This window comes from Mercurialis annua, linkage group LG1-X (genome assembly GCF_937616625.2).
Source record: "Mercurialis annua linkage group LG1-X, ddMerAnnu1.2, whole genome shotgun sequence".
Taxonomy (NCBI): Eukaryota; Viridiplantae; Streptophyta; class Magnoliopsida; order Malpighiales; family Euphorbiaceae; genus Mercurialis; species Mercurialis annua.
This window is the reverse complement of record NC_065570.1, coordinates 2,601,834-2,743,776: the sequence shown is the minus strand read 5'-3', so window position 1 is coordinate 2,743,776 and position 141,943 is coordinate 2,601,834. Positions and strand designations below refer to the sequence as shown.

Genomic DNA, 141,943 nt, shown 5'->3' with positions numbered 1-141,943 from the left:
TATAATTCGGTTCGATTTTGATTTTGAATTTTTTTAACATTTCGGCTTTGATTAATTCGGTTTCAGTTCGGTTACCGAACCGACCGATGCACAGCCCTAATTAGGCAAAAGCATAAAGGATAGATTCGGCAAGTGATGGTAGGCCATTTCATGCATACATGTAGCATGCGCCAATCCACGTGGCTAATGCACTCCACCACTTAATTATTCCATTCTTTAATTGTAATGCCACATCCTTAGCTTTCTCTTCTCATAACCCTAACCTTGAAAATGAACTTCTCCCAATACACTATTTTGTTTTCGAAAATTTGTACTACATGTATCTAAACTTTTTCAAATCTACAAATTTAGTAGTTGAAATGTTTTTTTTATTTAAATAAGATTTTTTTTTCATTTTAAAGATAAATCAAACAAGTAGTTTGAGCCATTTTTGGATCATTAATTTACTAAAAAGATAACATCAATATTAACAAAAATAATAATGTGGAATTAAAATGATGGACTATTTCAGCAAATTTAAAATTTATTTTTAACATAGTTAATTAGTAGACCAGTGATTAAAAAGTAATTAAAAATCGTATTCGATATATTTAAAGGATAAAGGCCTAATTACTTAAAAAAACTCCACCTTGAACTTTTTTTTCGTTTATACCCTGACCTTGTATAAAAGTCATTTGTACCCAATTTTGTGTTTTTAGGTTTCATTTCTACCCAATACAAAAATATAATTGACAATTTAATGAATTAAAGAATGAAAAAATTAAAAACAATTAAATAAAAGGTTATATCATACGTCTAGTTAGTATATAAACATAAATTAAAGGATTATTTTAATTTTTTTTAAGTGAAAAGAGGCAATTTTTAATACTTTTGGATAGAGATAAAAATTTAAAAATCTAAAATTGGGTACAAATGACTTTTTTACAAGGTTAGGGTATAAACGAAAAAAAGTTCAAGGTGAGAGTTTTTTAAGTTATTAAACTAAGGATAAAATTAGAAGTTTAGACGCTAAAATCAAAAATTAGTAAAAATTTAAACAATACTAGTTATTACTCCGCTAATATAATTTTACTAATTTTTTGAAAAATTATATTAGCGGTGTATGATTTTTTTTAAATATTTCGATGTTTTACTTCTTTTATATTTATATTATTTTTAATATATCAAACAAGCGCATTCAACAGTTTTTCAATCAGTGATGTGCTATAAGACAAAAATAAGCATTATTTTACTTATTTTTTTTATCTCATATTAATTAAGAAACAATATTGGTATATACTAATGATAATCTTTTATATATGATATAAAATGACAAATCATATCATCGTATTTTACAATCATTTTTAGCTTTTTTAGTAGTTCAACAATCAAAATTTATTAAAAATACCAATTTAATATATTTTTAAAAACTTAAAATACCAATTTAAAAAGAAATAAAAATTTGTAATAGAAAGCATATCACAAAAAGATCAGACATCGTTTTTTTCTTTTGAAAATGTTCATATACAAGTCAAAAAGGATTAAATTTCCTGTAACATTCCTATTCGTGGTAAACACTTTATGAAAATTTCCAAGAAAGCATTCTCTCATCTAAATCAATGTTCCATTAAATTTCTATAGGTTTAATTAATTATAAATTTCATTTTATTTGTGTAATTTTCATAAATTGTATTTTTTATTTTACTTTTAATAATTAAGAGGAGAAGCGTTTGTGAAAAAATTTGAATTCACGACCTAATATTTTACTGTTAATATTATACTTAATTGATTAAATTCGCCATCTTTATAAATTAATTTTCAGATATTTTGTCGTATGGCAAAATTTCAATGTGAGATGACAAAATTTTCACTTATGGTGAGAAATAAACTGAGACAAACAAGATGAAATGTGCCACTTTGTAGATTTAAAACAATGGTGACCTGACGTTACCTCGTAAGAGCATCAAAATCATAAAATTATCGAAACCAATGACTACATGCAAATAATAATAATAATAATAATAATTTCTTTTTAATTTAGAATATTCTTTTATAACCTTGACATGTTATTACTTCTATTAAATTTAATACATCTGAAAATTTATTGATGGAGACCGAATTTTTGTAATGTTAGAATTCAGATAGTTTAAATTAAATAACGGTATAGCAACACATAATAATTACAAATTCACATTAATTTATTAAATCCAATTGATTTTGAATATCTTAAATTATAATATTTTTTAGTATATAATATTTATTGCGTTTTAAAAAAATTATTTCTCCATAAAATTTATTAGTACTTTAAAACATCAAAAAAGCCTTTACTATTTTTTTTTCAAATTTATTCCCATCAATAAATTACTTAATGAGACTAAAAGGATTAGTTAAGGAGATTATCCTCAAACTATCTCAGAAAATAATTATAAATTTTTTAATCATGTACAGTTAATTATATTTGGCGCTCAGTTTTATAAAATATTTATGACAATACTTTTTTTAACCAGCGTTTATTCACCATAAATAGAATACAAATACATCATAAAATATAACATAAATATACTATAAATAAATCATAAAAACATCAACAACAAAATAAAAAAAATACCAAAAAGATATTTTTGAAATTAAAAAGACAATTTGAAAAATAAAAAAATATGAGATGTAAGTATTATAAAAAGTGTATAACGCTATAATTATTTTCTAAAAATGGGATATTTTGAGAATTATTCCTTAATTTTTTTATAATCGGGAAGGGGGAGCGTTTGTGGGAAATTTGAATCCACGATGTTGCTTGTTGCCCAACGCTTAATTTATGTGAAATAGTTAAATGCAATAAATATTATAAACCGAAAAAAATATTAATGTAAATATTATTGAAGTGCTTATCAAACCACCATAGTTCGTAAAAATAATCATAAATTAGATTCGCGAGCAAACTGATCGTAAATTGATATAGTTATATTTTTGTAAGTACACTTTGAGACGTGATTTCCATCATTTATAGTTGTGAGAAATTGTTTTAGTCTTAATTTATTGTTCATAAATTCTTACATATTATTTATCCGATCGAATGATGTAGTACATTTAATATAAATAACAACATTTTATTATATTATATTTAAAAGGTATTTTTATAGTTATATTCAAAATACGTAGTATTATTTTACTTATTTATCATTATTTAATAAATTATTATCTTCATTAATGGTGAATAACAAAGTAGAAAAAAAAACTCAATAATCACACAAAAATTATGCAAAGAGTGCCCTGTTATTTATATAACAGATCAATGAATTGTTTGTGTCGTGATATTCTGAATTGAGGGATTTAAAATTTATAAATTCTACTATTTAGGCTGAATATAAAATTCACGAAGTTATAAATAATTTTTTGTAATACTTTAAACTTTTTAAAAAAAATGATGAATTTTAACTTTTCATCAAAAAGTGAAAATTTGAATGAGGAGTTTTAAGGAGGGACTATTCTAAAGAATTTATTACAGCTATTTATCCTACAAGATGATATAATGTGTTTAAATCTACAAATTTGTGTAAAATTCGTGAAATTCGATGACTCAAATCCCCACAATCTAAGCGGCAATTAAAATATTTAATAATAAAAATTAAACAAATTTTTGGCACTGTCAATATTTCATTGATCATGATACTTCTTATCAACGTAATTTGTTGGTAGTAATAGGTTGGAGAATACATATGCGTAATCACGGACCATAATAATTTCATTCCCATTTGGGTGTTTCTTTTCGTTTAGTGAGTGACTATATCACATAGTTGATTTATTATTTTGTAGAGTTTTTAATTTTTTTATAAGAGGGGCCTCTCAATCGGCCCTTCTAACTCCTATTTTCGGTAGATAATCCGAGCAGCATCAGGTATTATTACACTAAACTATTATTTTATTTTATAAATAAATAAACAGGTATGCTATGGTGGAAAACCTTTTCTGGATAGTTTTTCAATCTACGCTACTACATGATGCAATAAACTCACAAGGTACTACCATAATATCATATTATTTCTACCAACGGTATGTGTCTTGGTCATCTTTAATATTGTCATTTTATTTTATCGTTCTACCATTTGTTTAACAAATTATTTAAACTTTGGTTTATCTATATTTGTTAAATGGATGTGTATTTGGATGGCTCGTATAGTAGCTACAAAGTCCACATATTATTATTTATTTAAGAAATGGCTCATTTCCTTCATGGGATGGTCATTCTTCCATATTTTTATATATTGTTATCTCTGGGAAAAAAAATATATTTCATTGATCTTTTTTACGAGTAATATGACACAAGCGTTAGTATTGTATCCCTTAAAAAAACTTAAAAACAATGTTTTATATGAATTAGAGGTGAGCAAAAAAAAACCAGCCAACCAAACCGATGAATTTTGGTCGTTTCGATTTTGCTAAAACAGTTAATTCGGTTAATTTGTTTCTTTTTTTTTAAATAAAAAATCAATTATTCGGTTATCGATTCGGTTTGAATTAAATTATTTAAATTAAACGCACCGACCGAATTAACTAAAAATTTGATTTTTTTTATTCTTCCTCATAATTTGTCGATTTTAACTGAACCGAAATTAACCAATCTATTTGGTCGGTTCTGTTTTAAAGTCTTTTTTAATCTTCTTCGGTTTTTACTATTCGGTCGAACAACTAACTCGTTAGAAGGATGTCGGTTTGGAGACGACCGAACCGACCGAATGCTTACCCCAATGAATATTGGTCTTAATGTTTCTTTTTCCTAAAAACCACAAATAGAATTTGTCACAAACTAAAAAAGGGTACAAAAGTCATTTAATAAATTGCTAGAGAACCCCATATTTTTCTCCCAAAACTAACATTCCTTGCCAATCTTTACCTTTCAACAATTCTTTCAACAATACAGCTCTCTCATATAAATAATTATCCATCTCTTCATTATAATATTCTTATTTTTTTTTCTCTTTTTCCTCTCAATAAGAATCTGTCAACCCCGTTTCTCACGCTATTTCTTATTATTTTTACTATTTCTTTGAATTTTCTTAAACCATCAAATAAATAAACTCAAAAACCCAGAAAAAAATTAAAACCATCTTCTTGTTTCCTAAAACCGCCTTAATTTTGTTTTTTTAATGACCCAAAACCAAGAAAATATTTCGTTTTCGCCCCTTTACTCTCTTAGAATTTCTTGAGAAGTTTCGGGATTTTTTTGACCGGGCGTTTGCTAAAGTGCGCCAGGAGTGCGCAGGATAAAGAGAATTGTAAATTTGGTAGACGGCGATAAAGATGAGTAGCGGTACGGATGTGGTGGCAATGAGATGGGGCACATGGGAAGAATTGTTGTTGGGTGGGGCCGTGCTCCGGCACGGTACCCGAGATTGGGATTTGGTTTCCGCAGAGCTCCGTGCCCGAACCGTTTGCCCGTTTACTCCTCAGGTTTTTATATCATTTTATTTAGATTTTATTATCTTTTTTAATGTTTAATTTAATGTTAATATTATTGTATGATAATGTGGCACGTTTATTTATTCGTTATTTTGAAATGTCCAAATTACCCTTCATTATTGGAGGGTATCTTTGTAAAGAAAGATTCATACCTGAGGCATAATTTGCAATTATGTAAAGCATTATCTTTTTAAGGAATAAATTAACGTTAATTTTAGGCAACAGTTAGCAATTTTTTTTAAATACATATATTTTAAAAAAGTATATGTGTTAAGTGTCTAAAAAATTGAAAGGGTTTCAATGTTCTTTTAAAAAAATAAAGGGTTTTTTTGGCAATGTTAAAAAATATGAGGGTTTAATTGACTATGAAAAAACTAAAAAGTCTTATGCACCCTTTTTAAATATTTTGAATGTTATTTTTTTTACCTTTGACCTTATTTTTATCGGTAGCTTATTAGTTATGGATTAAGAGAAAGAGAAAAACATAAGTTATTTAAATCTTTGTTTGGAAACAAACATGATAATGACATGAATATGTTGGATTTAGGCTATAATATGTTCTTGTCGTTGACTCTGACTTGCCTTGTCTGCATGACTTGCAGGTTAAGTTATAGATATTGCTAACTGCAGGGTTTAATAATGTATTAACAGATAAATTCTTAAGTAGACTCTGTCCAACTGTGAACGGACCCAATCACATTAAAACACATCTAATACTAAATGGCCAAGGGTCTCATTGAACAAAATTACATTATTGCCATCATTTTAATGATGCGTTTCTGTCCGCGGATAACGTGGTGGATATAGTCGATCTGGAAATTTCTCAGATTAATATTTTAATTGTGCGAGCGTATTGCTGAACCCTATGTAATGAGTGAAGACATCAGACAAATATATTAATGGAGATTTAAATTAATGTGTAGAATTGACCCATTAAGCTTTTGTTTTTTTATCCTCATTCTACATGTGCATAAGCCTGAATATTCATTCCAAAAATGGTTATTTATTATACTTATTAAGGCCTAATGACTAAAAAACAAATTCAAACATTTGCCGCTTCTATCGTTTCTAACTAAACCTTTTGATTTTGTAAATATAGCTTGATTGAATGGATTTTGTTATAGTTGTAGCAAAGATTGGTCATTTGAATCAAATGAATTTGATTTTTCTCACGCGACGGCTATTTGAATGATTGCATTTTCTTTTGTTTACTTTTTCTATTCAACTGTGTAGATTTGCCTTAAATAGGCATCGCTCAGTTGCTTTCACATGAGCAAAATCATACTCAATTTATTCAAGACTTGTCTATAATTGAAATTAAAAAATCTCAAATCAGGCTATAATTGACAAAATTATAAGTTTTAATTAGAATTGATAAAAGCGGCAGACATATTGGAATTTTTCGAGTCATTATGCCTAATCATATCGTCAAGGAAGAGACTTTTCCTTTACGAGCGATTGAGCATCCAAAAAAGTAACTGATGGATTCGTATGCTATGTGATTCTATATGTATAGATGTTTGTATTGTCAAGCTTAATATAATGGAACAGTATCTCATGCGTAGGTATGTAAAGTCAAGTACGAGGATTTGAAACAGCGCTTTTCTGGATCTACGTAAGTAGAGATTTTTTGTATAGTGAAACATGGCATTGATCTCATTTCAACATTTTTTTTAAGTGAGGAACTCGTTTTATTGCTAGCTCATTATGTATTTTATGCTATACGTGCTCAGAGCTTTATTTGAAGAGCTACGAAAGCAGCGAATGGCAGAGCTGAAGCAAGCTTTAGAAAAATCTGAAGACTCAATTGGGTCAGCCCTTACCCAATCTAAACTTCTTTTTGAACTCGCATTCCAATGTTGAGATCAAAATAATTCAATATTTGTTCTCCCGGTATAAATTTGGTCCTTTGAAAGCTTTTTTCAGAAGCGAATGGCACGGGAAACAAATTTAATGGTAGTTTTCAGCATTGCGAGAAGAACATTTTTGTGTTCCTATGGTTGACAGATTTATTTATTTTTCAGGTCCCTGGAATCAAAGCTTGAAACTCTTAAGGCTGAGAGAATAAACGATAGCAACGTTGGTTGTGAATCTAGTCAGACTGAATCAGTCATACCATTTCAGAAATCTGATGGTCTCGAATCTTCTAGTAAAGAGACGTCGAAAGATGGACTTTCAGCTGGGAGTTTTACTCAGGAAACCAGAACAAATTGGTCACCACGATGCGAGGTTCCTGCTTCTCCATTATTAGAAGAAATTGAGACTAAGAAAGAAGTCTTGATATCTCCTAAACGCGAGAACGTTTTAGGCATAGGGAATCTGGCGGGGCCCTTTGGTATTGGACATGGAGGGAGTATAAGGAGGAGGAGAGGAAAGAGAAAGAGGAAAGATTGTATCAAGGATATGAAAGAAGGGAGCGTCGGAGACAGTGACTTTTGGGGGTCAACCGATGTTTTATCAGCTACAAGATGCAAAGATAATTCAACAAGCACTTCTTGTCAAACTGGTAGAGTTTTGGTTGTTGATGATAAAAGCAGAGTCTTTAAGAAGGATGAACACGCTGATCTTGTTGCAATTTTTGATTCGATTGCGGAGAATAAATGTGCCAGCGTCTTTCGTCGGAGGCTAGATAGCCAGGTATAAATACTGCTCTATCTTGTGAAATTACAGATTCTATGTTATTTTCTTGCAAAAATGGTGGGAATACGAATCTTTATTAACATGCTGAATATGAGATTACTATCAGTTGATTTTGTTTTTTTTTTTTTAGTTTTTCACCTTTTATTATGCATTCGCATGGAAAGTTAATTGTTACAAATGACAGGGTAATTAAATCTCTGTGTATCCAAATTATCCTCTCTTTTTTTTATTTTGGTGACTAAACTTTGCTTCGTTTCGTTTTGGTTGTTAAACTTTAGTTTCATTTTGGTTATTAAACTTTAGTTTCATTTCAATGAGAGGTTTTTTTGGCCAAAAATGCATATGTGGCAACCGGTTTTTGCTCAAAAGCTTGCAACATCTGTATAATTTGACCTCATAACTTTCAGCTGAAACTAAATTATGCATACATTTTAAAATAAGTATACATCAAATTTGGCAGGAAAACTTCTTGTTGGAAAAAAATTAAAGTTTAGTAACCGAACCGAATCAAAGGTTGATCATCAAATTGAAATAAAATGATAGTTCGGTACCTTGAGAATTAGTTACCCATGAAAGACGCCTTTGCAAACATAGTAATTTCAGGCATCAGCTAAACTATAACTGTTTTCTTATTTTATGTAAACAGAAGAGAGGAAGGTACAAGAAAATGATATTGCAGCATGTGGATTTTGATACTTTAAGGTCTAGAATTTCGAGTCATACAATCACTTCACTTAAAGAAGTCTTCAGAGACATGCTTCTACTTGCTAACAATGCCCTAGTCTTTTACTCGAAGACCACGCGCGAATACAAGTCTGCGTTACTCCTCCGAGAAATAGTCACAAAAAGCTTACGGCAGCACTTGAAGAACTATATCAGCAAGACTACTATAACCCTCCTCTCGAGCACACCACAAATACTAGATCCTCCTGTAAAACCTTGCAGCGTCCGCCCTGCTAATCGAAAATCGTTGGAAAAGGCGCCAAAAGTTGGGAACTCTGTTGCGAAAGGTTTAAAACCGGGTAAAGAGATGAACAATGGTCGTTCTCTTGCTCCAGCAGAATCCTTAACTATGCCGAAGAAAGGATCTGGCAGACCAAGAAAAGCCGGGCGCGGAACTGTTGCTAAGCAACCTGAAAAACCGACGAAAGGAAGAAAGAGAACCCGAGCCAGGTGATTGTGTTGTACAAATTGTTGTTCTTCGTTCTAATGTTAAAATGTTGAGAATTAGATGTAGTTTAGGCTGTTAAGGATCATGTGTATTTTTAGGATAACTCAACGTACAAAAACTGGTTATTTTCAGATTAAACTAACTGTTATAGAAAACTATCATTGTAACACTTCTGACCATTCAAGGAACAAAAGATTGATTGCTTGAATCCACTATTGCTTTAATTTTAGCTTTATTTTTAAATTTTATAGAAAATTATAAGGCTAAATGATCCAAAATAAAATTTAATGTTTGTCACTTTTATAATACTAATTAAAACCTTTGATTTATCAATCATAATCTGATTTGAAGGATTTAATTTTAATTGTTGTAAAGTTGTATCAAGAGAATGTTTTAGATGGAGTAAGATTAATCGTTTTAGCATGTTAAGTATTTTTTTGTAGCCATTTTTTGAATCGGTTTGCTTCAAACCAATGATTACAAAAGAATGGCTAATATGCTAAATTGGCCCAATCTTGTTGATTTTTAAAGATTTACTATAAATGATTTGACCCGTAAAGATTTGGTATTTTATAAATATTAAACTAATGTTGTAAGCATCATTTTGTCCGTGTGAAAGTCAGTGAATGAAGGTCGATTGAAGTTAAATTTATTTGAATGAATTAAAAACTGAATCTTTCAATAGTTATCAGGTGAGCAGAATCAAATTTAGTTGATTTCATTAAGGTGATTTTTATTATAATTGAAATAAAATTGTTTAAATTGAAATTGAAAAATTTGATTAGAATCAATGAAGGTGGCAAAAGATTGGGTTTTCTGGGGGGCATTATGCCAAATTACAAATATTTCGTCATATGACCTCACAGTGTTTGATACATAAATTTAATCAAAACTTAGGGAAGGTTTAGTTTGGTGGTTTTAAATTAAACCAATTTGATAAATGTCTATGCATAATTAAATATCTTACAATAATAATTGGGTATATTTTCTTATCACAATTCATATCCTTATCAAAGAAATTGCCAGTTTGAGTTTCTAAATCAGTGGTCTTATTTTGCTTATAATCTATTTATTTAGCCTTCGCTGGCCAGAACCGTATCGAAAAATAAAATTCTCATACCATCTATATCGAAAAATAAAATTCTCAAATAGAATCGTATTAATCTATACCATGATTTTAAAGATTTTATTTTAAAAATTTCCGACTTTTAATACGATTCCGGATATTTATCAATTTCGGAATTCTCTCCAAAGCTAGTGATGTTATCTTAATTTTTTTTTTTTTTGACCTTAGTGATATTATCTTTTATTACTACCGACAGCTTCTTCTTCTCCTTCAACGCCATATTCCATTCTTCTTCTTCCTCATCAAATCAAATCTAACCAAATCCGACATCAAATTCTTGATTCTCATTTCTGTCAGTTAATTACCTTTACAACCTCTACAGCTCACCGGCGTCGCAGCTCCGGCGACAACACACTCGTCACAATAATATAATTATTTATTATATTAAAGGTTTGTTCTCACCTTACTCATTTTGTTAATTTGTTGTATAAATACAACGTGATTTTGCTTTTGTTAGCTGTTATACTGTTCTTTTTAGCTTAGAGATCGTCCGATTTGCTACTGTTCTTGTGTTCTTCATATTAAAAAAAAAAAATCGTGTAAGTTAGCTAATCGGTTGACTTTATTTAATTTGCTTGTAGTAATTTTGTTTTATAGATTTTTATTTTAAGTTATTGAAGTTCTGCTTCAGCTTATTATTATGAATTGATTTTGAGTTGTTTGTTTTAAATTTTTATTTGAAGCTTCATGATCGGATTAATTATATGTATTAGATTCTGCTCAGCACTGATGAATGACTATAAGCCTAGCTTTTTTGTTTTTATTTTTCATTTTTGATTCTTAGGTAACTATATTTCAGCTGATTCTCGTCAATTTAAATAAATTTTTTGTGATATTTTATTGTCTTGATTGAACATTTTTTTGTTGTTTAAAATTCGGTTACTGATAATTTGGTTTGTTATTATCTGCAGAGTTTGTAATGAGCAGATTATTGTTGTTATTGTTATTATAGTACTTTCCTGAGTGTCTATAGACATTTGGAATTTTCGAGCCATTAGGCCTAATTGTAATCGTCAAGGATGAGATTTTTCCTTTATGAGCAACTGATCATTCAAAATATTAACTGGTGGACTGGTATGCCATGTGATTCTATATGTATAGATGTTTATATTGTCACGCTTAATATAACGGAACAGTATCTCATGCGTAGGTATGTAAAGTCAAGTACGAGGATTTGAAACAGCGTTTTTCTGGATCAATGCAAGTAGAGATTTTTTGTATAGTGAAACATGGCATTGATTTCATTTCAACTTTTTCTAGTGTGGAACTCGTTTTATTGCTAGCTCATTATGTATTTTATGCTATACGTGCTCAGAGCTTTATTTGAAGAGCTACGAAAGCAGCGAATGGCAGAGCTGAAGCAAGCTTTAGAAAAATCTGAAGACTCAATTGGGTCAGCCCTTACCCAATCTAAACTTCTTTTTGAACTCGCATTCCAATGTTGAGATCAAAATAATTCAATATTTGTTCTCCCGGTATAAATTTGGTCCTTTGAAAGCTTTTTTCAGAAGCGAATGGCACGGGAAACAAATTTAATGGTAGTTTTCAGCATTGCGAGAAGAACATTTTTGTGTTCCTATGGTTGACAGATTTATTTATTTTTCAGGTCCCTGGAATCAAATCTGAAGACTCAATTTGGTCAGTCGTTGCCCAATATGAACTTCTTTTGAAGTCACATTCCATCGATGAGATCAAAATAATTCAATTTTTGTTCTCCTGGTATAAATTTGGTCCTTTGAAAGCTTTTTTCAGAGCCAATTACAGGGGAAACAAATTTAATGGTAGTTTTCAGCATTTTAAGAAGAATATTTTTGTGTTCTCATGGTTGACAAATTTGGTGTATTTCAGGTCCCTGGAAACAAAGCTTGAAACTGTTAAGGCTGTGAGAATAAACGATAGCAACGTTGGTTGTGAATCTAGTCAGACTGAATCAGTCATACCATTTCAGAAATCTGATGGAGTCGAATCTTCCAGTAAAGAGATGTTGAAAGATCGACTTTCAGTTGGGAGTTTTACTCAGGAAACCAGAACAAATTGGTCACCAAGATGCGAGGTTCCTGCTTCTCCGATATTAGAAGAAACTGAGATTAAGAAAGAAGTCCCGATATCTCCTAAACACGGGAACTTTTTAGGCATAGGGAATCTGGCCGGGAGTTTTACTCAAGAAACGAGAACAGATTGGTCACCAACATGCGAGGTTCTTGCTTTTCCATTATTAGAAGAAATTGAGATTAAGAGAGAAGTCCCGATATCTCCTAAACACGAGAACGTTTTAAGCATAGGGAATCTGACCGGGAGTTTTACTCAAGAAACCAGAACAAATTGGTCACCAAGATGCAAGGTTCCGGCTTCTCGATTATTAGAAGAAACTGAGATTAAGAAAGAAGTCTCAATAGCTCCTCAACACGGGAACGTTTTAGGCATGGGGAATCTGGCCCGGAGTTTTACTCAAGAAACCAGAACAAATTGGTCACCAAGATGCGAGGTTCCTGCTTCTCCGTTATTAGAAGAAACTGAGATAAAGACAGAAGTCTTGATAACTCCTAAACACGAGAACGTTTTAGACATAGGGAATCTGGCTGGGAGTTTTACTCAAGAAACCAGAACAGATTGGTCACCAACATGCGAGGTTCTTGCTTTTCCATTATTAGAAGAAATTGAGATTAACAGAGAAGTCCCAATATCTCCTAAACACGAGAACGTTTTAAGCATAGGGAATCTGGCCGGGGGTTTTACTCAAGAATCCAGAACAAATTGGTCACCAAGATACAAGGTTCGTGCTTCTCCATTATTAGAAAAAACTGAGATTAAGAAAGAAGTCCTGATAGCTCCTAAACACGAGAAAATTTTAGGCATAGGGAATCTGGCCGGGGCCTTTTGTATTGGACATGGAGGGAGTATAATAAGGAGGAGGAGAGGAAAGAGAAAGAGGAAAGATTGTATCAAGGATATGAAGGAAGGGAGTGTCGGAGATAGTGACTTTTGGGGGTCAACCGACGTTTTATCAGCTACAAGATGCAAAGATAATTCAACAAGCACCTCTTGTCGAACTGGTAGATTTTTGGTTGTTGATGATAAAAGCAGAGTCTTAAAGAAGGATGAACACGCTGATCTTGTCGCAATCTTTGATTCGATTGCGGAGAATAAATGTGCCAGCGTCTTTCGTCGGAGGCTAGATAGCCAGGTATAACTACTGCTCTATCTTGTGAAATTACAGATTCTATGTTATTTTCTTGCAAAAATGGTGAGAGTATGAATCTTATTAACATGCTGAATATGAGATTACTATCAGTTGATTTTGTTGCTTTTTTTAGTTTTTCACCTTTTATTATGCATTCGCATCGCATGTAATGTTAATTGCTAGAAATGACAGGGTAATTAAATCTTAGGTGTATCCAAATATCGTCTTATTTTATTTTGGAGACTAAACTTTGATTCGTTTCATTTTGGTTATTGAACTTTAGTTTCATTTCAATGAGAGGTTTCTGATGACTTGCAATTAGGTATAATTTTACCTAAAAACTTTCAGATAAAATGAAATTATGCATAATGATATTAAAATAAGCAATAATCGATTTTGGCCGGAAAACCTCGTGTTGAAATAAAATTAAAGTTTACTAACTGAAACGAATCAAAGTATGATCATCAAATTGAAATAGAGTAAATGTTCCGTACCTTGAGAATCAATTACCCACAAAAGACACCTTTTTTGTAATCAGGGATCAGCTATAACTGTTTTCTGATTTTATGTAACAGAGGAGAGGAAGGTACAAGAAAATGATATTGCAGCATGTGGATTTTGACACTTTAAGGTCTAAAATTTCCAGTCATACAATCACATCACTTGAAGAAGTTTTCAGAGACATGCTTCTACTTGCTAACAATGTCCTAGTCTTTTACTCGAAGACTACTCGCGAGTACAAGTCTGCGTTACTCCTCCGAGAAATTGTCACCAAAAGCTTACGGCAGCATTTGAAGAACTTCAGAAAGACTCCTATAACCCTTCTCTTGAGCAAACCACAAGACTCGATCCTCCTGTAAAACCTTGCCGCACTCGCCCTGCTTATCGAACTCTTTGGAGGTGTCGAAAGTTGGGAACTCTGTTGCGAAAGGTTCAAAATCGAGAAAGGTTTAAAATCGGGTAAAAAGATGAACAATGGTCGTTTTCCTGCTTCAGCGGAATCCTTAACTATGCCAAAGAAAGGATCTGGCGACCGAGAAAAGCGGGGCGCGGAAGTGTTGCTAAGAAACCTGAAAAACCGACGAAAGGAAGAAAGAGAACTCGAGCCAGGTGATTCTGTTGTACAAATTGTTGTTCTTTGTTCTAATGTTAAAATGTTGAGAATTAGATGTAGTTTAGGCTGTTAAGGATCATGTGTATTATTAGGATAACTCAACGTACAAAAACTGGTTATTTTCAGATTAAACTAACTGTTATAGAAAACTATCATTGTAACACTTCCTACCATTAAATGAACAAAAAATTGATTGCTTAGATCCTTATTGCTTTAACGTTTCCTTTATTTTTAAATTTTATAGAAAATTATAAGGCTAAATGATCCAAAATAAAAATTTGTTACTTTTATATTACTAACTAAAACCTTTAATTCATCGATTATAGTATGATTTGAAGGATTTAATTTTAATTGTTGTCAAGTTGTTTCAACAGAATGTTTTAAGTATAATTTTGTTCACGTGGAGGTCATTGAATGAAGGTCGATGGAAATTAAATTTATTTGAAGTAAAATCGAATTTAGTTGATTCAATTGAGGTGATTTATGATCGAATTGAATTATTTAAATTCAAATTAATTTTTATTTTATTAGAATCAATCAAGGTGGCAAAAAATTGGGTTTTTTTTTGGGTCATTATGCCAAATTACAAACCCTTACTTTGAGAAAATGTCTTTCACAAATTCATGGGGGAAATGAGAACTAGTAGGTTTATTGACTTTTAGAATGAATTAAGAAAATAAAAGTCAAAAAAAAGTATTTCGTCACGACCCCACAATGTTTGATACATAAATTATAATTCAAACTTAGGGAAGGTTTACTTTGGTGGTTTTAAATTAAACCAATTTGTCCAATGTCTATGCTTAATTAAATATCTTACAATAATAATTGGGTATATTTTTCTTGTCACAATTCATATACTTATCAAAGAAATGGTCAGCTTGAGCTTCTGAACCAATGGGTTTATTTTGCTTATAATTTATTTATTTATCTTCTAAAACCGACGGTTTACGGTTTCTACCGATCAATCTGGTTTTAACTTAGTTCCAATTTTAATCGATTTTTGGCCGGTTCTAAACAGGTCGGTTCTAATGCAGTTTGGAACCGTCCCGTGGATATAGCTATATTTAATTATTGTATTTTGTGACTATATTGCCTATGAAATTGAATTGAATAAAGTCACAAAACATCGTTTTCACGTACGATTAATAAATTCATGTGATGTGAACATATTTTTGGCTCCATTGATATTAGCCAAATAAAACTAACTTTGATGGTTGGGGATTTTGAAATTCAGACTTGAATTTGAATTTCAATTACAATTTTCAGCTAATTTAAAATAAAAAATACAACGATGTATTCTGATGCCTATTTTTTTTTTCAAAATTCTTAGTGCTATTTTTGCCTATCATTTTTTGTGTTATGTCATTTGGGATCATGCCGTGCAACCATAATTAGGTTTCTAAAAGAATGCAATTACATTTATTAATTTAATAATTCATGCCCTTTTGACTATCTCATAACGGCTTAATGGGTTAATTACAAAGTTAAATCCAATGGAAACTAAATATTGTTGTTTGAGTATATAAAAGTAATTTTTAAACAATGTAGAGATTAATATATATATAGGTTGAGTTTATATTTTTTATGGATCCGATTTAGATAAAAAAATTCCTTAATACAAGTAAAATTTTGGTGGTTTCGGTCCTTATCATAAAATTTATCAAGTAATTTATAGAAATTCCAAATAAACACATTCTATATTAAATAATTTTCTTTTTATATTTATCTATTAAAAATTATGTTTTTTTTAATCAACTATTGAAATACTTTAAGTTCTTTTCCTGATATGTTTAGAGCATTTTACAGCATAGATAAATTTACATTCAAACTGAAATTGAAATGTAATTGCAACTAACCTTAAAGATTAAGATATATTTATGAAAGATTAAAATGTTTGATTATATTTATCCCCAACTACAAATAATATAAACTCATATATATATATATATATATATATATATATATATATATATATTAAAACATTCAGTTTATTTAGTTAAAATTATACTAACTATCTGTGATAACCTTATTAAATAACTAACGCATTCATTTTATCAATTATACTATCTATGTTTCAATCCAAATGAGAATATTTTATCTGCACAATGTTTAAACAACCTCATTAAATAATACTTCATTTTTATATTCTGATTTCTGAAATTATATTAAACACATCATATAAGTTATAAAAAATATCTAATAAAAAAGTCTAATTAAAGAGGGTAGAAACGAAAAAATAAAACAAAAATGATAAATAAAAATTAACAATCAAAATAGCACACCTAACAAAAATTATTTTTAATTAGATCGGGACAAAGAGAGTAAATTATAATAACTCATAAAATACATATAAAATTACTTTTAATATATAAATAATTAAATAATTAAAATTATTTTTTTAATAGAGGGAAGAAATAATTAATAAGGAATTAAACAATTTGATTTTAAATTTTAAGCCATATCAAGAAGAACAATGTTGCAGTTTGCAACCAACATCTGCTACCTTAAAAATTAATAAATCAAAGCAGAGGCTACGCAAATTCCGAACAACATTGCATGCAAGGCACGTTTTGGGACACAAACCCTAGTCTTTTGCTGCCATATTCCTTTTAATAAACTAATGAAATTTAAAATTGGTAACGCATAACATTTAAACTTTAGACTATTGGATGATTTCTTTTGGATCACTGGCTACTCTTCTGGATTGTTAAAGCGGTTGTTTTTGTAATCTTGCTTGATCCTGCTTCTCTATTAAGCCCGCATATTAAAATGGATAACCGTCTCTGCAAATCTATCATGTTTCTCCACTTTTCAGGTTTGATTTCTAACACTGATCATATCTTTAATTAAATTTGTTAATTTGATTATTAATTTTATGTACAATTACAATCATTAAAAATAACAGAAGTTAAAAACTTTTTTTCTTTCGGTCGCAATTTTAGGCAAACAAAATCTTTCCCTGAGTCTTAATTTCAAACCCTCTTTTTTGATGTTCTTTAACAAAGATTTTTAAAAAGAAAATACAAATGATCTTTACATTATAATCATTTTCAATTAACCTTATTTATAAATCACCTAATTTCGGTTGCCAAAAACACTATGAATGTTCTTGTGAGTTTACCAGAATTTACAGTATGTGTAATCTCCTGTTTTTCATTTGTGTTTAATTTCTCTTCTTAATAATGCAAGAATTTGATCTGATTATTATTTCTATTTTTGAAACCTTTTTTCATTGATTTTCTGGTTATGCTTATATCTGATAATCTGAACTACTCATCATTTTAATTTATCTTTGTTAAAAATTAACTTTATTTTACGATTGTTTGTGTCTTTTTTGGCGTGATTTGCTGATACCCATAAAAAAGCGAAAACTAATGTTAAAGAAATTTTTGTTTGGTGGTTCTTAATTACTGTCAATATGGCCGAAAAAGAAACCTCTGTTTGAACTTTGAATTGAAGTGTCTAAATTTGAATAGTAAGAAGAAAACTTTTATTGTACCGCAATGATTTCTATACGAAAACAAAAACTTATTCTCATTTTTTGTTTTTTACAACTTAATTAGTAAATTTTGCAATTAAATAGTAAAATTTATTTTTCGTGTTTATTATTATTTTGGCGTGATTTTATATCATTATTTTGGCCTAGGAAACACGGATACTAGAAAATACAAATACTTCAATTTTTTGTGGCGTTTTCCGTTTCAATAAACTGAAACTATTGAAAATTCAAAAATCTAACCCACTATTATAAAATTTATTATTTAAATTACCTGTTATATATTTCATCTTTAAATATTTATAGAATTACATTTTTTTTAACTTATTCAAGATCTTATCTATTACTCGTAAAGTGTATCGTTCAAATTACAAGATATTCCATTTTTAAATAGTTGTAGAATTACATAATATTTTCGTAATATTTATAAAATATTAACTTCAATTTTTTAAAATTTGAAGATTTTTATTTGATAAAATTGAATATATTTAAATGATCTATTTCAGTAATTTTTGTAAATATAAAAATTAAATTTAGTAAATATAAAATTTGTAACTTTTTATATTTATAAATATCTCTTATTGTTCTATTATTAACTTTTTTCATATTTTTTATCTTTTGTTTTTGTTTATTTTAAATCTCATTTGACCATACCCGTTTTATGTCTTTTCTGTATCCGTGCTACCTAGTTTTTGGCGTGATTTTATATCACTATTTTGGCGTGATTTCATATCACTTTTTTGGCGTGAGTTTTCATTATTATTTTGGCGTAATATTATATCATAATTTTGACACTATTCTTTTACGTAATGAAATTATCATTTTTAGGAATTATATTCAATATTTTTTCTTTTGAAACATTAACCGCAACGATAATTTTTTCCTACAATCATATGGAATGCATTGGTTTAAAATTGAACAAAGGATCATTTTACCCTCCGAACTTGGCGCAAAGTATCAAAAACGTCCAAATTAGCAAAACGAGATCACTTTTATCCTGAACTTGTCAAATTTGGTACAAAATTCCCCTCCCCACTCTCACTTAAGAGAGTGAGATACACTCTCCGGGTTTAATAGTGGTTTTGATTTTTAAGGTGGTTTTTAATAAAAAAAAAGGTTTAAAATGATTCTAATATTTTTAAAACATTTTAAATTAATACCTAATAATTAAAAAAAACAAATTTAATCCCTTTAATTAAAAACTTTATATAGTAAAATTTAACCCCTAAATTTTATATATATGACAAATAACTCCCCAAACTCAATTTTTAACAAAAAGATTATAGTTATTTCATGGAAAAACACATATTACTTATATTTAATTACTTGATAATTTATTAAAGTAGTCATCAATAAGTAGTAAAATAATATAAGACTTTATGGCAACAGTTTATTTGTATATATTTAATGGCTTTTCAATAGTTATTTTATTTTTGTTTATTTTATCTATTTTACTGTTAGATGAAAATGATTTCATCTAACGGTAAAAAATAGATAAAATAACCTTTAATTTGTTAACAGTAATAAAGTAGCTATAGAAGATGCATTGGCAAGTTGGCAGAATAACTTGATTTTGGCAGGAGTTTGGCTTTTTTAATTATGGCCGAAGTATTCAGATTTCAAACGTTGATAAAGGAGCTGTTATTCACAGACTATCATCATTACATGACATCAGGAGTTCTTCTTTTAATGATGATAGATATATTTGGGTGATAGCTTTTTTTGATACGTTGTTACTATAATTGGGTGACCCATTGGTGGTTAAATAAGCCCTTGTGGATGACTGTTTTTGCAGTATCATCATTTTTTTTAGACTGGCTCACTCAGCCTGTTGAGGAGTCACATATTTTTGTAATTCTGATAATTCTATCAATGAAGATTAGCCTTTGGTAAAAAAAAAAAAAAAAAAAAAACTTTAGACTAAAAAATTCAAATATTTATATCAGCAATATTAATTTGTCGGACACCTAAGCCTAACAACTTTGGAATCACCGTCCCCTCTATTTAACTACCACAGGAAAAACAAAGAATGTTGAAAATTATTTGTATAATTTGTATTTGAAGGTCAAACACATGCTCTCAATCATTAAACACGAGCTTAATTTAAATATACAAGGCTTCATTTAAAAAAATATCATAAATCTTATCATATTTTATAATTTTATTACAAATTTTTAATTTTAAAAATACAGACATTGAATTTTTTACAATATCAAATACTAAATAATTTTCCGTTAATATAATATTGATGTAGAAACTAAAACAATCGAGAAATTATTTGATATTTGAATTATAAAAAAATGATAAATCTTATATAAATTGTCAAAATTGAAAATTTGTTTATAACTACAGAATATGCTAAATTTTATAACTTTTAAAGCAATCAAATCTTAATACAATTCATATAGTACAAAATAATCGGCTGACTTTTTATTTTTTTGAAATTAGTCATGTTAATATTAGTGGTAGTGGATGAACTTATTCTAAAACTAAATTGAATTTAAAATAAAAATTGAACCAAATAATTTTTTTTTTTTATCAAAAAGGCTAATATATTAAGGCAATAAACAAGATTACAATCTAAATCGCCAAATCGTAGATCAAGATTACAACAAAATAAGAAAACAATCTGAAACCCTATAATCGATCCACGATAAGAAACGAAACAATAATATATAGAAATTAAAAGACACAAATTTTTCAGGTGTGAAATAACCAGAAAGAATTTCCTGACACCAATTGTATTTTCGGAATTTCTATTTATCTCTTGTTTCATTGCTCGTATACTTCAAATGATAGAAAATCTTGAATCTGAGGCTTGAACAAATGCTAAAAAGGCTTGAATGATCTAAGGATCTATACAAAACAAACTGTATAGCGAAATCAAACACACAAAGAACACATCAAACTCCAAAAAATGGAGTAATTTATTGAAAAAACATCACAAACAGTGAAAGAAACAAGTTAAGAGACGATGATATCAGGCTAAAAGCCAAATATTACCGCCTCCTGCGCTCGAAACTGAAGAATAACCAACTTTCTCTCTCTAAAAATATTTTTCTCTCCCTAGGGACAAAGATAAGGTTGAGTTTGATCAATTACCAAATAAAGGTTCACTTAATGCTTTATTTTACTGTATTTTATCATTAAATAATGTTGGTGACCCCAACACTTACTAGTTGTGCTGTTGGCGTTGCTATTATTTTGTTTTATGTAATCCATGATCAAGCACTAAACCTTAATTAATTATTTATTGTTGGTGCCAAGTGTGTTTGTATTACCCTGAGTGGTTATTATGGGAGCATTACTAATAAATTAATCCAATAATATTATACTACTAGTATAAAATTTTACTGAAAACACACACTACCATCTAACACATTCATCAACCAATAAACTATACCTTAAAAGATATGAACGTTCAGTAACTATATATTAAGTCGTGGTTGCATTAGCCCATAGTAGATAGATAATACTATTATTTATTTAGTATATTATGATTAATTATTATTATTGACGTATTAAATAATTTTCATTTTCATTTTAAAAAAATTATATCAAATTTATTAAATATAATTATAATTATTTATTATAAAAACAAACTATTTAATCTTAGAACTGGTTAACTATATAGTAATTTTATACATTATAAAAACAATATATTTCAATAGGAGTAGTTTTATTTAAATAATTAACATAATTAAAATATAAATTAAGTTGTTGAAAACAATTATAAAATGGAACTTTTCTATCAACAATTATTATAATTTCTTTACTAAATATCTATTATTATTATTTCAAAAAAATGATATAAAAAATTGAATCAAACTTGATGCTTTTGTCCGATTTGGTTGTGAAATGTGAATCGATGTTATTGCACAATTTGAAATTAATATCATTTGTATGGTTAAGAAACGACACACTTTATCAAAAATTAAATTATTTTATCTCTTAAACTGTTTTAATCATATTAATAATCTTAACTGAAATTTTTTTGATTAAATTAACTAAATTTAATTTATCGCCTACTTTCTGACTAAACCAAAAGGTATATAGTAATAATTTTTTTTGATTAATTTGGTTTAGTATTGCACTAATTCTTATTATGGTCATCATTACAAGTTACTATATAGAGAAAATTATAGAAATTAACTTATACACCGAAAAGGCACTTTTTTTGAATAAAGACAATTATAATTGTTGAATAAATGAAAAGGATACTTTGCCATTTTATTCAAGGAAACACTATCCAATTAATAATTTTGACTAATAAACATCTTAACATTTACTATTTCACTTACCAATTAACACTCTTTTAGTGTAATTTTTTCTTAATATAAATTTTAATTTTGACAATTCAATATGTAAATTATTATTACTATTTGCAAATCAATATATCGGTGCGGAAATAAAATAAACGTTGTTCTAGCATCTGCATTATTATTCTTTTAGCGAAAAATTGATCAGTGTTTGAATTGTAAAAATTCGAAAGTTGAGCTACAACATAACCGCAACTAAAAATTCCGCAACTAAAAATTCGTATTAAAATTATAAAACACACCAAAAATTGCAAATTTTAAAGCGGTGAAGGCTTGTTTTAGTAATAGAATAAGTAGAATTAATACAAAGTGAGAAATGAGACTTGTGTTTGTATAATTTTCCTTAAAATAATTAAGACAGCCACTAATGATTTCATAATTACAATTAACACTACTAAGCAAGCATAATACATAGTCTCCTAAAAACGTGGCGTCTCCTAAACTTTCGTCCTTCGTCTCTCTCATCTTTTCTTACAAAATCCCACCATTTTTTTCTCTCTCTGTATTAGATTCTGCCATTTTTTCAATTTTTTTTTTTGATTTTTTCTCTCTTTTTTCACATCCAAATCTAATCAAATCTAACCAAATCCGACATCAAATTCTTTATTCTCATCTCTGTCTATTAATCACCTCTCTACAACCTCTACAGCTCACCGGCGTCGCAGCTCCGGCGACGATAACACGCTCGTGATTATACCTATAAGTACGCATTTCTCTGCACGTCCTCATAATATACTGATTTTATAATAGGTTTGTTAATTTGTTGTATAAATATAACGTGATTTTGCGTTTGTTAGCTGTTATACTGTTTTTTTAGCTTAGAGATCGTCTGGTTTGCACTGTTTGCTACTGTGTTCTTCATATTTTTCAACAAAACGAAAAAAAACTCGCGTGAGTTAGCTATTCGATTGTTTTTTAGTTTTAATATTTGCATGTGGTAATTCTGATTACTAGATTGTTTTTTTTAGCTATTGATGTTCTGTTCAGCTTATTATTATGAAATTTGATTTTATGTTGTTTGTTTGTTTTAAATTTTTAATTGAAGATTCATGATCGGATTTATATATATTAGATTCTGTTCAACACTGATGAATGACTATAAGCATATTTTTTTTTTTTGATTCCTAAGTAAATTACATTTCAGCTGATTCACGTTGATTTAAATTAAGTTTTTCTGACGGTTAATAGTCTCGATTGAACATTTTTTATTATTGAAATTAAAAATTTCAGCTCGTCCTGGTGTTTTGTTACTGATAATTTGATTTGTTATTGTGTGCAGAGTTTGTTATGAGCAGATTATTGCTATTATTACTGTTATAGTAATTTCTGAGTGTCTATAATGTCACTCAGATCATCTATGAAAAGGAATGCTGCCTTTTTTGATTCGGTACGTAAAAATGAAAATATCTATTAGTAATACTACCACAAGACTGGATGATGTATCTGCTGTTTTTGTTCGGTGATTATTTAATCCTGTTGCTGTTATTTTAGGTGAAATGCGGATTCAAAATGAAGCAGCTTCCGTTTATGGGAATTTTGTGTACAGTTATGTTGTTTGTTGTCTATAGAACCACATTGTATCAATATCAACATACACAGGTATACTTGTCAATTTTTTTCGCTTTTTGCTACATTTTGTGACCTCAAAAGGCTAGTGAAGCACTGAAGAGTATTGCTGATACGTTTATTTTCCTATCATCATCAGATGGAAACAAAAATGCATCCTTTCGACTCATTGAAGGTACCATTGAAACTGCCAAATTTGAATTATTGCAACTTACAATTTGCTTTCAATTCTATGGCTGCGGCATGTGTTTCTTTAATTTAATTTGTTGATGTTGAGACTTAAATATACTAGATGTTCCCTTCTTGTGTTTGCTGCTATATTAAGTCTTTTTGATGCATATGTTAGGAATCAGCTTTGGCTTCTGGATTATTGGGCGGTTTACCTGTTGGTATAGTACGAGCTAGTTCGAATTTGGAAATGACGCCCTTGTGGTCATCAAGTAGTTCAAGGTCACAGGTTAGTTTTAAATCCTGGCGTGATTAGCGTTTTGCGATTTTACTTTTGGTCATGCTGATAGGTTCAATCATATATGTAATGGTGGTAGAGTTTAACAGGCTCGTGTTTGTTTTAAAGTCGACCTTTTTCCTTATTCATGATTTCTGCCCATTCCAGGTTGATAGTTCTAGCCACCATAACTTACTGGCTATTCCAGTTGGTATCAAGCAGAAGCTTAATGTTGATGCTATTGTCCAAAAGGTACCCTCCTTTGTTGTGTGTAAGGCTTGTTGTTTTATGATCCCAATATTTTTCATCTAATTTTATTGCATTCAGTTTCTTCCAGAGAATTTCACGGTTATTCTATTTCATTATGATGGCCATGTGGATGGGTGGTGGGATCTTGAATGGAGCAACGAGGCGATACACATAGTTGCTCAAAACCAAACGAAGTGGTAAGATTGACCTTGACATTTTTCCTGCTCTTTTTTTGCTCGAGTGCGTGGACTGTTAAATGGTTGATGGCACAATTTTTAGAGTTCATTTAATAGAAATTATGGATCTATAGAGAGAGGTGGCGTTTTAAGGTTTGAACTCATAACCTTATGGCTGAAAGAGTAACTTGTTAAGCCATCTGGCATAAAGGATGTTTTGCAAAGGTTTTTCATGTAAGCTTATAATTTCCATATGCTTCAGACTAGTTCTGAATTTTATAGCTTTCCGAATCAAAGCTTATAGCAATGGATTTTGATTTTACTAACAGATTTTTGAGAACTTATTTTTCTAGTGGTGATTTTTTTTATTACCCTTAAAATGTAGGGATTTGTTTGTTTACTATACTTGGTTTGTTATGCTCTTTTTATTGAATCCATATTCAACATATGTCAAGTCGTCAGGTGGCTTGATGAAGGGTGAATTCAACTTTAGCTAGTTGCCTATACTTAATGTTATTTTTGGACCTTGTCTTTTATTTTTTAAATTTTATGATAACTCCAGCAGTAACACGTTATCAGCCTTTTGTATGTCTTTGCATTTTTTATTTTTTTATTTATCCTTTCAGGTGGTTTGCAAAACGCTTTCTGCATCCAGCTGTTGTATCTACCTATGATTACATATTTCTGTGGGATGAAGATTTAGGGGTTAGGCATTTCCATCCAGGAAGGTAAACCATTATGCTTTTAACTATTCTCTTCAGTGTATACACGTTAATGGTCTTTGAAAAAGATATCTATGTATCTTTTACTGCTCTATATGATTGATTTGATATCTGTGGTTGGGCCTTGTCTTTTAGAAATTTGATGTTTTGCACCTTCTCATTCCTTCCAACAAAATTTTATCTTATATTTCTACTGCTTTGAGGACCATGGTGCAAATGTCATTTAGTTAAATGCCTGAAATCAGCTACATGTTTCTCACACATCTTCTAATCTGTGGTTTTTCTTGTTTGGTCTTGTTGTTAATTGCAATTTCTTCTGCTCTCTATATAACAATCCAATATAATGTTTTCTTGTATTGTAATCAGCAAAAGTATTTCTGTTGGCCCTATCTTGTAATTATATTTAGTAACACCTTTTATAGAGGCCCACTTACTTGATCTCTGATGTATGATGGTCATATACTTTTAATCAATCTACTATTTGATTAATAGATTAATAGTTTTCTTTTCTAGATACTTGCGTATTGTAAGATCGGAAGGATTGGAGATATCTCAGCCAGCGTTAGATCCAAATTCAACCGACATACATCATAGAATTACTATACGATCCAGAACGAAAAAGTTTCATAGGTAAGCGAGGTGGGTTGAAGGAACTGTTCATAAAGCTACACTTCATTAAAACTAATGCACATATAAAATTTCTGTTTGCAGAAGAGTGTATGACAGTAGAGGCAGTACCAAGTGTTATGATGATAGTGAGGGACCACCATGCTCCGGGTAAGCTAATGCACTAGCATTGTCTTGACTTCTTTGCTTATTGATGGCCTTAGTTTTGTGTCTTTGCCGCTTTGTCATCTGCTGTTAATCTGTGAACCAACATGCAAAGGAGAAGTTGAGTGCTGAATAGATTATTTTCATGTTCGTAATCAATTTTTAAGAGTTAATTGTTTAATCTCTTGTGGTGAACTTCGGAAAATCTTTTCACCATTTGGCAACTTAAGGAGAAGTCAAGTGCTGAATAGATACGTCAGTTTCATTTTTGGAAACAATTTATAGGAGTTTATAGTTTAATGTCTAATGTAAACTTTGATTTTTTTTTTTCACCATTGGACAAGCTTCATTTCAAGCTCAACTATATCAATGATACTGTCTATGGTACTTGTTGAATGATGTCCTTTACTACCCTTGACCTTTGCATAGTGCGAGAAAATGCTAATTTTTGTTTTATTTTATTTTATTGATCTATAGATTTGTGGAAGGTATGGCTCCAGTATTTTCAAGAGCTGCTTGGTATTGTGCTTGGCATCTTATACAGGTACTTCCTTAAGGAAAATAAAGATTTTAGACATAGCATTATCATGTTAAGGTCATATTTGAATATTCTTTTAATTTTCAAAGATTAATTTGCATTATTTTTATAGATACGGTCTTAGCTGTAACTTTGAGTATACAATAATTTAGATGAGTGTGATTAGCTTTTATTATAGTTCTGTTTTGAGTGTAAACTGTAATGTTCCTCTTTGTGAAATCATGAAAATATATTAGAATATAACAATTATATCAGGTGCAACCTTTTTATTTTCAATAGCTTGTTTTAAAAACGTTGAAAGCTCATGTCTGAATGATATTTCTTTTCATTTCAGAATGATCTGGTCCATGGATGGGGAATGGATATGAAACTTGGATATTGTGCACAAGTAAGATATGCTTGATATGTTCTCCGTAGAATTTGTTTGATAAAGAAATGTTTGATATGTTGAATACAAGGTTCATTCTTTCTATACTGCTCAGGTTTTCTCCAGTGCATGAAATTGCATATGAAACTGTCCCACGAGATACTCATAATCGGAGTGAAACTATAACAAAATTGATTGAACCCATTTATGCTTCATGACCTTTTTTTCTTGTACTTTATATTTTTTTTTTTTTTTGATATATGCATGCAAAAAGTTTGTTTATTAACATGGGTGTGTTGAATAGGGTGATCGCTCAAAGAGGGTGGGAATTGTCGACAGTGAGTACATTGTTCACCAGGGCATACAAACATTGGGTGGGGGAGGACCTCCTGGGAAAAAGGTCTGCTAGTTTGCATTTCTATTTGAAAAGAAATTTTATACATATATATTTGCGTTTATTACTGAGTTTTTCTTCTCAATCTCTGTAGGCTTCAAACAGTGAAGATACAACTAAGGTAGATTTTGTGGTGGCTGTTATTTCCATTCATACCATTAATTCAATTGCCATAGTTATTCAATTCCCCTGTTAACCAACTTCCTTTGCGTACAGAGAAATGGTGCTATAATCATGGATTCTAGAATGGAGGTGAGACTGATGATTTTTATGCTTTACTACCATTTTTACCCGTGTCTGATTGTCTGGAGTCTAAAACGATTGCATAATAAAGTTAATTTCATTGTCATCACCGTATATTTGACATCTTTTATTTGATTTTGCAAAGTTATTAGGAACTAAGATCTACATTTTGTTAAATAAGTATCATTGATTATGGACTGCGCTCAATTTTGGGTTTGATTTAGAGCATGCATTCAAGAATTTCTTACATAGACTCTATCCACAACGTCATTCGCAAAGGAGCCAATAACATTTTAGCACATCATTAAATGCATGAAAATTTTAATTAACTTAACATCATTTTATACTGTGGTGAAATATCATTGGCTCTATCTACGAATGACATGGTGGAAAAAGAGCATCTCTCCATGCCCTCAAGTATTTGACATGAGGTGACATTATGACTTATTTAGTGTGAAAGACTTCTGGACATAGTTTCCCTTAATTTAATTATCCTGGCTAGTTTTTCATAATTTAGTTATCCGGGCTGGTTTTTAAATGATTTCAACAGATTAGAAGACAATCGACATTGGAGCTTCAAATCTTTAAGGACAGGTGGAATGAAGCAGTAAAAGAGGACAAGGACTGGGTTGATCCCTTCAAAGGGAATCCAAAACACAGGAGAAGAAGACGACGACACACACACTAAGTTCTCAACTCTTTTAACTTTTCAGCTTCAGCGCGCACACAGAGTCATATTCATACATGTAATCTAGTTTGTGCATCCTTCACTATTATTTCATTATTTGGACATGAATAGTTTTCTCTGACAATTCAGGACTTGTTTAGTGTATCTAGTTCTAGCTAATTTTTTCTCCTTCGATTTTTACTCGGTCGGAAATTTGCAGTGTAATTAAAGGTGTTTAAAGTTGAACCACAGTTTTTAAAGGCAATAGATACCCAATTCTCTTATCCAGCTTATGCTAGTCCTCTTCAAAGTCTGGTTGAAATCTCTATTCTGAATGTAGAAAATTATTTCTTCCCTATCATGTCTGTGGCTAGAATATTTTAAGGACTACAAATAGGTTTAGCAGGCCAGGCCCACCACCACCATGGATTGAAGTGAAGATAAGTTGGAGAGTGAAAATTCGGAGTATTCTCATACCAAAGCTTCATACTTCAATTCGGATTGAAGTGAAGATGAATTGTAAGTAGACCTTTTCATGGGTTGGGCTTAGGCCATGCCCGACAGGCTTTTTAATTTTTTACAAGCCCAAGCCCGGCCCGATTCCGGATCGGGCTTTACAATTTCCTACCCAAAATCCGGCCCTAATATTATATTTTTGCGGGCTCGGGCAGGCTTATATGTAATTTTTACAAAAATGAAAGCCCGAGCCCACCCATAAAATAACAGGATTTTTGCGGGCATCGGGCCGGCTTAGTAGGAAAAATCATTGTCCAAGTCCGGTCCTAAACACCGGATTTGGATGGACCTCGGCGGATACCCAAGCCTATTAGGTCTAGTTGTAAGCCAATTTGTTTTGTTTTTATTAACGAAAAAGGAGAGGATTCTTTTTCATTTATAAAGCAAAAGTAAAAAGCCAAACTTCTATTTTTTAGCAAAATCCTTACCCGCCCCATAAGCTCAAGTTTTCACATCTTTTTTGATTTTTATACTGTTGTAAATCTACAAAAAGGTACATACACTTTTACTTGTTGATTTTATGCGTGCTTTAATTGTTAAATTTGAAAAATCAAATGCATATGTGGGTGATTTTTAAAGTGCAAAAGCTTTTAAATTTTTTATTATCAAATTATTAAGTGGGTTATAAAATATTTTCCAAAAGAGAATGCCCATTTATAAGATATAAACAATAAATTTTTATTTACGAGGTGACCATTCCTTGTCTAGTAGTGGCCTCAATCCGGTTTCCGTTTTAGAACCAGTCTGAAAAATGGCCTGCTTAAAACTCTTGCTATATCAAAACTCTTTCTGAATCTGATAAATAAAAAGTTGAGCTAAAATCGAAACTGAATAACTGCTGGTTTAGGTTTCGAACCAACGGTTTCCATCTTTTATCATTTTTTTTAAAAAGTTATCGATCTAGCGTGTGTGTGTATATATGATTTCTTATGTAATTTAAGGATTAGTTTTGGACAGATTTTCATCAATGGTGAAATTAAATACCGATAAAATTTTACATTAAAATCGTCGATTCACGAACCGTGTTTAGGACTCGATGTAACTTGAGATGGTTAAATCGTCAATTACTCAATGACTTGAAGTTTACTGAATTCGTCATCTTCAGTTGACCATGACTTTGCTATGGTTATTAGTTGAAGTATGAAGCTTTGGTATGAGAAATTATTAAGCATTTAACTTACATTAAAGAAACTAGCTGCATGTATATAAAACCAATCTAACAACACCAGGTGTCGGCAAATGGCTGGAAGGTGGAAGAACAAACTTGTTGAAGTACTGCAGAGTGCACTGTCCCTTGCCGAAGAAGTACACTGTGATGTAATATTTGACCAAGCAGTCCTTTGCCGAATAACAATTACATGGGTTAATGACCATAAAATTTGGTTTTTGTTAATTATTTCTAAAATTATCACCCAAAAACTCGTAATTCCCATTTTATGTCTTCCAGATCGCGGAACTGTTCCGCGGTTTGTGTAAACCGCGGAACAGTTCCGCGGTCTGTCCTACGTGGCTCCTCGCTGGAGGAGCCACATAGGAAAAGTAAACCGCGTAACAGTTACGCGGTTTGCTTTTCCAACGTGGCAAACCGCGTAACTGTTACGCGGTTTACTTTGTGCAGTCAGGGAATTTAATTCCCTGACTGCACTGATTGGGAGAAAAATTCTCCCAATCATTTTAATGTAATCATTTAAAAAAAAATTAAATAAATAAAATATTTATCTAAAAATGAAAAAAAAAAATATTAAAAAAAATTACGTTTTAATTGTTGAATTTTTTTAAATTTAAAAAGTTTGAATTAGTTAGTTTTTATAACATTCTACAAAAATAAATTTATAAAATACTAAAAAATAATTATATTAACAAATATTCAAATATAATTTATACTTCATAACAATAACATATTTAATAAACTAAAAATTACAAATTAAAAAAGATTACTACATCATATAATAATGTACAAAGTACAAAAAAGAAATCACCTAGGAGTCCTATCGTCATATCTACTAGTGACCGGGAGGTTCGAGCGCAAGTTGTTTCTGTTACGGTTTGCCCGACGGCCTGTACTGATGGTGAGGTAACGTCGACCTGGGCGACCATCACCATCACCCTCTCCTGCATCGGCGTCCTCGTCGTCGGCTCCGTCGTCACCCTGCTGGTCCTAGGGAATGGCCGTACTCGTCGTTGCTGGTGGCGGGGTAACAAATTCTTCTTGTTGGCGGAACATCATCGCCTCCATGCTGTCTAGACCTAACCAACTGCTACCATATGACAGAAAGTCTGTAGTCCCAGGTGTCTGTGGAAGTCCCTGTGAAGCTGGAAAGTCATGTGTACCCTGTGTAGGCTGATCCCACTGCACCTGAAAAGGAGGCACCGTAGGTGGTACATAAGCAGGCGGCGGAGGAACAAAAGGCGAAGAAGGTCCTGGTGGCACTGGATATGAACACGACCCCTGAAAATAGTGATGTGCCGAATCCCCGTAAAACTGGCCAGAAGAAGAAGGAGGACCCGATGAAAAGGGTGGCGGTGCAGAGCTGGACCCCGCGTAATAGTAATGCCCTCTGAAAGGATGAAAAACCACTGGGGGAGGCATAGGATCAGTCGGACGCTGAGGTGGTGCAGGGGGGTGACGCCGCTGTCGCCGTCGATGTCGCAGTGTAGTCGGATCTATCGGCGCGTCAGGTATGACTGGTAGTCGATGCGGCGGTATAGAAGGCTCGATAGGGGGCGATGTAACATCACGGCGGTTCTCTCTAGTGCCTCTCTGTGTGCTGGCTGCGAACCGCCGAAGCTCAGTGTCAACAGGAGCATCCCTACGTACACGCTCCACAAAATCGGCCTGCAAATAAAGATATAATACGTTAAAAAAAATAGAAAATTAACCCACAATTTATTGATTAATTAATTGAAAAACATATAATTTAAAAAAATACCTGTGCTCCGAGCTCAGCGCCCTGTCGTGTGATCCAGCGACGCGTGACATACCGAAACCAATCCATATACTCGGAATGATAATGAGGTGGGTCCTGGAGGGGCTGTCCTGAAATTACAAACCGGAGCCGGTCGTCCCACACACGAATGTAGTGAGAGTGTGTCTGGATCCAAGATGAGCTGCTCTTCAGGGTAAGGGAGTGTAGTGAGTGGTCCTGAAGTGGGGCGTCTGGAATACCCTGCTGCAATCCGAACTGCTGCAGAACTCTGTCTGCCTGGTGCCACTCCACAATATGAAAATAAATAAGTGGAACCGTGGCCCGCCAAAAAGCGCGCCCATCTAAACAATACGCTGGGATAGTGTCCAGCATATCATCAGTGTACGGCTGCCAGATAAACTGCATGTATAAAATACAAGACATTTAGTATTAAAACATTCCCACAATGAGCTATTTAACATACGAGATAATAAAACCGAAACATAATTTCTTACATCTTCGTAGCGAGATGTGTCAAGCCGAACACGGATGTCAGGCAGCGAGTGTCGATTTTCTAATTTTAATTTACTCATATATTCGATTTTCTAATTTTAATTTACTCTATTTTACATTTATATAAATTTTATACACATTATTCTAATTTTATTTACACATTAATCTAATTTATTTTATAATATATATTTTTATAAAAATTAACTAAATCTAACTATATTTATTTAACTAACTACATTTCAAACACTATTTTAATCTAATTACATTTCAAACATCATTTAAATCTAACTACATTCAATAATTAAAAATAACATAAATTTAAAAAACTCACCCGATAATTCCGCCAAAAATTAATATTCTACGCCAAAAAATAATATTCCGTGCCAAAAAATAATATCCGCCACGAAAAATAATATCCCTTTCCGAAAATAGACTCTGTAAAATTTTCTTCACAATAAATTAATATCCCGAAAAGGCTTCAAAATTTATCTCTCTAACTCCCTCTAACCTCTCTCTAACCTCTCTCTAAACTTTTTTTTTGTGTGAGTGTGAATAAGGGGGAATGATTTCCCCCTTATATAGTGGTGTAGACCGCGGAAATTTTCCGCGGTCTACAACCACTCGGTCAGGGAATAAATTCCCTGACTGCCAACTACTCAGCCAGGGAATTAATTCCCTCTGTAAACCGCGGAAGTGTTCCGCGGTTTACACTGACGTGGCTCCATCTGCGTCCAGATGGAGCCACGTCTGCAGACCGCGGAACACTTCCGCGGTTTACTCCAAACCGCTTAAGTGTTCCGCGGTCTAGAAAGCACAATTTGAGAAAAAAAATTAAACACGGGCTAATATGAGAAATTTTATTAATTTTTGAGATAAACATGTCATTAACCCCAATTACATGCCCATTAAATTAGGGTTTTTAGTCTGTAGAAGACGAACACGGAAAATTAGTGTACAATTTATAAAGGGTATAAGCGTTATAAAATATTAAACTTCCGTTGTAGGTAGGGCTGTGCAAAAACCGAACCAATTATTTGGTGACTATGGTTCGGTTCAGTTTGTAATTAGGTAAAAGTTTGGTGTTCGTTTTTCGGTTCGGTTTGAGCATTTTAAAAACCGAAAAAACCGAAAAACCGAACAATTAATAAAAAAATAAAAATATATATATTAATATATATAAATTTATATTTTTTTGGTTTAATATTTTAATTATAGTTGATATATAAGTTAATAAACTTCGTATAACATATAATTATGCTAATAACTATATAAAAATATTTATTAGACACTTATTATTTAATATTAGAATTTATTTTATGATAAAAAAATTAAAAAATAAAGAAAGTAAAAAACTTCGGTTTTTCACTGAACCGAACCGAACCAAACCGAACTTTTCGGTTCGGTTTGGTGTAAACCAAAATTAGAATTCGGTCCGGTTCGGTTTGTAATTTTTAACAAATTTCGGTGTTCGGTTTGTTCGGTTTGGTGACCGAACCGACCGAACTAACCGAACGCACAGCCCTAGTTGTAGGCGCCACTCTCACGTTTTTCCATACATAAAATAGAACCCAGTGAAAAAATTAAAGCAGAGCAAATTGAAAATAGTCATCTCATTATATTTATCACAAATAATTTAAAAATGGTTTTGTTTGATTTTCAATTTTATAAAATTGATATATATATATATATATATATAATCTTTTTATGAAGTAAATATGAAATATTTATGTTAATATTAGTTTAGTTAATTTAAAATAAATATATTCTGTCAAAAATTTAAAATAAATATAAAATATTTGATCAACTTTGTTAATCTAAAACGCTAACCAACCATAATGGAATTGAATATTAACAGAATCAAATTGACTAAACTAATTAAAAAAATCAAATTAAAGCACAATAAATCAGTTAATTGGAATTAGCGAATGGTTTGCTTAATTAAGTGAAAATGAGCCAGTGCCCTTGCAGTAATAATAGCTACAGACATTTTGATAAGAAGTTCCGTGTTCGAGTCTCACACCTCCCTCCCTAATTATCGAAAAAAAAAATAGTGAAAATGAAAATAGGGAAATGGGTGAAAAAGAAGGCATTAAATTAAAGAGAGATGAGGAGTTAGGTGGGCGATGACGAAAGAAAATAAAGTGTGAATAAGTAAAAGGGCTTAATACATAGTTTGACCCCTGAACTTGTACACTTTTACCCATCTAACCTCTAAACTTAACGTCTCACCTATCGAACCTCTGAACTTGTTAAATAATCCGATTTAATCCCTAAACTTGATAAATACGTAAATATTGAACCCCTCTGTGCCACCTGTCACTTGAAACATTCTAGAAGAAATTGTGTACGGAGGGGTTCAATGTTTACGTTTTTATCAAGTTCAGGGGTCAAATCGGATTATTTAACAAGTTCAGAGGTTCGATAGGAGAGACGTTAAGTTTAGAGGTTAGATGGGTAAAAGGGTACAAGTTCAGGGGTCAAACTATGTATTCAGCCTAAGTAAAAGTTAGGTAATATTAATGAGTTGGAGTAGTAAATGGTAATTATACTATACATGATTTTCAAATCAAAACTACGCAAATGGTAAACGACAATAACTATATTATTCCACTTGGTGCCGTTTTTATTTGGATGTCGTGGCTTGGATAAAAAAGTCAACAAAACACAACAAACAATAATTATTGTCCCATTAAGCAAAACACGTGTCTTATTCCATAAGATTCTCTGGTTTGAAGTAAGGCTAGCTTAATATGTCAAGATAAGATAGCGATATAATTTTTTTGGTCCTTATATTTATCATGAGTTACATTTCAATCCTTACCTTTTTTTTCATGATTTAGTTATTTTAGGAAAATCAATTTGTTTAATAATAACATCTTATAATTTACTATTAAAATAAATATATTTCATTGCTATAATATAATTAAATAGTATTTAAAACAAGTTCTATTATTATCACTTTTATTTTATTTTATTTTATTTTATTCATTATCTATAAAAAAATACAATATGATGACTTTAAAAAATTAAAAAATTAAAAAATTCTAGAAATTTTAATTTTGAATTTCTTGAAATTTTCTCCTATAAGTATACATTTTTTAAACTGTATATGTGCACTTTATTATGTATAGAAAATAATAAGAGAAAGGGAGCAAATATGCCCTAACGTTTGAGGGTAGAGCCAAATATGTCCTTATTTTCTGAAAAGAAATAAATAAATTCCTAATGTCTTTAAAAAATTACAAATAAGCTTTTGGTGTCTTTAAAAAGGTACAAAAATGCATTTTCTCCTAAACGGTATATTAGCAGTGTGCGCACGGTGTGTAAATTTTGCTAATATGGCAAATGTGAATCTTATTAAATTTAACTCAATCAAAAACCCTAATTTATAACGTGAAAATAAAATTGAAATCGTTTAAATTGGGGTTGTTGATTGATTTAGATTTGAGATTTTGGAGTTTTTAATTTTAAATATGTACGTCTTTTTCATTATAAAAAGAGATAAAACAAATGCAATTCGTGAATATAGGAATGTCATGTAAGATTCAAATTTGTCATGTCACAAATTTTACACATCATGCATACGCTGTTAGGAGAACTTATATCCTCTTTTTAAAGACGTTAGAGGTTTATTTATCTTTTATTAGACTTTAGAGGCATATTTGCCTCTTTTCCAAAAAAATAATTTTATCTAAATTTTTCATTTTAAAATACATATTCTATAAAGTAAAAATAAAAAATCCATATATGTAATTTTTTAAGACAACAATGATAAAACAAGCTTTTGATTTTAAACTTTTATCTTTATCCATAAATATTAAATATTATAAGATATGATAAAGTGGTGTTAATATAAACAATAAAAAAATAAAAGAAATATAAAAATATTTTGCAAATGATGATCTTTGGCTATTTTTACACCTGTTTATATTTTAAAAATAATAGCCAAATAATCAAAAAATGCCAACCTTTTATAAAATTTCACAAAAATACAAACCTTGCAATTTTATCAAATTTGTCTTGAAACGCTTGATTTCGTTTCAATTATGTCCAACTACACAATTTTACTTATGTGGCGCTGACGTGTGCCATGCTACATCAGCGCCACGTAGATTCCACATAAGTAAAATTACATAGTTAGACATTATTAAAACAAAATCATGCATTTTATGATAAATTGGATAAAATTGAAAGGTTTGGACTTTTGTTAAACTTTCGTGAAATATTTGGCTTTTATTTTTGATATTTTGGCCTAAAAAAATTACAAATATTCATATTACGATTATACTATTAGTTAAAATCAAACAACTATTATATATAACAGCATATTATTTATGGCTAAAGTGACATTGATATACTTATATTGAGAGTAAAACAACATTGATATATTTTTTAACATGAATGGCATCATATTGAATTAGAGACTGAAAAAAATGCATATATTTTCAACGATGAATAGGAACGATCACATTAAGTAAAAGTTTGTATTAATTAAGCTAATTCAATATATTATACTCTTTTTAATATAAATCGACCTCCTTATTGTTTAATTTTATACTTTTTTTTAAATGTAATTTAATTTTATACTAAACAATAAAATTCAATCCTCTTAAAAATAATTAACAACTTCGCCCCGCAGTATATATGTTGCATTATAATAGATTAATGACAAACAAAAATAATATATTTTATAATTAAAACCATTTAAATTATTTTTTCCCTATAATAAGTTAACAAGCGCAGCTATAAAAAAAGAATAAATTTAAATTTTAAAATTATTGCAATATTATTTACATAATTAAAAAAAATATCTTCATTAGTAACAAATTTATATGAAGTGCAAATAAAGAAGGACCCCCCCCCCCCCTCCGTAACTAAGGTAAACAATGTTAAAGAGCACCAATTTGTATGTCGGTTCCGCACGGGGGTCAAAATTTCCGATACTTGAAGGCGAGTGCAGCTTAAATATTGTTACATATGTTTATTCTAACATAAAAATTAATTGGATTCATATATATTACAATTATAGTATACTTTACATTAAACTCAAAACAAAAAACAATAGACATATTGTTTGTAACTAAAACATTGCTTTATTTGTATTAAAATTAAAACGGATTGATACGTTCTCGAACTTGAATGACTTCGCATTGGATTAGGATATATATATATATATATATATTGTTAGCGCAGCAGAAAATAAATAAGAGAAGAGAAAAGAATCACACAAGATTTTTACGTGGTTCGATCAATGCGATCTACTCCACGGGCAGAGAGAGAATTTATTCTATATGTTTGTTGTGAGTTTACAATAGGGTCATCACCTCTATTTATAGTGAACCCTTAAGACACAATTTAAGTCCTAATCCAATAAGGAACTAGACTATAAATCCTAAAAGGAAAACAATGCTAAACAAAGGATTAAGTATCCTAATCTAAATAGGAACAATATATCCTAATCCAAATAGGAACAATATGAGCCATAACTCAACAATCTCCACCTTGGCGAATACATCCAACAAGATTAATCTTGAAACCTTCTTCAGCAAATCAAAAAGGCCACCAAATTGCATCACAGAATAAACTCTCCACCTTGACTTAAAATTACTCCAAAGTCAAAGTTAACCAAGACCAACTCTCTCTCTGCCATACATGCCCCTTAAGGGCCTCATGCACTGCGTACATTGACCAAGTCAGATGCTTCTCTACTCTGCACTGCCTCTTTATACGACCGCGGCTCATCAGAATCAATGATCTCACTTATTGCCAAAGCATAAGCCATAGGATTAGTATCAACCGTATCAACACAATCCACATATCTCATTGGTGTTCTGATTTGCCTTCTTCCTCTCCTTGTTACTATACTCTCTTCTACCACTTCTTCATTAGGCTCGCTTATAGGATCAGTAGTAATCCTATTTGGAGCTACAAACTCCACCTTCTGGCTAGCACCCAGATCAGTTTTTCCTGCAAGATCACCAAGTTCCTCTTTCTGGCCAAACATAGTAGATTCATCAAAGGTTACGTCTCTACTAATAATCAGTTTTGGAGTTCTATCCATCTCTGTGCACCACAGTCTGTACCCTTTAACTCCAGTCGCATATCCTAGAAATATGCATTTCATTGCCCTCGCCTCAAGTTTACCATCATTAACATGAGCATAGGCAACACAACCGAAAACACGCAAGCCAGAATAATCAGAGGGTTTACCATACCATACCTCTTGAGGTGTCTTCAAATCAATTGCAGTAGATGGCGATCTATTCACCAGATAACAAGCAGTGTTAACTGCTTCAGCCCAGAAACGCTTTGGAAGACCCGCGTTTAATCGCATGCACCGAGCACGCTGTAGTAGTGTTTGGTTCATCCGTTCTGCAACCCCATTCTGCTGTGGTGTGTACCGTACAGTGTGATGCCTCACTATACCTTCCTTTCTACAGAAGTCATCGAATGGTGCATTGCAAAACTCTAACCCGTTGTCCGTCCTGAGTGTCTTAACCTGTCTATCAGTATGTTTTTCAACCATGGTCTTCCACTCCTTGAACCGCCCAAACACTTCATCCTTCGATTTCAGAAAATACAACCACACCTTTCTCGAGTAGTCATCAATAAAGGTCACAAAATATTTGAGTCCCCTGTGGGATTCAACCCGAGCAGGACCCCATAAATCCGAGTGAATATAATCCAGGATGCCTTTCGAAGTGTGCCTTCCAGAAGTGAATTTCACCCTGCGTTGCTTGCCAAGAATACAAGTTTCACAAAACTTCAGCTTCCCCGTTTCCGCTCCTTCTAACAACCCTTGTTTACTCAATATGGATAGCCCCCTCTCACTCATATGACCTAACCTCTGATGCCACAACTCGGTTTTACCATCATGTACCTCCAAGGACCGAGCAACCGCCACAGTTCCCACTACTGCACTCCCTGTGAGAATATAAATGCCGTGTTGTAGCACACCCTTCATCACAGTCAATGCACCTTTAGAAATTCTGATCTGTCCATCTCCACCTGAGTGGTTGTACCCTTGCTTGTCAAGTGTACCCACAGAAATCAAGTTCTTCCGCAATTCAGGAATATACCAAGCATCAAATGTTCTAACCATACCATCATACATCTTGATCTGAACAGAACCACTACCCTTGACAGCAAGCTCCTTATCATTCGCCACCTTTACAGTGCCATTCCACTCCTTGAAAGAATTAAACAATTCCTTTCTAGAAGACATATGATAAGATGCACCAGTATCTAGGACCCAGGTACTATCAGAACTTGATGTACTCACAGTCAAAACATCACCGCTTTCTTCCTCATCAGAACTCTCCTGTACCACAGCTGCATTAGCATTACCGCTTGATTCCTTGTTTTCACCACCCTTTTTCAGCTTCGGACAATCTCTTCTAAAGTGCCCCTTCTCCTTGCAGTGATAGCATCGTCGTCCATTAGACTTCGATTTGGAACGCGACCTGTTTCCTTTCCCACCATCTCTCTCATGACTCCTGCCCCGACTCACCACAAGACCAGAAACCGATTCCTCCTCATTAGAGTTAGAGACCTTTTTCTTTAGTTCTTTGGATTGCAAAGCATCCTTTACATCACTAACAGAAATCGAATCTCTACCATATAACATTGTATCAACAAAGTTTTCATATGAATTGGGCAAAGAACATAAAAGAATGAGAGCTTGATCCTCTTCTTCAATCGAAACACCAACACCTTGTAAATCTATAACAATTCGATTGAAGTTATTAACATGATCTCTTACCTGAGTATTTTCCGTCATCCTCAATGTATACAAACGTTGTTTCTGATACAACCGGTTTGTAAGAGATTTCTTCTGAAACTTGCTCTCCAACGCTCCCCATAAAGCATCAGCAGTTCCTTCACCGATAACCTCTCTCAACACCTCATCAGAAAGACTCAATAGAATCGTACTATGTGCCTTTGACATAATATCTGCCTTCTCTCCCACAGACAAACCTTCCGGTAAATTGCTGTCTCCTCCTAACGCCGCTACGCATCCTTGTTGAACCAAAACAGCCTTCATCTTGACTTTCCACAAAGTAAAGTCATTCGAACCATTGAATTTCTCAATATCGAATTTATGAAGCGACATCTTCAATCAACAAAATACCTAGAATCTCAGATTTGAAATCTAGGCTCCGATACCACTTGTTAGCGCAGCAGAAAATAAATAAGAGAAGAGAAAAGAATCACACAAGATTTTTACGTGGTTCGATCAATGCGATCTACTCCACGGGCAGAGAGAGAATTTATTCTATATGTTTGTTGTGAGTTTACAATAGGGTCATCACCTCTATTTATAGTGAACCCTTAAGACACAATTTAAGTCCTAATCCAATAAGGAACTAGACTATAAATCCTAAAAGGAAAACAATGCTAAACAAAGGATTAAGTATCCTAATCTAAATAGGAACAATATATCCTAATCCAAATAGGAACAATATGAGCCATAACTCAACATATATATATATATATATATATATATATATATATATATATATATATATATATATCACGGTTTATATGTCACATAATAAGATTCTAATCAGCAAATTATTGGAAATAATAATAAAATGCAATCAAATATGTTTGCTGGAAATGTTATGGACGAAATAAAAAATGTCTTGCTTTGGATAATATTTTATTAAAATTTGATCAATTTTTTTTTTAATTTTGTACCAAAAATACAAAAATACTCTAACAAATTATGACACAGATATTTATAAATTAATAAGACATCGTAAAAACTCAATATAGTAGTAAAAATATTGGAATAATCATATGATGTGTTTGTCGTATATTTTAAAAATTTCGGATCCTATAGTATAAATAAATTTTACTATAAAAATTATTGATGTAGTAATATTTGATAAAAAAATACATTTATATATTATATAATGAAAAATCCGCAGCGTAGCGCGGGTATTGTGCTAGTTAAATCATAATTAAGGTTCATCATTTGACGAAGGGTAGTGAAAGTACATTTATTTGAGAAATAAATAATTTATTAAGGGTATAAGCGTCATAAAATATTAAACTTGTTTGTCACTGTCTTTCTCTATACATACTTGCTCAGTCTCTCTCCGTTTTGCTCTTTATTTGTCTCACTTGAGCAGAGTTTTTTTTCATGGCTAATTTTATTTCTCCTTTTTTTTCCCTAATTGTCACGAGTATTTTCTTGAACAATATTAAATTTACTTGGCGATGGAGGTTTTCTTTTAACTTCACTATTAATTTTGGTAGATCATCAGGAAACGATCCGTGATCTATATAAATCAAATGTGGATCCGCAGAAGGGAATAACTCATTATGTTAATTTAGTTGGGCTTGATTAAAAATATTCAACTTGATTTGGTTCATTTTGAATCAAATATACATCATTCATTTATAAAATACTAAAACAATGCTAAAATAAGGCTATGTTCTTGTGCAGTGTGTTACATTAAATTGCTCATTTAGGTTGTATGTGCTAAATTGTTCATCTCCCACGGATTGACACTGGGTTGGGGTAACTTGCAAGCGCATTCATCGCCTATCTACGAATGACGTGGTAAAAAAAGTTTATGTAAGCATTTCTCCGAGCCCTCAAGTATTTGACATGAGGTGACGTTATGACTTATTTAGTGTGTGAAAGACTTCTGGACTTAGTTTCCCTTCATTTTAATTATCCGGGCTGGTTTTTAAATGAATTCAACAGATTAGAAGACAATCGACATGGGAGCTTCAAATCTAATGGCTGAAGTGTCTATACTGAAAGTAGAAAATCATTTCATCCCTGTCGTGTCTTACGTAGTTATAAATTTTAAATATGTATTGGTTGAAGTTATTAATTAGCAAATATCATACTCTTTTGGTACGATATTTAAAAAATTATTAAGCAAAATGTTCGTCTCTTTGTTGCTGTTGATTTTTTTTATCCTATTATAATTTGTACATGTTTAGTAAATATAGAATTACCATTTCTTTATCCTTCTTTACCACCTTTATAAGGAATGCTCGCGGTACTTGCTTCGTATTCACGAACCTTTCATGTCCAAGGTTGAATCTTTAAGCCCTCGCGAACTAGTTGTAGCAGTCCGATTTTTCATAGTTCGCCGACGTATGAGTGCTTCACGGTAGTCTTATACATTCATAAAAAAGGATTAGTGTATTTTTAATTAATTGTTAAAGCCAAAATTAGATGAAAAATCAAAATAATTAAAGTCTAACACCCAGAAATCTCTTCTTGGTCTTTTCCTTTTTAAAACTTATACTTTTCTAATACGCTCATAGAATAACAAGCATAGTCAAAACACGCCTATCTTCTTGTTGCATTACTTGTTTTATCTTCTTGTTGCATTACATGTTCCGACTTCGAATACTATAATCAAATACTTGTTGAGCGATGAGCATGTGAAGCAGCTTCAGAATGTCGCATATGCAACATTTATAGGACTCATTCTCTATCTTTCAATGAACTTAATAGGCATAGCAACGCTATGGTTTACAGGCCACGAAACAACAAAAGCCTTGGTGCTCGCTGTTGCTTATTTGGTACTAGGTGTTCCGACAGCATATGTATCATGGCATCGGACCCTTATACTTGCTTTCCAAGAAAAGAGACGTTCGTTGTTTAAGTGGTTCTTCGTGTTTTATTCGTTCCATTTAGCTTTCTGGTCATTTATTATGATATCTGATCTTCTAGTTATTGGATTATCTTTAACCGGTGGGATCGTGGAAGCGTTTAGTAATTATTCCGATGAGAGTTGTGTTTGGATATTTTACTTGATTGGTTTTTTGTTGTTCGGTATCGAAAATTGTCTCAGTAGCTGGGTCATGATGGATGTTTATATGTATCACCATTATAGTGAGATTTGCTCTGTTAATGATGATTTAGGTTTTGCAGAGCCATGATCTCATTCAATCTTCATTTCCTGTACTACTTGCAAGTTATGTGTGCAATTCATGTTTGATGAAATGTACTACACCGTTTTGTTTAGTTATTTGTAGGGGTGTGAACTGAATTATCCTTACCAAATTAACCAAATTAAAACTTAATTACCTAAAATTTAAAAATTCAAAACCAAAACCACCAAATAAGTGGTTATTTTAGTTAAATCATTAAAAATATATAGATTAATTATAATTATATAAATGTTGAACCGGTCCAAATCCGGCCTCCCTCCGATTCCAAGCCGGTTTAGACACAGTTCAGAATTTGACGGATTCCGGAATGGTTCACAGTTCAACCCGGCCAATGGCCACCTCTAACTATTTTCACATTAAACTCTACAGCATAAAGATATTAATATTTTGTGTATGAGACCAATTTACAATGAAACCAGTATAAATAAGTTTTTTTTTTAATGTATAGGACTCGACCCGATTATTAATGAAGATGAGAAGGGTATCTAGAAGAAGAGGCAAAGGTGATAAAATTGACAAAATGTTCGAATGGCTGCTAGTCAAAAGTATTATTGGCAGGCTACAATTATGAATACTAATTGAAAAATTAGTCCACGAGCTATTCATTGGAAATATCATCGCTAAGTTCACTATATAATATTCTTTGGTACAATTCTTTTAATTTTTTTTTAAAAAATAAAAATTAATATGAAGTAAGAACATTTGTCTTTTAATTTATTATTATAAAAGATTTGAACCTCAGTTGTGTTGGGTTATGATCCAATTATAACAAGATTATAATTTTGCATTCCTGCCTAATGAATAACGTCATTTCATATAATGTGGTATTAAAAATGAAATGGGTTCTGTTGACTTGTTTCACATTCTAATTGAAAAGCTAGTATACTAATTCACGGTCATTATATAAATTGTAAAATTATCTTCTAAATTTAGAATCCTAATCAAAAGAAAAATTCATTAAAACCAATAAATTAGGGGTAGCTCACTGACAATCCCTCACCGTTATTTCGGCTTTATTTTTATTAAAATATAATAATGTAGCTTGAACCGACAAATCACGTGAAAAATTTGGTGAATGGCCATATAAAAATTGAAGTATATCATAAATCAATTGATATAAAAATTTATAATAAAATGCAAGTTAAACCGTAAAGCTGACCAATTGAAAAAAACAAAACTACAAATAGAATATTGAAAATAAAATTTTAACGTCAACAATAAACATAAATAATTCAACTGTTGAGAATTTGTAACACTATTTACATTTTTAGAATTTTGATTTTTTTTGTGCTTGTTTCAATTACATTTCGATGAGCTGACTAGAATCTCAAAATAATTTTATTCTAATCAAAAAGTGTAAGTATAAACCATAATTCATCATGAAAACACATCAAAACTATACATAGATCTACATAAATCTTTTTGGTTAGAAAGTAAAATCATAACATTTCAAATCCAAGAAAAGGAATACAATAAAAACCTAAATACAAATAATTAAGTCTAAACATTAACTTAAATAGTTGCTCTAATTCAAAATTAAAATCAAAATTAAATCCATAATCATAGTCATATGTTTAAAAAAGAAAGCACCAAATTCACATGTAAACATCAAAAAGTATTTTACATATTTCCTTCAAAATATAAGATTTAATATTAATATAAAAACTAGGAAAGGTCCAAGAAAATTTCATAATTGTCACATTAGTTTCACCGTTTCGTCCAAACAATCTGAAGAATTTTTCAATAAAAAAATTTAAATCAACATTTTGAATAAGCAGACAAATAAAATTCATTCTATTTTCTCTCTCTGTAGACTTGTATTCCAATTTTTTTGTTTCCTTAAAACTTCTTTACTATCCTAAACTTTATTTTCAGAAATTATTTCTTCTCTACTAAGCTTTTGTATTTCTTGTTCTTTAATTTCTGTTTATAGTTTTTAATTAGTTTTTTTAATCATTTAAACACTTGTTGCTAATCATGGCTCGTCGTTATAATGATCCTAATCCCTTTGAGGAGGAAGAAGTTAATCCCTTTTCTGTGAGTTTCTCTGAATTTTAATTCTTTTTGGTGTTATTTTTTCTGGGTTTTGTTTAGTTTAATGAACTGTTTGAAGTTAAGTTGACTTGTGAGAATTTTGAGAATTATAGGGTTTTGGGTTTAATGGTTTGATTTAGATGGTTTGGTTTACTTATTTTGCTAAATTTAATATTTTCTTGTATATTAGTTCAGTTTGTAGGAGTTATTTGATTTTGTTGATTAATTTAGATGTAGAAGTTGATTGAACTAGAACTAGGTAGCACTGATATTTCATTCAATCAACGTGTCCCATTTCAGACATGAAACTTCAGTTTTTACATAGAAAACCTTAAAATAACATCATTCCGCAGTCCACATCCAAGTGTTCCGTTTTTCCGTGTTGAACTTTTGTAATTTCCATATTCGAATTAATTAACTCGAAAACCGATTTTTTGGAAAAAGTCGAAACTATACGGCTTATGATACCGAATCCAGCTACGATGGCTGAACCTAATAAAATAGAGTGTCCGTGCTACCTATAACTAGAAAGATACAAATGGTTTTTGATTTACTGATATAATTGTGAACAAAGCTAGAAGTGAATGTTTTATGTGAATTTGTTATGGCGATAACTAGATATCCTTATCTTATATGCAATCTTCATTCATTTTTAGATAATTTGTGGAATTTTTCGGTGATCGATGAATTGACAGTTGCCCGTTTATTTTCTGCTTGATATGGTTATGGTCATGTCCTTTTAGTGCATTCATTTTGGAGAATTTGCGAGTTATGTTTAATGACATAACCTGATTTTTTGTAACTAGGATCCTGCTGTGAGGGGGAAACCATCGGGTCAGCAGAAATTCGGTGGAGGTGCATTTTATACAGCAGTAAGCCTAATTTTAAGGGGAATGTTTTGTTAGATTTGGAACTTTTTGTAACTTTGTGTACTAATACATGTATCCGATCAGTGTTTCTGGTTTTATTGTCAATGACGTGAATCCGCTAGTTAATATACTGTAGTTTGAACTCATGCATAATATTGTATATTTCAGAGTGTTCCTCCTGCTACGAACTCAAGACTTTCACCACTTCCTCCTGAACCTGCTGATTTTGGTTATGATCATGGTGCAACAGTTGACATTCCTATTGATTCAGCTACGGTAAATTAAAATTTTCTAGCTGGTGAAAGCTTTTATATATTTTTGTTATACGCATTATCTTGTGTTTTTCCTCACATTTCAATTTGTATGCAACTTTAGGATTTGAAGAAGAAAGAAAGGGAGCTTCAATCTAAGGAAACTGAACTGAGAAGGCGAGAGCAGGTATATCACTAATGCTATTGACAAAATTATGTCCTCTGTGGTTCATCTGCCTCTCATATCATTTCCCTCTCATTTCTCATTGCTTATTTTGAGGTCTATTCAGTAATATGACTCCTGCTGGTTTTGTTATTGGGAGTCTGATACTAAGACTTAGTTGAGTCTTATAATTAAGTTTCTTGTCAATATCAGCAAATTGTATCATTTAACTTTTACCATTATTGGCAGCTTTGCACACAGTATGTTTTCAAATCTGAGTGCTCCTCTAGAATCTGTGTGCATATGGAATATTTGCTCAGTTCTCCATGGACCCTTTCCATATTAGTAAATTTCACAATTTATGGACAGTGCAGTTTTCGTGAGAGGGTCTATAGACACCCAGCCTGTGCAAGAATTTCCCTTGGCCGAGTGAAAAGCTTTTGATGGTTCTTTGTGATTTTCAGATCTGGCTAATTAAGTTTAACCATTGTCAGTTGTGGCTTTTGAAAAGTAACATTGTTCTAATACATTATGTTTAAACTGTGTTAATATGCCTTTTCTGGCGCTACGCAGGACGTAAAACGCCGTGAAGATGCAGCTGCACGAGGTGAGATTTTCTTATTATTGTGACAAATCATCCATGTTAATTTCATGCTTTATAATTCTTTTACCAAAGAGACTAAAAATCACAAAATGAGAAAGGTATTTCATGTTTTGTGATTGTTTATTACTCTATCTTTTTTGTTCCAAGTCTATCTGCTCTGTCCCCTGTTATTGCATTCTGCAATTATTTTATCCCACGCCAGCTCTTTTTAAGGAATGTTAGAATGCAAAATTGCATTTGACCATATGATTCAGTAGATTGTGGATGGTTTGTTTCCTTCAAAATTAAGGATTGCCATTTTATTCTGCCATGGAGCTTACTCTTGCAGTTTTCTCTTCTCTTCTGCAGCTGGAATCGTTCTAGAGGATAAGAATTGGCCACCATTTTTCCCTATTATCCATCACGATATTGCAAATGAAATACCTATTCATCTTCAAAGAATTCAATATGTTGCCTTCACAACTTTTTTGGGTAAGTTACTAAATGCAAGAAGTCTTTTTCTATGAAAAAGTTTTTTGGACTTATTTAACAAAGTAGAGAAACTGCAATGATAAAGGGGATCTTCTATATTAAAGGCTGATCTTTGTTTACGAGTTGATTTTTTACCTTGTTAATGTTATCGAAGAAGAACATATTTTGGCTTTGGGTTTGAGTTGCATACTTGGCCTTTCAACAGTCCTAGTTAATGTGGTTATTTAAGTAGATTTTTTCATGTGGCTGTTGAAATATGCATCTTCTTGCCTACAATTGCTACAGTTTTCTTTAACTCATTGTGGAAATATTTCATTGAATGAAAAATCTGCAAGATATTTTGATCATTTTCAAATGAGATGAGATATCAATGATCTATCTAGAAACTGGAAAATATTGTCATGTCTGCCACAGCAGCGAATGGGATGATAAGTGATTAAAATGTGTTTTTACTTTGTGCAGGATTGGTTTTTTGCCTCTTATGGAACTTTATAGCTGTTACAACCGCATGGATTAAAGGCGAAGGTTATTTTTGTTGCATCTTTTTTTCCTGCGAAAGGCTTTACACTATTTACTTGATATTCTGAAAGTGCTGTGTGATCTGATCTTCTTGTGTTTGTGTTAAAGGGGTGAAAATCTGGTTTCTTGCTGTTATTTACTTCATAGCTGGAGTTCCTGGATCCTATGTTTTGTGGTATCGTCCACTTTATCGTGCATTTAGGTACTAAAATTGCTTTGCTGCAAATGATTTTCCTCCATTTTTCTCTACTTAAATTAGTCGACGATGTTCTAAAGCATCTGGCATCTATTTATTTCAGCCAAGCGTATGATTGTGTAAGTGCTCTCTGTTATTAATTAATTATACATGTTATTTCTCTTTGTGCAGGAACGAAAGTGCTTTGAAGTTCGGATGGTTTTTCCTGTTTTATATGGTAAGTTCATCTTTAATTCAACAGATATCCTTTAAAGAATTTGCCTGATTTTTTTTAAAAAATTTGCTGTCCGCAGGTTCACATTGGTTTTTGCATCCTGGCGGCAGTTGCTCCTCCTATCGTTTTCAAAGGAAAATCTTTCACGTATGTTTTTGAATTGAAGTAGTACTTTTTTTGAAATACGGATCAATATTACCAGATTAATTTTTTACGACCAGATTGATTCTACTTTTCCCATACATTGATGGTTTCCTGCTTTGATTTTTTTGGAACAGTGGCATTCTTTCCGCAATAGACGTTGTAGGCGACCATGTTATAGCTGGGGTAATTTTTTTCTCGGCTCAGTTTTATACCTTTCGATTAAATGATGACTACTGTTTTTTGTTTTTGAATTACCGTAACATTTTAGATATTGTTGCTTGGGTTGGCATAACAGATCTTCTACTTCATCGGATTTGGATTGTTCTGTCTTGAGTTGATACTCAGCATCTGGGTTCTTCAGGTCCGATTTCACCTTCATTTTCCTAGTGAAATGTGCACTACCTATAAGGCATTTACTTATAGGGGTGGGCAAAATTCTAACCAAACCAAATAATCAAATGGAACTGATAAATTTAGTTTAGTTGGATTGATAACATAAAAAAATGATTTTTCGGTATGGTTTTCGACATAAAATAAGTTCAGTTCGGTTATAGCAAAAACCGATATGAAAATCAAACTGACTGGTTTGGTTTGAAAGATTTACATTTTTATAAATTTGGTTCGATTCAGAACTGAATCCACATCCCTATTTACTTTATTAACTTCCTTACTCTGATATGGTGCAGCAAGTATTCATGTATTTCCGTGGCAGCGGTAAAGCTGCTCAGATGAAGCGCGAAGCTGCAAGAGGAGCGGTGAGGGCCGCGATATGATGATGATGATTGTGTAAGCTTGACTAGTGTGCTGAAACCTTTGTAGATGCGCCTTGTTGGTCATAATGAAATCTCTGATTGTAAATTGCTGCTTTAGTTGAGCATGGCCTTTGTTGGACCAACCGCATTTGCTTGTTTGTATTATTTTTTTGTTCTCTATTTTATAGATGCACAGTAATTTGTTTACTCAGAATTTGTATGTTTAATTACAGTTTTTTGTTTGTTTTTTCTCTTTTATTTTCAACCATCAATAGTGTTGTATCGTCGAGGCTGAACCCCTGGTAGTGCTCATTTCACTTCATTGAAATATTTCTTGAATTTGGTTAACAATTAATGTAACTTGTACACTTTTTGCTACCATTATTAACTTATTAGATAATTTCAAACAGATTGATAGTTTTGATCGATATAATATTGTAGTTTTTGCATCTCCTTTTTATTTTTAATATATTTAAATATATGTAAATTTGTTATTATAATTTAAATAGTTATATTTAAATATATTTAACTATTATGGTTATTATATTTTTTAATTATCATTTCTAACCACTTTATCTAAGGGGTCTATTGGAAGCATTTGAACGAGGTGTTAAGGACCTGGGAGGTCCGTCGAGGCTATTTTTTTTTGAAGGTTTACTCAGGTGGTTGAGCTCCCCCCTAAAAGAGTGGTTGGGCTCCGGCACAGTTCCCTCGTCATAAAATAGAAAAGAAAATTCATGTTTTTTTTTGGTACAGGGTCCATGAGGTTTTCTAAACGGGTCTCAACTATAAAACGGCACCTTTAAACCTTCCACATTCAGACTAATCTCCACTCGAACCGTGTAAGTCCCTTGCGGGAGGCAAACTCTGGCCCCAAGTTTTAAACGGTTGCATACATGAGTATGGTTCGAACCCGCGACCTCACTTAAGTTAGAAGAGTGCCTTACCAACTTATCTACGCCTTGGGGTTAAAAATACTCCTTTCGTTCCTCTTTATTTGAGGTATAAGGATATAAATTAAGAAATATAATCAATACGCAAGTAAAATACTCTACCATTCTTATAATATTCCCTTAATAAAGCTTTAACATCTTATATTTCCAATAATATGATATGATGTATAATAAATAAAGGTATGATAAACAAATAAAACAATATAATTAAAAAAGTCGAATAAACTGAAATGAAAATTCAACCAAAAACGTCAAATAAAGATGAAAGGAGTATTCATTTTTTAATAACAAATATTTATTTAGTGACAGTGCAAATTAAATATGTACATAATAAACAAATAAATTGTAATTTTAAAAAAAATTGATATTTAAAAAAAAATTGATATTTAAAATAAAAAATTTAACTTATTATTATGCTACAATCAAACACTAGAACAGAAGAACTGTGATGATATCACTACTGTACTATACTTGATGAGCAGTGTCTTGGTCCTTAAATGGTTTAAATGTTTTTTAGTTTTATTAATAAATAAACCTCCGAACATTATTAAGAGAGTTGGTGACTGCAATCAATTCTAGAAACAGTCCTATCAAGAAATTTATGAGTTGCTTTCCTAAATTAAAAAAAATGTAATAAAAATATTTTATATATTTTTTATATGATTTATTACATATAACTGGTATTGGCAAAACAAATACTCCCTCCGTCCCGTTTAAGAAGGGACAAATAAAATTTTCCACAAATATTAATAAAATAAGACAATATTTTATTTTATCATGTCTACCCCTATTAATTAGTATGGTTTCTTCTAATAATAGAATATACGTATTGTAAATTGAGTTGCATTTAATGCATATTGAAATAATTAAAGGGATAAAAGTGGAAATTCAATATAAATTGGCACAGAAAACAAGACATGACCTTCTTAGATGGGACAAATAAAAATGAGATATGTTAAAATGCACCTCCACCACTTTTTTTATAATTGGAAGAGGGAGAACGCTTGTGGAAGAATTTGAACTCACGACCTTGACAGTTTGCTTTCCAGCACTTATATCATTTGAGGCTACAGCTCGTTGGTGCAAAAAACAAATACTCCCTCCGTCCCACTTTAGAAGTCCCATTTGACTTTACACACAGATTAAGAAAACATTAATTATTCTTGTCTTTTCATGTTTTTTCATGTTTTGCCCCTATTAATGATAGTGGAATTTTCCATAGAACTCTTTTAAGATGACTAAAATAAGGGTAAAATAGGGTATTCAATGGAAAAATACTCTAAAAATAGTAATGGGACTTTTTAAATGGGACATCCCAAAATAGAATATGGGACTTCTTAAACGGGACGGAGGGAGTACTAATTTTTCAACTTTATGCGATTTAATTTCACTGTTCAAAATGTTTCAAAACAAACCCTAATTTTTTCCGTTTTAGCACTTTGCAGCGTAAATTCATTTTCCGGCAATTTATCTTCTTTTCTAGGCTATATAGTGTAAAAGCACGAAAAATTAAGATTTTATTTATAACGTTTTTAAAATATTATAATTAATATGTCAATGCATGTATATAATATGGCTACCACATATGCACAAATTTATTGGAAAACGGTTTGAACTATAAAATGCGAAAAATGAGAAAGTTGAAATTTATTTTGTAACATTTTGAATAATAAAATTAAATTGCAATAAAAAAGGAATGATAAAAATTTGTTTTGCCAATATTTCTTAAAAGAAACAATATAAAAATATTTTATTTTCATTTCTATTTCAATTTCACATTTCGTGCTAAATAACTGGTAACCTCAATAAAAAAAAAGGCTTAATACTTTAAAAAAAAATCCCGACCTTTTAGCCCCTTCTCAATTCTACCCTGACGTTGAAAACTGGTCAATTTTACCCTATTTCGCATTTTCTCGTTTCAATTGTACCCTGCAATTTTAATTTTTCATAATTTTTTTATTTAAATGATGAACTCATTTATTTAATTAAGTTTAAAGATAAAATTAAATTTATTTCCATTCAAAAAAGTATTAATAAGTCTTTTATTTTTAAAAACTAACTAAAAAATGTAATCAAATAAAAACTAATTTAAAGTTTTAATTAATTAAATTAAATCTAAATAAATATTCAACATATACAATTAATATATGGTAGACATGGACAACATTTTTTAATTTTTTTCCAAACGAAAAAAACGTCAATTTAATATTTCAGTGTACAATTAAAACAAAAAAAATTACAAAATATGGTAAAATTGACCAGTTTTCAACGTTAGAGTAGAACTGAAAAGAGGCTAAAAGATCGGGAATTTTTAAGGTATTAGGCCTAAAAAAATGGTCAATCCAGTCTCTGAATTCATAATTCAAAGTCAAATAAATGGATTCAGTTCTTTGATCAATTAAGAGAAATACTCCTATCTTTAGATTAATAAAACAAATTAAAACAATAAACACGTTTAGAGATCGAAATGAACCAATTTTATTTTTCATTGATATAAAACTGAGAGTATTATGCTTATTTTACTTAAAAACTGTGAGTATTATACTTAGTTGATGAACATAGTTTAAATCGCAAGTTTAAAATCCGAATTAATCCTTTACACTAAACTCAATCTATAACCATGTTAACTAGAATTAAAAAAAATGTGTTAACTATGTTATGATCAATCATCAAACTTGAAAGATCAGTTTAATAGAAACACACACCATTTTATTTATTATGTTTATTTTAAGAAAGCACACTTAAATAATTATTCTAAAACCCATAATTAACTCAAATGAGTTAATATCAGATATATTTAGTACTCAAATTTAAAACATACTTTGAGCTACTACTAATACTACTTATAATAGTAAAATATTTATAAATAAGTATTTTTGCTCTAACAATAAGCAATACACTTCTTCTTGCAGTCCATGGTGCACCCACCGCCGCCTCCCCCGCCGCCGTAGCCCTTCCCTGACCGGCTGTAAGAAGTGAAACACTTAGCCGGACACGTCAGCTTCTTCTTGTAGCAAGGACCCTTGTCTTTACACACTAAACTCGGCCTGATCACACCACCTTTAGAGTACCCTCCGTTCGGACCTCCATATCCAGCTCCATACCCGCCCGGAATCCCGTTTCCAAACCCGGGTATTCCAAACCCGGATCCAGGTCCAAAATACCCACCTCCGATTCCACCACCAGCATCATTTCCGTTCCCGCCTTTGTTTTTCGGGTTGTTGGTGGATTTGGATAACGAAGATTCGGGTTCGGGTCGGGTTGAGTATGCAAATTCTGAGAAAAACAAGATGGTTAAGATCATGAAACAAGATAAAGTTTTCATCTTTGTGATATATGGAGAATTGGGTATTTGAAAAATGGGGATAAGGAGTTGATATTTAAAGGTGGGAAAATGGAGGGGACAGTTGGGCATGAATGAATGGGGATTAGGTTGGGTGCATTTATGAGCTTTTTTGAAGAAGAAAATCTGAATTTAAGAAGGAAAAAACACAAACGTTCTGTTATGTTATTCGGATAAAAACCCAATAATGCATTAGTTATACGGAAAATTGAATGTTAATTTTTTTAAAAAAATTCGAATACTCATTAGCTAATTGTAAAAATGACGTGCGCAACGGTTCTATGAGATAGACACTCTTAGACCTCACTTGGTTAGGGGTAAGTTCATTATGGAAGTTTAACTTCCCTAAAAAATAACATTTTTCTCTCACTTGATTCACTTTTGCCAATCTACTTCCCGGAAAGTTAAAGGGTTGACTTCACTTTAATTAGGAAAATAATTTTCCTAGTAAAATCTAGGTAAGTTCATCTTCCTAGTTAAATTAATTAAAATACTATTATATCTTTTCATTTAATTAGCCAATTTAGTTATTAAGAGTAATATTATCTTTAAATTTTATTAATGAAAAATAAAATGTAATTTTCCGGAAGTTATTAAGTGAACCAAGCAATGCAAATATTAACTTCCTCCATATTAATTTTCTCAGTAATTAATTTCTTAAAAAGTATATTTTTTGAGAATTGTATATTTTTAAATGAAGTGAGGCCTTAAAAAATAGTCTAAATGAGTAATAATTTGGTTTTGGTCAAAAACAATGATGAGGTTAGGATTTGGAAGGTTTGATTATGGAGATGGATGAGACATGTGATATGTGAAAATGGCATTGCCTTTGGAAAGGTAACATAAAATTTGAAGCCTATTTGCAGTATTTGATGTTTATCTTTTGAAAAATAGAAACTGATAAAAAGTGGATGAGTGATCATAATTGGCAAGTGGGCACAGTCATATTAATTTAATCTAGTGCTCCACTATTAACTTCATTTTCTTTACTTAATTAAATTGCATATCTATAAGTTGAATGGTTAGACTTAAGCTTAATTTTAGTAATTTCTCTTGGCTAATCTAACCAACAGTACAATTTTTTTTATATTGTTTGAAATTATTTTATGAATAGAACAGTATACTTTTGTTTTCACACTCTTCTATTTTTCTTTTAAAATCAATGTATATTAACTTAAAGCTATAGCGGTTATGAATGCAAGTTCTGGGATAGAACTCGATAACTTGATATAGAATAAGACGTATATGTTACAAGCACAGACACTTCGATCATAAATTGCGTGATAAACTTTAAGAATTTAAAATTACAAAACTCTGATGGAGCTAAATAAATCATTTAATACACCATGATTCCGCAACATATAAGGTTAAATCATCACACAAATTATTGAACTAATAAAAATCTACAAGAAAGAAATTTGAATCGTGATTTTTTAAAATAAAATCAGCTATGTCTACTTATGGTTTTATTAGTATGTTTTTTTTAGAATGGAAAATTTAAAAGGGAATAAAAAGTCTATATGATAAATATAATTTGTGATTTTTTAAAATAAGATCAACCATATCTATTCATGTATTTTTTACAACAACTTGAAAAGCAACAACGAATCTTTTTTTTTTGTATCATATGCCAAAATTTTTATTTGTACTCCTTCCGTTTTAAAATAGTTGTCGCTTAAAAGAAATTTTCTTTTATTTCATAATACTTGCCACTTTAAAAATATCAAAAAAATCATTTTTTTCATATATATCCCTTATAAATCATTGGAAGAACACGAAATTATACTCCCTCCATTTTTATTTATTTGTCCATTTAGCCAAAATTACACATATTAAAATAGTGGGTGTTTTGTCTTAAAATATAAGAGTAAATACTAATATAACTCTATTAATTAATAAATACATTGTAAATTGACTGATAAAGTAATTTATTAAGAAGGTTTAAATTTGGAAGATAATAACAAAACTTACATTTGAAATTCTAAATGGACAAGTAAATAAAGACATATATTTTGTTAAATGTACAAAAAAAAGGGTGTTGCTATTAGGGGTGGGCAAAAAAACCGGTCAAACCGCAAAACCGAACCGAAACCGTAAAACCGAATCGGAAAATATGGTTAACCGGTTCAAGAGTTTAGGTTTAGGTTTTAATTTTTGATTTTTATGGTTAATGGTTTAGGTTTAGGTTTTGAAATTTTAAAAATCGCGGTTAATCGGTTAACCGGTTTATAAATAATATATATTTTTATAGATTATATATATATATACATACATATGTTTTTAATTATTCAAATAAAATATATTTTATATCTACGCATATAAAAATTCTAAACAAAAAAAATATTTAAAAAATATTTTATTTATCAATATATTTTTATTTTAGGAGTATATATATATATATATATATATATATATATATATATATATATATATATATATATATATATATATATATAAAGAACTTTATTTTTCTTAATAAAATATTTATATACCTAATTGAAATAGGAATAAAAAAATTTATATTTTAATAATTAAATAGAATGAAATTAAAGTTTAATTATTAGACTATATTTAAAATTTTATCTATAAATTTTATCTTTTTTATATCTAATTTTTTTAATGGTTACATGGTTAAAACCGCTAAACCGAAAAATTGAACCGTTTTAAATGGTTAACCGATTTAATGGTTAACCGTTTAAAATTTTAGGTTTAGGTTTTTAATTTTAAAAACCGATCTACTATGGACCGGTTTACATATTACCCTCGTGGACCGGTTAACCGGTCCATGCCCACCCCTAGTTGCTATTCGCCGTCCGCTTTTACTTAACACCGCACAGGCGAAAGACATTTCTGCCCCTCTAGCAAAATTTCAAAAAAAAAGGTTCTCTCAACTCATTCGAACACACTCGAACAACTACGTAAAAAGTCGAGTAAAATGACGGATAACGAGTATAATTCGTCGGGAAACGAATATCGACGTTCGGAAACAAGTTTTCCGGCTTTTCCGAGGTAAAAAATAGTTTTTTTTTAAATTTTTATTTAAAATTTTTGAAGGGGGACGATTGCGTTTCACGTCCTCTCCAGAGGAGGGGACGCCGGAGGAGAGGACGTGAAAACCAACGTCCCCTCCTCTAGAGGGGACGCCAATTTTCAGCGTCCCCTCTTCCTCTCTAGAAGAGAGGACGCCGAAAACCAAGGTCCCCTCCTCTAGAGGGGACGCCGAAAGGAGGGGACGCCGAACGCCAGCGTCCACTCTTCTGGAGAGGACGCCGGCGTCCCCCTTTTCCGGCCGCGACCGAAACGTTGCGGCCGGAAATTAATTTTTTTTTTTAAAAAAAAACGTTAAAATGATTTTTTTGTAATAATTACAGTGATTTTTTATTGCATATTATTACGACTTTGTATTACATATTATTACGATTTGTTAAACGTAAATATTTATGTTTTGCAGGTTCATTTAGAAGATTATGGCGATTTTCATCTCGTTCGGAATCCGACATTTTCGTAAAATATGAATTTGAATAAAGTTGAATGAGTTGAGAGGATTTGTGTTTTTTGTTTATGAGTTGGTTTTCTATACAAAAAGTGAAAAGGGCAAAAATGTAATGTGGTTGTGCGGTGCTAAGTAAAAAGGGGCGGTGTTTAGCAATTCAGAAAAAAAACGGAGGGAGTAACAAAGAGTCATAGCTATAAATGTCAACAAGTTTTAAGAAGGGGTTAATTTTATAAAATTTATTTATAAATTTAAACATATTTTTGCTTTCTTAATCTGTGTGAAAATGGATAAAACGACAACTATTTTAAAACGAAAGGAGTATTATTTATTTTATATCTCATTATAAATTTGATTTGTTTGTATTTAGTATTTAATATATACACGAACATTTTTTCAAGCGATTTAAAATATATGAATAGAAGTAATCAGTCTAATTTTAAAGAATTATAGATTAAATGTGAAATGTGTTAATTTTAACTTATAAGAAAGTGTCCTATAGACTAACAAATCGGAATGACTCTTTGCTTAAATACATACATATAAAGATAAATTATCTAATGCGATAATATCACATCATTTTACAACGCATCTCTCATGTTTATAAGTTTGTGAATTCTATTTTAAATATATATTTAATTATTTAAATAAAAATATATCTTTTAATTAAAATATAAAAAATATAAAATAAAATAACATGGCACATCCGTTGAATGAAATATCCGCGTAAAAAACTTAAGGTCCCATACATTGGGCATCCAGAAGGGTGAGTACCTGGACTGCACAATCAACGACAAGCAAGTAGCATGGAGCTATGAACATTTATGAGGGAAGGCCAACCACTCATTTTTTGACATTATAACAAAATCTTCAATTTTAATTAATCACCTCTTTAAGTCACTGTGTGATGCACTTCAATTTTTCATCTGCATCTCATATTTGATTGGGACCTTACAATTTTGTACCAAGCATTGCACTGTCTCAAGTCAAAAGTTGCCATGCCTCTTAATTTTCATGCCAATTGAAGAGTTGTTTTTTGACTTGTGGGTACATTACTGAAAAAATGGTGCCTATTTTCATAAATATCTTGGCTGTATCAGTAGGTCCCTGTGCTTTAAAGATCGAACCGGTGATCGAACAAATGTAGCAACCGATTCAAACACATATAAAATTCTAACTAGAAAATGAACTAAATAGATCACACTCTAACTAATAAATAGAGAATTTAACATTTTTAGCCGGTTCAATAATTTTTGTTTGTGGCTTTTTTTCCAAAGCAAAAAGGTTAACCACATTTCCAATTTTTAGATGAAATTTTAAAAATGCTTGCTGATAATTTTTAATCGAACCAATTGAACCGGCCATATAGTTAGAAAAATATCAATGGCACTAGGCATCAGCCTTGTCTTCTAAAAGACTGCCCCAAAATGACTGTAAGATGGGAAACAACTTTAATGATATTCCGTATGGACATAAGATAGATGAGAAACCAACAATGTTTCATTTCACCCCTTCAACTTATCACGAAAGATCAAAAATATCTAAATTAGTAATTTTGAATATAAAAGAAACTCACAGCTTGATAAAGTTCAATCATTTTACCCCTGTAGCCAAATAACAGCAGGCGTGAGATTACAAATGAAGGGGTAAAATGACTCAATTTTTATTTTACCAACTTGTGAGTTCATTTGTCCAAAACCACCAACTTGGCAACCTGTTTACTTTTGATCTTTTATACCAAGTTTATGGGGTGATATGAACTATTTGGATGACAAACTCTGGTAATAGCACATAAGTTTGGCTTCTGAAACATGCCAGCCAGCATTAAAATCTTTGCAAGAGTCCTGCCCCACCAATGGTGTATAAAAATCAACTCAAACAATCTTATTCAAGAAAAACTTGATCCAAAAATTAATTGAACTCCTTACCTTAATCAATATTGCATTGACCAATTTATTGGCTGTGGTTTCTTTATTGCACAGACAAAAATACAGATGCAACTACTATCTCCTCCGAATTCCTTCTTATTTAGGGATGTGCCTTCATCGTCTGCACATGCTCGCCGTCTGTAATGAAACTACAGCATTGTACATAACGGGCTGTTCAGCACCAAACACGTGTCTTGGTCGTAAAGTATTGTGTAAGATTAACACCACACAAAAATTACGCGCATTAGAGATTTCTGCAGTATGAACAATAACTTGCTTTTCTGCAGCATTGATTTGCAGAAGAAATTATGCTTTACAACAAAGTTTTTATTTAGCTATACATAAACTGAAACCCCACAAGCCAGTAACAAGATTGGCTAATATAGTTCTTGTTATTCTTATGCCTTGTGTTTTAAGTAACTTGTTGCTCTTATTGATGTTAGACAAGAACATTATAGACTAGAGGAGTTCCAGCTAGCATCGACAGCCTCAATGATTTTGTCGTGTAATTTGGCTCCAGAACAAGCAATTATGCCTCTATCAAGACCTTCTAAATAGATGCCCTTCGAGAAATCCAGGGGACGTCCTCCCGCATCAGTAACCACACCGCCCGCCTCTTGTATGATAATAACACCGGCTGCGTGATCCCAAATCTTCTCCTTGTACCCAGATGCTGCAAATTTCATAAATATCTCAGCATCTCCTCGAGCTATGGCCGCATATTTCACCATGCTGTATATGCGCAATGGTTGCGTTCTGCAAAAGAAGAACAAGATACGTGAGCTTCAGTTTGCAGCTGATTAGCAATCCATTGCCATACAAAGCATCTAAGCTTTCAGCGGATATCGCAAATATGGATAAGATGAGCTTTTGACTTTAGTTACAGCGTAAGCGCATGGACGCTTCATAACATTAACATTTTCCGTTTCAAAAATGTGTCGAAAATTTGGCGTTTCTGACACGAAACTTCATTTCTAACATAGGAAATATTAAAATATCACCGTTTCGCCGTAATCGTGTCCGTGCTACATAGGCTACTGCTAACAAAGAGCATAGAATATGTTTCGTTACCTAAGCCCAACACTGTGAGCTAGCCCCGCCGTGAAGGAGTGGCTTGAATTTGCCTTCTCAACCGGTTCACAAAACGTAGCTAATGCCGGATTGTCAATGGATGATACCTGAACTGGCCTTGCAGAATTTGGCCACACTAGCTTCTTATGTGTTTGGAGTACCGGTTGCATCCAAGCCTTTCCACTGCCTTTCCTTGCATAAATCACACAGCCTTTGTCCCAAGATTCAGATGTCGATGGGGTTAACTTAGATATAATTCGGTGATAGCGATGATGATAATTTAACCATTCTTTTCTCATCGGATAATTTGGGCAACCAAGAACTCCAAGAACAACCTCCCCATCGTCTATCAATGCTAAAGCAACAGCATATTGATCTCCACGTACAAAACCCAGTGTTCCATCAACAGGGTCAAGAGCCCAAAATGGTCCAGTAGGACCGCCGGTTGAGTTGCATCGACTAACAGCTTCAAGAACCTCTGAATTGCTGAGGTTCCTATCTGGAGCTTTAATGCCAAAGCGCGGTGCGTCAGCCAAGCATTCATTTACAGTTTGAACTACAGCTTCTAGTAGGCCAGCTGAAGAAATCTCGGAGAGAGTATGAGTATCTTCCTCAGCAATGATTGAGACATCCTTACTACCCAAGTTCTGAGATAGTATCCAGCTGACAGTGGCTTGGACGCTCCAATCTGTTTGCATAACATTAATTGAAAGAATTAGCTAATTAAGACGCATTAATAGCCTTGAGAACCAACTATGTAGTCTGTATAACTTGAATTTATTTCATATCTAACCAGTAAAAACCACCAAACTAAACTCATATACTTTTGCAAAAAGAGAATCTATCTTGATTATTTGCAATGCTCTACTTTAAGCTGGTTCTTTGTAACAAATTTCTATACCGAGTTTTAAGCACTGAGTGTAAAAGTTGCTTAAAATTTCATTCAGAACCGTAATTGGGGTCTATACTCTATAGTATACAGTAATTGACCATGATATTGATGACAATGATCAATAAAACCAGTTATCAGTTCAAGTAAATGAAATCCACTTATCAATTAGTACATAAATTCATAATTTTGCTACACTAATAGAGTTTCAAAAGAATAAAGTACCGAAACTAAATTACTTTCAATAAATTGAAAGTTTTCTGACATGTCCCAGAAGAAAATCTCAAACAAAATGACCTTAAAACAGAAACCAGAAAAAGAACCATAACATGACCAAGAAAATTGAAATTGCAAACTAGTAAAGGTATCTCCCAATGTCTTCAAATAACAAAACCATACAAAATAGCACACAGTATTTTAAAAGAGAGCCCTTTCTAACCATAATTTTCTCTGCAAATAAGGTGGCGACAAGTTTCAAGTATAGTGCAGACATGAGAGTGATAATCTCACACCAATTTGATTGGCTTACGGGCATATCATATCTTCCATCCTTTTTTTCACTTGCAGAACACTGCATTTTCTGCAGGCAGTAAACAAACATCTACCGGTTGACACTTGCTCTTAAATATTTTGATTTTGGAATTACTTGCTGAATATAACCAATTGGAATTTGGTGCAATCCCATCACCAAAAAAAGAAAACAAATGTTCTACATCTATCATACTATCAATTGATATACAGACGATGCTGCTCATCAGCAGAACATATGAGAGAAAAACAGACATTGGCATGGCAACAGGAACACTAACCCGATAAATTTCTGCAACTTCTTCCTAAATTATTAATTGAAACAGACGCTTCTCTCTGTTGAGTGTTGACAATTCTAGGCTGTTCTAGTTAATTGTATACTTGCAGAGGTTATAAACAGATACTTTAATCGCCCACTTATCTCCTTTTTCCATGAATCAATTCTAAAATCCATGCTTATTTCCATCAATAAGGGGATGAAGTTACATGGGGGTCTCTAATCTCTAATGCATTATGCCTATCCCACCATAACTATGGCAGGCAGCTGTAAGCCTGTAATTCTCCCTGTAATGAACAGCATTTCAGCATATATGCTCCGTTCGGATTCCTATCGACCATAAATATCCATTCAAGCTCAATTTCGACAATTTGAAGTTTAAACTAACTATATCAAACTAAACAAAACCAATAGCTAACAAAAAAAAGCATTACAAACACTCAATTAAACAACATCAACACACAATCTCCACAAATTAACAAAACAACCCACTAACACAAAATCCATAACCACCAAAAACAAACCAAACCACAATCAAAAACACCGAACCCCCATTACACAACAACCAACAAAAACACCAAAAGACAGTTCCTTTACCTGCAATAGTAACAGGAGACTTATCATCCTTAGCAAGAACATGACCATTACTTTCAGACACAATCCTGTCCTGAACTTTCTGACAAAGATCACAAGCCATCTGAACTGCTCTGACAGCAATATCCAATTCTTTACCATACTTCTCAAATTCTTGACAAGAAACTCCCAAATTTTGTGGGCCCTCCATAATGGAAGATGAAGAACAAGAAAGACTCTGGCTTTTACTAAAATTAGCAAGAGAAATTAAAGAGTTATTTTGGTAACTTGTGCAATTAGGTTTGTGAATTGCACATGTTCTTGCTGTTTGTAAGATGAATGGGAATTTGGTAGCAAAAAATGAGCAACTTAAAAGCATCAGAATTTGTGGGTAATTTGAAAAACTATTTAATGGGTTTTGTTTGATTGTGTGAATTGGAATTTAGAACGACGCAATTAAAATGGGGACTAAATTGAAACAAAAGGAAGAAGAAGAAGAGACAAGTTACCATTAATTAAGAAGCTATGAACACTGTATCCATGGCTAGAGGACAGTGGAGTCGGAAATGATAATGATTGGTAAGACCTTGTTGTTTACTATACTGCAAATGAGATTCGGTAGCAACCATTTTTGAATGTTCTTTCTTGGATATATTATTTTTAATCAATTAAATTACTTTGTTTAATGATAAAATTGCTTAGTTTTTTTATTAAAACTAAAATTTATGTATTTGAATAATTATAAGATATAAGTAGGGGTGAGCATACACTTTTTTTTGGTTGGCTTTTTATTTTAATTATTGATTTTGGCAGCCCATTTATTTTTATACAGTACAAGTTAAATCTCTACTTTACCTACCTCATTTTCTTACTTTGATAACTTGTACTTCAAATTTTTTTTTTTATAGGATTTTTTTTATTTCTCTCAATCATTCTTCTTCTGCATGATTTCTTTTGGAGATGTGAAAGAAAATTTCTACGATTTCTGCTCTTTCGCTTTCGCCGTTCCGCCTCCGCCGTTCCGCCTCCGCCGTTCTGCCTCCGCCGTTCCATTTCCGTCATTTCGCATTTGTCTCGCCGCGCCATTTTTCTATTATCTTTTTGATTTTAGATCTGAAATTTGTTTTTTTTTCATTTTCAGATCTGTAATTTGTTTATCTTTTACTGTGTATCTACCATTAAACATGTATAAAGAGCATCTTTAAAGAATCTAATACTTATTTCATGTTATGTAGAATAATTTTGTGATTTTATATAATAAAATTATGTTGTTTCTGCATTTTTTTGTGTTTTGTTGTATTTCTGCTTTTTTTTATTCTGCATAACGATTTGTTGATGATGATTGATTGCTGAATCATTGTAAAGTTACAGTGTTGTTGATTTTATGTTGATATATCAACTGATTTTTTTTTATTTTAACATTGACAAATAAGATAATATTGTCTGTGAAATAAACTTGTTGGATGAAATGAAATTGTATCATAACCAGCTTTGTCGAAATTTAGTTAGGTATGAGAGGTGGAAAACGGAAAACAATTATACAAGTGATATTGAAGGAACTGTGCGGCTGCGAAGAGAATTGAGGAAGAAAAATATTTTAAAATAGATTTCTTTAATTTGTGAACTATTGTGTTGGTGTATATTTAATATATATTTTATTTTTATATGTAATAATAATTTTATTTTTTTATTTAAATTATTGTTGTTTTTTCATATTGTTTTCATTACATACTCTGATAATTTCTTTATCTGATTCATTTATTTTAAATATTTTGTACCTTTGTTGTTCTTTAGTAGAATTACTACTATCATATTAACAAGTTATCAACATAATGTCAACATAATATCAACAATTAATGCTAATTTAGTCAGGATGTTTGTAAAATGAGAACATTGATTGATTTAAGTAAAAAACAATCAACATATTATCAAAAACATGTCAATAGCTCATCAATACAATAATTTAAGACTAATTTTATTTTTATTTCAATGATTGAAAAATCAACATGTTATCAACAGTATATCAACAACATGTCAACATAAAATTGAAAATCAAAAAATTTGAAATACTTATCAACATTAATGTCAACAATAAATCAACAACGAATCAACATAAGGAATAAAATAAAACATAATCTTTTGAAAAACTGTGACAATTAACAAGATATCAACAAGAAATCAACAACATGTCAACATGATAATGCTAACATATAATTATCTAGTCTCGGTTAAATTTTATTTTATTTAATTTATTTCGCTGACAAAGTTATCTAATTTGCCAATTAAAAAAAAACAAAATTTTCCAATGTTAAAATCAAGGAAATACCAACTGATTATCAACATAAAATCAACAACAAATCAACAACACTGTAACATTATAATAATTCAACAATCAATCATCATCAAAAAATCGAGCTGCAGAATAAATAAACAAAGAAATACAACCAAACACAAAAACAAAATGCAGAAATAACAAAAAAATATTTCATATAACCATAATTTTATATTACATAACATGAAATTAACATTATATTCTTGAAATATAATCCATATACATGTTTAATGGTGAAAAAACAGTAAAACAATTGTAGATCTGAAAATAAAAAAGAAGAAAAAGAATGAATAAATTGTAGATCTGAAATCAAATAGATGACACGACGAGCAGAGGAGATGATGGCGTTGGCGAAGATGACAACGGAGACGATGATGAGAACGATGACGGCGAAGCGGAAGACAGCGGAACAGAAAATTAAAAAAATGGTAAAGAAGAGAGAGGAAGATGAGCTGAAAGGAAAAGAGAGAAATATGAGAGGAAGAGAGAATTAAATGACGAGAAGAGAGAAAATAAATAAAATTATGATGATTGTGCTATTAGGGTTGAATATATAAGATCCGTATAAAAGTTATAATCAGCTCCGTGTATGGTAGTTTAGTAAGTGAAAAATATGACATGTATAAAAGTAAACAATCAGCCAATGTAGGTTGTTTGTGTAAAAAGCTCTTTAAAATATTAATTTTTATTTCCTTTTTCGTTAACATATTTTAAAGATTAATAAAAATATTTTAAATTTTATATTACTAAATAAATACATTAGTGTACTATTGAAATTTGAATAAAGAGTCAACGCGCTCTCTGAATTTGTGACACTGGATCATTAAACTCAATTTATATTTTTTTTGAATAATTAACCTCAAAACTCTTTATTTTTGAGTCAGATTATCCGATAATTTATATTTTTATTGCAAAAAATAGATTTAGGATAATTTTATCGCAGCGATTAAGAAATTCTCTAATTTCTTTTTTGAATCCTTCACCTCTGATTTGTATTTTAGGCGTTTTAAAAATATATTTATAGGGTAATTTGACCCAAAAATGAAGAGTTTTGGTTGCTTGAAAAAATATAAATTAGATTTAATGATCCCGTGTTATAAATTCAGAAGACGCTTTGACCCTTTGTTCATTGTAATTTTTCATGAAAGTTTAAAGGAGGTATAATTATATGACTACTTATTATATAATTATGGGACAATTTACTGATCAATTTTTCATTGTATTCTATTTAATAGCAAAATTGCCCTCAACATAAAGGAAAAATTTTTAGATAGACTCGGTCCACCGTGTCATTTGTGGACTAAATTTATCACACAATGACATATCGTAATAGTCATGTCATATCGGTTGGAATTTTTTCAATTTTCGGCTTAGAAAATTTTCAAACCGAACCGAATTTTTAATTTGACGGTGAAAAAACCGAACCGTACCGAACACATGAAATGTGGCCCAAATTAATTCAAATATTCAATAATTAGCGCCTAATAAATTTCCATATATGTTTAAATAACAATTATTAACTCATATATCAACAATAATTAAGATACAAACACAAAACACATATAAATATAAATATATATGCATATTATTTTTTTAAATATATGTATATATTTTATATTAAAGTTCGGTTAATTCGGTTTTTCGGTCGGTTTGATTTTCAAAACACCCAAACCAAACCGAACACCAAACACCGAACGTCTAACTTTACTTAAAGTAGAAACCGAACCAAACCGTTTTCACTGAAAAACCGAACCAAACAACAAAATTCAATTTAATTTGGTCGGTTTTTCAGTTTGGTTCGGTTTTTGCTCACCGCTAGTCGTAGTAGAACTCGGGGGTTGAGGGTGGACGGTCGCTCGTCAAAAGCACTGTTTTTGGTTTAATCCTTTTAGGCCCACGTTTTGATCCATTCTTTTTCAAAATATTTGGGCCACATTTCATGTGTTTGGTAATAGAGTAATATTTGGGCCACTTTTTATATCCATGTTATCAATTCATGGACTGTTTGAGAATTCAACCCAATCTTTACCATTTTACAATATTAATTTTAAATTCCTTTTTGATTAAAGTATTTAAAAGATTAGTAGAAAAATGTCAATTTTCATATCACTAAAAAAATACATTACTATACTATTTAAATTTTTCATGAAAGTATAATGGAGGTATAATTATATGCCTACTTTTTTTGAGAAGAAATTAGATGCCTACTTATTATATAAATATGGGATAATTTAGAGATCAATTTTTTTTGTTTTTTATTCGTTATTAATGGCAAAATTACCCTCAACATCAAGACCTCCTGGAATAATAATTCCATTCATTTTCTATGCACAAGATAATCATGAAAATATAAAGAAGATAGTATTACATGACTACTTATTATATAAATATGGGATAGTGACTGATTCGTTCAATTAAAAAATAAATAAGGAATTGGAGTAAATTAAATTTATTTGATATAATTTTGTCAATCTTATGTTTATATAATTAAAAGAAATACATAATTATGAAGTTTTTATTATAAAATTTAAATTATACAAAAAATCTTTAATATGTATATATATGAATTATGCTTTATTTTTTCTATAATTCTTATGTATTATCTGGATAACTTAGTCTTAAATCCAATATCACAGGTTTCCACTTAAGTTTTATACTTTTTATTGTAATCGTATGTTCTTAACTCTTTTTGTAGTTCTAAGTTACGTGAGATAATCAACATTCTGTTTTTCAATAGTATTCTTCTTTAATGGATTCAATTCTTAGCAAAAAAAAAGAGATATCCTTAATGAGTGAATATAACTAGGGGTGGCAAAAAAACTGGTCAGATCGATTAATCGAACCGAAACCGCAAAATCAACCGAAAAATATGGTTAACCGGTTCAAGAGTTTAGGTTTATGTTTTGAGTTTTAATTTTTATGGTTAATGGTTTAGATTTAGGTTTTGTAAAATTTAAAAACTGCGGTTAACCGATTTATAAATAATATATACACACACACACACACACACACACACACACACACACACACACACACACACACACACACACATACACATACATGCGTTTTTAACTATTCAAATAAAATATATTTTATATTTAAAAAATATTTTATTTTAAGAATACATTTTTATTTTAGGAGAATATATATATATATATATATATTGAAAGAACTTTATTTTTTTAAATAAAATATTTACCCAATTAAAATAGAAATATATAAAATTTATATTTTATTAATTAAATAGAATGAAAATTAAAATCTAATTATTAGACTATATTTAAATTTTTATCCATAAATGTTATCATTTTTATATTTAATTTTTTTAATGGTTAAAAACCGCAAAACCAAAAAACTAAACCGTTTTAAATGGTTAACCGTTTAAAATTTTAAGTTTAGGTTTTTAATTTTAAAAACCGTACTATCAGGGACCGGTTTATAAATTACCCTCATGGACCGGTTAACCGGTTCATGCCCACCCCTAAATATAATAACTGCATCCTAATTATTAAATACTTCTAAGATTGTGTAATGTTGTGCTGAAAGCCAATTTTATATTTGTTACTGTATGGATCTGGTAAACTACGGATTACTTCATCTGAAAATTTTCACTTTATTATGAAATGTCACAGTAAATGAACTTTAATAGAATCAATACACTATCCATTATCTGGACTTACATACAAATATGAAAAAATATATGACATTATAAGATACTAAAATTATAATTGATGCAAAAGAAAATAATAAAGAATCTTTTACTTAGGTATTACCAGAAACAGAGAAGATGCCAACAACACATTCTTGTTAATTAGATTACGTTTACAAGTATCATTCTAAGTTCTGGTGTGCATTTTTAATATTCGTTCTGTCAGCATAACATTCTCAAAATGGATTTTTTTATACAATTTAACAGCTTCATCTTAACTTTTGTGTAGATATTTGATGGACTGAATATGTTATCTCAGATGAATGATATAAGAAATGCTCCCACGCCGTGGAACCGTCCTCTAGCCTTTTTGATAATAATACAAATTATGGTATTATTTTTATTATAACATTATATTTCTTATTGTTGTTGAAATGTTATATATCTCACATAGTGGACACTCAAATGCAGGGGTTTCTTTTTGATTAAAATATAAAGTTTTTTAAAATTTTGTTTATAGAATTTTTTTTGCCAATATCACTAATTTGACAGCTTATTTTTAAAATTTGGACCGCAAATATTGGCGATACTTGGCATTCTCGAGAGAGGGTAAATTTTAGGGTTTTTGATTCATCTAATTTTGAAAAGTAAACAATGAGTGGAAAGCAGTGAATTTATTAATACAACAATTTATTTATTATTTAATTTTTTAATGAAATCTATTTTATAAAGGCCTATCTTAAAAAATCTCAATTTTTTAACTCTTTTTCGATCCTACCCTGACGTTGAAAATTTATCAATTTTATCCTATTTTACATTTTATCGCTTTAATTATACTCCAATTTTTTAGTTTTTGTCAATTTTTTACTTAAATGATAAATCATTAAAGTAACCATCTTTAAAGATAAAATTAAATTTATTTTCATTCAAAAAAATTCAAATAAGTCTTTTATTTTTTACAACTAACTAAATACCATAATCAAATTAAAACTAATTTAAATATTTAATTAATTTAATTAAATCTAAATAAATTTTAATCATGTACAACTAATCTATACTATACATGGAGAACGTTTTTGAATTTTTTTCAAATAAAAAAACGTCAATTTAATATTTCAGGATATAATTGAAACGATAAAATGCAAAATAGGATAAAATTGACAAGTTTTCAACGTCAAGTTAGGATCGAAAATAAGTTATAAGGTCGGATTTTTTTTTAAGGTATTAGGCCTTTTATAAAAGAGGAGTCTCTCTAATTCCTATCCTCGGTAGATAATTTGGGAAGACTTCTCAAGAATCAGGTACGACTACGTTAAGCTATTATTTTTATGTTCTAATATAAATGAACATGTTTGCTATGTTGAGGGAATATTAGACGGGATGAAACTCTTTCTATGTTAATACATGCTGCAATAAACTCATAAGATACTACATTTTTTATGCTATTTGTTTTTAATGGTAAGTGTTTTGATTATTTTAAATTTTTGTCATTTATTATTTATGCTACTGTTTCGTTTAATAGATTTTGCAAGTGTTGGCTATCTTGAGTTACTAAACGAACAAGTAATTGGATGGTTCATATAGTAGCTACAAAGTCTATATGTTTTTTTAAGTTGTTTAAGAATGACTTGTTTGCTTCATAAGATGGTTATTTTTTATTTATTTATTTATATATTGTTATTTTTCGTAAAAAAACATAATTTTTGATTTCGTCACCATTGTTATACATACTATTACTATGCTCACCAATAGTTATGGTTATCACTTATCAGACAATGGGCATAACTACAATAAAAAGTTACCAGTACACCACTGGAAATCAGCCTTTTCCCGACGGATTTTAAAATCCGTCGCTAAAATCTAAATTGGCGACGGATTTTTGCGAGGGACGCTAAATCCGTCGCCAATACTTGGCGGGAAGATTCCCGCCAAGTAAACGACCAATTTTACCGACGGATTAGTAAATCCGTCGGTAAAGTTACCGATTTTTGATATCCGTCGGTAAATGCATTACCAGGTGAAATGCAGCGTTTAATCCGTTGGTAAATTTACCGATGGATTATTAAATCCGTCGGTAAAGCAGACCAAGTGAAACGCACCATTTCACTTGGTCTGTTAGCAGTGACGAAGCCAGACCCTAATTTGAGGCTGGGCACAATATAACTAAATAAAATAAAATTTTATACTATAAATAACAGACTTAATCAACAAAAAATATCAAGTTTTTACGAGTTTTGTCTGTTATATCCGAACTTTTAAAATCGGCACATTTAACCCGTTCTAGCATATTTGGTATCTTTCATAACCATTTTTTGAATCAAACCAATTTTTTCCCAAAATATTTAATTTTTATGTGATTTAGTTGGATGAGTAATGTTACCATGTCACCATTCGTTGAATTGGCAGTGACGTGGCCGACATATCGTCTAAAAAATCGGTTCGATTTAAAAAAAAAATAACTATAAAAAGTATCAAATATGCTAAAACAGGCTAATGGACCAATTTTTAAATATTTGAATATAACTAACAAAACTCGCACACAATTGGTATTTTTTGTGATTAAGCCTAAATAATATACAAAGAAATTTAAGTTTTAAATTATAAAATAGGACATTTATATAAAGAACAAATGTTTTAATTTTTTTTCAAAAGATAAGTATATTGATAGAAGAAAATATTATATGCATGGTTGTAGGACAACTAAAAAATCTGTACAAATATAACCTACAAATAATGCCTAAGGTAATATTATTGAAAAAGGATTTGAGGTAGGGCCCAAGCACTGCCTGGCCCTACCCTAGATCCGTCTCTGTCTGTTAGCGACGGGATTAATTTTAGCGACAGATTCTAAATTAAAACCCTTTTAATACTCAGCGCGATCTCTTCTATTCTCTAAAATCAAAAAAAAAAACGTTGCGTTTCTTCTTCCGCCGATCACCAATTTCTTCCGCCGATCACCAGTTTCTTGCTGCCACCTTCGTTCCTTCTTCCGCCGGCCTCCGTTTCCTACTGCCACCTTCTTCTGCCGGCCATCCACGCCATCTCCTTCCTCCGGCCACCACGCCATCTCATCCTTCAAAAAAAAATCAGGAAAAAATTGCCCGTCGGATAGCGACGGCGGGTATCTCGAAAAAGGAGAAACATGCTCTTCCTCCAGAAAATATTTTTTGAAAAAACAAATTCGGAATAATATTGGCCGGATAAATTTTTTAATTTTTTCTCTGTTCGAATCGGGTTATAGTCGATTGTCAACTGAATTAATTCAATGAGTTAATTTTTAATATAATAAAAATAATGAGATTATTTGAAATCCATGGATTATAGGAGTTATTTCAAATTCTCAATTTTATATGTGTTAAAATTAATTTGGATTTGACTCAAATTCAAATCCGATAAATTTTACAATTCAAACAGAGGATTTGTTTCAAATCCAAATGCAAATCCATCCTTATCCAAACGAACCATAACCAAATTATGTACTCTTGGAATATATTTCCAACTCCTTAATATCAAATCTCTACGCTTGGAACACACTTCTCATAATTGGTGAATTCTCATTTTTTGGAGTGATGATCTATTTGTGGAGTGATGATCTATTTGTTAATCACAGCAAAAATATAAAAATCCAATAAAAGACCATAATTTTTATATAATTGAATGTGAAGGTCATTTCATTTGCAAATAAAAAAATGAAATGACATTCACATTTTTCATCTTTCTCGAGATTTTAAATGCGTTATTCAAAATATTATAAAAAAGTTTAACCTTTTAATCTTTTAAATTTTAACATTTTTGCTCTAAAAACTATTCTAAAAACATTTGATAATATCATTGAATTCATTAAAAAAACACAAAGCCGCGTCGTTTGGTGAAAAAATGATATTGAACTATCAAATATTTATAATGTTATATATGTATATATAGTTCTTTTATAACGACAATAAAAAATAAATATTACATATAATTTTAATTTTTTAAAGCAAATAAGTTATAACAAAATCTATATAAATGGAAACTAGCCTATTTTCTAAAACAACTAGTTCAAACAAATTTTTAGTTCAATCCGGTTAAATCACTTTCTTAGTTTCTAAGAAGAATCAAAATAAATTATAATATGAGTGCCACATTTTAAAATGCTGTGTTGAATTCTTGTAAATTTAAAAAGTAAAAGAATCAAATGCAAAAGATTGTATATTTTTTATTTTCTACACGATCGATGCATCCCACGTCACCATATATTAACAATATTATCGCTAATTGGACGGAATACTTTTTGTGTTATTGTAAAATTTACAAATCAAAACAAAGAACTATGATAGGAAGGGAAAAAACCATAAGTTGTGGGTGAAAATTGCTATCTTAAGAATTGGATTAGACCGACGGATTTAACCGGTTTATTGTGAATCAATGTACAACTTATTTTGATTCTTCTTAAAAACTAATAAAGTGATTTAACCAGATTGAACTAAAAATCTGTTTCAACTAGTTGCTAAAAAAAATCGACTAGTTTTGATTTAGATAAATTTTATTATAATTTGTTTGCTTTAAAAAATTAAAAATATATTAAAATCTCAGCAATCGAAGCAATATCATCGGTGATACAATGTCGGACGCGATTAGAAACATCCTCCATAATCACAACATCCTCAGTAATAGATAGAGCCCATTTTGCTAACAAATGACCCGCCATGTTATTAATTCGGGAGTATAAACAAAACCAATACTATTAAAGCTTGGGATCAAACTAAGAATGTCATCAATAACGAGACCTTGATGAGTTGGATCAGTCCTTCTTTGCTGGATCATCTGGATAACAGACAAAGAGTCACTCTCAACAATAACATGCTGAAATGAACAATCTACTGCAACATGCAGCCCATGCAAAATAGCCAAGCCTTCTCCTATAGAAACAGATTGAACTGCGTCCACCTTTTTGCCCACAGAAGCTAGGACAACACCACCATCGTCCCTAAAAATAACTCCCAGCCCCGCTGACCCATCCCTCATAGAAATCGCAAGGTCTGAGTTCATCTTCACACATTCAGACGCTGATGATAAAAAAAAATCGCAAGGTCTGAGTTTAATTTCACCCATTTCTTTGATGATAAAAAAAATATTAAAAATATATGTAAGATCTGTTTTTTATTGTCGTTATAAAGGAGATATATATATATATATAAATATGTTTGTCTTTATTTAAATGGTTCAACCGGATGAATTTTAAGCCGGGTTGATTTTATCAAAGGTCCGAATTTAAAACACTAATATAAATTCAATATCAAGATATTGTGAAATAACAATTCCATTCATTTTATATGCATAAAATTATCATGAAAATATAAAGGAGATTGTCCGCATGACTACTTATTATATAAATGAGACAATTTATAATTTATAAATATGAGACAATTTAGTGATTAATTCTCTCAATCTAGTGTGTGTATGTGTAAGTTATTGGAGTAAATTAAATATATTTGGTAAAATTGTATTTCATAAATTGAAATAAAATACATAATCAAGAAGCTTTTATTATAAAATTTAAATTATACCAAAAAACTTTGACATATGTAAATTGAAGAGAAACTTTTATTATAAATTCTCTCGCGGGTTATTAAGAAAAAATATGAGCCTTTTATGTTGCTCAACTTTTATATTCAAGCGTTTTTGGCAGTAACTTTTTTTTTAAATTAAAGATATAGAACGCAATCAAATTTACTATGAAATTAAATATTTTTCGATACTAGAAAATTTACTATTAAACACCACTAAAAGCAAATATTAGGAATTTTGTTTTTCACAGTACATCTCTTTTGTTAGGTCGTTGAAATTGGTTTTCATACTATTTTAAATATTTTATTAATAGAATCACTCTTAACAACAACGGTATGATTTTTTCATAAACAAATTATGACATGTGTATTCTTTTTTGTTGTCATCTACTGAACATTAAATAACACCCATCAAGTACTAAGTTTTTAAAATTTGGATTGTTTAAAATTTTATGCTTAACAATGATTATATTATCTGATAGACTGATAGTGGATATAAATTATCTTTAAAATTAAAATAATTGGCGGTAGAGGCTGGTAAATTATTAGATGCAGTAAGTTGTAACTTGTAGTGGAATCTTATCCTATCAAATATTGTTTTATTGAAGGGTCAGAGTAGAAAAGTACAATAAATATTATTAGATTATAATATCTCCATCATTTAAGTTATAAACTATAAGTTATTTAAATGTTTGATAGAAACTTTTAAAATTATCTTTACTTTTCAAATTATTTATAATGAAATGAGTTAACATATTAATTGTAATTTGTCTTAAATTAGCAAAACAAATTTATCTATTGACAATTTTAGTATTTTATCATATATATACGATCTTTAAATCTTTATAATTTGGTTTATTAATTTTTAGATTTTTATGAGATATATCTATAATTTCATTTTGAGCTGATGTGGCGCAATATTATTTATTTATATGTACAAAATTTATTCTACACGACGTATACAATTTTGCGTTATGTTAGGTTTTAATGAACTGTGAATATATTTGGTTAAATCTTTTAAAATAATGGATCAAATATAAAAATTGTATTGTATTTAATAAAAACGTTAAAATTATGAATAGATAAATTTACGTTGTCTTTTAAATTCTATCACTGAACATGAAACATATGACTATAGTCCCGATTCATTGTAGGCAGAAGCACATATAATATTATTAACTAAATCAAAAAATGTTTGGCTAAATTTGACATAACTTAAGTTAAGGGCTAAATTAATTGATGGCATTGAACAAAATGAATTAGATAGGGGGGGCCATAGGGTTGAGCAGCCATGCCTAATTAGCTATGGATACATGGGCTTGACTGCTCGAGCCATGAACCTTTCAGGTTAAAGCTGGTGGACCACTTCTAGTGCTGCTGGGTCAGGATAAGGAAACCACCAGACAGTGACACTCTGACCCATGCCAATTACCCACGTGAACCATATGCTAGCTATATAATTTTAATTTTAAATATAATTATTTAGTATAGTGTAGTATTATTATTAATATTATTCTGATCCATTTGGATTTTTTTTATACTATAAGGTAGTATTATTGATATCTATATGCAGCTAACAGCTGTACATACATATATCATACATGTACTTAAATTATATACCATAGTTGGATGATAAATCTATGCCTAAATCAGTGTTATTTAATGTGATCTATGATATAAAATTAGCTGTACATACTATATTTGGACAATAGATTCATGTATTAATTTATGCAAAGTACATGTTTGAGTGACTCCGTATAACTATAATTAACATGGAGATTTTATATTTTTATTTATTAACATCAAAATTTTTATATTTTTAATTATGTAAATATTTGGTCTAGCTACTCACCGCAGAAATAAATTAAATAAACTTCATACGCTGATAACACGATTGAAATAATTTTTTTATTCATTCATGTACTTCAACTTTATCAAAATTTAATTTTTATATTTTTATATTTGGTGCATCTAGTCCATAAATTGACACTTTCATTTTTTTTATATTTTTGCGACTAAGGGACTCAATTTTTGCAAAATTAAAACGTAACGAGTCAATTTTGATAAATAGAAATACACAGATTCAACGTTAATAAAAAAATAAATACAAGGACCTAAATACCATGATTTTCACAAAAGTATATAATACTACATTGTGTTATCCAATTAATAAAGGCCAAACACATATTTGGGTCCCTGCACTATCACTTTTTTCCAACTTAAGTCCCTGTACTATAAAACGTTTAAAATAAGTCCCTTCACTATCAAAAGTCTCCGATTTAAGTCCCTCCGTGCCATTCCGTTAGAGAGTGAGATACAAACGCTTGACTCTGAGATTGGTTGTAGTTAAAATTTATGAAATTAAAATTTTGAGTCCTTACACTATAATTTTTTTACCATTTGAGTCCTTGGACTATAAATCTAACTTAAACTTTTAATTACTCAAAATTAATTAATTCAAAATAAATAAATTTAGTTAAATAAAAATAAATATTTTTAAAAATATGATATTTTAAAGATTGCGAGGTAGACGAACAATTTTTTAATATATTTAATTTTTTCTTAAAAATAAAAAATTAATTGTATAAAATAAAAAATTAATTGTATAAATAAAAAATTATTTTTATTTAATTAAATTAATAAATTTTAAATTAAATTGCAAATTTTTTATTAATAGTCGAAGATGATTCTAGTTTTGGAAATGCTAAAAAAATTTAATAACATTAAAAAAGAAAAGAAAATAAAAATATTATTAATATTTTTTAAATTATGTGATAAAAAGACTTAAAATTGATGTTTCTAATAGTGTAAGGACTCAATTTGGAAAAAAATGATAGTGCGGTGACCAAAATAGCATTTTTGATATGTAATTGTTAACGTCATCCACATTCCGTTAACTTGCGCAACGATAGGGACTTAAAATAGATGTTTTTGATAATGTAGGGACTTATTTTAAACGTTTTATAGTTCAGGGACTTAAGTTGAAAAAGAGTGATAGTGTAGGGACTTAAATATGTGTTTGGCCATTAATAAATAGAAGTGACTCCATATGGTAATATAATAATAATTCCAAAAATAAAGTAACACATCAATTTAAAAGAGCATTTAATGGGAATTGCCCAATAAGTATTTTTCTTTCTTTATCAATAATCAAAATAATAAAGCAAGATCTAGGATCCTCCCTTTGGCAACTTTAACTTTTGTGACCAAATTCCTACACTACCCCCACTAAACTTCCATAACTCTATAAATAAAACAAGGTCAATATGGACAACAAAATTAAAAAGATTAGCCATCACTCGCTCTATATAAAGCCACCTTGTAATTCCTCAATTAAATCATCAACTTCATCTTCATAATTCCATAAAAAAATTCACAGCTAAAAAAATACATAAATTAAAATGGCAGCCGGCGGAGCTAGAAGAAGAAATATGTTCATCAACGGCGGAGCTCAGTCGCAGCATGGGCGGTTGATTCCGAGAAGAGGCCGAGTTAAGGTGGCGATTGTGCTGGGTTTGGCTCACTCGTTTGCTTCTATTTTCTCTTTTAGAGCTAAACGTGGTGGTGTGGCTTCTTAAAGAAGTTAGGGTTTCAGAGTAATTAATGGTAGCTAGGGCTGGGGATTAATTAAGATTATAAATTAATTACAAATGAGCAATTTGGTTTTTGTTTTGTGCTCATGAAGTAATATAGTTTAGTGATTTCTAATTAACCGTTTGTTAATTACTTTTGGTTTTGTACAGGGAGAAGTTTGGTTAAATATTCAATAATGAGATTTTTCTAGTTTTCTTTTGATGCTCATATCACTATTTAATTTTGTTTATTCATTTAAGTAAATGTGTTAATAGAAATCAAGAAATAATATACAAGTCTCTTATAAATATTAGTGATATGTTCTTCAATTTTTTTTATCATAGTGAGAAAGAGGAATTGATTCTAATTTTTTTAATCAAATTATAGTATTTTACCATTGAATCATACCCTTGGTACATAAATCTTTAAATACTTACATTTCTTAAGCATTGGCAATTTTTAGTGTAAAGGATGGATTAAAATTTTCAGCTTGGCAATAATTAATAACAAATTTTTAATTTTTAATTCATTTACATAAATTTTTTAGCAAAATCTATCCTAAAGTATCTGTATCTTTTATTTTTTATTTACTTTGTCCTTAGACGTTTTTATTTCTTTACTAGATCTATGTACTTTTGAAAACAATTTTATAAAGTCGTTTTAATAATAAAAGTGAAAAAGTGTGAGTGAACAAGTAAAACTGTAGACTAAGTAAAGAAATATTTATAAAATTATTTTCGAAAGTACAGAGACTAAGTAAATAAACAAAAACCTAGGAACGAAGTAAAGAAAATGAAAAGTACAAGAATTTTAAGATAGGTTAAGCCTAGTTTTTTTTAACAAAGGTGAATTGTATTAAGAAAAACTGAATCAAATCGATTACCAAAATAATAAAAACAACACATTAATTCTAACAAGTAATCTATAGAATTTAGAATAAAATAAATAATTTTAAAATTACTGGAGGAAATTTAACAGCACAAAATAAATAAAAAACATAGCTCGAGTACCATTTATACATGTAGAGAAAGTCAGCTTGTTTCTTTCTAATTATACTTCAAACAAACCTCGAGAAACCTCAGATTTTCAAGGACCTTAAATCTCAAGTTTAAACAATTGCTCAAGTGTTTTAAATATAATTAAAGATCGACATAAATACATTTAAAATAACGGTATAAAAAAACACACCTAATACTCACAAAACTTTCAAAATTGGATCAATAATCATAGTTTTTTTTAACTGAAGAAAATTAAAAATTTGATTAGATTTTTACAGGATAATTTTAGAGAGAGAAACACCAAGCAATTGATTTTTCTTATTCATTTACATAGATCACAATATGAAACATTCATAAGTTTTATCTTTTTTCTACTTTTTGAAGTTCATCATTAAATTCTGCTAAGATGTTTGATCAAAGTATCCAGCAAAGCCATTTCAATTGGATGCTTATTCTCCAACAAAGACTTGCTCATCAATTCTACTTAAAATTACTTATTTTATATGCTTAATTACATATTTGGATGTCAAAATATTTCATTAAACAACAGATTATCTTACCTTTGAATTTAAGGCAAATATATTAAATAAAACAAAACTCGTGATTTTAAACAAAAATACTCTTAAAATAAATTTTTAAAAGAACTACGCTTAAATTTTGGCTCGTTTTACACTTCAACTCCAAATGATCTATAATTTGTTGGCACCTCGGATTCAATTACTCCGGTTATTATGTGCCACTTCAAATAAGAAGGTAAAATAAATCAAATTAATTAAACTATAATTTTTTTTTATCGTAAATTATAAATTTATATTAATGATATTTTTTATGCCCAGTTGAGGGGAGAAAGTAACCTTTATTGTTTGTTCTATTAATTATATACTACTCCCTCCGTCCCGTTTAAGAAGTCCCATATTCTATTTTGGGATGTCCCATTTAAAAAGTCTCATTACTATTTTTAGAATATTTTTTCATTGAATACCCCATTTCACCCTTATTTTAGTTATCTTAAAAGAGTTATATGGAAAATTCCACTATCATTAATAGGGGCAAAACATGAAAAAACATGAAAAGACAAGAATAATTAATGTTTTCTTAATCTGTGTGTAAAATCAAATGAGACTTCTAAAATGGGACGGAGGGAGTATAAAGTTTGGATGGCCCCTGGCCCCCCGTCCCCACAATAACTATGATACTGAAAAATGAAGAAGGAGAGATGCATCTTCTAGATTTTGAGCAAAAATCTAAACAATCGATAATAACAATACTAAAATGCTTGTTGCACTTTATTAATTAACAATTAGATCCGAATCTATTCCACAATCTTACATAAATATAAACTAATGTATGCATTGAACCAAATTAGTATTATTCAATTCCATTATTCTCTGAATGATTACTGCAGTCTAATTATCAATTACCATCTTTATCACTTTGAACATTTCCTTTAAGATTAATTTTATAGTGAGATGGATAAAGATTATGGCTGGATTCCATTAATCCCTAAAATTAATTTTACATCTCTAAATTAAAGAAATTGCTTTATAGAATTTCTAATAGTTTAAAAGATTTAGACTTTGCTTTTTATAATCTAATAAATTTCTCTAGTTTTGATAAATGATTTAAAAAGTTAACTATATTTACTTAATTTCACTCATTAATAATTTGATATGTATTTTTCATAGTTTAATTATTGAATTACATAAGGATTGATTGTCAAAAATTATTATTGTTTATATATTTTGCAATTACAACAATTATTATAAAACTTGATAAAATCAATTACTAATTTTTAATTTTTGACAAACCAAAACAACGATCTATACTTCGTTGAAAAAATGTTGATGTAATTGTTGTGACAATGTACATTATAGCGTACACATCTATGTTTTTCGATAAAAATATAGCTTGATGCTTTGATTTTCCGAGACATAAAATTAGATTTAAATTAATAACTAAAATTTGTTAATTCTTAACAAAATCAGTAGTAAACTTTAAGTCATTAGTTCAAAATCAAAATCAAAATCAAAATTATGAACAATAATAGTCTATGACAAGATAGTGATGGTAAGGTGGTTGAATAATCTTTTAAGGAAAGTAGATACCATTAGATAATGAGAACAAAATGACCACGTGATTAAATCACATTTGCATAAACAAAACTCCTTCAATTATTAACTTTTGAATATAAGTGCCTTTCATTATTAATACTTTGATAAACTTTACTTTATAATATTTTAGTTACTTAGAATATGTTCTTCTTGTCCCACTTTGGTCCAAAATATTGAGACATAATTACCTTTTTGCTAAATATTAGTGTTCACATTCATCAACTCTAAATTAACAACAATTATTTAGTATTTTTATTTCAAACAATTGAAGAAAAAAGACAATGTCACTACCACATAAGTCATTTTCGGCAACAGTAGATAACTGTTGTATAATGTACAAAAACCGTTGCCGTAAGTCTATTGCAACGGTTTTAAATCAGCTACATTTGCGGCCGCTGCAATAGGTTTTAATAGCTACTGCAACAGGTTTTCTAATCTATAGTAATAGAAATAAAACCGTTGCAATTAATAGCAAAAGCAGCGGTTTTAAACATCTTATGTAACAGTTGAATAATGTAATTTAGGCAACAGTCCTTTTTATAAGGCAACGATTTATATAATACTTTATGCACCACTTATATATACTATTTGCAATGGTTTAACTAAAACTTTAAGCAACGGTTTATATAAAAAAGACAACGGTTTTAATTTGAGGAACAAAAATTAAAAACTGAATTATTCGCTAAACTTAAAACCAGAAAACATTCACTAAACTTGGAAACATAAAATATTCACTAAAATTAGAAAACGAAAATATTTATTAAATTCAAAATTAGAAAATATTCCATCCATTACATCACATAACGGAAAATATTCCATCCATTACATCAAGAAAATACTACATTCATCTATTACATCACAAAAATATTTCATCCATTACATCACGAACAAAAATATTCACAAAAACTAGAAAACGGAAAATATTCCATCAAAATTATTGAAGAACTGCTTCCTTCTCTGTTCTTCAAATTGCCTCTCGTAACCCCTCTTTCATAAAGAAGTGCACAACCGAAAGGCCTCTCACCTATAACAGTGGAAAAAGCATCACTTCCACTATTTTGGAGCTCTTGTAATTTGGAGTGCACCAGAAATTAGTATTATAATCAATAGACCAACAGTTAAATATTCGAATGCCGCTTTGACATTATATCAATAGGCCAACAATATGAATCTACAAGTTATTTAACAATATAAGACAAACCAAACTCATACATGTAAATAATTAATACAAAAATGACGGCAAATCAACAATAATCTACAATTAATTATTTACTTTATTTTTTAATAGAAGTTCTGTTTTGCTTGGGCATTATTAGAAAAATTTAAAAACAAGCAGGTTAACAAGGATATAGCGCAAGAAATAACTCACAAACAAAGTCAGTTGCCATCAAATGTCTGAAAAGCATCCACAGGTGCCGGAGTAGGATTCATATAAATTAAACCCATCTTTTTCTTTCCGAAGGAACTATGTACCTTTTCTGAAAATGTCTGGAACAAAAAAGTCCACTTTAAGCTTATTTAGAATATCAACAAGACATAACCATGACTCAGTGCATTTTGTAAATTTAACACGGTAACTAAAGTAAATCGGCAGTTTCTGTTGCTCACTATTTGTAAATAAATTAGGCTAAATCATGATCAATTTTTCCTCCGCCGTTACATTCATGTAATGATCCCCAATCAACCTGAAATAGATTGCATTGCACAAATATCACAATAATAAGGCAACTCGTATGCATATGGATTGTCCTATGCTTTCCATTCCATTATGAAAAGTAAAAGTCAATTCAAATATATATATGATTGGGAAAGATTATTATTCAGCGACATTGAAGATGAATGTACAGGCAAAAACTATTCCCGAAGCCCTCAATACTTTTAACTTAATCCAAATGATTTACATGTGCGTAAGTGTAATCAAGCAAACCCCTAATCATGAGCATAACAAGAATTTCCAAGTTAGGTGAAGTAAGAGACTTACTCAACAATGATAAAGAGATTCAGTTCTTTGATAACAGTTCAATGTCAGCTCCAACTTCAGCAATATTGACTTCTTTAGAAGCCTTGGCAATTTTTGCTATGTTCAAAACATCAAAGTAGATTGCAATTTGTTTGACCATGCCATCAAACATCTGTTTCGGGAATGACAACAAAATATCATTATACATGTAAATTACAAAAATATTATAATATGTGACGACACATAATACATGACAACAAATAGAAGTTCCAAGTAGCTTTGTGCACCTTTAATAGTCACATGTTCCTTATTCCTACAATTCCAGTACCATAGTATTCATCATCCATTAAAGAGAAACAAAAATTCAATTAAATTGCTATCATTTTGTTATGACTCTTCCATTTTGCTATTTTTTAAAAGCCCTAGAAAGCTTTTTATACTCTGTTAGCATGAGGATCAGAATTATGAAATAAATAGAGGCTTTATGGATGCATATTAAAAAGTCATTTAGTTGTACTGAGAACAAAAGAATTTACCCATTCTAAATGTTGTGCTGTAATGCTTGTGACATTTCCGGAGTATATACCGCCTAACACATACATAATCCAAGTAGAGAAAATCATCAGTTACCATTTAAGCATAAATTCACTTGCATTGATTAATGCAAGTTAGCGAGTGACCATTTGTTGAACTGGAGCACTTATAAAGCAAGAAAGAGGATAAGCAACTCACAAGCATGCACTCGCAGACAAAATTAGAAACAAACAAGAGTGGGTACCTTGGTAACCATGTCAAGAAACATGCCTGAGCGTACAGGAAGTGGTTTTCGTCTTGTTACACTTGGCTATGAAGCGTAATATGATTCAGGTTAAAGAACAAGTAAATAAATCAAAGGGAAAGAGAAATCAAAATTCATTTCAATCACCTGGACTCAAACGTCAGCGAAATCGAACTCACCTTTCCTGCAATTCCGTTTGAACTACTTTCAACCCTAGTGTTCCTCTTTATTAGCAGTATCTTCAGCAGTTCAGCTCCTTCATATTTTCCTAGCATTACATTATCATTTTTTGAACAACCTTCACAGGTTTTAGAGCCACTAGCTTGATTAAAAAGTTCACCTGCACTAACTAGGTACATAATCATGGCACTGAAAAGTCCATAAACAAGCTTTCGGACAATGTTAGAACATAATTGAATGTTAGAACATAATTGAATTGAAGGACACCATTTCGTACTCTCAAACCATAAACAATATGCATACATAATGTTTTAGATGAATGTAATGACACCAACTTTACTTGTTGGCTATATGCTACTTAAAACGAATCAGTTTGTAGAAGCATTCTTGACAAAACTATCTTCCTTAGCTTTTTGCTAGCAGAGTAAAAAAGGTCACAATAATCACAATCAACACTCGATAAAATTAAAACAGTTTGAATTTTCACAAATCCAACAAATCATTTTCCTCATTTTTCTCGCCATATATCCGCGAGATCAGAATCCTTTCAAGACAAACTAAAATCTACAGCACAACACAACAAAATTCACTTGCAATTATGTAAGAAACAATCACCAAGGCCATTAAAGTTTGAAGATACTTGTACAAACTATATAGTCTGCAATGGCAAATTCACCATCTAATCAACATTAGAAGTAAACATCACATTAATTGCACCTTATAGCTTATCTTACAATCAGAACAATGTGCTAGAAAAGAGGACATGGATGAAGAAGGACCAGCCAAGAGATTAGCAGGTATTAATTCTTTTAAATTCAACAATACAATTATTACCTGAACAGAATCAGCGCTAACACTATTTTTATTAAACCAACAAATAATACTAACACTAAGCTGAAGCTCCTGAATTGCGAAGTTCACAAACCAAATTTTATGATGTTTTCACTGACTACCGATTTGCTAATTGAATTGCAAAGTTCATACAACTTGATTTCAGATATTGATTGCAAATGCAGATTTATGAATATGCTTGCTAATCAAAATGTAAAATCGTTTGATTAATTAGGGTTTTACCTGCAAATTGTGATGACATATGCTTGTTAATCAAACTGTAAAATTGCTCCTTGAAATAGACATAGATAACTGCAAAAATGAAAGAACAACAAAATCAATATCAAATGGTTGAAAACATAAAAAATAATAAAATAATAAAAGATAGAAGCAGAAATAGCTATACCAGCTGATGGAGTAGAAACCAGTGTAGAAATCATAGTAGTAAAGAGCACTAAAATTATAAGAATATAGCGATGTGGATTGCAAATATTTGTATGGAAACTTGGAGCGTTGGCGTTGGCAGCAATGAGCGCCGGGGTTCGCATCGTCAGCGAGCGGCGGGGTTATCGTCAGCGAACGGCGGCATTTGCGTCATGAACGAGCGGCGCGATTCACGCCGTCAGCAAGCGGCGGCATTCGCGGCGACAATGAGTGGCGCGGTTCTCGTCGGCACTGACAGTTTCTTCTCCCATTTCTATCTCATATTTAGGTTAGGTTTTGGGCTTCAATTTCTTTCTCCCATCCTTCCATCTAGAAAAACTAAGTTTGGTCCTTTGTAATATTATCAGTTTATGAAGACACATGCTAAAATTAAACATAAATCTCTTAAAAGCCATCAACAAACATTTAAAAATAATTTTTCGAGAATTTTATAAAAATTGGGTAAGTGATTTTGAGCCTTTTTAATAAAAAAATTATTGTCTTCTAACATATTGTTTGGATTAGGGGTTGAGAAAGGAAAGGAAGGGAAGGAAATGGTTGTAAAATTTCAACCCCTGTTTGGTAAATTTTTTTTAAAGGTTTTGAGGGGTTGAAAATTATTTCCCAACCCCCCTCAACCCTCATATGCCAACCCCCTCAACCCTCATATGCCAACCCTTACCTTCCTTTACCGTCCCTTACGATACTTTACTTTACTTTAAAAATCCGTACTTTACTTTAAAAACCCGTACTTTACTTTAATGCCTTCTTTCCCAAACAAAGCCTAAAAGAAATGACTATAAAAAAAAATTTACCTCTTTTAATCAAAATTGTAATTATTATTTTTTTCTTCAGAAATTTGTATTTAAGATAAGGCAACAATTTAGAAGTGTTGCTAGATTAATTCAAACTGTTGTATTTTCTTAATCTAATGCAACCGTTTTTTATATATGTTGCCTTATGTTGTAAATTTTTAAATTTTGTTGATTTCTTTGCAACGGTTTTTAACCGTAGCCTTTCTGTTGCCTTATATGTACTATTGTAACAATATCGATAGTGTTGCTATGCTAGTGTTGCTGAAAGTCACTTATGTGGTAGTGTGTGTACTTGAAATTCTTATTGATTTCATACAATATTATTTATTACATATACAAGTACCTCATTGTACAAATTATTGACCAGAAAACCACGAAATCATCAATATTTGTAAAAAAAAGGACAAAAACTGAAAGAAAAAAAAATCTAAGAAAAGATTTGTACTTAATTATACTAATGGACACAAAATAAACCATACTTAGTATAAGTATTTTATATAATTAGTATTAATATAAGTAGTATTATTAAAGTGGCTTTGTAAAATCTTAAATCGCTGCATTTGAGGTACATTGTAACGAGCGGTAAATCCATTTTTTTTTATTAAATGCATAAAATTGTACTGAAAATTTAGAAGATTGGCAAAATTGATAAGATCAAAATTTTAAGACGGACAATTAGTCTGACTATTAAGGCGAAAAATCAAAAAATTATACTACTATTACACTCTATATTCATTTTTTCGAAGGTTTAAAATGATAATGTCCACTTTAATTTTTTTTCACATATACAATCCAAAAAATAATTGACTTCTTAGTACAGCTGGCCTGTCCAAAGGTCAAGATCGTCCACTGATAGTCCAAAAAATACAAAACAAGAAGGGCATATCTTGTAATTATGCTCAAAATCCAGGGCATTAACAAAAAAATTCGTTATATAAGTCTGTAAGAGAACATATTTGAAAACACAAACACAGCACGAATAAATTCTTGGTTAGCTTCAGTACTTTATTTTACTAACAAGAAATCAAGAAAAATGGCAGGTTCAAGAATGAAGATGATGATGAATAACAGGAAGGTTTCAAGAACTTCTTCTGGCCGTCCGATCCCAAAGAGAGGCCAAGTCAAGGTGGCTATAGTGGTCAATCTTGCCAATTCATTTGCTTCTATTTTTTCTCATACCACTCGAAGAACAGCAGCACCGGCAGCTTCCCACTTTTCCTAGATTAAACTCAAGTTTTTGGTTCTGTTTTTTGTTTTTTAGTTAGAGATTTTTGTTTTTGAGTTATGTTCTTGTACAAAAGTTTAAAGATTGTATGTTTGCACATAAATGAATGAGATTTTGTTTTCCAATTCTTGGGTTTTGGAGGTGGAGATCAATCTAATGATACTTAACAGAGGAATTTTGAAAAAAAGGTCAATCCGGCTTCTGAACTTGCGTTTTGAGGTTACATAAATTACATATTGAGATATACACATTAATTACTAGCCGAAACAAAAATTTAAGGATCTAATCAACTAAAATAAGTTTAATATGACTTATTTAATTTGAAATAAAAAGTTTAGAATCTAACTAATTAAAAAATTTAAAACAACTTATTTGATGTAGACGGAAATTTAAAAGTCGGGTTGACGGTTTGAACATCAATTTGTTTTAGAAACTAGATAATAAAAATGAAGCTAGATCAAAACATTGCCAAAATCTTTTTATTTACATGAAATTATACCATCCAGATTACAACACTTTGGTTTCTTGGAAGTAACAAAAGATTCACAACTGTAAGGTGTGGAATTTATTTTCTAATCCATCTTAATTAACAACTTAAACCTTACTTCAAGGTCAAGGCATTGTGAAAATTCAAGAATTTGGAGAGGTGGTGGATAATGGTGGTGAAGTCTATCCAATTCTGGAGTTATCTCTGCCAAAAACAAAGGTGGTTGCCCAGTTCACAGCCACGTAAAATCTGTTTCTCCAGCTTAAAACTCGTGTAAGATAAGCTGACCGCCATATTAACCAGCTTACGAATCCAGCCATTGATACGCCTTTGTCATCCTGCCAATGAAATTATGACCAAAATGTTGGATGACAAATGAATTGAAAATGTAATCTACTTGTGTTTGTCTATTATTGCAGAGCAGAGCTGAATCCAAATTATGCCAAATTTGAGTTAAAATATACTTAAATTTTCAAGTTCGAGCTACTCAAACGTGTAAAAGACTCGTTTAGACATGTGAGTCTCGCAAGCCTCTTTGACTAGTAGTCGAACTTGACTTGAGGAGGTCAAGCTCGACTTGAATCTGTCGAAACGGTCTCAAATTTTTATCGAGTCAATATCAAATAGTCCAACTTGTTTACACTCTTAATTGGACCTAAAAGTGTACCGGGCTAGTCGCTCAAGCCAGGTCATTTAATCCGATTTGAGCATTTTATTTCTTTTTTGGCAAGTCCGACTAGAGTCTGAATCTAAATAAATGTAATTCATGGACCGAATTTGGACGATACATGTTAAATTCGAACGATTTAGATTCAGATAGATTCGGTCTGAACTCGTCTAAACCCAATCCATGAACAGGGAGTATATATGGTTTTTACCTTAGACTGGCGCAAATCAACCAGTGCCTTGTAACGTCCAACTGAAGCCATGCTGCCCATATGTTTGTACACAAAAGGATCACCAAGAGGAACATCCTTTGCACAAAAAGCTTTGCCTCCATTTTCATGTCCAATCTTGTTAAACAGTTTAACTAGATATTTCCCTTGCCTTTCTGCTACCTGTTCAAGAATATATATTAGCTCAAAAACTCTTACATATATATAAAAGTAGCCTAAATAGTTAATGAAGGTTTGACCTGAGCTAGAGCAGGAAGCACTGGCCTCCCTGTCTGTTCAAGAAAACCAGCACAGTCTCCAAGTGCAAACACATCTTCTACAGAACCAATCCGCAACCATTCATCAATGCCAATCCTGTATAACTCAGTAAGATCAATTCTATGATTGATAGATCAGAAACATATCAAGAGTTGATGGAAAATGAAAGGTACCTTCCACCAGGGGACTTGGGGACATTTAGTGATTTTACAAACTTAGATGGACCGACACCAGTAGACCATACCAATAGGCCATATGGAACTTCAGTTCCATCGCTCAGAACTAGTTTCTTGGGATGCACTTCTTTCACTACACCTCTTGTAAAACGGACACCAGACTGATAAATAACACCAAATGTCATTGAAAGAACTATAAACATGAAATTATGTAGCACGAAAATGGAAATGCCGAAATCAGAAACGCCCATATGATTTATTTTATAAGAATAAGTTAAAAATATAGAGTTTCAAACTTCAGAGTATTAAAAATGTTTTTAGAAATGTGAAACTCGAGAAGTTTCTATGCAGCATTAGACAAGAAATAATCTAGGACATAGGAGAATGAACAAGCTTCACCTTAGTCAAATGATTTGTTGCATATTGCCGTAGTCCAACATCAAAAGATGATAGTATCTCATTGGCCTGTTAACCAAGAGCAAAAACCAAGCAAGAGTTAACGAATGAAATCTATAATTGAATTCTCTATATATACAACATAATCATCCATGAATAAGTGGGAGTTTTTTTTACCTCTATCAGAGTAACCTTGATATGATCCTTTATATGAGTATACCGCTCTCGAACATCTTTCAAGATAAAATCACTCAATTCACCGCTAAATTCGACCCCTGTAGGACCACCTCCGATGACAACACAGTGTAAGAGACGATTCTTCTCTTCTTCAGATATGCCTGTAATGACATTGTCAAAAAAGTTAATCATGGTTATACTTAAATCTGCACACAAATGACTATAATTTGAACTAGACACTCACCTGGATTTTCAGAGAGCATGAGGTTCAAGAGGAGCTTCTTCCTTATTTCTTGAGCATGATTTACTTCTCTAAGAAAAAATGCATGCTCCTCTACTCCCTTGATACCAAATGTCAGAGGCTCAGCCCCAGAAGCAATCACAAGTTTATCATATGCAACTTTAAACTTGTAAGGCTCCTGCGGTAATCCACCATTGCTAACAGTCTCACAGTATACCTGATCACAGAATGGAACAATAGTCATATATGGGACATTTTTGGAATGCAACTTATGCTGACATGACAAGGCCAGAATCCAAACTATCACTTATATTTTCAGGCTTTTTGTTGCATTTTATTTCATGTCTAGTGGCCTACCAATAGACTGAATAATGCATATCATATGTAGGACAGACATGGATATGGGGAAACGGGACATTTAGACACGGTCACAGAAAAACCGTGTTATGTTAAGGTTTCCTGTTGAAGTTTTGTATACGATATGCCAAGTATCCAAAACGGGAATCATTGACTTAATGAAGTGTTCGTGTTACTTAATATGAAAACTACAAACAAATAGCAGGAAAAGAAAGACTCACTTCATGTTTGTCTGTGTCAATGCCATTGCAGGAAGCTAGGTAAAAATATGAGTTGGCATCTCCTGACAATGCTGATTGTATTCGGCTAACAGGCTCAGCTACAGATCGAAATTCAAGTGTTCCGACACAAGTTGAAGCAAGTAAAGGAGTAAAAACCATGTGATTTCTTGGTGATATGCAAACAACATCATAAATCTTGGTGTCAAGTCCTTTCATGAATCGGCATGCTGCCCATCCGGTCCCAAGTACAACCACCCTCGGCTTTTCGCCAGGTTTGGTCGCTTCTAAACCCGGATACTTAGGTTCATCATGCTCATCTATGATTCTCTCCGCGTTAGGAAATTGGTAACTTGGGGTTCCACTGATTCCCCTGCTCCAATAACTTGAATGATTTACCCTGTTAATGCTCGAAAGGTACGAAAAATTGCTGCCTGCTGCCACATTTTCGAAGGAAGATGAATACAACTTATGACTAGCATAACTACCGCTTGTGCATCCTGTTCTTCGCAAGCCAGTCCTGGCAATTCTAGCAAATGCCATGAGAGTTTCTGTTCTGAATAAAAGATCTGATCTTTACTATTGAATCTGCACAAGAGTGAGCAAATTAGCTATGGCAATGGCAATGGCATGTATAATGCAAAGAAGAGCACAAGGTTAGACTTAAATAGAACAAGACAATTCGACGGGATTCGGACAAGAAAAGACAGCAAGTAAAACAAATCCAAAGTAAAGTCCAAAGAAAATTTTATTTTAGGAGTTTGGTTGGTGTGAGAACGATCTTTTCCAAGACTAATTGAGACAAGAAAAACAAAACTAAACTTAGCTTTCCTCATAACTCATAAGCATAAATAATAACCTGTCATATACTCCAAACATACCTGAAATTTGTAAACTTTTTATACTAAATGATTAAATTTCAGCAAAAAAAATCTCATCTTCTAATTTTTTTGAACTACATTTTGACAGTATATACACAAGTTGGTAACCTGATTAAAAAATTCACAGCATGTACAGAGCTAGAGGCTGCCATTAAACAATTGCAAAAATTTAATCCATGTGATCCAGGGTCAGCATTGGTTTGTATGTTAAAAAAATTACTAATCGAAATACTGAATTTAGATGCTGTACTATACATACCATTATAAACATGGGAATAACATTAGATTCAGAAAAATATACTTTCATTTTACAGTTTAAAAGTGACAGATCTGGCATAAGTGTTAGAATATTCCTTATATTACAAGATATGGTATTATTTTAATGAGCAGATACTAAAATCCTAGCAGAAAATGTGATTTTTTTTTACTGGGAAAGATCACATCACATACATTAAAAAAAACCATGAAAATTTTAAATTTACAACCATGGCAGAAACAACTAGAACAACGAATTTCAGCACTCCATAAATCTAAACAAGCTTTTAGACTAAGTAGCACGCACCCGCACACGGAGAAACGGAACACTTGGACAAAACGACCTTATTTCAAGATTTAATCCTTCATAAGATGCTATGTTTTTGGCTGCATTCAAAGTTTGAATCTGAATCCAAGATTTCTGGATCCGCTGATTAATAAAAAGTTGATGACTAAGCTAAAGAAAAATAAAATCAATGAACATAGACAGTAATGAAGAGGATTAAAATCACAATTGTTTATAGAAACAAACTTGAGCAGCAAGAAAGCTTTATAAGAAACCTATACGATACTACTAAGATAATAAAATTGTTAAAGAAAATGAAATAACAGAGTTCGAGGATGTTCAGTGTTTTCTTCTAGAAGAAAATGGACTAAAGAACTTTCTCATAGAACGACACCGTTTATGATGGTTTTTGGTATGAAAAGACGGTTTTGTCCTTGTTGTTTGGGATTTATTGCAAGGCGAGATGGGTAGTTTAGGGTTTTCAACTTAATAAGCTGACTGTTTGACTCTTCTGGCTGCTTAAACCCTAGTTGGAGATTTCCTAAGGGTTTATGTGATCAAGTGCGGGCAAGTCTATAATGAGGTGTACTACTATTGGGTTTTAAATACACAATCAACGGATGAAAATAGGCCATGTGGGATCCACAAGCTCCTGAAAATATGGAAAAAGGAGTAAGCGTGTGACAGCATACTATGCAACGGTTCAAAGCAGAGGATTACGTGTCAAGCTTGTAGGCTGAGAGATTCTACGTGTCAGATTACTATTGGTTGAAATTAAGACCAAATGCTCAATTGGCTGGGTTTTTCTTTGTTGCTCCTATAATACGGGAGCCGTCCAATTTGATGGACAGCCGCCCGGTACCACGTGGCAAACTGAGCCTTTGAAAAAACTATACTTCAAAGTTTAGAAATTTTTGTTTTATATAAATTAAAATAAAATTCGATTGCCATATATATTGTTCTATAATATTGAAAATGATGCTTTAAGAATCAGAAATGGTATTTTTTGGACAGATCTTGGTTGGTCTGTTCTCCGTAGCTCTGATAAAAAAATATATTTTTTAATTTTTGGTCGGTAATTTTTTTTGACCGAAGGTGGCAGAGATGGTTTACGGCGGATGTGTGGGTGTTGATTTTAAATTTGATTAGATGGTTCTAGGTTTAATTTGGTTGGGTAAATGGTTTATGTTGAATTTAGTTGGGTGGGTGACTTTAGATTTGGTTAGATTGATTTAGTTTGTTTTTTAAATATATTAGGGTATTTTGGGAATTTTTTGAAAAAAGGAGGTCGGGCGGTTTTGAAAAAAAATGAGTTTATTGGGACATTAGATATAGTTTAGATGGATTTAGCGAGCGTTTGTAAAGTTCGATTTAATGATAGGAGCCCTAAGTTGGAGAGAACATTTCAATAGGCTTATGAAATGCTCGTTATGGATATGTGATGTGACTAACCTGACACTCTGGATCTCCAAAACAAACATTATACTCGCTCAGCTTAGGTAAGCCAGACTTCTTCTCAATCATTAGTCCAGCATACAGAACTCTAACAAACTTGCAACACCCTACTGTCATTCCTTTAACTGTCGGAAGAATGATAGATTCCATAACCGCGGACTGAAGTTCTCGTGTCAATATTGGTGCTGGCGAATATGCCCCCGTTCCACAGGTATTAGACCCCGTATCGCCATCACTAACGCGCGCTTATGGTCCTGAGCAGATTCTAAGTGAATAGCAGCAGTCTCTCCATCCACCAGTACGAAGAAAGATACTTCTTCTCCTTCGGAAATCCTTCGAGATATTCTTCTACTCGTGCATTTTTATCTCTTTTCAGCTTGTGTTTTAACTTATTATTATTATTATTTTCTTCTGTTTTCAGAGATTACAAAAACTAAAGTGAAGTAAAGAGAGAAAGAAAGAAATAGAAGATTGTCATTAAATCAGATTCTGCACATTCTACATTTATACAACTACGAAAGTGAGTGTTGAACATATTACATATTTAAGGAAATGAACAATTGATGATGATTATCCGAACCGAACTGAACCTAACCGAAATCAAATTTCTCTAAAAAGATTAATTGAACCATAACTTATGTTGCTGATGCTGTATTTCCTTCTTCAGAATCACCAAATATATGGTTTAAGAACATAGCTAAACGAACACCCCCTTGAGCAATGCGTTTCATCACAATTGTCATTCTTGAATTGAAGTAATCATCTATTTATAATCACATAAATCCATTATCAGTACTATAATTAAACATTTTTAGCTATCGGAAATGATTGACCGGTGAACTAGTGATGCCACTTCAACATATAATGTAGTACCTGAAAGAGTATCGCCTTCTTTTACTCCGTTGTAACCCCATTTACAAGCTAAGCTTATGCCCTCTACAGCATACCTATGTAACAAACAAACATCTTGTGTATTATGTTGCACGAAAATGGAAATGTCGAAACAGAAAATGGTAAAATTGTATTTTATTATAAGAATAGATTATAAATGTATAGTACGAGAGCTTCATAAGTCTTTTTGGAAAACGAAACAAAATGCTGAAACATAAGAATCAATAACTTTCCGTGCAACATAACATCTCACAAAAGAACTCACTTGTTCGGACATGCCAAGAGATCGTCACAATCTTTCCATGTTGATACGTCGTCATACCAAATTCCCTGTTTTATCATAGTAACAGGAATCAGATCACACTAAGTAATCCATGTCCGTCCCTGCACTTCTATTTTTTTTGACATTAACCAAAAAGAAAAGAGCAGGACTCGTTCTCTAAAAATAAAAATAAAAATAAAGGGATTCAATGTCAAAGAGAAGTGCAGAGACTCGGAAATAGGTTATGCCATCAAAAATTACTTACATCTGTGAAGTTACCCTCTATAGATTGTTGAAGCAGGTCCATGTCGTTTTCATAGTAATCTTTTAAAGCTGTTGTAATTATATCGCTATCCCATACCTGTATTAAACAAACAATTTCTCACAAACCATTTAGGAAAAATATTATACTCTTGATTCTTTATATATATGCTTACATGATGAAGATTAGATTTGCGCCTGAACCAACGCAAATCGATTGTGTTTCCACCTTCGTCGCTGGTGAATCCAACATGCAGTGGCTGATGAATATCTCCCATGAAGTGAGACAAGAACAGCAATGCTTCTGTCAGATTATCTGCAAATTTAAGACTCTGAGTTAGCAGATGAAATCAAAGAAGTAGCATAACTTCATGGTTCTTATGACTTACATCGACGATCTGTTGATCCTTCCTTGTAGTGCAGAAGCTGTGACGTAAAATTCTGAATAGCACCAGACACACACCGATCACTTTCACAGTCCCCTAATGCAATACAATACAAAACAAACTCAAGTTACACATATGAACTATAGCGTTTTGGAGTTTCTGAAGTGTGTTTAAGAAACAGAAACGCGGAAATATACAATTCGAGAAGTTTTCCTACAACACAACAAATGAATAGCAGAAAACCGCAATGGTCAATATATAGCATTACAGGCTTGTAGTAGTCTTACTTGAATAATCAAATGTGCAGGCTTTGTCTGGGGTATCAATATAGTGTAGAGTGCTTGTCCACCTGTACTTATACCAGTGCCTGATTTGGTCCGGCCATGTGCATAGAGCTGATAAGTCCCCATTAAGATTATGAGGCAGCAACTGTTCTACAGCATGTGCTGCTTCAGCTCCTAAAAGGTTCTGTTGATAAAGCAAATTACATAAGGCTTACTCCTTAGACTGGTTTTACAAGGCAGAGAAAAGGATTAGATTCATCAACAGAAACCTATGTTGCACGAAAACTTTCCGAGTCCTGTATCTTGACATTTTGTTTCCATTTTTGAGAACACTTGTGAAACTCCGAAACTCGGTATTTATAACCTTAAAATACATCATTTTTCTGTTTTGGCATTCCCGGTTTCAATGTTTGCGTGATATATAGATAGGAATTATTAGTGATAACAGAAATTAAAATTTCATAAGACCTCTTGGTTGGTTCATTGTTTTTTTGGTTCCAATTTGCTTCATAAGTAGGAAGAGAAACATCATATTTGAGGTGTGCATTATGTTCAAAATGAACCGAACCAATCGAAACAATAAATTTATTTTTCAAAATCGAACCGAACTAAGATTTTGAGAAATTAAAAAAATCCAAACCGAACCGGTCGGTTTGTTTGGGTTTCAGTTCGGTTCGATTTACATTATAACTTAACTAAATTTTTAATGTCTAAAACCGAAACGAAAACCAAATTTTGTTTATAATTTCAAACTGAACCGAACAAAATTTGTCGATTTGGTTCTGTTTGGTTCGATTTTTGTACACCCCTACATCTTATATATTACCTGTGCAATCCGACATGTTATTATGTGACCCTCCTTGCTCCAGCCAAGAGCTCCAGGCGCTAGAATGATGGCCAAACTGAAAAACAGTAACAATGTAAACCGCGACCGTCTATAAAAACCTCCGATCGCATCCATTCTCAAATATTCTTTTTTTTCACTATTTGAATTTCTTTACCAAAATATGACAAACAAAATGAAATATAAACTGAGCCCACCTTAAGAAATTAGTTGATATATAGACATCAAAAGTTTTTTAATATAACAAGTATTCTACAAGCAACAGGTTCTCATTGAGTGCAAGTATTAAATTCCCATTTAAAGAGCATATTCCAGGGATAAGATAAGGCTTCTAAGCAATATTATGCAATGAAGTCAACAAGTCATCCTTCCAATATATACAATTAATCTTTCATGCTTGAGCGATTTTGCTTCGAGAAGAAAAAATGCGGTTAAGAGTAGCAGCTAAGCGAATGCCACCTTGAGCAAGCCTTTTTTCCACAATAGGCAATCGAGAAAGAAAGTAATTATCTGCATCACAGCATTCAAAGAATTAGAGAACTACACGAAACGGGAAGTGTTTTTTTTAATTTTTTTCCGGGCAATAGGCTAAAAAGATTCTTGATGAAGCAAACGACGATTTTGGTAGACCAGCACCTCTCAGCATGCAGAATCATGGTGATTTTATATTTGCAATTGAGCTGGCCATGTGCGTGGCTGAAGTTGCTTAAGAAGGTCGGTTTAAAAACCTATAATATAATGGTGTTATATGTAAATAAAAATCATGGATTATAGTGTTTTTAATTTTTGCAATTTAGACACGAACTTTTTTCGTGTAACTCAAATCATCAATTGAAAATTTGATCAATTGATGCTGAGATGGAACGTCGGAACCGAAATTGAAAGGTACCACTTGATGGAAAATTCAGACAGTGATTCAAATTGCAAAATATGAAAGTTCATTTTTCGATTGCAAAGAATAAAATTCGCATTAGAAATGCAAAATACACTATAGTTTATGATTTTATTTGCATTGAATCCAATATATTGTTCTGAATATAAGATACAATGACATTGGCCGATCAATTGGATTATTGGATTACTAGAAAATAAATAATTTCGATCAGAATATGTCTGCACAAATGATGTGTTCTGTCTGACTATGATTGGATAAAATGGATTTATTGGGTTGCTTGAACGCGATTTACAATTCAATTGTCATTAATTCTGAAAAAAAAAATACCTTCCAGAGTACTTCCAGGCGTGGCATTCTTGTAGGCAAACTTGCAAGCTAGGCTAATGCTTTCAGAAGCATACCTGCACGATTTGACGGTGGAAAACAAAATCATGTCTAAAATTTTCCTATTCCTTGTTAATATCTGAAATCAAATTGCTATCTTTATATTCAAATAGAAAATTGGATCTCAAGCAAACAACCAATAAATCTGCATGTGTGAGCAATGATGCATCTTTTTCTACTAACAGTTTCAAAATTTACGAAAATTATTTTGACATAGCATATGAAATGAAATCAATTAAACGTTATTCCATACATAGATTTTACTTAAGCAGAAGAAACACACTATAATTTCATGCCCTTTTTCCGTTGCTGTACTTTTCTATATGTCAAATCGTTCAACCATTAAGTATAATCTCTTAGATGCGAAGACACAAGAATAATGAGCATAAACTTACAGGTCCGGACAAACTGTGCTGTTATTTTGACAGTATTCCCACTCTGCTAGTTGATTGTACCAACCTTCCTAATAACAGTAAGATCAAACCAATGAAAAATCAAGCACAACGATAAAAAGCTGTATGTTATACAAAGAAAATGGTAAAGGAACAGGCTCCAAACCAAATTAAGCTTATTATTCAAAAAAAAAATCATAAACATTTATTAGCAATTTTTAACAGAATCAAATGCATCAATTAGTTTCATTTGATAGACATTGCAGACTGTAACTATATACTAATTAAGTATACTATTCCATCACCTTTCCTTATAGTATACCAATAGATACTTCTCGAACAATGTAAAGTTTGTAGAGATTATATACAGCCCACGATAGTTACCTTACTAAAACATGCAATCCTCACATTAACAACAGATGCAATAAATAGAAAGAAAAGCAGACCGTCATGTTATGCTGAATGGCCTGTATCATGGTAGCAAGATGTGAGCCATAGAATTTCTTCAGGGCTGAATCAATAATCATGTCATCCCATACCTGGAATACAACACTAGTGTTGGAACTGATGGCAAATTGATAAAAAAAAATTAGGAGCTGATGAGCAAACAAATTCCAGAGTAAAACTTATTGCTTAATGATATAACCATGAGATTTTCACTTTACTTCAATCTTGCATATCCACATCCAATTTAAGTGGATTGATGACACAAGGGTACAAGTAACTAATGTACCATGTTTTATTATGGGATGAAAAAGCTTACATGGTGAAGATTACTCTTCCGTCGATACCAGCGGAGGATTATCCTGTTTCCTCCCATATCTCCAACGAAGCCAACATGAAGGGGCTGTCAATAAAAAAAACAAGCTAAGGAATCAGGTGACTCCGCAAGTGAGAGTTGAGAGCAGTTGTAATGTTGTATGGCTATAACTTAAGGATCAAAGATATGCACCATAAAAAGAATTGTGACATGCATAATGTAAAACATGGAATATCTATCATATGCTATGTAGCATGGAAACGGAGACGTTGAAATGGAAAATGCCGGAAAAATACGGAGAAACGATATTTTTATAAGAATATGTTATAAATATAGAGTTTTAGAATTTCAAAAGCATTTCTGTAAACAGAAAGGAAACGCCAAAACATAGAAGTCGAAAAGACTTCATGCAACATAGATCATATGTATAAGCAAACTAAATAAATAAGAGTCCAAAGTAAGGCCAGGATGCACCAAAAATTATGGCTTTCAGGTATATATTACTTCATTTTCACAAGGCAGGTATTATTCAGAGATTCAGTCTTTAACTTCTTAAAGTGCCGCTCTTTTTGCCATAATATTTCAGTTATTCTGCTACTTAAAGTTTTGCATAATTTCATCCTACATGTTGCTTCAGAGATCCAAGGTTTCAGATAAAGAAACAGACCTGATGTACATCCCCAATGAAATGAGCTAAGAACATAAGTGCCTCTGTTAAATTGTCTGCAATCAACATCAGAAAGTCCCCACATTAGACACAGTTAAAGACATCATCTGCTTTAAATTTCAATAATATAGTAGTGCTTACTGCTTACAATTAAACCCTAGATTGGAGTTTTGATAAGCTGATGTAAGTTGGTTTGTGTAGTTGAGAATTGCGGCAGTTACGCATCTATCTTTATGTCCACCAGAGTCATGACAGTCCCCTATAAGGAAGCTCAAAAGTATCATAAAAAAAAACAAAGGCTGCTTTTAAAAGATAAGCACAGCTCTTTAACTGTGAATCACTTCGATTAGGATCATACATGATCCGAGCAAGGCAAACTTACTGCAATATTCATAATTACACTTGAAATCTTGTGTATCAACAAAGTGTAAAGCCCTACTCCAATAATAGTGAAACCGAACCTCATCGGCCCAAGGGCAAACCGAAGCAAAGTCTCCTTCAGCAGAAGCAGGAAGCAATTCCTTGACTGCAGCTAGTGCTTCTTCAGTTAAATATCCCTAATAAAGGATCAAACTTTAACTAGACATCCTCATAATAACTTCAAACATTTAACAAAGTAACCACTATTACCAAGTAACTAAGAGTTTAAGATTCATAAATGTAGCAATCCTACTTAATTGATTCTCATCTAAGCAGCACCAACACTTCAGTCAATCAACATTTCCAAAACATGTCGGAAACTTGGCGTTTCGGACATAAAACTTCATTTTTAACATAGAAAATCTTAAAATAACAACGTTTTGTTATGTTCATATCTAAGTGTCTGGCTTCCGTATCCGTGTCCGTGCTACATAGATTCTCATGAAAGACAAAATCTTTCTCATTGTAAATTGAGCAATTATAAACCAAACTAAAAAAAGTTAAAAATGTTACCTCTGCTATTTTGCAAGTAGCATAGTGACCTTCTTTTCCCCAACCTAGAATTCCAGTAACTAATTGAAGTATAACAAGTATCCTCCCAATCCACAACAGCCTATACCCTTTACCCATTTCTATTAAATCAATCAATAAATTGACAATCTTTACTGATTACAAGCAAAAATTCTGAGATGATCATTAAAAAAAACTAACTTTACTGCATATTTTAAAGGGCTCCTCTGTAACTAACTTACCTACCCATTTAAAATTCTTAATCTAGACATAAATAAAGCATGAATTTTTCCTAAGTTGTGATGGATTGGGTTCATGAATTACGCATGGACCCAGTTAGAAATCTCCTTAAAGTTGATAAATTTGTTTACTGCTGAGTGCAGAAAGATTAAGAGGATTATAATTAGTGGATGCAAAGTTCTAACTTTTTCACAAATTTAACCAATACGATTGTGCCATTGTATTAACTATTAAGTACACTAAATAAATAAACGACGAGGCGTTGGCATTAAAATGAGGAGAAAAAAGGATTTAGCTTTCAGAAAATGACATTTTCTTTTTTGCCAAACAGAAAATGACATTAATTTGCTGGTTTTATGCATGAATTGAAAGGATTGGATCATGTCATAATGTTAAGGCTAATCTCAAGTAAAGTCCCTACACTATTAGCTTTTATTTCATTTGATTTTTAATTGTATACAATAATAGATATGATCTTTTTATGGATGAAACTGCAAAAGAAAAAGATTGTCGTTTTAATTGCATGTAACAATGGTGTTTTGTGTCTAAAAATACCACGTTTGTATAAAATAAATAGTTAAAAAATTATTTAAATATAAAAAAAATTATATCAAGAAACAAGTGAAACAAACATTAAAATGAGTTTAGCCATATTTAATGATTATTTACTGCCATATCCATCTAGAGGCTCATGTATTTTCACAATCTTATTTATCTAGTCATTTCCGAAGTTTTACACTATTTATTAGGTTTTGCATTTTACATATTTAATTTAATACAGTGACGAAGGTAGACCGTAATTTGAGGTAGGACACATTTTAATTGAAAAAAAAATTAAAATATCATGCTATGAAAAATATACATTAAAATATATTTTTATAAGGCCTAATACTTTAAGAATACCCGACCTTTTCAATCCTATCCCGACGTTGAAAACTGATTAATTTTACCCTTTTTCACATTTTCGCGTTTCAATTGTACTCTTAAGCATTAAATTGTACATTTTTTATTTAAAAAAAATTCTTCAAAAAGGTCAGTTTAATATAAAAATCAATTTGAAAAACTTTTTTCAAATGAAAAAAGGTCAATTTAATGCTAAGGGTACAATTATAATGAAAAAAATGTGAATTAGAATAAAATTGACCAGTTTTTAATGTTAGGATAGTATTAAAAAATATTAAAAGATCAAAGGTTTTTAAAATATTAGGTCTTTTTATAAATTTCGGATAAGGTATTTTTTTAAAAATTAGTAAACAAATTAAATTATTTTAGAGATAATTTGTTTTTGAAGAAGTTTGAGGTAGGGCCTAGGCACAGCCTGGCTGTCACGACCCAAAATATTAAGCCGCAACCGGCGCTAGGGAACGGGAGTGGTAGCTCCGGAACCCGTAGCAAGCCTTAAATCACTATTAATTTTTCGCAAATAATAAACAAATAACATAAAGCAACAGAAGCAAGTATACATAACATGTATACACAAACATTTACACTAACTGTTCTGTTATCCTCGCGGGCTCTAGTTACCGTACCTCGTACGAACTGGCCTCGCGGTATTATATACATCAGTTAGTGTATCCAACATATCACTGGCACCTAGTGCCATGCACCACATATAAAACACGTAGCCTACAAAACATCTAAACTGGACAGCAAGTAATATGTACACTCAATGTGTACTGCTGTCTAGGCTACGACTCTGTCAACGCGGGACCACTACTGCAGCATTCACAGAAGTCAGATACTAAACATATACAACTGACTTCTGGACTTCAAAATTGGCCTCTAGCTAGGTCCACATACTAAGTACCTGAAAACATCAAAGGTGAGGGGTCAGTATTTGGGAAAATACTGAGTGAGGTTGCATTTTACTAACGGTATTAATTTAAAAACATAGCATCGCATCTCAAGAAAACAATAATATAAAACATATAAACATGTATTCGATCCGTGTGAAACTAATATCCTAGCATGTGACACATCTCTCGAATAATCATATATCATTCAACCCAATCGTAAATATCAATTGCGAGTCCAACTCGCTGGTGGCCCAGCCACTCGATACGGGGACTTCCAGGCTACACCGTAGCCGAGTTCACTCTGCGTATCGAAATCATAACCCAATCGTAAATATCATATTCATCAACAGCTCCCAGCTGTGTCAAGTCATTTCTCAATGCAAACATACTAGACTGACTCGATACTGGTGATCACACAGCCTATTGACACCCAATAGGTAGCTAGTTTCTTCGGATCGCATACTAGTTCTCGTATATACATTTGATAGAAACATATAATATTTAATCAAATCATCTAACATGCGATGCGTAAAAACAGTATACATATCAATATAAAATAACTTTATATGTATAATACACGAAAGTAAAGAGCAACTCACAGTGACCGCAATCCAATCACAAATATGGTCGATGAAATGATATGCCCTTGCTATCCCACGTCTACTGACCTCTCTGCTCTGACACGTCTGATAAATAATTAATGTTTAATGATTAGACGTGAATCTCGTATTCCTATACGTATAATGCTTTTAAATTTTAAGGTTTAGTTTCATTTCGATGAAGTTTTAAGGAGTTTTCAGGACAGTGCGCAGGTGCTGCCTGCACACTGACACTGTTTAGTAAAACGACGATCTCTCCCAATTGAACCGTCGGATCGAGCTGAAATTTGACAGACGCGTTCCTAAGAGGCAAATCTATAAACTGACCGTTGGGATTTTGAATCTGCCAAGTTTAGGGTAGTGCGCGAACGCACACAGTGAGTGTGCGAACGCACACCCTAAAACTTAGGGAGTGTGCGAACGCACACTCAATGTGTGCGAACGCACACTCATGACAGCCCCCCGGAAAGTCGTTTTCCGGGGCTTTTCAGCTATCCCGAAGTTCTATACATCCAACTATACAAAACCCGCATCTCGGTTTTCATTAAAACGCTATAATAACTTCAAAAACGTCAAATTCAATCCAAACAAAATCCTAACTCAAAACAGCCCTTAAACTCATCATTTTCAAGCTAAAAACCGACCTATTACCTTGATTTGATGCTTAGGGTTGATAGAGGCTTCGATTCTGAAGAAATCGCCGCGAAAATCACCCGAATCGGACGTCGAACGGCGAAACGGCGGCGAAACGACGGTATCGTCGATATTTTCCTCCATTTCTCTCGATCCTTCTGCTCCCTCTCTGATTCATATCTTTCTTTCTTATATCATTTGGCTAAAGTGCCATTTTAGTCCTTGTCCTTTTTGTTTCTTACCATTTATCGTTTAAACTTTTCTTTTATACGATTTAGTCCATAACTAAATCGATAAATCCTTTTATTATAACTTATACGTATTATTTATATCCAATAAATAATACGAAACCCGATATTAATACTTTCCCGTCAAAATTCAATATTTCTATTTCCTACACAATGTGGCTAAATTACCACTTTGGTCCCTGTACTTTATTTTGGACTTTTCTTGACATTTTTCCTTTCAATTCCAATTCTAAATTTAGAATTGAAATATAACCTTAAATTTTCTCATAGTTAATTTCTCAAAACCGACCTACTTGAAACTTATTTACTTTATCTTTTTTCAGAAATTCTTCTGATATCACCATTCTGGCGAATCAAAACTGGACACGTGGTCCAATTAGCTAATTAAGTATTTTGGGTTATTACATTCTTCCCCCCTTATAAAAATTCGTCCTCGAATTTTCATAAATTTTGTTGGGATCTTAACTTATCCTTACAGTTTCCTTGACGTCCATTAATACGTTTTGATCACAGCTTTTCCTTTTATTTAACTTTAGTTTTCCATGCACAGCTATAACTTCATACTTGTTGCTAATCGATTGTCTATTCAACTCTTGATAGTTGCTTGCTGTTAAATCGTTGAGAATTCTCTTACTGGTACCTTCGTCTCATCTGTTATCTTTTCCGAGATAGAATGGTTCTTGGACGTATTCTTGATGTCATATTCCTTACATCATTGCCACCTAGTTGTCACTAATCATAATCTAATGTTTTCTCGTTTCATCATTTCATTCTTAGTAGCCATAGGGTTGCTACTCGTTTCCTTTATATGTGAATGGTCACGACGTGCCAATTTCATCTTAATGACGTACTTACCTTATTCATACTCCCTATGAGTATTTTCTCTTGTAATCATAATTTGCAATTATGATCTTTACTATCGTCTGTAGTTGTCACTTTCCTTTCCTAGCGGGTCCTCGTCATTTCTTACTCCTTTCTATCATTATCTGGCACTTCATTCCTAATCAACCAATCTCTTTCATCTTGCTCCAAGTCTAACACATTCACTTGTTTCTTAACGTAGTTGAGCCTACTACATCTTTTACTATCTTCAATCTCTTTTTCCCTTGCTCTTTTTAAACTATCGTGAACTTCACGTTGTTCTGTTGGTCGTGATCCTTCGTCCTTTACCATTGTCTTAAACGTTTCCTTTCACATTACTTTCGGTTATATAGCTTATACAGTTGTCCTTGTTTACTAGTACTACTCGTATTCTTATCCTCTTCACTTCCCTCTAGTTGCTTCTTTGAGGTTCGCCTCGAATCTCTTATTGACTTTTCCGCTTACGATGTTCTTCCTTTAAATCACCTTAATCTCTGACTGATTCAACAGACCTTTAATATTTTATATACTTTTGTACTCAAATTTCTTATTGACTTATTAGTCAAAGCTGTTTTTCCTTTACGTCACAATTCCTTATCCATGATGACCTCATAATAATCTCACACGTTTCTTTAATATTTAAATTTCTTAAGAATCCTTCTTACTGTATAATCAATTTCCTCTTTTATCTTACACTTCAGTTTCTTACTTTCAATTAACTCTACGACTTTACTTTTGCTCGTTAAGATTCTATCTTAATATTGATTATAACCGTTCCTCAGCTTATCTTATTTTGTCCTTCATCTCCTTCTTGAAGTGTTTTTCGACTATTCTTAACATTTTAGATTGCACTTGACTTTGTAACTCCCAAAATTAGGGAATAGTTTCGATTCTTGTTGTCCTACATTCCTTATGCTTCCTTAGCACTTATAACGCGATTCTAATTGTCTTTTAAACAACTTGATCTCTTTATACTAATACCGACTTTTGTCTTGTCTCTTACTTGTTATACCCTTTCTCGTTCTTATGACATTGTGGCTCCTTAGATACAATTCACTCCTATCTATCCAATAGCGATGAAGTATCATCTCATCCTTTGCTTACTGTATTCGCTACGTCTTTCCTTCGTTTATAATAGCTCAATTAATGCTGTTCCACTCTGATAATCTTTCTGACGTATCTCTAGAACTTTCCACTTCTCTATTCATCTTACTAAATCTTAAGGGTATATGAGTCCCTTCATTATACTTTCTTTCATCTTATCCATTATTCTTATATTTACTGACATGTATACCTATACGTGTGCTTTTGTCCTTATACTAGAGTTTCATAACTTAACTCTTCTCTTTTCTGTTAACACAACTTATAACTCTTAATGCTGATATTAGTGACTTCACCTAATATCAGTCAATTAGCATCACTTATCTTTTTGAACTATCTACTTTCAAACTTTCACGTCTTACAAGATTATCTTCTTCGTCGTTTCGTATTCCTTCTCCTTCTACTTTTATATCTTCAAACACTGATATTGATAAGGTTATATATCCTTAAAATATCACTTGATGTTCATCATTCATATTATCGTCTTTTATACTTTTAATTTCCCTCCTCCGATATGACTCACGATCGCAGTATTACTTATCTCAACATAATGATATTCATTATATTCTTCATTCTTGCATTTTCGTTGTATTTCTTTCGTTTAATATGACTCTCTGTCATTTCATCCTTTACTTTATCATAAGGATAATTACTATATCCTTAAATATTGCCAGCGCATTGCATCTTGACTGCGTTCGCTCTCCGGCAATAACTCCTCGTTCACATTTCACTGTAGCTCCCTTAACATTATTGCAATTATCATTAACAGGGCTTTATTCTGTTATTGAGATTTGCTTTTAAATTTTATTCTTATTTACTAAGAACATTTTATTATCCGTCGCAGAGTTTCACATCTGAGTTCACTTACTAATAAAAGATTTCAAAACATCTTTTGGCTGGCCAGCTCTTTTAAATCACTTTTCATAAATCGTTTGAAATCATTAGTACAATTGTAGCTCAGAGTGATGACACCTCTCATCACCAAAGAGTTGCTCAAAATCGCATTTTTCTTTATCATTGTAAAGATATGATGCATGATCTACATTTCGAAAATCATTTTCTTATGTATTCCTATCGTGATTATGCAATGTCATATGCGATGTCTGAGCACAATCGTACTTTGAAAAATCTTAAGAATTCTTCATACTTTTCATAAAACATAAGTTTACTCCAGGTTGTACACTCTGCGACTATTAACGGCTTTCTTTATTATTATTGGGTACATTTCAAATTTTTGTATTGCTGTCACCTTCTGTCATTTTCCTGACTATTCTCCTATCACATCAATTCTTTCTCCATATCTCCGATAACTTAATTTAATTCAACATTTTCTACTGCTGTAATCACCACAACCACTTCTTTAACACTCTGTACCATGTCATGTCCTGTACAAACGCAGGTACCGATGTTTCATATCGATTCCCTGTTGGTAACCCATCTCTTTCTTCACAACTTCTAGAACGTAATACAGGAATTACGTTCGCGATAAATGTATTATTTATCGTTTATTATATTATTGTTTTTGTAAATTATGTTTATATATTCATTTTTTTTAAGCACGTGTTTGTCAATATCGCTTCCTATAGGCCCTACCTATCTGAGGTATTATCCTATAGGTACATTCTACTCGTTATGCTCTATCATGCATGCAGTAAACATATACACAACAATGCAACATATAAACACAAATACTCAAAGCATATTAATCATTTATACCTAAGGGTGCCTGATGTGGAACGCTAGGTTTCCTAATAACTATTCCAGTGTGTCGACCCTTAACTCTTCTACTGGAGTTGACTCCGCCTCTATGCACGGAGTGGGGGTTAGTCCTAATACCAGAGGATTGACAAGTATAATCTGGATAGAACGTACATCTGAAAAAGTAGGGTCGAACAGGATTGCCATCCCACTCGTGGTCAGCCTCGATCTTACGGGCCATCATAGTGAGCGTTCCAAAGTGTTCGTGAACATACTCGTATAGCTCATCAAACTCTGGTCCTAATCTTCTGACATATCTACGATTAATTGTCTCATTATCTTTATCTAGATTTGGGACTCCCTCGACCATACGTAAAAAGTCAGTGGAACACAGTCCCACTGGTAGTATTCCTCCAGAAAAGGAGCGCATTTGTCTCCTAACCTGATTCAAAACCCCTTGTGCCTGGCCATTTACTAGCCCTCCATCTTCTCTCAAATTGCGGTACCTCCGCACATTGGACCGGAAATGTTTACTTCGGTACTCCTCGACGTCTGACTTACCTGATAACTCTTCTTCTTCAAAGTCCTCTTCTTGATGAACTTATTCTGATTCTTCCTCACTTTCTTCATTGTACTCCATTTCAAGCAAGTGAGTTCTACCTCTAACCCTAAAAGAACTATCAATTTCTGATACTGACATGAAACCATTCTGATATATCTCAGGTGATCTCCTAGCATCTGAGTGTAATCCATTCTGGTGGACTTCAGATGGTCCGCCTATTTCGTTGTGAAATCCATTTTGACAGATAGGAGGTGCTTCCTCCCATTCCTCTGCAGCATGTGACTGAGCTCCGTTCTGCCCAGACATGCTAAAAAGAAACAACTCCAATGCCAGCGACCATCTGAGCCCTCTTTTTCCTTACTTAACTTCAATATCATCTCGTAAGGCATCACAAACATTAAATTCAAATCAATCTATACGTAATTCGCAAATACGTAATCACTGAATATCCCTTACACAAGTAATAAACACTTAGTTGCCTTATCCGCTCATATACACAAATATTCATCACTTCTCCATTTAACCATCTCGGTTCGCACGCTTTATGGAACTTACTAATAATGCACACATCAATCAAATGCAAACAACTAAGGTTTGACTCTCTTGCTGCAGTAGTTCCTAGGTTTACTTACTGACAGAGTTTCACAATTCAGACAGACATCCAAAACAAACTAGCAGTGGTAACTGGACCAACTGCTCTCAAACAATCATCAAAACAAACTTGCAGTGGTAACTGGACCAACTGCTCTGATACCACAATTGTCACGACCCAAAATATTAAGCCGCAACCGGCGCTAGGGAACGGGAGTGGTAGCTCCGGAACCCGTAGCAAGCCTTAAATCACTATTAATTTTTCGCAAATAATAAACAAATAACATAAAGCAACAGAAGCAAGTATACATAACATGTATACACAAACATTTACACTAACTGTTCTGTTATCCTCGCGGGCTCTAGTTACCGTACCTCGTACGAACTGGCCTCGCGGTATTATATACATCAGTTAGTGTATCCAACATATCACTGGCACCTAGTGCCATGCACCACATATAAAACACGTAGCCTACAAAACATCTAAACTGGACAGCAAGTAATATGTACACTCAATGTGTACTGCTGTCTAGGCTACGACTCTGTCAACGCGGGACCACTACTGCAGCATTCACAGAAGTCAGATACTAAACATATACAACTGACTTCTGGACTTCAAAATTGGCCTCTAGCTAGGTCCACATACTAAGTACCTGAAAACATCAAAGGTGAGGGGTCAGTATTTGGGAAAATACTGAGTGAGGTTGCATTTTACTAACGGTATTAATTTAAAAACATAGCATCGCATCTCAAGAAAACAATAATATAAAACATATAAACATGTATTCGATCCGTGTGAAACTAATATCCTAGCATGTGACACATCTCTCGAATAATCATATATCATTCAACCCAATCGTAAATATCAATTGCGAGTCCAACTCGCTGGTGGCCCAGCCACTCGATACGGGGACTTCCAGGCTACACCGTAGCCGAGTTCACTCTGCGTATCGAAATCATAACCCAATCGTAAATATCATATTCATCAACAGCTCCCAGCTGTGTCAAGTCATTTCTCAATGCAAACATACTAGACTGACTCGATACTGGTGATCACACAGCCTATTGACACCCAATAGGTAGCTAGTTTCTTCGGATCGCATACTAGTTCTCGTATATACATTTGATAGAAACATATAATATTTAATCAAATCATCTAACATGCGATGCGTAAAAACAGTATACATATCAATATAAAATAACTTTATATGTATAATACACGAAAGTAAAGAGCAACTCACAGTGACCGCAATCCAATCACAAATATGGTCGATGAAATGATATGCCCTTGCTATCCCACGTCTACTGACCTCTCTGCTCTGACACGTCTGATAAATAATTAATGTTTAATGATTAGACGTGAATCTCGTATTCCTATACGTATAATGCTTTTAAATTTTAAGGTTTAGTTTCATTTCGATGAAGTTTTAAGGAGTTTTCAGGACAGTGCGCAGGTGCTGCCTGCACACTGACACTGTTTAGTAAAACGACGATCTCTCCCAATTGAACCGTCGGATCGAGCTGAAATTTGACAGACGCGTTCCTAAGAGGCAAATCTATAAACTGACCGTTGGGATTTTGAATCTGCCAAGTTTAGGGTAGTGCGCGAACGCACACAGTGAGTGTGCGAACGCACACCCTAAAACTTAGGGAGTGTGCGAACGCACACTCAATGTGTGCGAACGCACACTCATGACAGCCCCCCGGAAAGTCGTTTTCCGGGGCTTTTCAGCTATCCCGAAGTTCTATACATCCAACTATACAAAACCCGCATCTCGGTTTTCATTAAAACGCTATAATAACTTCAAAAACGTCAAATTCAATCCAAACAAAATCCTAACTCAAAACAGCCCTTAAACTCATCATTTTCAAGCTAAAAACCGACCTATTACCTTGATTTGATGCTTAGGGTTGATAGAGGCTTCGATTCTGAAGAAATCGCCGCGAAAATCACCCGAATCGGACGTCGAACGGCGAAACGGCGGCGAAACGACGGTATCGTCGATATTTTCCTCCATTTCTCTCGATCCTTCTGCTCCCTCTCTGATTCATATCTTTCTTTCTTATATCATTTGGCTAAAGTGCCATTTTAGTCCTTGTCCTTTTTGTTTCTTACCATTTATCGTTTAAACTTTTCTTTTATACGATTTAGTCCATAACTAAATCGATAAATCCTTTTATTATAACTTATACGTATTATTTATATCCAATAAATAATACGAAACCCGATATTAATACTTTCCCGTCAAAATTCAATATTTCTATTTCCGACACAATGTGGCTAAATTACCACTTTGGTCCCTGTACTTTATTTTGGACTTTTCTTGACATTTTTCCTTTCAATTCCAATTCTAAATTTAGAATTGAAATATAACCTTAAATTTTCTCATAGTTAATTTCTCAAAACCGACCTACTTGAAACTTATTTACTTTATCTTTTTTCAGAAATTCTTCTGATATCACCATTCTGGCGAATCAAAACTGGACACGTGGTCCAATTAGCTAATTAAGTATTTTGGGTTATTACACTGGCCCTACCCTAGCTTCGTCTATGTTAATAGATTTTTTTTTTCGTTATCATTATCACGTGAAAATAGATAAAATGAGTTTGGATTAATAGGTTAAGTTTTTAATTTAATAAATTTATGTACCTTTAAATTTTTATTTATTTGGTCTTTATATTCTTAAGTTTTTATTTGTTGGTCCCTCCTTATATCAGTCTCATGCGTGTTTTTGGTGAGTATAGTGTGAAAAATACTTGTGTAAGCCTAGTTCGCCACGTAGAATTGTGAACTATCCATTAAATACATGACATGTGGCATTATTAAATGTTGTATCCAATCAATAAAGTGCATTTAATTTTAATTAAAATATCATTAACTAATGTGATATTTATTGATTGGATACAACATTTAATAACACCATGTGTCATGTATTTAATGGATAGTTCACAATCTTACGTGACGGACTAGGTTCACTCAAGTATTTCTCGTATAGTGTACACACATTTTCCATTATAAAGAACCTAAAACTTCAAAATAATATAGGTAAACAAGTACTAAATAAGGACAAATTTTTAAAAAACTACCATATGAACAAAATAGTAAAAATACAGGGACCTCAAAAAGGACGGATTTGGCCATTATTTACTTTAAAGAAACACATATTCGATATTAACCGAGCAGACTCTCATTCTCTAATCATTTTTGTTGAAAAAAAATGAGAGCAGTAGTGATAACAACACCAGGTGCAGCAGAAGTTCTACAGTTACAAGAAGTAGAAGACCCACAATTTAAAGACGATGAGGTCTTGATCAAGGTTCACGCCACCGCCGTTAACCGCGCTGATACCATCCAAAGATTAGGCAAGTACCCACCTCCTAAGGGTGCCAGTCCCTACCCTGGTCTTGAATGTTCTGGCACCATTGAAGCTGTTGGGACACTTGTTTCTCGCTGGAAAGTTGGCGATCAGGTACTTTAATCATCCAACTTTCTTCAAATTCAGCAAATTTAGTTCATATAAGTAAATGGGCCAGTAAAAAGATTGAATCTTTAGTTCACACGGGTTTGGTCTGATGATTGCGGGTTAAACCCTGGCTATGCCCTTTCTTGTAATTGGAGTGGTTGCGACCAGGCTGTTGACCATTATAGTGCGGAATTGCCAGGTATATGGGCTTGTCGGCGGTCCATATCTGGGCTTCGGGTCAGGGAAGTGAGTCTTGTTACCCAAAAAGAAATTGAATCTTTATGATATTTAGTAAATAAGATTGAATTTGGACTTGAATTGACTTGCTTTTGCTTTATGTCAAGTTTGGTTAATGATTAGAAGGATTTGTTTTTGATATTATGTTTTTTAAGATTTTAGAGACACCTGATATTTCTGTTATGTGATGATTACTATAAATGATAAAGGTTATTGTTGTTGAGGCTGCTTTGAATTGTTATGCAGGTATGTGCACTTCTTAGTGGAGGAGGGTATGCGGAGAAAGTGGCGGTTCCGGCTGGACAGGTTCTTCCTGTTCCATCTGGTATTTCGCTTACGGATGCTACTGCTTTTCCTGAGGTTGCTTGTACTGTTTGGTCCACTGTTTTTATGATGAGTCGGCTGTCTGCTGGAGAATCATTTCTGGTAACTTCTGATCTATCTTTATCTTGAAATGTGTGCTGGTGCAGTGAAATATATGTTAATGTTTGTTAGTGTCTCTAACTCTAACCTTAATTAGATTCTTAGGTTGTGTTATGTAGTTTATTAGATAGAAACTTTAGTTATGTCCATTTCCGCCTGAAGTCTTTAACGTGCGGCAGGCACATTGCTTGAGCTAATGCTTATTTAAATTATAGATTCATGGGGGTTCTAGTGGGATTGGCACTTTTGCAATTCAGATAGCCAAATACCGTGGTGTTAAAGTGTTTGTCACAGCAGGTTTGACTGCAATTTTTATCCGGTTCCTTTTTTTTCATCAAAATGTGTCAAACTAGTGTTCATGTTTTTTATTTGTTAATCACAAGGGAGTGAGGAAAAAGTAGCTGCTTGTAAGGAGCTGGGTGCCGATGTAGGCATCAATTACAAGACTGAGGACTTTGTTGCACGGGTAAAGGAGGAAACTGGTGGCAAAGGTATGGTTGTAATCATTGTACACAATCGACAAATAGCCTTGCTAAATAAAAGCTTGAGATTTATTTCTTCTTTTCTTAAAGCTGGTTTTTCTTTAATGACAGGTGTTGATGTCATTTTGGATTGTATTGGTGCACCTTACCTTCAGAGAAATCTGGACAGCTTAAATGTTGGTGGGAGGCTTTTTATCATTGGCTTCATGGGTGGAACTGTAACAGAAGTAAATCTGGCTTCATTGTTGGCAAAGCGCCTTACGGTGCAAGGTATTACCAAAGTCCTTTATTCATTATGGGTCTTTGTTCTGTAGACTTTGAGTGGCAAGGTCACAAATGAATTTGTCATCTAAGATGTATGCTTCAGTGGATGAGTTTTGTATTGCATATTAGTCCCGTTTTCCTTGAATTCATTACATTTCCTTCTTCCCGTCCAAGATTTTGCATTCACATTCATACGGGTTAATACAATCTGCAATTTAACGGGCAAATTTGAGCAGGGTTCTGAATTCTAATAATCCTTTTTGGCTTTCTAATCTTGTCATAAACGGGTTAACCCATTTATGACACAGACATGTTTATATCAAACTCAAACCGCTTAGCTTTGTGTAGTGTTGTTTCATTTAATCGCATCGTGTCTCAAATTACCAGGTTTAGCGTCATGCCATATAATGTTGTACATTTTGCTGTTCTAGTAAATTAAGATTATGTTCACTGGAGTGGCGTGTCATGTAATGGAAGCTCGTGTCATTTAATCCTATCTCGTGTCATTTAATCGTATCGTGTCTAAAATTATATAATGTTGTACATTTTTCTTTTCTGGTAAATTAACATTTTGTTCAGTGAAAGAAAAAGTATATTCTGTTAAATTTCGCTACCATCTACCAATTATGCACAAATTACAAAAACAACTATACTTTCCATGGCAAGAATGATTAGATAAGTTTCATTTTAAAAAGTCCTAGTGGTGTCCTTATATTATATGTTTCTTTGGCTTTAGTTGATGAGTTATTGTTCTGTGCTTCAAAATGCAAGATAGATTTAATAAAGAGTTATTCTGCATTGGAACGTAACAATAATATGCTTGTTGTGTATGATTGTATTTTCTAGCGGCTGGCTTGAGAACTAGAAGTACAGAAAACAAAGGAGAAATTGTGAACGAGGTGGAGAAGAATGTATGGCCTGCAATCCTTGAAGGAAAGGTGAAGCCTGTGGTTTACAGAGCTTTTCCATTATCCGAAGCAGCAGAAGCTCACCGGCTCATAGAAAGTAGTCAGCACATCGGCAAGATCTTGCTACTCACATGATGCCATGGATGGTTAAGCGGCTTTTTAGCCGGTAATGACATTGATAGTGATGTGTTCTGAATGTACGAATGGAGCACTTATTCCGAACTTCTTTCTAAGTGTTCTTGTAATTAAGGAATAAACTGTAATCAAGAAATGACTAATAGATTTAAATTTCGACATGGTACAGAAATTCATGAGTGCTAAACATATAATCCTCAGAATTACTCGCTGCAAAGAGCTTCAACTGCAAATTTTTTAAGAAATCCAGGGCAAGGGTCACCAAGGTTGGCTGCTGATATGGATATTGAACAAACTTCCTGACCAATGCAAGCCTGTAAATTCATGAAAAGGGGTTTTTCATTAATGATTTTGGATCTCACGAACCGAACTGAGTACCTAATTTGAAAATATTAGTTGGGTTTTAATGTTTTTTGGACCGAATTGTACTAATACATAGTAATTGAAAATTAAAGAGGTTTTTGTATCTCGAATATCCAAAATTCTAAATTGTTTTGTTCCGAAATTTTGTAATCCTTATAATATCATATACTAAATGTCAATTTCATATTTTAAAATTTTAAATTTAACTTTTTTTTTGTTATGAGGAGATGTATAAAGTTCTGAAACACTTGTCTTACCTTTTGAACAATGTCTAACATATCAGCATGACAATATCCTGGACTGAATGTGCCACAGTTTCCAGCAGGAGTGCCGAAGCTAGCGAACTTAACAGACGTAATCTTCCATCCTTGTTCGCAGCTAAGCCGAACTTCAGGGCTCAGCGACTTGAATTCCAAGTTGGGTTTCCAAGAGTCAGCTGGTGGGGGATCATCCTCTGATACAATCGAACATATTTCTTGTCCAGTTCGTGTTGATGCAGAAATGGTTGAAGGGTTACCCCCAAGCTCTTCATGTAGAACTAGTAGGTTTTCACCGGGATGAACCCAAGTCCGTGGGATATGATACCTGGAAATTGTTCCTTCTCCATAAGTGAATGCAGAAAATGCGATAATAATCATAAGTAACAGTTTATATTTGTCGCATTTCTTACAGTGATTGAGCAGGCTGACCGCATTTTTTTAAACATTTGAATGGATCATAAGTTCCTCTATAATCACAATTATCAGTGCAACCTTTTGACGGTGAGAGGTATGCACTCCAATATCGTCCTATGCTCTGCCCATTGACCCAAGCCTGACCCTTCCCCATGCCTGCAAGATTTAAAGCTATAGGACCCTTCCCTTCAGGAGCAACAAAAGTACCCTGATAAAAACATAACATCAAAACCGGAATGAAGAATTCAAGAGTAGTGCATCAGAATCCCGTAAAAGTAAACAAGAGTGATCTGACTACGAATAAATATCATCAGCACTCTACTAAAGCAGCTACGTAGAGTCTATATTGCACAAAAACAGAAATGTTAGAACAGAATGAACTATTTACCTTGTACCATATCAAGCTCTTATTTACAGGTAGAGAAGTCCCCCGAGTCCAGAGTGAACTATTTGCCAGATCGGCCCTATCCAGTCCAAGGTATTCTCCTTCAAGACCTACCTGAAAGAGAGGAAAATGTCTAAGTAATGTGATGTTCAGATCGCAAAGTGCTTACGTATAACAACATCCCAACCTGATAGGTCCATTTTTCATAAGATAGATCCATCTTTACATCACTTTGACCAAGAAGCACAACGGAATAAATTCCAGCTCCTTGAATATCAAACCATGGTCCATAGTTCTGAAATGCATAGACAAAATTATTAGAAACGTAATGGTTCTGATACATCAGTATAACGAGCTCCAGAAAGAAATTTTTACTGACTAACCTGTACACCAATCATCATGCTTAGAATGTCTAATGTATTATTTCCTTCATTAAGATTAATCTTCTCAGTGAGTGAAAAGCTTGCATCATCATGATTGCCGTATCCAAATGCTGCAGAATATCGAATGTGATGTTCATCATTTATCAGTCCATAAAGGATATAAAATTTAGTTGCAGCAACTATAAAATTCCGATCCAAACTGCATAAAAAGGTTAAAAAACTTCAAGTCCCATCAGAAAGTAAACTACTTGCCTACAAGTCTTTTGTTTACAAACACTAGTGCTGCATGCCCCAAACTCTCAATATTTAGAGTGACATCTTTCTCTTGATGATTCACATTAATGCTGCAAATCAGGCGATCCAAACCCAAAATGAAAAACGGAAAATGGAAAAATAAATCAGCAAAGTTCATGCAAAATGAGATAACTAAGAAAAGGAAGACATGATGATCATGAAAGTACAATACCTGGTTGAGTACCATAGGAAATCACTAGTATCTTTTGTCGACTGAATCTGTTCTAGTAGACCTGGAGCTGTAAATGAATTGTTACCCCAAATCCCCACTTCTTCTTTATACCAACTCCACATGGTTTGTTTCAATGAGATCTCATTTAAAGAAGATGAGTGAGCGAAAGATCCGTCGCCAAGATGTCTTGGCGAAACAACCTTCAAAATGAAGAATGATACATCTAAACAATTCAATAAAGCTGGCAATTTACAGTTTCAAATCCTATGAGTGAAATTGTGAAGAGAAGGCGATTATACGCTAAAAGAATTTAAAATTTCATAAACAACAGAATGTGTGTACCTTGGCTGAGTTAAAAATAACATTCTTACAATCTGGAAGTATGCTAACAGACCAAGCAGGAAGAAAGTACAAATTTCCGTGGAAAGTAACAGTTGCGTCCGAACTATTGTCATAATTAGCAAGAAAAGCTGCACAATTATTGGAAGACTTATAGTAGACATGTGCCTGAAAAGAGCAGTCAGAAGGAGTAATATATAACTGCGGTATAGATGGAGATGTAAATTTGTCGAAACATCTAATGTACCTCTAAGTTATTGCCAAGCTGCTGATGAATTGGATCTGAGCTAAGCAAATATTCTTCACAATGCTTTATGGATTTGTGTAAATTGCGTAGGTGACCCCACTTCGGCTGTCTAATAAAGCCTGCACTTAAAACATTTCTCATGTGATTTTTTAGAATTTCAATTGCACCGAAGATCTCTATTTAGAAAGAACACGAAAAGGATGCAGCTCAACATAGGCAAGACTGAGGCATTCAGATTTGGAAGTTTACCATACTCATCGATTGGAGCATCATAATCATAGCTTGTTGCAACCAAAGGGCCTCCAGCTGTTTTGCCAAAGTTGGTTCCACCAAAATACTGCAAGTAAGAGTCAGCTTGATTTTTTTAGAAATGTAGAATGTTGGCTTTTTAATCTAAATGCTTATAAGGCAATATGCTAACAGCAACAAGAGTATAAACTTGCCATATAGTAGTTTTGAAAAGTACCGCCTGTTTGAAAAAAGCGAGCAACAGCAAACGCTAGGTCCTCGACAGGTCGGTATGGAACCGCATAACCGAATGCAAGAAACCTTCAACATCATCAAGAATACTCATTTTCTTGAACAAAAACTGTAATATAATACCACAGAACATTTACGTACAAGAGAAATGATTAGACAACAAAAAGATGTAACTGAATACCATCCACTATAGTTCTCAGTCCACATTTTTGGTTTGGAAGGAGAATTTGGAGTAAACCGATCACAGTAGAATCCGTTGCATGTATTTAACTGCAAGTAGCTTATCATTATAGAACACAAATGACACCTTTCAAGTCATAAGAAATAAAAGGAAATAAACTATTTTAATTTCCTCTCATTCTGTCAGCAGGAAACAGAATGAGTCCATCCATGTAAAGTTATACATACAATTGGATCAGGGGCGTCTTCTTGTGCGCACATCACCCACGGTACACTTGTATTCAGACCGACAGCAGTTTCTGCAGCCCATTTAACATACAACTCTCCAGCAATACCATATGACCCTTCAACATTTCCATATTCATTCTCAACCTGTGACAGGACATGAAGACTCATGAATTTTTCAATACTGAATCAGTACACTCAATGGCTAACTTTACATATGATGGAGATTAGATAGACAGCAGCTCAGAGATGAACTTTTGCACTCTCTTCTGAAAAATGAAATAATTTAAGGAACAAACTAAAGTAAGCAGTCACCTGAGCAAGAATGATTGGCCCTCCTTGTGATGCAAAGAGATTCTCTTCCTTCATCAAATTTACAATTTTTGTAAGAAAACGCTTCATTTGCTCCTGTAACGACACCAATGTAAATGAGATTATCTTACAGGAAAAGGATATATTCATTTGGCATAAGTAAGTTTTCTTTATGCACAATTAACTTGACAATGAATTCTGAAGGTAAAGAGTTCAAATATTCGCAGTGTCCAGGATCATAAGGCACCTTGAATGGTCCATTTGTCGTACGAAACTGAATTCCAGGAATGAAGTGTAACCAAAGTGGGAATCCCCTGTCGTAAGGCCACAAACTTCAAAAATCCTTTCGAATAAGGAAAACGAAATAACATTAAAAGAGTGTAATATTGCATAAGCAGAAACAGTAACCAGAACAGACCCGTAGTTCCATTCAGCACAGGCGTACGGCCCAATCCTCAAATGAACCAGAAGACCAGCTTCCTGAACTGTTTTCACAAACCTCACCAGGTCAAACCTGCCTTCAAAATAATACTACAAAACATCGAAAAGCAAACGAAAAATCAGAGTTGTTAACACTTAATCATCGAACATAACATTAATGTAACTAACAGAAAGAAAACCATCAAATTCATACATAAACTCAAAATGCTACCTGTCCTTTAACAGGTTCATGATAGTTCCAGAACACGTAAGTCTCAATTACGTCCAATCCCCCTTCTTTCGCCTTGCTAATAATGTCGGGCCACACCTGAAATTCCAAATCAAACCACGCATTGTAAATAACAAACTACACGAAAATGAATATAATTTCCGTAACTAAAGCCCACCTCAGGAGTGGTTCTAGGATAATGTATAGAACCGGATTGCAAAATCCTTCTCTTGCCATTTATAACCAATGCTCTATGGTCATAACTCACTGTGGAACACCCTGCCTTTACGAAACAAGTACATGTAATAATTGAAACAACCAGAAGAACCAATGCTAGAGAATTTTTACTTTCCATAGTGATAGTATCACAAAAACATGGAATATCAAAAGAACTAGACTTTGCTCATTAAAAAGACCAAAAGGCAGGAAATAAATTATCCACAACTAAATTATAATTCTTGGTTTTGTTCTTTTTCATTTGTTTGCGTATAAAACTAGGAATATGCAAATACATTTTCTCATGAATATAAATTCTTGGCAGTTTCTAAGATAATCCAAACTCTATGTATTCCATCCAATAATTTGGCTATGTAATGGTTGTTTTGTCATTTCACCAATTATTCTGAAATGGACAAAAGTTGCTTTTAACATAAATTGAACGAGACAACAAAACCGACGAGCTATAACTCAAATAGTATAAACACGATTCATAATTTTGTGTCTTTTGCTTTGGAGTTATTATGTGGAGGTTTAATTTCTCAAAAATGGATCAAATTATCTTTTGGCTGGTTATGGTGGTTTGCCTGTCCTATTGTCCTATTGTATGGTAGGAAATAAACTTTATGGGATTAGAATCTCATCATTTTTCAAAATTGAAATTTATCATAAGCATTTAAATTGGATAAAACAACTGTGCTTAGTTTCAAAATCAATTAGTAGTATATTACAAACAAATGATCTTTTTTCATTCCCCAGTTATCAGTTAGAGAATGGTGCTTGATTTAGATGTTTAATTTACATACCAACTCTCATAAATTTATTGGTTAGTAGTGAGCATTGGTCGGTTCGGTCAAAACCGAACCCACAATCACCAAATTGAATTAACCAATGGACCTAATAGCAAAAAAATCCAACCGACGGAATATAAAACTCGAACTAAAACCGAACCGACCAAAGGCAATTTTGAAACCGAACCTGCCAAATAGGTCGGTAATTAGATTAAAACCGACAAAATACAAGAAAACAAAAAAAAATATTAAACTAAACTAATGACCAAAAACCGAAATTTTATATTATCAAAATCGAATCGACCGAAACCCAAACTTATAACTAAACTGACGGAAAGTAATTAGTTCGATCTATTAATTTGGTCGGTCGGTAGTTTTGCTCTCACCCCTATTTGTTTTTAAAAAAAAAAATTTTTAAATGTTAAAGTGTGAATTTGTAAAAATCAAAATCCTTTTTCACTATGGAAAAGAAGATACTCCAATTAAGGAGTATTATTCAAGAAACTTTTTGATTTCCAAATCCGTTTAGAATTCCTATTAAAGGTTAAACAAGGGTTCTTACGCCTATAAATACTCACATAACCCCTCACAAAACTCACACAAAAACAAAAACAAATCCTCTAGCTTTTCCGATTAACATGGCGATCATCACCGAAGAATTCTCCAACGAACCTCAAACCGGCGTCGTAACAAACCAACCACAAAACGCCGGCGAAGAAAAGACTGCTGAGAAGGAGAAAAAAACCCTACTTGTTCCCAACAATGGCAACGGTCTCGACATGGAAAACCATGCATGGACACAAACCCTAGAAGAACTCACCGTGACCATCCCCGTCCCGGCCGGAACAAAATCAAGAAACGTCGTCTGCGAAATAAAGAAAAAATCGTTAAAAGTTGCACTAAAGGGTCAAGAAACTCCAATTCTTGACGGCGAGCTTTTTGCAACCGTTAAAGTTGACGATTGTTTCTGGAACTTGGAAGATAATAAAACCATCTCTGTGCTTATGACGAAGTTTGACAGACAAAACTGGTGGAAATCGTTGTTGGTTGGTGGACCGGAGATTGATACACAAAAAGCTGAGCCGGAAGCGAGTCGGCTGGGCGATTTGGACGGTGAAACCAGGTCGGTTGTGGAGAAGATGATGTATGATCAGAGACAGAAGCAGATGGGGCTTCCGACGAGCGATGAGATTGAAAAGGAGGGGATGTTGAAGAAGTTTATGGCTCAGAATCCTAACATGGATTTTTCTAATATGAAGATGATGTAGGTTGGATTATGCATTTTAGGTTTTCATTAGCATTAGGTTTGGATTTTTTAGTTCTTTGTTAATTACGTTTTAGAACTTTTTTTTTTTTTTTAGAATTGTTGTTGGTCCTTAATTTACTTAATGGATTGATTTTGTTTTATAACTTTTGTTCTTTTTTTGTTAGTCTTTAATTTACTTAATGGAATGATTTTTGATTGCTGATGATAGTCTTTCAAGTCCGTGGACTATTACTATGTTGTAATTGGATTCTTCAATTTTTAATTTATTTACTTTTAAACCTTAATCTGACTAATCTTATTATTCATTAGAAATTAGTATATGTTAGTTTCCGTAATTTTTACAATGTTTCGAGTTTTTAGTGGTAGATTTTTTCGAAAATTCAAAATTATATTTAATTTCAGCGTAATTATTTATTTATTCTTTTTAAAGTTTGGATTTAGAGATTTTGTTTATTAGTTGTAGATCTTGAAAAAATGTCTATAATCCACCTTATTTTCTCTTTTAAATGCGATTAATGATTTACTTTTGCCATTGGTTAAAATTTATATATAAAAAAAAGCACATATTAGATAGATCAAGATTTTTTAACTATAAAAAAAATTGTTAGAGGCAATAATAATTTTACTTTTTTGAATATTTTTTTGTTGCCCAATCATTTTTTGTTTTTTTTTTATATAAAAAAATTTGTTTGTCTCCTTTTCTTAATAGCTTTTGGTTGAATCAAATGTAGTGTTATTTTTAATATCATAAATTAATTTACGAAAACTATACTTTATTAATAAAATAGTTTAATCATTTATCTTTTAAATTTTTAAACAGATCAGCAAATTACATAAGCGCAAAATGCACATCTCATGCCATATCCTAAAATACAAATGTAATCGTGAAGTAAATTGTGTCCGTTTGAATAGTTTTTGAGATCCATAAATAATACTCCATATTAAAAATATAGTTTTGAGACACATAAATAATACATATAAATAATATAGTTTTGAAACACATAAATAATACATATTAATAATATATATTTATTATTTTTTATCAATGGTGATAGATTTGATGAAGGGAATAAATATTGTTATTAGTTCTTTTTTTATTTATCACATGTATATAAAGATATTATATTGCTATTATTTGATGCGTGAATTTTAATTAAAGCAACTGATACATATTTTTTTAATTTAATATATATTATACATACTGCTTAGAGACACATAAATAATACATATTAATAATTTTATTTATTTATTTATTTATTTATTTATTTTTGTTTTAGAAATATGAAAAAATAATAATCAAATATGTCCTCGATAAATATCTGATAAATAACAGATATATATCTAATACATGTTTGAATAGTTTTGACAAACTGACGCATGACTGACGCACAACCTGGCGCGCGTGTCAGACGTATGTCAGACGCGTTTCTGACGCGTTTTTGACTTTTTTATTTGTTTTGGATGTGTCATGTATTGCATTCTCATTGAGAAGGTATTAAATGTAAAATTTCAGCTTTTTTAGGTGGTGATGTAATAATAGAGATGACTTAGCATTTTTGTAATATTATTCCGTTTTTTATATAGTTTTGTTATTTTCTCTACTTTTAATTAAAATTTTAAAACACTAATAATAAGTCTAAGAGAGAATTAGAGAATTAGCTAAATAAAAAAAGTATTAGCAATTACCTACCATAAAGTTTGGACTTGACTTACATACCTACCCGTGTCAGCCATTTATTTTTATACCCTATTCTATTTGTTTTTATAACTAAAAATTACTCCACCTATTTTTATCATAACAAACTTCTTCTTTCTTCTCAAAATTTTCATCTCATCTTTTCTTTTCTTTTTCAGATCTCAAATTTTCTCAAATTTCACTATTTCTTCTTCAATATTCTGTCAGATATTTTCGAATTAATGCTTCATTATTCAAATTCATACATTACGATCAATAAAAACTGCGGATTCAGTGAAAAAAAAAGATATAGAATTGTTCAATCGAATTATTTTACAGTTTTAGTATGTTTAATTAGATTTCAAAGATTTTCGAGATGTTTAAATAGTTTAAAACGTAATAAAAATTATATAACAGTTGCAAACTGTTCCATTCGCTTATATTCAATTACGGTTTCAAACCGTTTACAAAGGTTTCAAACAGTCTAAAACAGTTTCTAAAAAACGCTTTTAAACAGTCTAAAAAATAACAGTTTCAAACAGTTTCAAAAAACAGTTTCGAACAGTATAAAACAGTTTCAAACCGTTTACAAAGGTCTCAAACTGTCTAAAACAGATTATAAAAAACACTTTCCAATAGTTTATAAAATAACAGTTTCAAATAGTATCAAACAGTTTCAAACCGTTTACATAAAAAATAACAGTTTCAAACCGTTCACATAAAAAATAACAGTTTCAAACCGTTTACAAAGGTTTCAAATAGTATAAAACAATTGCAAACCGTTTCCAAAGATCTCAAACAGTCTAAAAACAGTTTCTAAAAAATACTTTCAAACAGTTTAAAAATAATAGTTTCAAACAGTATAAAACAGTTTCAAACCGTTTACAAAGGTTTCGAACAGTATAAAACAGTTTCGAGAAAACAGTTTCAAACGATTTCTAAAATTAATTTAAAACATTTGAAAACCAGATCAAAATATCATTAATTAAGAACATTACGATTTTTTCAAAAAAAGTTGTAAAAAATTCCAAAAAATGATGCTACAATAATTTAAAACAACATAAAAAAAAAGTAGAAGAAGAAGAAAAAGAAGAGAAGAAGAAGAAGAACTTTCTCATCTATCACCATCATATTATCTTTTAAACTCTTTTTTTATTCAAATTTCTTTGTCTTAGAGTTCATTTGTATAGTGTGGAAAATAAAAAAAGCAGATTCAAAAAAAACGAAGAAGAAAAAAGTTGCAGAGGAAAGAAGAAGAAAAAGAAGAAGAAGAAGAAGAAGAAGAAGAGAGAGAAGAAGAAGAAAGAGAAAAAAAGAAAAATGAGAAGGAAGAAAGAGAAAAAGGAGAGAGAAGAAAAAAACGAAAAAAAATGGAGAAAGAGGAAAGAGAAAAAGGAGAGAAAGAAAAGGAAAAATGAAATATGCATGTGTTTAAAAGTAGGAGAGTAAAAATACAAATAAGTTATTTTGCTAATTAAGGTACAATTAAAAACAATAAAAAAATAAAGTAAAAAAGTAAATTTTTGAAATTGAGGTATTTAGAACAAATAAGTTAAAAAAAGGAGTGTTTTGTGCAAATTCCTCTAAGTCTAAATTGATGTCGGCCCAAATCTTGATTGAAAACGTGTCCGCTTTTGCTGTGGCCCATACATTAATTTCAGAATTCAGATTTTACCCAAGAATCAAGAAGCGGACAACTAACAAGCATTTGGTCAAATCCTGAGTCTACCGATCTCACTCAGTTTATCAATTTCTCAGCTCCATAATCTCGTAAGCTCTTCTTTCAATGTTTGCTCTAATTTAATTATCAAATAACTAAACATAGTTATTGATGATTGATTACTGCTAATTAGAGGAAGCATGATTGTTTGATTGATGATCTTATCTTTAAATTTGAAGCTAAATGAACTGCTATATGTAATGTCAATTCTGATTTAACCTTCTTGTGTGTGTGTTTGTGAGGTTGGGTCTGGTTCAAATGATTTCTGCAGAATTTTGAAGCTGATTTTGAAATTTGGTTTATAATTGTAGTTTTAATAGAATTGATCATGTTTATGTCAATTCAATTACTTAATGAATTCATTTGTAAATGAAATGAGTTCTGAAGTAGAATTAAACTAGAAGAATCTGGACTGCAATTTATCATACTCTCATATACTTAGCTCAGTAGTACTATTCTGATTCATTGTTGAAGTTTTTGTTCATTTTCATTGGACGTGTTCATGTTCGGTTCATTCAAAATTTATAATTTTTTCTTTTCATATTCGGTTCGCGTTCAGCACATGTTCGTTCGTTTAGCTACTGAACGAGCAATCTCATGAATGAACTCGTGAAGGTATTAAACAAGCTCGTTCATTTAGCGGACGAACACAAACACGAACACGAACTCATGTATGAGCCGGTTTACGAACTCTTAATCGAGCTTAAATACGAGCTCGTTCGTGAAAAATTAAACGAGCTCATATAGGAGATGTTCGTGAACATAAACGAGCCGAACATCACTATGTTCATGTTCAGCTCGTTTAAATAAATGATAATAAAATCAAGCTCGGTTCGTTTAGGATACTAACGAACACGAGCCGAGCTCTTATCAAGCTGAACGCCGAGCTGCTTGTGGGCAGCTCGGTCCGTTTACAGCCCTTGCTAATGAATGAAATTAAGATATAAACGTCAATTAGCTAAATTATCTATACTTGTTCCTGCACAAGGAGATTTCTTAAACATTGTATTAGGGATTTTGCTTTTATGAATGTTGTACTAGAATATACTGTTTAGTTTTGTAATAAGTGTAATTAATGATCTTTTATATGTCCTGATGATCTGTAAATACTCTTAAGCAGATTCTTGAATCCCAACTGATAATTGAATAATGGATATTTCCACTTTGAGTCGTGCGCAAATCACACTGATGGGATCGGCATGTTGTACAATGCTTACAATGCATTTTACAGTACAGCTCCTATCACAGCATCTTTTTTACTGGAAAACCCCAAAGGAGCAAAAGGCTATACTCATTATTATCCTTATGGCTCCTATTTATGCAATTAACTCGTTTGTCGGTTTGTTGGATGTTCAAGGTAGTAAAGCGTTCTTCATGTTTTTGGAATCCGTTAAGGAATGTTATGAAGCTTTGGTGAGTCTTTTTTATCCTCAAATATGTGAATTGTAGTATTGTGGAGCGTTTGGTGAATTGCGTCATTTATAGATTTCGAGTTTTGCTTGCAGGTGATTGCCAAGTTCTTAGCTCTGATGTATAGTTACTTGAATATATCCATGAGCAAAAATATTGTGCCGGATGGAATCAAAGGAAGAGAAATTCACCATTCTTTCCCGATGACTCTTTTCCAGGTGCAGAAACTGCAAATTTATCTTTCATTTTTTAGATTTATCGAACATTAAGTCTTCTATTACTTTGATCTAAATTGTTGTGACATTGGTTATCTTTTTGGTTCTAAAAACTGCAGCCTCACACTGTCCGGCTGGATCATCGTACTCTAAGGCTCCTCAAATACTGGACATGGCAATTTGTCGTTATTCGCCCAATATGTTCCATCTTGATGATAACAGTACAAATTCTTGGGATATACCCAACATGGTTGAGTTGGACATTTACCATCATTCTCAACATTTCGGTTTCTCTGGCGCTGTACTCTCTTGTGATGTTTTACCATGCATTTGCAAAAGAGTTGGCACCACATAATCCACTTGCTAAGTTCTTGTGCATCAAAGGGATTGTCTTCTTTTGCTTTTGGCAGGTAATTTCTACTACCTTTGTTCCCATGCTTGAGGTTATAAAAGGGGTTTAAGTTACAGTGTGTGAGAAACTCCATCTTACCATGCCTTTCGTTTTTAAGTTCAGCGATTAATCGGGTTTTCCATCATGATTTGAATTGCAAAGCAATGAAAGTTCGTGTTTCCAATTGTAAAATTAAAAGTTTGCATTTAAACCCTTCATTTATTTAATTCATAGTACGTGAATCGGATGCCATTACTTGTTAAGAAATCCGGCTTTGATCATGTGCAGGGATTGGTGCTTGAGATGCTTGTTGCGGTGGGTGTAATTAAATCTCATCATTTCTGGTTGGACGTGGAGCACCTTGAGGAAGCCCTTCAGAATGTCTTGGTATGTCTAGAGATGGTTGTATTTTCTGTTCTCCAACAGTATGCATACAATGTTGCACCGTATAGTGGAGATGTGGAAAGGAAGATGAAACTGAACAAACATGAATGATACGATCAGACCACGAAACTTCAGAGACAGTAAATAGAATATGCATTATGGAGTATTTTTCTTGATTGCTTATGCTTCTGTTGAAAGGAGTCGATACCTTCGGATCTGCTTAGCAGCTTAGGTGAGCATGTGTTGTATGGCGTATGTAGTGAAAGACAAATTTGTTGTGCTTGCCTAATGCTTGTAGAAGTCTCTCTGTGATTACAGTATATAAAGTACTGCTAATAATAAATTATGAAGCATTATAAGTTGTGATGTTGCTTCTTGAAAAGTTTCTCTTATTGGGTGTTCTATGGGATAGGGTGAGCATTGGTCGGTTCGGTCATTGAACTGACGGCTCACTCCAAATCAATCGGTTATCTAAAAAATTATAAGTCAAATCGAACCAAACTGAAAAAGTTAGTTTGATTTGGTTAAAACCAATTAGTTATCATATTATTAATTTGATGAGATGACTTATCTCAAGTGATAAGAGTGTTTATTGGGTAGGAATGACATTCTTTCATCACAATAATATGCATTTGATATAGGAATTATTTATCAATATTTTTGGTTGGTTCTGTTACACCTAATTGTTGATATGAATATTCGCCCGGCTGCCAAGACCTACCGGCTTGAACAGTTAATTTTTATCTCAAATCTAGCTTGGATCCGAGTCCATAATAAATTTAATTTTATTGACGAGTTTAAATTATCATTATCATACAATTTTTCATGTAAGTTCAAAAAAATTCCATTCAAACTTGTATATAATATACGGATCGATCTTGGATATGAGACCTGAATAGAATTTAGGCCGAACTTGAATTTGCACTGAAAGTAGTCAAGTTCCGGCCCGTACAAATCCGACCCACGAATGAAGTCTAGTTCCATTAAACAATATTTTAATGAAGTCGTTCTGGAAATGAATTTCTGCATGGTAAGGTTTAGAAGAAGATTTTGGATGATTTGATCCCACTAATCCCCACCAAGGATTACAGAAAGATTCTGATAGACCCTTAACAGGAAACTGAATGGCCACTTACAAATTTGTCAAAATGAAAGAGATTTTCCAAGCAACTTTTGTTGAGTGGCAAATTATATAGTGGAAAACAATTTATTGAAAACAATATGAATCAACTAATGTTATTGGAATTGTTTATCACAAAAATTTCAATTTCATATCTTTTGGTATATGTGCCAGCCTGTGGTTGGTCTATACTAATATGTTCTCATTAAAGAATTGTCTTCTAACATTTTTCTATTATTATTAGGTCAATCATTTTGGTATAAAAATTAGATAATCTAATTTATCTTTTGATTAAGAATTAAATGAGTCTACAATGGAAGTTTAGAGAGTAACAATGGGTATGGTGCACCAACCAACCTTCCATGTCATGACCTCAATAAGATTCTTTCTATTGTTTAATTACAATTATTTTATATGATAAAGATACTTAATTTTGAGCAAATTAACAAGCATAACATAGTTTTTTAGTATTTCTTTGGTCATCATCTCTATGAAGTATAATCTTTTTGTATAAATGGCTCAAAAGAATTGTATAATATCATATTTGGGGTGTTATTGTTTAACGATATGAAAGGATAAAACAAATAATATTATAGATTAAGAAGGGAAGGTAGAAGGAATAAAAGAACTCTTGAAGTTCTTATGGAGGAGCATTTAGACTCTTTTAAAATGTAGTTTATCATAAAAGCTCTTAATGTTTCTAAAATAGTGCAAATAAATTTTAGAGTTAAATACAATTAAAAATTACTCCCTCCCTCCCACAAATATAGAAAAAAAATAGTGATTTCACAAGAATTAAGAAATTCATTAATTATGGTTAATTTATTAAAATAATTCTATAATACCCTTTAAAAATTTCAAAAGAAAATCATTATGGAAACTCTATATTTAATGCCCATACAATATAATTATGAGAGTATTTTAATAATACGCTTACATGAAAATGTTTAAATATTTAAAGAAAAAAATTGAGACTGTGATTGAAGAGAGCCGGTGCAAAGGAGAAAGAAATCGAGGATACTAATGTTGTATCAGTTGAGGATAAAAAAAAGCATATAAGCAAGTTAATAAACAACTGTTGACCTTGTTTGATTTTAAAAATTATTTGTACTATATTAAAATATTGAGACCTTTTATAGCAAAAAAGTATAAATATAAGACTTTAAGTGTTCCTTAACAAAAACTTCAAGGATTATTTCGTACCTTTGTCTTAAGAAGCAACCAAAGAAAGAAAAAATCGCCGTCAAAGAAATGCCGGCTGCTTACCTTAAGTGATACACGTGAAATAAACGCGCCACTGAACACAAAAGAAAAGCATGGGAAATGCCACCACCACCCAAATGCCCGCGTGTTTCTACATGCTGTTCTCCAATAAAAAGTAGTAATAAAATAATATTACGAAAAAACAAAAAGAAAGTCGAGCAAAAGCAAATACAATCGACCCTCTGATAATTAATATACATGGTGGATCAAAGATTTATTAATTATTAAAATTATTAATTTATTGAATTTATATAAAAAATATTTTAAAAAATATTTTAAAGTACCTACACTAATAGATCTAATATTAATATTATATTATAAAAAAACTAACTAAATACACTTTATAATCACTCAATTTAAAAGAAATAATTTTATATTCAATTTGAAAAATATCAATTGATATCAAATTAAAAGATAATTAATAAGAAATTGTATTTATAAAATAAAATAATTTTAATATTTTTTATACTAGAGATACTTTACTTAATTTGATTTGTTTATCTAATAATTTCTTTTAAAATTTCTCAAAAGAGTAAGAAATTCATAATTTGATGGTATTTTAACTACCACTTTATGAATTAAGATTAGTATTACCTCAAATAAATCTTCAATTGTTATATATTTCTTTAAAAAATCTCTCTAATAATTAATATTCATGTAGGATATATTTTAAATTTTATTAATTATTGAATAATAGAATTATTAATTATCCGACGTGGAACGAAGTTGGTTCTCTCAATTTTCTATTAATTATTAGAATTATTAATTTATAGAATATTAACTATTAGAGGGTCGACTGTAGAAACAAATAAATAAAAGTAAATTACTCAAAAACTCTTCTCATATACTCCCTCCATCCCAATAGAGTTGTCCACTTTGAGAAATATTTTGCTCTCAAAACTCTTGTCCACTTTAAAAAAAAAAACTAACTTTTACACTCAATTTTTCTATATTAGCCCTATTTAAAATTCACTAATGAGTAAATTGAAAATAAATTATAAGTGGAACATATATTAAATAGAGGTATGATAAGAAAAGTAAAAAAAACCCATAAACAATAATTGCTTTTCTTAAATTGTGTGATAAAAGCAAAGTAGACAATTCTATTGGAACAGAGGGAGTATCACATAATTAATAGATATATTTTTTATTTGAAAATCAAATAATTTAATATATTATTTTTAGTTCCGTTAACAATTAATTATTTTTGACAAATTAAAAAATTTTGTTAGTTTCATTAATAATTTGATATTTACTTTGAAACGATTTGATAACTCGCTTTCAATTATGTTAACGATTTGAAACTTCATTTTTAATTATTTTAACGATTTGGTATTTCATTTTTAAACGATTTAGTATCTCGTTTTTAATCCCGTTAATATTAAATATCTATATTTAAGGGAACGTTGTAATTGTTTGTAGTTAAAAAATAATTCATTTTCAAATTTGTTTATTTGGTCTTTAAACCCTTTTTTATTCTAATATGGTCTTTTAACTTGGCAAAAAATAATTTTTAAGTTCCTGTATGATAAAAATTACGTTGTTTTGTTATTTTAAAAAAGGCAAATCGTTACCCTAAACAATGTCGTTCTTATTAGTCAGGGACTGAAAAATGATTTTTCACTAAGTTGAAGGACGGAATAAAAAAAAATATAGTTTAAGGACCAGTTAAATATAACAGTTATAGTTTAAGTACCTGAAAATGGCTTTTTCCTACAATTAAAAGTGAGGTATAAAGATACCCACTTTGCCATTTCTTCTTCTTCTTCTACTGCTACTTCTCCAAATTTTTATTCCTTCATTTCTTTCATTCTAAGGCCGCCCACAAACAAATTTAAGAATTTTTCAAGAGTTTATTTAATAAAGTTTGTTTCTTTAGTAGAACAGAGACATAGAACAAGAATTTGAATTGAACCAAGAAATTATGAACCAGAATCAGAACCAGAAGGCTAATGTTTCTAAAGAGCTTAATGTTAAGCATAGAAAGGTCTAATCTTTTATCTTTGGATTCAGTTTTTTTAATTAATTTTGTGTTTGTTCTATCTTATATATATTGATGTGGTACTTGTTTTGAAATAAATTTGAATTTTGGGTCCTGTTTTGATTGACCTTTTTGTTTTGAAATTTATGTTTTATTTGGAAGTGTGTTCTTGTTCCAAATTTTAATTTGGTTTTGCAAAGCAAATCATCTTTAGATTAGTATTCAGCTCAATTTTTGATCCATTAGAGCACCTTGTAACAATTACAATCCAGTTTTTTTCCTTTTAGCTAATTTTGAGTTAGAATGACATTTTGTAGTAAGAAAATGAGGTTTTAGGGAGGTTAGACCAGGAAAATACTTTGTTATGAAGATTTTGAGCTCATAGTTAGTGAATTTAATTTGTAATTTAATGGAGACATGTTAAACTTATGCTAAAAACAGGTTAAAAATGATGAGACTTTGACTTCTAATTTGAATTTCGATATGTTCTTACGAGTATATGAGTTGATCTATGACCATTTGTGCTATGTCAAGTAATTCGGTGAAGAAAGTTGCTTCGATTTCAGTTTAGAGCTGTGTTGATTACCCTTGGCTGTTTCAATTCAATGATACAAGAGGCGGTGATTGCGTTATGGATTCTGTATAATATAATTCACCAATTAAGCATAGGATATATATGCTTCATTCTTATTTTTTACTTCATGCTCTAGTATATAATCTTTATCCATTATGTTGAATGCTTTCTAGTTGTTATTTTATTATGGTCATCGGTTTTTGCAAATTTCGGTAGTAATATAAATTAAAACTACTATTATTTAAAATAAAATGTCAACAGTCTCTTAGAAGTTATCTTCTGATGATTGATCCAACTCATTTTTCTTGTCTTCGTAAGCAATGGGTATTTGTGGCTTGTGTAAAATAAATTTCTTTCTTTGTTAATCATCATGCATGTTCTGATCCTGCAATTGTTTTCTGATTTCATACCAAATTATAAAATTGTTTGTTTGAACTGATTGATTCTTTTCTCAGTTTTTCGTGGTTTCTCTTATTTGCAGATCTTGGAAGGTCTCGTTAAATTACCAGAAAATAGGGAGTGCGCTGATTGCAAAACCAAGTAGGTGTCTGAATCTGAACACAATTTATCATTTCGTTATAAAGAAACAGTTCGTTCATTCTTGTAATGAATTTATTAGGACAATAACAAAAGTAACTATCTTCAGCAATTTAATTATAACTTAAGCTTTTATGGAATGGTAGCCTGTTAGCAGTATTGTACTGAATAGTTGTTCAAAGTAATTTATTTTGTGATGCTGTCATGTTGATATACAGAGGTCCACGATGGGCTAGTGTAAATCTCGGAATCTTCATTTGCATGCAGTGCTCGGGGGTACATAGAAGTCTTGGAGTACACATATCAAAGGTGGACAAGCTCTTTCCCGTTTAAACAATTAACATTTTTTCCATGTAAGATCCTCTTATGAACCAGAGTGTTATTTTTCATGTGAAATACTTAATTCATTACTCGTGATTGTAATATAGGTAAGATCTGCCACTTTAGACACATGGCTACCGGAGCAAATTGCTTTTATCCAAAGTAAGTGCTATTTACGTAAATGTGACTCATTTATGCAGAAGTTTAATATACATGTTTCTGAGTACATCTATTTCTTGCGGACAGCTATGGGGAATGAGAAGTCGAATAGCTATTGGGAAGCAGAGTTGCCTCATAATTACGATAGAGTTGGAATTGAAAATTTCATTCGTGCAAAGTAAGACGGAGAGTTATAGTTTGCTCGAGTCAATTTCTTGAAGTGGTCACTATTACTTGCATTTTTTCCAGATGATTGATTTATATGACGATGTTATTATTTATTAGGTACGTAGATAAGAGATGGGTTCCTAGGGAGGGTAAAGCAACTTCACCGTCAAGGATGAGTGTTGAGAAGGCTGCAGTTTATAAACCAGGACCAGAGAGTACAAATAATAAACAAATGAATAGCGTTAGCAATGCTTCCGAGGTGAAGAAAAGCACCTCTCCACCCATTACGAAGAACAACAACCCTCCTAAAATTAGTACTCCACAATTTGTTACAACGTCCCAACAGGTATAAATGAAAATTATTTGTTAGGCTTGAGTTTGTGCATAATTGAATGTTAAGCATATTGCAATCATGAAAATATGTGCTAATTGTCAACTGTGTATTGATATAATAATTTTTTGGAGATATGTTAACATTGAATGGTGTTATAAATTATGTGTTGCATTTGGCTTGATTTCTGTTTGAATGAATCGACTAATAGAGTAGATGAACAGGTCAAAGTTGACCCAAAACCGCAAGAACCTGTACAGAAATTAGAACCAGCAGTCACAAATGCCGAGTTGGTAAAGGAGGAGAAAATAACACCAATTGTCAAACCAGCGAAAGTTGATTATGCAACTGAGCTTTTTAACTTGCTTTGCATGGATGATTCAAGCGGAACTTCCTCCAAAGCTTCCCTCGGTGATAATGCTTGGGTTGGTTTTCAAAGTGAGTTTGATGATTTTTTGTTGATGCAGCTTCTTTTTTCTTATTCCCTGTAATTAATTTGAACCTCGCTAAATGTAGATGCCAAAGTAGAATCAATATCAGGGGGAAGTGATGCAACAAGTCTATCTGAAAGCAGGATAAACTCCGAACAAGAAGCTGAGAATTTTTTCAAAGATCCACCACCCACGGGCAAACCCAAAAGTGATGCAAAGAATGATATCATGAATCTCTTTGAGAAGGTATGTATCAAGAGTTTTCTATGATGGAATTTGACCATAAACTGAAAGTTATAGTAGAAAATGATTTATTTTCTGGTGAAGAGGATATGAGTTGTGTAACGGACAAATGTCGAGTATGGTTAATTGCACTATAGGATTATATTGAGTATGTATAATATAAATCCGTTTATTATTTTCATTATTTAATTTGCACAGTCCAGCACGGTGTCTCCAGTCTCTGTCCATCAACAACAGTTTGCTATGCCGACTCAACAGCAACAAGTTTTCATGGCAGCTGCCGTGAAATCTAGTGGCGGAATCCGAGCCTTTCCTCCAAATGTACAAAATATCGCTCCCAATGGTACTTACACATCCAGCAACAATTGGGGCCATCAGGTTCCTGGAATGACGACACCAGCCACTGGCGATGTACAAAAATACTTTCAGGTTGAGTTCTTAACACGCTACATCAAACTGTTTTCTGGTCCACGAATTCTGTTATCTTATACGTTATGTACGTTCTTGTGCCAGATTGGAAACAACCAGCAATCGTATTCAGCCGGGAACTCGGTTAATATTCCCGTATCAAGGTAGTTGTTTATGGTTAATTTATTTTATTTAACTCTAGCATATCATGAACACTTACACATACATTCATCGATGAATTTGCAGCACGTATAGGCCAGGGTCAATGGTTCCAAAAAATGGCGCAACAAATATTGGATCGACTATGCCACCTCCATCATTCCCCGTAGCTCAACCTCAACCGCAAGTATACTATGACTTATCTTATTTAACACAAGTGATGTCTGCGAAAAGGTGATAAATCTGCATAATAACATCATTTATACAAGAAGAAATTCGGGTTTACATATACTGCCTTGTCAGTTTGATTCAATTGTTTGTATTGATTTGTAACGATACCATTATTCAATAAAATAAGGCTGCGGCCATTTTGTTTTAGTTTCGAAAGAATTTGTTTCTGCTTTCGGCCCCTGCTTGCAGGCGGTAGCTACTTTTTAGTAACAACAGCAACATCATGATTCATGTGTTCCTTTTAGCATTGTCTCATAATGTAGATCCATACTTTAACACCTTGACAAATTGTCTCATAAGTTAGTTAATAAAATTTATACCTGTTTAATGAGCTATATCCGTTCATCTTCGACTGGGTTTAAACATTTAATTTTATTAAGTTCTGTCTGAATTTGAATCCGTGTTCAATTCATATCTTTAGTTTGTGGATATTCAAAAATACTGTGTATAAATCTGCATAAATTCAATTAGTTAATTGGATGAATAATAAAAATTAAGTCCAAACTGATACCGACCTAATAATATTCGAACTCCAAGCATCGCCTAACGAATGCTATGCTCGCCCAACGGGTCTCCAAATCTCCCATCGCCCATGTCTGTCTCGGGCGGACTCATCCAGGTCTGCCATCTAGGCGACCTCATCCACTCTGTTCCCTGACACCCACTACCCGGGATAATCGGGAACGTGCCTTCACCATTATCAATAATCGTGGGGCAAACCCACGATTTACCAGATAACCACCGCCTTAAACTCATTATAAAAGGAAGCCACCGAATGCTGAGAAGGGTAAGCAAAATCAGACTTAAATACTCTTACATTCATTTACCTACCAAAAAACCCTCTCTGACTTAAGCATCGGAGTGGCTTTCAGGCTGAGCAAGCCTGAGGTCCTTTGAGCTTATATTTGTTACTTGTGCAGGAAAAACAGTACGGGCGACCCTTTAAAGATCGACCTGTATCATTTGGTGCGGTGAACGTGGAACTTATTAGTTTCGTCGTTCCTTTTAGATACTTTTCAAAATTTGCTTTTTCAAGAATGGATCCCCCACAAGATAATACTCTACCAGCTACCAACCGAGAAGACAGGGAAACAGAACCACCGGCCCTAAATCTGTTTCCCCCAACCAGCGAAGAAGGAGAAACCATCGACCCCCTGGCGATAAGACAGACGATACCTCCGATAGCCATAGCACCTGATGAAGAGCCAATCAACAACCAAGCAATGTTCAAGGCTTTCCTAGAAATCACCAGTCTACTCAAAGACATCAAACAGAGTATCTCGTTAAAATCGCCAGAGCAGGGATCAGCGAAATCACCAGTACAGAAGTCAACGTCAACCATGGACAAGGGAAAAGAACCGATGCGAGAGGAAGATGCCCCTGAAAATTCCGCAAGGAAACAAAATGCCCCCATCGTAATTCCAGACGAAGAACGTTGGATGGATGAACAACACACCCTCAAAGGCGGAGAAGAGCATCTGGAGGAAAAAGTCCGCCAAGTCATGAGCAGGCTTGGAATAAGATGTGAAGACGTGGACATCTCTCTTCGAAGTGACTCACCACTCGCAGATTTCATCATCTCTCACGAATTCCCTACAAAGTTCAGATACCCCCCAAATTTGGAGTCATACGATGGAACAGGCTGTCCCAAGAGCCATATTCACAAATTCCAAGCGGTGATCAATGTTCAGACAAACTTGGATCACGTACTATGCAAACTTTTTCCTACTACCTTAAAAGGTCTGGCGCAGGAATGGTACCAGAGTTTAAAGCCAGGATCAGTGCTGACGTTCAAACAATTCTCAGGACTTTTCCAGGCTAGATTCGTAGCATGCATCCCTCAAAAGAAGCTGTCCACAGATCTGCTGGCCATCATGCAATGGGAAGGAGAGACACTCAGGAAGTATGTAGAAAGATTCAATAAGGAGGCGATGCAGATAGAAGACCTGAGCCAGGAGATCGCCTACACAGCATTACTCAATGGAACTACCAACTCCGACCTTCGAAAGGAATTGTTGGCTAAATCACCAAAATCATTTACCACACTGATGACCATCGCACATACACAGATCAGAGTGGATGATGGCCAAAGAGAGATAGAGAATCGCCTCGGACGGGTAGAAGAACGAACGTTTGCAGGAAGAAGAAATGGGGACAGATCGCCCATAGGAAAGAGGTTCGGAGAAAAAGGCAACGACCATTTCAGAAATAAAAGGAAAAAAGACGAAGATAGGCGATATACGCCCCTGAACACAACCAGAACCAACGTACTGTTTTGGGTAAAAGACAGCCGAGAGAAGGTCAGATGGCCAAGGAAGATGAACGCTGCATCAGCCAGCAAAAGAGACAATAGCAAATACTGTGAATTTCACAGAGACAACGGCCACACCACAGATGAATGCTGGCACCTGAAGGAGGAGATAGAGAAGCTGATAGAAAGGGGATCCCTTTCCCAGTTCGTAAAAAGGGACACCGAAGCCAGAGAGACGGAATCAGAAAGAAAGAAAGAGCGGAAAGAAGAAATCGCCAGAAGACCCAGACCAGAGCCAGCAGGCGTGGTTAACGTAATAATGGGCGGATCGACCGGAGGAGACAGCAATACTACAAGGAAGAAAGCTGCAAGAACAGTCTACTCGGTTAGCCCAGGTGCACCGAATGCTAAGAAATTCAGAAGCGTATCTTTTTCGGAGGTCGATAGTCGTGGCTTATCAGTCCCCCATGAGGACGCCCTAGTTGTCAAGGGGCGACTCAACAATTTCGAGGTATCTCGAATGCTCGTAGACACGGGAAGTTCGGTAAACATGATCACGATGGAGGTGTTCGGCAGAATTGGACTCAAGAAAGAAAATTTGACACATGTCTCTACTCCACTAGTGGGACTAGGAGGCAAATCTGTACAGGTGGAAGGATCACTGGAGATAAACATCCAACTGGGGGATGGAGAGATCTACAAAGAGATCCGAGCAGAATTCATGGTGGTCAATATGGATTTCGCATACAACGCAATTCTCGGAAGGCCACTCTTGCACGATACGTGCGCATCCATTTGCATGAGGTACCTACTGATGAAAATCCCAACCAGAGAAGGCGATGCCGAAGTCAGAGGATGCCAAAAGTCAGCCAGAGAAGCATACTTTACAGCTCTCAGGAAAGTACATATAACCTTGCCAGTACTAACAATGGAACCTCCAGAGAAGAAGGAAAGGGCGGAGCATTATGGGCGAACTGAGAAAATCGAATTATCCCCAGGAAAGGAGATAGAAGTGGGAGATGAGCTAGAAGAAGAAATCAAACGATCTCTGACCGAAAACCTCAGATCGCTTGGAGACTCCTTTGCCTGGACAACAGACGAATTGATCGGAGTAGACCCGGACGTCATATGTCATCGGTTAAACATAGCGACCGACGCGAAGGCAGTGATACAAAAGAAGAGAAGGCACTCGCCCGAAAAACAACTCGCCATCGCAGAAGAGGTCGCCCGGTTAAAAGCAGCAAACGTGATCAAAGACGCCTATTACCCCAAGTGGGTAGCAAATGTGGTGATGGTAAAAAAGTCCAATGGCACTTACCGAATGTGCGTGGACTTCACAGATCTGAATAAAGCATGTCCCAAAGATAGTTTCCCACTCCCACACATTGATCAGTTAGTAGACTCCACAGCAGGTCACGCCCTCTATACATTCCTAGATGCCAAGGCGGGATATCACCAGATACCCATGGCACCTGAAGATCAGGAGAAAACGGCCTTCATAACGGACCAGGGATTATTTTGTTACAAGATGATGCCCTTCGGTCTGAAGAACGCAGGAGCCACATATCAGCGGCTGGTGAACTCAATATTCAGAGATCAGATAGGAAAACACATGGAAGTTTATGTGGATGACATGATTATCAAGAGCATCCGAGCTGAAGACCACCCAACAGATGTGAAGATAGTCCTGGAGACGCTAAAGAGATACCAGCTAAAACTCAATCCGGAAAAGTGCGTATTCGGAGTACCGGCAGGCAAGTTCCTGGGATACATGGTCTCTCAGAGGGGTATCGAGGCCAACCCAGATAAAATCGAAGCGGTCTTAAAAATGACACCGCCACGGAGCATACATGAAGTCCAGAAGCTCAACGGCCGGATCACGGCTCTAGGTCGGTTCATGTCCTGCTCGGCAAAACGATGCCTGCCTTTCTTCAAAACCCTGAAACAGATCAAGAACTTCACATGGACCGCAGAATGCCAGCAGGCGTTTGAAGAATTGAAAAGCTTCCTATCCTCGCCCCCACTGTTGGCGAGACCGGATCCGGGCGACGTGTTATATTTATACATCTCTTGCTCTGACGAAACAATAGCAGGAGTATTGGTGTCGGAAAAAGGAGGCGAACAATACCCGATCTACTACATTAGCAAAGTACTCAGAGATGCGGAGCTGAGATACCCGAAGTTGGAGAAGCTGGTGCTGTGCGTATACACCGCCACCATCAAGCTCCGACATTACTTCGAAGGGCACCAAGTCATTGTACGGACCGACCAACCATTACGAAAAATCCTCCAGAAGGCAGAGACAAGTGGACGCATAGCAGAATGGGCCGTCAAAATAGGAAGTCTGGGCGTTATCTATGAAGCTCGGAAAGCACTGAAAGCTCAAGCACTAGCCGACTTCTTCGCTGAATTAACATTCAAGGAACCCATGGAGGACAAAACGACTCCCTGGGAGATGCACGTCGATGGAGCAGTTTGCGGAGAAGGAGCAGGCATCGGAGTCGTGCTCAAAGGACCAGGAAGAATCCAAATGGAATACTCAGCAAGACTCGAATTTCCAGCTTCCAACAATGTTGCGGAATATGAGGCGCTGATAACAGGGTTGCAATTATGCGAAGAGCTCAACATCTCCGAAGTCCAGATCTACAGTGATTCACAACTGGTTGTGAACCAAGTCTCGGGGAACTTCGAAGTAAAAGAAGCTACGTTGAAGAAGTACGCCAAGCAGGCCAAAACCTTCTTTGCCGATAATGGGCGATCCTGGTCGCTACAGCAAATACCCAGAGCAATGAATGGAAGATCAGACGAATTGGCAAAGTGGGCAGCAACAAAGAATTACGACTCAATGAGAAACATTCCTCATGAAATCAAACGACAGCCTAGCTTTCAAGAAGAAATTGAGGAAGGCGAAGTACTGATGGTAGAAGGGGAAGAAAACTGGATGTCCCCCCTCACAGCATACCTGGCTAATGGAATACTCCCCGAGGATAAGAAGGAAGCCAAAAGGATAGTGATACTCTCATCAAAGTTCGGAATATACAACGGCCAGCTGTACAAACGGTCATTCACCCATCCCTGGCTAAGATGTGTGAACAAAGAAGAAGGAGAGTACATCATGAAAGAATTACATGAGGGGACCTGCGGAGCACATGACGGAGCATCAACACTGGTCAGGAAAGCACTGCTACAAGGCTATTATTGGCCCACGATGAAAGAACAAGCTACAACCCTAGTAAGGGGATGCTGGCCTTGCCAGCAACATGCCTTGGTACCAAGAAAGCAAGCTTCAGAAATGAAACCCATCGGCAGTGCATGGCCGTTCGCCCAGTGGGGTATGGACATCCTGGGACCTCTCCCTTTGGCCACAGGACAACGGAAGTTCCTGGTAGTGGCAATCGACCACTTCACCAAGTGGATAGAGGAAGAACCACTGGCAAAAATCACCCAACAACGCATAACTAACTTTTTCTTTAGATCTATCTTGTGCAGGTTTGGAATACCGAAGGTGCTTATCACAGACAACGGAAAGCAGTTCGACTCAGCAAAGTTTAGAAAGTTTTGTGCCGAGTATCAGATCGACCTAAGGTTCACTTCGGTTTACCATCCACAATCGAACGGGCAAACCGAAGTGGCCAACAGAATCCTACTGGCCGGACTAAAAAGAAGACTAGACGAGTGCAAAGGAAGATGGGTAGAAGAACTCTACAGCGTCCTATGGAACTACCGTACCACCCCTAGAGAATCAACGGGCGAAACTCCATTCGCCCTAGCCTATGGAACGGAGGCTGTAATTCCTGTAGAGATCGGCGCACCCACGCCAAGGACAGAAGACAACCAGCTAAACCTAGAAGAAAACGAAGAAGAGCTCAGGAACAATCTGGATCTCCTGGTTGAAAAAATCAACAGATCAGACATCAGGATGGAAGCCTACAGACAAAAGATGGCCAAACATTTCAACAGCCATGTAAAGAAAAGAAAATTCAAACTAGGCGACCTAGTCATGCGAAAAACCGAAGTCAAAAAAGGAGAAGCAGGAAGTGGAAAACTGCAGCCAAACTGGGAAGGACCTTACACCATCAGCGAGGTCATTAAAGAAGGAACATTTAAACTCACCAACTCCATGGGAAGAATCATACCAAGGACATGGAACGCCAACAACTTGAGAAAAATTTAGTCACAATGGGTCGCCATCAGACATGATTAGTTATTCCCTAAGAAGTAGCATAATTAGTCAAGCGGTGTTTAGTTTCAATATTGTATTTCAATTCCTCCAAGTGATGTTTAATCACAGCATTGTGCTTCAATTTCTACAAGTGATATTTCATCACATTATTGTATTTGAATTTATGCAAGTATTTTAATTTACCCTTGCTCGGACAAGGAATTTCCACAGATATCGTCTCTTTACCATAGTTACTGATTACTTAAAATATTTCCAAAGAGGAGAACTGACGAGTTCATTCCCAAAAAAGGAAAATACACAGTCAAAATATATATATCGCCTAAAATAAAGAGAACATAGAAGCTAACTGTC

The 141,943-nt window shown here is 32.5% G+C and overlaps 17 protein-coding genes and 1 long non-coding RNA gene across 24 annotated transcripts; 9 read left to right on the top strand and 9 right to left on the bottom strand.

Moving 5' to 3' along the window:
- The first annotated feature begins 4,863 nt into the window (after window positions 1-4,863).
- On the top strand, window positions 4,864-14,868 carry LOC126682385 (uncharacterized). The gene is given in 14 exon segments (XM_056104240.1): window positions 4,864-5,427; window positions 7,002-7,051; window positions 7,170-7,247; window positions 7,461-8,073; window positions 8,723-9,252; window positions 9,346-9,410; window positions 10,831-10,840; window positions 11,285-11,324; window positions 11,532-11,590; window positions 11,689-11,764; window positions 12,010-12,092; window positions 12,222-13,557; window positions 14,130-14,385; window positions 14,388-14,868. Coding segments are annotated over 14 exon segments (3,477 nt in total). The 5' UTR covers window positions 4,864-5,277; the 3' UTR covers window positions 14,519-14,868.
- Window positions 14,869-22,968: 8,100 nt separating this feature from the next.
- Window positions 22,969-28,905, top strand: LOC126682897 (uncharacterized). 2 transcript variants are annotated; one of them, XM_050378665.2, is made up of 16 exons: window positions 22,969-23,186; window positions 23,763-23,870; window positions 23,975-24,082; window positions 24,189-24,224; window positions 24,396-24,506; window positions 24,663-24,746; window positions 24,822-24,940; window positions 25,546-25,647; window positions 26,155-26,271; window positions 26,353-26,418; window positions 26,890-26,956; window positions 27,285-27,338; window positions 27,622-27,717; window positions 27,806-27,832; window positions 27,928-27,963; window positions 28,505-28,905. In XM_050378665.2, the coding sequence occupies exons 2-16, from the start codon at window positions 23,823-23,825 to the stop codon at window positions 28,640-28,642; spliced, it is 1,209 nt and encodes a 402-aa protein (XP_050234622.1). In that variant the 5' UTR covers window positions 22,969-23,186; window positions 23,763-23,822; the 3' UTR covers window positions 28,643-28,905. The 2 variants fall into 2 exon arrangements, with proteins under 2 accessions (XP_050234622.1, XP_050234631.1); XM_050378674.2 differs by having other exon boundaries at window positions 22,969-23,233.
- Window positions 28,906-31,121: 2,216 nt separating this feature from the next.
- LOC126683276 (COPII coat assembly protein sec16-like) lies at window positions 31,122-32,636 on the bottom strand. The gene is made up of 3 exons (XM_050379128.2): window positions 32,559-32,636; window positions 32,068-32,463; window positions 31,122-31,973 (listed from the first exon to the last, which is right to left on the bottom strand). Exons 1-3 carry the CDS (start codon window positions 32,634-32,636, stop codon window positions 31,296-31,298), a joined length of 1,152 nt encoding a protein of 383 aa, XP_050235085.1. The 3' UTR covers window positions 31,122-31,295.
- Window positions 32,637-42,291: 9,655 nt separating this feature from the next.
- Window positions 42,292-43,564, top strand: LOC126678600 (secretory carrier-associated membrane protein 3-like). The gene is made up of 2 exons (XM_050373524.2): window positions 42,292-42,366; window positions 42,850-43,564. The coding sequence occupies exons 1-2, from the start codon at window positions 42,292-42,294 to the stop codon at window positions 43,468-43,470; spliced, it is 696 nt and encodes a 231-aa protein (XP_050229481.2). The 3' UTR covers window positions 43,471-43,564.
- A 1,694-nt stretch (window positions 43,565-45,258) lies between these two features.
- On the top strand, window positions 45,259-49,941 carry LOC126682912 (secretory carrier-associated membrane protein 3). Its single transcript, XM_050378694.2, has 13 exons — window positions 45,259-45,519; window positions 46,323-46,388; window positions 46,554-46,661; window positions 46,761-46,823; window positions 47,373-47,406; window positions 47,752-47,874; window positions 48,337-48,399; window positions 48,502-48,595; window positions 48,761-48,806; window positions 48,883-48,950; window positions 49,082-49,130; window positions 49,243-49,308; window positions 49,634-49,941. The coding sequence occupies exons 1-13, from the start codon at window positions 45,460-45,462 to the stop codon at window positions 49,718-49,720; spliced, it is 927 nt and encodes a 308-aa protein (XP_050234651.1). The 5' UTR covers window positions 45,259-45,459; the 3' UTR covers window positions 49,721-49,941.
- Window positions 49,942-53,339: 3,398 nt separating this feature from the next.
- LOC126671418 (glycine-rich protein 2-like) lies at window positions 53,340-54,096 on the bottom strand. The gene has a single exon (XM_050365189.2). The coding sequence runs from the start codon at window positions 54,065-54,067 to the stop codon at window positions 53,534-53,536; it is 534 nt and encodes a 177-aa protein (XP_050221146.1). The 5' UTR covers window positions 54,068-54,096; the 3' UTR covers window positions 53,340-53,533.
- A 5,582-nt stretch (window positions 54,097-59,678) lies between these two features.
- Window positions 59,679-63,403, bottom strand: LOC126665256 (PAP-specific phosphatase HAL2-like). Its single transcript, XM_050357995.1, has 3 exons — window positions 62,779-63,403; window positions 60,488-61,175; window positions 59,679-60,172 (listed from the first exon to the last, which is right to left on the bottom strand). Exons 1-3 carry the CDS (start codon window positions 63,131-63,133, stop codon window positions 59,869-59,871), a joined length of 1,347 nt encoding a protein of 448 aa, XP_050213952.1. The 5' UTR covers window positions 63,134-63,403; the 3' UTR covers window positions 59,679-59,868.
- An 18,353-nt stretch (window positions 63,404-81,756) lies between these two features.
- LOC130015023 (uncharacterized) lies at window positions 81,757-83,038 on the bottom strand. The gene is made up of 3 exons (XR_008790024.1): window positions 82,948-83,038; window positions 82,336-82,651; window positions 81,757-81,990 (listed from the first exon to the last, which is right to left on the bottom strand). It is a non-coding gene; the product is annotated as an uncharacterized LOC130015023 (long non-coding RNA).
- A 333-nt stretch (window positions 83,039-83,371) lies between these two features.
- Window positions 83,372-85,055, bottom strand: LOC126665135 (uncharacterized). 4 transcript variants are annotated; one of them, XR_007637531.2, is made up of 4 exons: window positions 84,959-85,055; window positions 83,852-84,053; window positions 83,705-83,770; window positions 83,372-83,515 (listed from the first exon to the last, which is right to left on the bottom strand). XR_007637531.2 is itself a non-coding variant. In XM_050357845.2 (2 exons), the coding sequence occupies exons 1-2, from the start codon at window positions 84,187-84,189 to the stop codon at window positions 83,761-83,763; spliced, it is 348 nt and encodes a 115-aa protein (XP_050213802.1). In that variant the 5' UTR covers window positions 84,190-84,944; the 3' UTR covers window positions 83,526-83,760. The 4 variants fall into 4 exon arrangements, 1 of the variants encoding a protein (XP_050213802.1); XR_007637529.2 differs by having other exon boundaries at window positions 83,373-83,515; window positions 83,852-84,044; XR_007637530.2 differs by lacking the exon at window positions 84,959-85,055 and having other exon boundaries at window positions 83,852-84,942.
- Window positions 85,056-87,643: 2,588 nt separating this feature from the next.
- On the bottom strand, window positions 87,644-91,792 carry LOC126664540 (internal alternative NAD(P)H-ubiquinone oxidoreductase A1, mitochondrial-like). The gene is made up of 8 exons (XM_050356976.2): window positions 90,388-91,792; window positions 89,813-90,026; window positions 89,569-89,729; window positions 89,395-89,460; window positions 88,993-89,156; window positions 88,801-88,915; window positions 88,544-88,723; window positions 87,644-88,003 (listed from the first exon to the last, which is right to left on the bottom strand). The coding sequence occupies exons 1-8, from the start codon at window positions 90,925-90,927 to the stop codon at window positions 87,848-87,850; spliced, it is 1,596 nt and encodes a 531-aa protein (XP_050212933.1). The 5' UTR covers window positions 90,928-91,792; the 3' UTR covers window positions 87,644-87,847.
- Window positions 91,793-93,717: 1,925 nt separating this feature from the next.
- Window positions 93,718-96,306, bottom strand: LOC126662858 (endonuclease 1). Its single transcript, XM_050356378.1, has 8 exons — window positions 96,172-96,306; window positions 95,349-95,529; window positions 95,065-95,157; window positions 94,852-94,991; window positions 94,680-94,775; window positions 94,418-94,482; window positions 94,135-94,208; window positions 93,718-94,024 (listed from the first exon to the last, which is right to left on the bottom strand). Exons 1-8 carry the CDS (start codon window positions 96,304-96,306, stop codon window positions 93,897-93,899), a joined length of 912 nt encoding a protein of 303 aa, XP_050212335.1. The 3' UTR covers window positions 93,718-93,896.
- On the bottom strand, window positions 96,172-100,635 carry LOC126662869 (endonuclease 4-like). Of its 2 annotated transcripts, XM_050356381.2 has the most exons (10): window positions 100,221-100,635; window positions 99,670-99,844; window positions 99,436-99,546; window positions 99,288-99,343; window positions 98,624-98,707; window positions 98,307-98,399; window positions 97,864-97,931; window positions 97,412-97,485; window positions 96,649-96,699; window positions 96,172-96,247 (listed from the first exon to the last, which is right to left on the bottom strand). In XM_050356381.2, the coding sequence occupies exons 1-10, from the start codon at window positions 100,335-100,337 to the stop codon at window positions 96,231-96,233; spliced, it is 846 nt and encodes a 281-aa protein (XP_050212338.1). In that variant the 5' UTR covers window positions 100,338-100,635; the 3' UTR covers window positions 96,172-96,230. The 2 variants fall into 2 exon arrangements, with proteins under 2 accessions (XP_050212338.1, XP_050212337.1); XM_050356380.2 differs by lacking the exon at window positions 96,172-96,247 and having other exon boundaries at window positions 96,388-96,699; window positions 100,221-100,634.
- Window positions 100,636-111,707: 11,072 nt separating this feature from the next.
- LOC126676205 (uncharacterized) lies at window positions 111,708-114,621 on the top strand. Its single transcript, XM_050370362.2, has 6 exons — window positions 111,708-112,017; window positions 112,495-112,674; window positions 112,887-112,968; window positions 113,055-113,162; window positions 113,265-113,423; window positions 114,264-114,621. Exons 1-6 carry the CDS (start codon window positions 111,766-111,768, stop codon window positions 114,458-114,460), a joined length of 978 nt encoding a protein of 325 aa, XP_050226319.1. The 5' UTR covers window positions 111,708-111,765; the 3' UTR covers window positions 114,461-114,621.
- LOC126676195 (beta-galactosidase 8-like) lies at window positions 114,571-119,831 on the bottom strand. The gene is made up of 19 exons (XM_050370352.2): window positions 119,342-119,831; window positions 119,167-119,262; window positions 118,933-119,045; window positions 118,762-118,828; window positions 118,518-118,610; window positions 118,206-118,349; window positions 117,979-118,067; window positions 117,761-117,866; window positions 117,567-117,654; window positions 117,318-117,436; window positions 117,074-117,238; window positions 116,732-116,931; window positions 116,518-116,609; window positions 116,266-116,375; window positions 116,070-116,177; window positions 115,886-115,996; window positions 115,494-115,705; window positions 115,081-115,408; window positions 114,571-114,774 (listed from the first exon to the last, which is right to left on the bottom strand). Exons 1-19 carry the CDS (start codon window positions 119,516-119,518, stop codon window positions 114,664-114,666), a joined length of 2,529 nt encoding a protein of 842 aa, XP_050226309.1. The 5' UTR covers window positions 119,519-119,831; the 3' UTR covers window positions 114,571-114,663.
- Window positions 119,832-120,640: 809 nt separating this feature from the next.
- LOC126676222 (protein BOBBER 1-like) lies at window positions 120,641-121,639 on the top strand. The gene has a single exon (XM_050370387.2). The coding sequence runs from the start codon at window positions 120,809-120,811 to the stop codon at window positions 121,436-121,438; it is 630 nt and encodes a 209-aa protein (XP_050226344.1). The 5' UTR covers window positions 120,641-120,808; the 3' UTR covers window positions 121,439-121,639.
- Window positions 121,640-124,733: 3,094 nt separating this feature from the next.
- On the top strand, window positions 124,734-127,614 carry LOC126676213 (uncharacterized). The gene is made up of 5 exons (XM_050370374.2): window positions 124,734-124,882; window positions 125,953-126,245; window positions 126,338-126,460; window positions 126,577-126,867; window positions 127,137-127,614. The coding sequence occupies exons 2-5, from the start codon at window positions 125,982-125,984 to the stop codon at window positions 127,341-127,343; spliced, it is 885 nt and encodes a 294-aa protein (XP_050226331.1). The 5' UTR covers window positions 124,734-124,882; window positions 125,953-125,981; the 3' UTR covers window positions 127,344-127,614.
- A 3,757-nt stretch (window positions 127,615-131,371) lies between these two features.
- Window positions 131,372-135,305, top strand: LOC126666264 (ADP-ribosylation factor GTPase-activating protein AGD5-like). 2 transcript variants are annotated; one of them, XM_050359272.2, is made up of 11 exons: window positions 131,372-131,602; window positions 132,652-132,710; window positions 132,926-133,016; window positions 133,136-133,190; window positions 133,275-133,365; window positions 133,473-133,701; window positions 133,911-134,124; window positions 134,203-134,363; window positions 134,559-134,789; window positions 134,874-134,932; window positions 135,015-135,305. In XM_050359272.2, the coding sequence occupies exons 1-11, from the start codon at window positions 131,540-131,542 to the stop codon at window positions 135,163-135,165; spliced, it is 1,404 nt and encodes a 467-aa protein (XP_050215229.1). In that variant the 5' UTR covers window positions 131,372-131,539; the 3' UTR covers window positions 135,166-135,305. The 2 variants fall into 2 exon arrangements, with proteins under 2 accessions (XP_050215229.1, XP_050215230.1); XM_050359273.2 differs by lacking the exons at window positions 131,372-131,602; window positions 132,652-132,710 and having other exon boundaries at window positions 132,928-133,060.
- Window positions 135,306-136,195: 890 nt separating this feature from the next.
- LOC126665762 (uncharacterized) lies at window positions 136,196-141,583 on the top strand. Its single transcript, XM_056103884.1, has one exon. It carries the CDS (start codon window positions 136,196-136,198, stop codon window positions 141,581-141,583), a length of 5,388 nt encoding a protein of 1,795 aa, XP_055959859.1.
- The last annotated feature ends 360 nt before the right edge of the window (window positions 141,584-141,943 follow it).

Excerpts from the sequence above, each read along its gene's own strand:
- LOC126676205 (XM_050370362.2), top strand. The coding sequence starts at position 111,766 with ATGAGAGCAGTAGTGATAACAACACCAGGTGCAGCAGAAGTTCTACAG. Across the intron at positions 112,969-113,054 it reads TAAAGTGTTTGTCACAGCAG|GGAGTGAGGAAAAAGTAGCT; the intron begins GTTTGACTGCAA and ends GTTAATCACAAG. Across the intron at positions 113,163-113,264 it reads GGAGGAAACTGGTGGCAAAG|GTGTTGATGTCATTTTGGAT; the intron begins GTATGGTTGTAA and ends CTTTAATGACAG.
- LOC126665762 (XM_056103884.1), top strand. The coding sequence starts at position 136,196 with ATGGATCCCCCACAAGATAATACTCTACCAGCTACCAACCGAGAAGAC.
- LOC126664540 (XM_050356976.2), bottom strand. The coding sequence starts at position 90,927 with ATGGCATTTGCTAGAATTGCCAGGACTGGCTTGCGAAGAACAGGATGC. Across the intron at positions 89,730-89,812 it reads CATGCTCTCTGAAAATCCAG|GCATATCTGAAGAAGAGAAG; the intron begins GTGAGTGTCTAG and ends ATGTCATTACAG. Across the intron at positions 88,916-88,992 it reads CCCAAGTCCCCTGGTGGAAG|GATTGGCATTGATGAATGGT; the intron begins GTACCTTTCATT and ends TGAGTTATACAG.
- LOC126682912 (XM_050378694.2), top strand. The coding sequence starts at position 45,460 with ATGGCTCGTCGTTATAATGATCCTAATCCCTTTGAGGAGGAAGAAGTT. Across the intron at positions 45,520-46,322 it reads AAGAAGTTAATCCCTTTTCT|GATCCTGCTGTGAGGGGGAA; the intron begins GTGAGTTTCTCT and ends TTTTGTAACTAG. Across the intron at positions 46,389-46,553 it reads GAGGTGCATTTTATACAGCA|AGTGTTCCTCCTGCTACGAA; the intron begins GTAAGCCTAATT and ends TGTATATTTCAG.
- LOC126678600 (XM_050373524.2), top strand. The coding sequence starts at position 42,292 with ATGGGAGCTTCAAATCTAATGGCTGAAGTGTCTATACTGAAAGTAGAA. Across the intron at positions 42,367-42,849 it reads TCATCCCTGTCGTGTCTTAC|AATAACAAGCATAGTCAAAA; the intron begins GTAGTTATAAAT and ends ATACGCTCATAG.
- LOC126676222 (XM_050370387.2), top strand. The coding sequence starts at position 120,809 with ATGGCGATCATCACCGAAGAATTCTCCAACGAACCTCAAACCGGCGTC.
- LOC126662869 (XM_050356380.2), bottom strand. The coding sequence starts at position 100,337 with ATGGGTAAAGGGTATAGGCTGTTGTGGATTGGGAGGATACTTGTTATA. Across the intron at positions 99,845-100,220 it reads CTACTTGCAAAATAGCAGAG|GGATATTTAACTGAAGAAGC; the intron begins GTAACATTTTTA and ends ATCCTTTATTAG. Across the intron at positions 96,700-97,411 it reads GCCTGGAAGTACTCTGGAAG|ATAATTACTTTCTTTCTCGA; the intron begins GTATTTTTTTTT and ends GCTGTGATGCAG.
- LOC126676195 (XM_050370352.2), bottom strand. The coding sequence starts at position 119,518 with ATGGAAAGTAAAAATTCTCTAGCATTGGTTCTTCTGGTTGTTTCAATT. Across the intron at positions 118,829-118,932 it reads TGTGCTGAATGGAACTACGG|GGGATTCCCACTTTGGTTAC; the intron begins GTCTGTTCTGGT and ends GCCTTACGACAG. Across the intron at positions 116,178-116,265 it reads GCATGATGATTGGTGTACAG|AACTATGGACCATGGTTTGA; the intron begins GTTAGTCAGTAA and ends TATGCATTTCAG.
- LOC126662858 (XM_050356378.1), bottom strand. The coding sequence starts at position 96,306 with ATGGATGCGATCGGAGGTTTTTATAGACGGTCGCGGTTTACATTGTTA. Across the intron at positions 94,992-95,064 it reads AGGATCAACAGATCGTCGAT|ATAATCTGACAGAAGCATTG; the intron begins GTAAGTCATAAG and ends TTAAATTTGCAG. Across the intron at positions 94,483-94,679 it reads TAGAGGGTAACTTCACAGAT|GGAATTTGGTATGACGACGT; the intron begins GTAAGTAATTTT and ends ATGATAAAACAG.
- LOC126682897 (XM_050378665.2), top strand. The coding sequence starts at position 23,823 with ATGTCACTCAGATCATCTATGAAAAGGAATGCTGCCTTTTTTGATTCG. Across the intron at positions 24,083-24,188 it reads ATCAATATCAACATACACAG|ATGGAAACAAAAATGCATCC; the intron begins GTATACTTGTCA and ends TATCATCATCAG. Across the intron at positions 26,272-26,352 it reads AGAACGAAAAAGTTTCATAG|AAGAGTGTATGACAGTAGAG; the intron begins GTAAGCGAGGTG and ends TTCTGTTTGCAG.
- LOC126665256 (XM_050357995.1), bottom strand. The coding sequence starts at position 63,133 with ATGCTTTTAAGTTGCTCATTTTTTGCTACCAAATTCCCATTCATCTTA. Across the intron at positions 61,176-62,778 it reads GTCTCCTGTTACTATTGCAG|ATTGGAGCGTCCAAGCCACT; the intron begins GTAAAGGAACTG and ends TTATGCAAACAG. Across the intron at positions 60,173-60,487 it reads GCTCACAGTGTTGGGCTTAG|AACGCAACCATTGCGCATAT; the intron begins GTAACGAAACAT and ends CTTCTTTTGCAG.
- LOC126676213 (XM_050370374.2), top strand. The coding sequence starts at position 125,982 with ATGGATATTTCCACTTTGAGTCGTGCGCAAATCACACTGATGGGATCG. Across the intron at positions 126,246-126,337 it reads AGGAATGTTATGAAGCTTTG|GTGATTGCCAAGTTCTTAGC; the intron begins GTGAGTCTTTTT and ends TTTTGCTTGCAG. Across the intron at positions 126,461-126,576 it reads TCCCGATGACTCTTTTCCAG|CCTCACACTGTCCGGCTGGA; the intron begins GTGCAGAAACTG and ends TAAAAACTGCAG.
- LOC126671418 (XM_050365189.2), bottom strand. The coding sequence starts at position 54,067 with ATGCCCAACTGTCCCCTCCATTTTCCCACCTTTAAATATCAACTCCTT.
- LOC126665135 (XM_050357845.2), bottom strand. The coding sequence starts at position 84,189 with ATGTATGCATATTGTTTATGGTTTGAGAGTACGAAATGGTGTCCTTCA.
- LOC126666264 (XM_050359272.2), top strand. The coding sequence starts at position 131,540 with ATGAACCAGAATCAGAACCAGAAGGCTAATGTTTCTAAAGAGCTTAAT. Across the intron at positions 133,366-133,472 it reads GAAAATTTCATTCGTGCAAA|GTACGTAGATAAGAGATGGG; the intron begins GTAAGACGGAGA and ends ATTATTTATTAG. Across the intron at positions 134,933-135,014 it reads GTTAATATTCCCGTATCAAG|CACGTATAGGCCAGGGTCAA; the intron begins GTAGTTGTTTAT and ends ATGAATTTGCAG.
- LOC126683276 (XM_050379128.2), bottom strand. The coding sequence starts at position 32,636 with ATGAGTAAATTAAAATTAGAAAATCGACACTCGCTGCCTGACATCCGT. Across the intron at positions 32,464-32,558 it reads ACACATCTCGCTACGAAGAT|TTTATCTGGCAGCCGTACAC; the intron begins GTAAGAAATTAT and ends TTATACATGCAG. Across the intron at positions 31,974-32,067 it reads GCGCTGAGCTCGGAGCACAG|GCCGATTTTGTGGAGCGTGT; the intron begins GTATTTTTTTAA and ends CTTTATTTGCAG.